Source organism: Aquila chrysaetos, chromosome 3, assembly GCF_900496995.4.
Source record: "Aquila chrysaetos chrysaetos chromosome 3, bAquChr1.4, whole genome shotgun sequence".
Taxonomy (NCBI): domain Eukaryota; kingdom Metazoa; phylum Chordata; class Aves; order Accipitriformes; family Accipitridae; genus Aquila; species Aquila chrysaetos.
This window is the reverse complement of record NC_044006.1, coordinates 45,616,107-45,760,285: the sequence shown is the minus strand read 5'-3', so window position 1 is coordinate 45,760,285 and position 144,179 is coordinate 45,616,107. Positions and strand designations below refer to the sequence as shown.

Here is a 144,179-nt window from a genome sequence, read left to right as displayed (position 1 = left end):
AGCAAGTCCCCAAAGCAAAAGTTTAATCCCATCACTGGTGATACCACACTACCTGGCTGAAAAATTGCATTTGGCTCCTGCATCATAAGAAATCACCTTCAATCAGCATAAGTAACAGTCCATCCTGGCATAAGATCACTGTAAAAATCAAATATGAAATCACTCCTCAGGACATAACTGTTTCAGAGAAATGCTGAAGATCTAAATTCCCCACTTACAGAAGTCAGAGGGTTCAATTTTTAAGATGTACAGTTCTACTTACTTAGAAATCAGCCTTAAAAATGTAAAGATATTGCACAGATTTATAGAACAGCATGGACCAATTTTTAAGTTAAAGGAGACCATGCTGATTATAAAGTCTGATCTCTTGCACGTTTTTGGGAAAGAATATTTTTTAAATAAAAGCATATTTTGAGCAATCTCAAGCAAATTCAACTTTTTGTTTCACAGTGATACTAAAATCCAGGAATAAAGCTAAGAAAATTCATAGTTATAGTTTACGTAATTACAGCTTGTGGTTCACAGAAGTCCCAAATGATGGCTCTCATGTAAGCTTTTTAAATTTTTCCTAATTAAAATGGGTCTAGCATTCTCATAACTCTCTGCTGGTGGTCTGGTTATGTGACCACAAACTCATTTTATTCTCTTACCTCACTGCTGTGAGTGCCAAGTAAAACTTGTTTGTAGGTCTTCTGGAATGCAAATTACATTTACTGCTGGACTGCATGGGTTTTTAGTAATTAAATAGATCTCACAAAGCTCACTAAACCTGGCTTTGCAGCCAGAGGGAAAGTGAGTGGATGGCATGTAGCAGAAAATTAGAATGGCATGCAGCAGCCCAAGGAAAACTACATAAAGCAGGAATGGGGGTAGGGCAAATGTTAGATATGGAGAGAATATCAGAACGTCAGCTAGGAGAGGGAGTGATCCCAGAAGGCACAGAGCTGGCTGAAGATGATGGAGAAGCAAGTTCCCCTTGCTTTGAAGGATGTCTAAGCAGGAGATCAGACAGACCTAAACCACCTCCTTGAGCATCTCAGTAGGTGTGTAAAAGGTGCAATTTTAAAAGAAGGAGTAGTGAGACATTTGTGAAAAGGACAGAGAAAAGTTGAAGTCTAAAACCAATTAGTTGTGACAGAAAGGAACAAATCTGGTTTAGCTTACTGTATGCAAGGTCCAAAATGCAATATAGTATATAGAAAATTAAAATTTATTATTGCCAATGTAATAGAAGATAGTTCACTCCCCATCTGGGGAGGTTTTTTGCATCCTTTATTTTTTAAAGCCACAGAAGGTTTGAAAACATGCAAAGTTGCAAAAAGGAAAGACACAAGTAAAAAGTTAAAGATTATTACTATAATAATGACTATTAAGAACATAAAGTGCAATGTTAAATAAACATTGGGAGCATAAAATGCAAACACACTTTCACTAAAAAACTTAAACAGTTACTTTGACACAGAAGCAATGTTTTTTCCCACAGGTGCATTCTTGCTTTTTGCCGCCTTTTCTTTTTTTTGGAGTGATCTATGACGACTCAAAGGAGCAATTGTAAAAGATAAAATAATTGCATGAAGGTGAAAATATTTCATTTCTATGGTTTAATAGGTATTTGTAGAGAGAACTGCTGAATTTTTCTGGAGTTTATAGCAACAGGTTCAGATAGTGTAAAAAGCTCTTTTAGGAGCTCATCAGCAAGAAATTTTTAGATTCAGTGGGTGAGATTCTGCTCAGCTTATTTCTGACATCCAAATCCAAGACACAGGGGAGCTGCTCTCCAAGGTTCTCTTTGCAGCTGAAAAGCGGCTGTATTAAAAATATTAACATGACATTCCTTCTCCTGCACTGCCACCAGTGACAGAAGTTTTTTGCAGCCAGGCTGTGCAATGTCATCTAGCTAAGTAAATCCATAACCTTTTCATTTTTTTCAGTGACTTCTACTCAATGCCATTGCCAATTCCAAGTGATTTTGGCATTCTCATTTAAAGCAGAGCACCCTGCTATAGAGAAATAATAGTTCAATTCAGTAAATTCTGGCCAGGGAAATAAACTAAATAACATAGTGCAAGAGCTACATTTAAGTCACTGTGTTTTAGACCATGGTTGTGGCAGAGCTGAGCAGAAAATCCGTACTTGTTTGACAACAGGATTAAAAATCACTACAAAATTCTGTGATACTGAGAAGAGATTGCAGAAAGACATCTGATTTTTGAAAAGGCGGTTTGTGTCTTGTTAAATGTCATCTCACATTTAGAGCTCTAAAACTGGCAAGAAAGTTTTCACAAAGCAGAAGGAAATGAATTCCAAGGTCTGATCATCTCTGCCACCCTTACACTTTCTCAGGTGACACTTCTGCCTGTATGCTCTCAACAGAATGCTCTCTGACATATATTTTAGCACTTTCAACCAATCTCAGGTTCTCTGCATCTTAAAAATTTGCTGCCCCTTTTTTACATTGGAAAGTGAGACATGGAGATTAAATTAATCATGTTTACATAAAGTTTCAATGGCAAAACCAGAAGTAAAATACAGACATAAGTATTTTTAGGCTTCTGCTGCTATTGGAGCAAAACACAGCAGCGCAGCTTGCGGTACTTTATGGGCCTGTTCTCCTCAAGGGCTGCTGGCTGTTTCCTGGAGCTGGAGTTCTGGGGGCTCAGCCTTTCTCAAAACCAGATCTATTTTTATGCCTTGAATAGAGAGTGCTCCAAATCAAAACCTTATCTCAGCTCTCTGTGTCCTGATCTCCTTCACTGCTTTGCATTGTCACCACTCAAGAAACAGCTTCTTGCTTTTGTGCTTAAAACCATTTAAACTTAATTGGGCTTTCATAGAGTGCCTTGACTCTGTGCTGACACTCTGGGCTCAGTTACCTTGTGGACATATTAAAACCCAAACAAAAGCACAAATCTTAAACTCTTCAATTGCTAAACAAAACCACTCTCAGAGGAATTTTGAAGATGTTCACAGCCGTTGCAATTTGGGAAGGATGGACCGCCCATCAGCTTCTCTCAAGCCTGAACCTCTCTCTGGCTTGAACACATGGGGGCCAGCTGGCTGTCCTTGACAGCAGGAGTTAGTTTTGCATCCACTTTCTATAATATTGAGTTAGAGATTTGTCTGAAGAACATCTTGGCATCTGCAAATAAACATCACATTCAGGAAAGCCTGTGTGTACACAGTCTCAGTCATTTATAGAAGAGCAGGATGCTTCTGAATAAATGCTAAATTTAGACTGAAACTTCTCATTCACCAAAAAAATCTATTCAAATTAAACTTATTTCTTTTTTTTCCCAATCATTTTTAAATCTTTCCTTTTGAGTTTACCGAACCTATATGATTATCTCCTTGAGCAGAATAGCACAGATTTTTCATCCAGAACCAAAGAGAAGGTAAGCAGAAAATAGATATTTATTCCAAAGATATTTTTTTTTTTCAGCCAAGATGTGTCTTCTGTTCAGTACTTTCAACTTTTCTATTGAATACTAGGGTATTCAATGGTCTTTGAACTAACTTTGGTGTAACTTTGGGAACAATTAAATGCTTGCTTGCTAAACAAGTCGTTAAATGTACTAGTAGATATGCATAGCTAATAAAGCAAAAAAGCTACTTTCTTTGAAGTGAGCTTGTGTTTTTCATTTCTCTGCTGCACTGAAAGTTTGTATTTTCTCAGGAAAAAATTTCCAGTTGATATGTAGCACTATAACTGGATATTATTATATTACGTGGTTTTATTATTATAACTGGATATATTAGAGAATGTAAGCATAAATGAGGACACATTTGTTAGGAGAAACAGCTGTTAGAGCGATAGGGAGAGGATGGGACCAGGTAGGTGGAAAGAACCTCTATATTATTTGCGGAGAGAGAGCTCTTTGGCATCGGACTGTTCTGTCAGGAACATTCATATTTCAAAGGCATTGATTTTAAAATCGTTCAAAATGTAAATATAAGACATGCAATTGAAATGTTGAGGTCTTTAGCCTCTATTATTAGGATGTAGCCCCAAAGAAAAAAATTTTACATTTCTGTATGCCAGTAAGCACATATATGTCTTGAAAAGCAGAAGAGAAAGACCTATGTAGTGTGTAGCATGGAAGACATCAGCCCTGAAGCTATAATGGGGGAAAAACTGTGTGCAACCACTGTGACCAGGTTGTGCTAACACTACTGTATGATCTCCACCTCTTCCTCTACTTGTCAGACAGAGCATCCTAATCTCCAATGCAAAGTTCCTTCTTTGGGGTCCCTACACAAGCATGCAAATCAGAATAAAATGAAGGTATTTTTTGGACCTGGAAACAGAAGGCACCAGTGGTGAGAGAGTTCTGAGAGAAGATTTTTTTTTCATCCCATTGCAGGTATCACTGGGAATTTACATATATATCATAAAGCAAGATTCTATCCAGTCTGACTCCAGGAAAAGAAGCCATATTAGAAATTACAAATAATATTCCCCTGTTACATGGCTTCTTTTTAAAGATAATTTTTTTCTAAATATATATAATAAGATGTCTCAGCAGCTGATGTGGCATTTCACTTCTGAAGACTCAAGCCATCTGTATATTATTGCCTCAGGCAGCAGCTGTAATTTCATCAGGCAAAAAATAATTTGGATTTGCTGTCACTGATAGCTGAGAATAATTCTAAAGAAAGTAAATGGACAAGCTGTCCTTTAATGAATGTATTGGTGTGGTGAAGAGGGTGGAATTAAGCTGACATGAAAAGTACACTGATTCTTTTTGGCTAGGGCAAAACCTCTGCTATCCTTCCTATTCTTAGTTTAAAGTTTCTGAATGTCGTCAATAGTGACACTGCACTTTCTGTAACAACATTCCTTGGAGTAAAACTTTGTGGGTTTAGTGGCAAGTGAATAGGTAGGATGGTGCCCACCTCTGCTTACAAGGTGCAGACATACAGGCATTGGTACTGCGCTGTGCCAGAGTGGTGAGGAGGGAAGGGCAGCAGGTTTTTCTCTACAGCTACACTGTGTTACTGGCTGGTGTGGTCATAGCTTGTTCAAATCCCCGTGCCTTTGGTCTCAGAGAAGGGGAGCCAAGACTGCGCTGGACCTGGCTTTGTGGAGTGGTGGGCCACAAAGAAGAACTCCTTTGCTTTTGCCTTTCCATCTTCATTTCTTGCACAGAGAGTCTAGAAATAATTCTATTTCTTCCAGGTTTTGTTTCCTTCCTCATCCTAATCAGTCACCATAATGGAGATCTCAGAGATGATGAACATAAATTTCATCTCACTCAAGAAACCATTCACTTTCCCCATAACACTGCTAGAGTCTAAATAAATTCTGATTAAAAAGAATTCCATTTATTAAATCTAAGGTATAAAAATATAAAGGAAAAAAGTCTTGAACACAATTCTCTTAATGCTAGTATCACCTAATGGTATTATTAATCATAATACAAACTCTCACAAAGTTTTCTTCTTCTGGTGTATGGGCATGATTCCAGTCCTTGAAGAAATGCTGCACTGTTTATAGTTAGGGATGCCAGACTTTTAGGAAAGCCATTGCATGCAGGGGAGTTTGCTTTCCGCTTTCATGTCTGTAATAGGAATTTAACTCTTAAGGCAGAAAGGTTTGCTGTAAGGCAGGCATTGCAATGCAGGATGACATTCCTGAGAAAAAAAGGATTCTCTCTGTCTGGTTTCACCACCTCTATCTAAGTCCTAGCCTGTGTATGCATAAAATAGATGGGCCTGAAATACCCATGCTCTGTATCTCTTGCAGTGGGAGAATGGACCTTTAGGCCCTTTATTATCTGATGCTACTCAGAAAAGGGGGCCTAATATAAAGTTTAATTGCTAGTAAAGCCTATAGTAAATATTTGCAATGCTCTTCAACTCCCTTCCCACAGTTCTGTAAAACAGACAAAACCATAGCAGCCTCAAGTTTCAAACCAGGATACAGAAACTCTGTCACTGAGATAAGATAAAAGTTATGTGTACCTTAACATAGTGTCACCAGGGTGAAGTTCTTTGTTTTAGAGAGATGGCAAACTTGCAACTTAGTCCTCTGCTACCTGAATCACAATATACTTTCCCAGTGACTTTGAAGGAAGAAGAGTCCAGCTGTCATGTCTTGATTCTGTATTATCTTGAGACCTGGCAACATTATTATCCTTAACATTTCATAGAGATGCTTCAGACCTTGAAAAAACTACTCAGCACCTCTTAGAGTCAAACACAGACATGTTTTTGGCAGCTAGATGGAGATGCAACACGTGTTGGGAACATATGGCCTTGACAGTTGCATATTTAGCCATTTTCACTTCCCAGAAATAGGAGAAATGGCTCTGAGCTGGTAGAGCAGTGAGTTGTTCTCTTCATTTTGACAGACTGGGAGATATCCATGCTCTTTACTGGCTGGTGATATTTGTAGTAACACGTGGAAGCCCCAGATAATACAGGAGTCTTACTCTATTACAAGACATACAGATAGATGTTAAAAAAGATATTCATCCAATAATCAAGGCTTCCAATCAGTCTGAAAACTTCTACATGTGCCTTGCCATACTGAACTTAATGAGACGGCTTACCTAAGCAATGTTATGGACATGCATGTGAGCATGACTCACATCTCTGATAGATATGTAGGAGGAAAAAAAATGTCCTGAGTAAATAAGCCAAAAGGCTTAACAGTCAAAGGCTGTAGACCAGCCCGTCCTCCAGGCCTTCCTTCTCTTTGAAAAACTGTCATCATTAATTACAGTGGAGCACATGGAGCTCTGTTTGAACGGGCACCGTCACCGGCATGGAAGGAGAATGACTGGTACCTGGCAGGGCAAAGCAGGGATGTCGTAACTGTGCCAGTCATCAGGAATGAATCAGTAAAAGGAAAAGAGAAGAGGCAGTATGAAGGCTTTTTATCCTGTGTGTTTTGGACACATACATGACTCTTTCAGTACATCAGTTAAAGGTATGTACAGATTGCAATGTCACCTTTATGACCTCAAATTCCTTTTAGGCTGAAACTTCACTGAATGCATTTCATTTAATAAATTCATCAGTAAATATTAATTTCTTACTGTATTTTTCACAAGCCTTCCCAAATACAAGGAATTTGCTTGAAAATGCTCACAAAAAAAAGTTTTAAATCATATTTGCACAAAAGCTTCCTTTGTTCATTAAATATGCCTAACAAAAAAGAAAAAAGCATATTGTGTAAGGGTTTTTTTGCAGGGAAAGAAGTTAAATGATTGTGAAACAGTCTGTTTATGGAGCCTTAATTTTCCTTTAAATAAAGAAACCCAATTTAAAGAGACCTCTGTGTTGATTCGTATACATTGTACAGAAACAGGAGATTCCTGTGGCAGTGTGTGCTGAGCAGATTCTCATTCAGTGGGTATTTGTGTGGACACAATGCAGAAAACAAAGCTGTGGTGATTTATTAAATGTTTTCTTGGTAGACAGGTCTCTCTTCCCTCCCTTCCTCTCCTTCCTCTGGCCAGGCAAAGGTCAGGAGGAAAACAGGCATGGAGTGGAAGAAGGAACTGTGGCAGTAGTGGCTGGAGCCCCAAACAAAGGCAAAAATACTACGGTTTGCCTCAAAAGCCCAAAACAAAGTCAAAACCCCCTCAGGTATGTCTCCTCAGCACCCTCCATGCTAAGGGTGTGAGGAGGAGTGTCATCCAGCCCTGGTTCACTGGGCAAGAAGGGCACTCAGTGAACAAGAGGTTTATTTGCCTCCTAGAGGAAAGCTACTTAAAACAAAAGCACCATTTTGCCATGGAGACTGTGTCCTTCCCACACCCGTTTGCCCAGGTACTTGTTCATACATATGTGCACTCACCTCTGTCCTGGAATATTACTAAAAGAAGGATGAAAAAAAAAACAGACAGCCAAACAAATCCCAGTTCAGCAAAGTGGCAAGTGTTTAATGCTCAGAGGATTAAGCCTTCGAGGTAAAAATGGGTGAGATGAACAGCCTTCTGCAAGGCACAGGCAAAAAATTTTGGAGAAAACCATTAGTTTCAATCAAGAACCATATAATTATTGGCATAAAAACAAACAGCAGAGAGTGATCCTACATTTGAGAGGTGGGAAATGAAAAAAAAAAACCAGAACCCGCAGGTAATCTTCCTTTTTGCCTTGTGGCAGTTCACCAGGGAGCACAACATGTTGCTTTCCCACACTAGCGAGCAGACCCACACACATTTGCTGTACTGGAAGGTCACACAGCACTGCTGGAGAGGGAGTAAGCTTTGCTGAGATGTGGCAAGCTTTCAGTGATGGACATTTTCCATACAGCCCCGGCAGTGACTATAGGGAGCTTAGGTTACTACGTTCTTATTTTGATAGGATACGTGACACCATTCCTGCTTTAACTGATACGTTGCACGTACCCACGCACTTGGAAGCTCTCCTGAGCTGTCAGTTTGAAGAAAAATAGAAATTTCATCAATGGTCCAAAAATGCTTTTTGTGGGCCATTGTTGTTTATGTTGGGCTGTTCACTCCAGGGGTTATTTTGGAATGTGCTTGCACTGGGGTTTGAGGTTTTTCAGAAGAAAAACCCTGGTTTATATTTACATTTAAAATACTCTTTTTTAGAAGAAAGAGCAGAATCGTTTGTTTTGTATATTTATCCAAGATGCACTTTATTGTTATATTTTCAGTTCTTTATCCTGCTGTGCTATATCTTTTTGTTTAAGCCTTTGGTCTAAAACATATGGTATGGGCCACTAAGGAATTTTATTTGTCCTTTTCCCAGCTCACTCCGCCCCCCCCCCAAAAAAAAAGGAAGTTGTATTGTCTTGAGTAGAGGTCCTAATCTCAAGGAAATGACAGGATAATGTGATATAGCCTCAGCCACCTACAGAATTGTTTTGGATCAGAAGACTTTAGAAAATAGTGAAATCAAAATAGTTTTCTTAGGAAAAATAGGTCATTTTAAATACCATGAAAATGTCTGTAACATTTAAAATTATAATGCCATTTACCCAAGAGATTGTACATCCCGCTTCTTCATCAGTAAGGGACCTGTTTAACCCATGGGCTGGAGTGGTAATTATAGTTCTCTTGGTAAGTAGTAAGGGAGTCAGTGGGCTGTGATTCGATACAGACTTGTGGTCTTGTTTAGCAACAATAAGTAAAAGACATCTTAGCCACTCTACAGCTTCTGATTCCCTGTGAAACAATTTTGTGCATTAATAACTTTCATTTACCAATGGATACAATCTTTAAAGTCTAATATTCATGAGTTAATACATCTAACTACTGTAAGCAGAAACACAAATATGGTTTTCAGGCAATCAGAATGATGCAAATAGTCTTAAGAGTTATTGCTGAGTAATTACAGAAAAGTTATGACTAAATAACATCCCTACTTGAAACAGAATGTTTCAAATTTGTACTTAAAAGATTAGAACTTAGAAAATGTGAGCTATACTACAGCTTCTCTAGCATTTCTCATGCTGCAAAGGAACAAAAACCCAGACAAATAAGAAGGAGCACAATATCTCCATGTTGTCCACTTTGCAGCCCCAGTATAGAAGGCATGCAATGATCACGCTTACAGCAGGTACAAAGTGTGAGGAGCATTTCTCTCCTTCAATGTCTTCCAGAGAAGACACAGCTAAGCAAAATTTAGCAAAGCCCTGAATAAGGTTTTTCTTACCTATACTATGGGCAAAAAAAGTGGAGACTAAGAAGTAGACTAAAATATTCTTTCTTTCTACATTCTCCTCCGCTTGTAGAAAGAAAATGGTTTAGCCAGAGCAGAGGTTTAGGGTCAGTGTATGCTTTTATTTTGAAACAGAACACCATGGCCCATTTAAGCTTAGGGTAAAGGCATTGCATTCAGATGGATTTTTAGCACAGACCACAGAGAGGCTATTCTGTACTTTAAATTAACAAGGACATGCATTCCAAATTGTGCTCTGAACGGGATCTGGCTTTGGTGGGGAGGAGAGGTTTGTTGCTCCCACAACAAGGACTTATGAAACATTTTAATAAACAATAAGGCTTTGTCTGAAGAGAGACCCTTGACAGCCAGTATGCAGAACTGATATATGCACAATACATTCAAACTGAACCGCCGTTGTATTCTGAGAAACCATGGCAGACTAGTGGATGAAATCCTTATTTGCACAATTGTGCACTTATTGAAGTGGCCTTTCCCATAGTACTTTCACAGGGGGTTTAGCTCCATGCCAGTCATGTTTTCTCCTGTCTCCTATCCTGATGTGAGCATTTTTGACCCTTTAAGTAACAAGGGATCTTGTGTGGGAAAATGTTTTCACGTTACACCTTGCAAAGAAAGGATCTCTCACTCTGTGTATGCTTATTCCAAGGAATACTCTCAAAATTTTATGAACTGTAGTTTTTCTTTGTTCAGGTTGCCAACAAACTTCTTAGGAAAACATTTACAGTATAAAACCTGTAAAATTTGTTCCTCTTTATTAAAGAGAGATACAATTTAGACAACCATAAATTAGTTTTACCAGACCTCTGCACCATTCTAGGCTTTGAATACCCACATCTCTGGCCATACATGAGATATATCAAGCTCAAAAAGGCTGGAATGCAGAACCAGAGCTCTGGGTACAAAAGCATGGATGTTTGCTTAGTGGTTCAGATATAGGGACGTACTGTGACACTGCTCTCTTATCTCAGCATTCTCCTAGAAAAGAAAGAAGTAAAAAATTTCTGCTTTGCACACTCACATGGAGACTGAAAGACATGGAGACTCCCTTGGAGTTTTATTCCAGATTTCATGACTCACTAATGGCAACTTGTTCATTTTGTTTTCCAAACTATCTCATTGTTTACTTCCACTGAAGTTGCAGGCAAAATTTCCATTGACTTCAGAGGAAGTCGGATGGCGCCAGTGAGGTTCTTACAGTTTAAGAAAGCTATCCACATTTGTCACTAGCTTCAAGAATTTGGGTTGAAAAGTCTTTTTATATGTGGGTTAATTACTGTGGTAGTAAACACAGCCACTTGTATGTACTAAGATATTTTAGCTTCTCTTCATACTGTAATTATACATATTATCTTACATCACTAATTAAGTTCAAATGCTCTCTTCTTAGCCCTGTCATTAATAAACTGTAAAAAAAAAAAAACTGTCCAGAACAAAACTAAAGAAAAAAATCCACTGTAAAGACCACTTGTAAGAGCGTAATCTGTTTTTTTTTTTTTTTACTGCTGGCTTTCAGATACTGCCTCAGGGACTTCATTTGGGTGGTCAAGTAATTCTGCCTGATGAGTAATAAACAAATAATTCTACACCCAATTCTGTTTTATTCCCACTGAGTAGTAGCTCCTTATGCAAGTAGTTCCACTTCAGTATTTAGGCATGCAGTTAATCCCAGCTATTTATATGGCTAGATACCACTCCCTAAAACAAGGGATACAGTATTAGGCCATGTGTAAAAAAGTAGAAAATTGCCCAATAAAATGCGAAAAATCCTATGTTGAAAAGATAGACATTATAGTCAGGACTCAGACACCAAACTAGTTACAATTTTCAGTTAAAAGTAAAACTTCTCAACATCATGTCTTTATTTTTTTTTTTCTAAATTTGAGAGGAGCATTCATAAAATTCACATACCTGTTTTTTGAGTAACAGTGATTTTTTTTAATAGGTGGATTATTACTGCTGCCTGGATCTTTCACATAGTCAGGTACTAATGTTAACAAGAGCTTTTTCTGGTGCTAAGAATATTTCACTGAATGTTAAATGTTGTTTTACATTACCTTAGTAATATTAACCAGCTCTGCTTTACTTTTTTTTTTTCTGGCAAAAATCACTCATCAAGAATTGTTCACATTACTTCTGCTACCAATATCAACCCTAGAAGCCATAGGATACACAGAGCTTTGGGACACAGTGGTGTTGCAGGAACTGAATATCTTAAAGACCTGTCAGGCTTTGCAATTTCAAGGAAAGTTTGTTATTGGGTTGGGTTTGGTTTTTTTTTGGGGGGGGGATGACACTGCCTTACTGTACCTTCTGGGCACCCACTCTGAAACACTTGCATGGAAAATCTAGAAAGAATTCCTTTATTAGTGGTTTAACTGAAAACAGAGTTTGGCAGCTAATCTTCTAAACATCTAAACATCATCAACTACTTTCCTCCTCCTTTGGAGCAAAATGTGTGCCATACTTTGGAGAGCAATATTCACAATGTGAAATATGTATGCATACATTTTGATATATGCGTACACTGGCAACGGTTTTTTAGAAAAATATCACTGCAGCTCAAGCTCAATAAAAAACTGAACAGTTCAGTCTAGGAGTTTTATCTGCTAGTCTTTAGGGGCGAGATTTTTGACCCCTTTATTCAAGTTAATCCATAAGAATTAGCAGTGAGGTTTAGTCAGCATCAGTGAAAGCTACAACAGGCAACAGAGGCCCCTGGGTCAAAGCACCATGGAAAACGTACTGCGTGTGTGTTTTTTTACCCTTGTAACCTGGCGGGGCTATAACTGTAGGTAGAAAACACAGTCAGCCTCACTTTGCATAAATATTTAAGTATCATAAAAAGTGCTACATCTGAAGATTGTTTCCAAACACTTCCCCATTTCATAGCGCATGCAGGCATATGCTTGTACACAGCTACATGCCCATATACACTGATACACAGCACAGTCTCAAAAGGTCCTGCTGCAAATTTCCTTTTATTAGGAACACCTTTATTATTATTTTTTCAGATTTCAGTTCAGTCAAGTCAAAGACAGTTTACTTAAGAAACTTACTGCCACTTCTGGCAAATCAGAGAACAGCATCTTAACCTCCGATTTCACAATCAGCATAAGGAATTTTGGTTCAGGGAACTGCCTGTCTTGTTCAACTTCAGAGACTACATTCTTCTCTGCCTATTCTCAAGGACTTTAAAAATTAAATTTGGAAAAGCTTATGCAGCTGTGGCTGGCACAGTTTTGGCTTTGCATTGGATACTGAGTGCTACTGTCTTGTCTAGATTGCTTCTAATCAAAAAATTCCCAGAATAAATCTCAAGGACTGCCAGCAAGTATGATTTAAAAGCAAAATATGATGATATAAAAGGAAATCAAGTATGTTTTACTGTCCCTTAAGATAACTTTCCATCAGAGTAAATTTTTTAATACTCCTTTATGTTTCCAGGCAGCAGCAACTTTGAAAAATATATTATTCATACTCTTAATAATTCATAATTATAATAATACAAAGATTAGGAATGAAGATTAGGAATGACAATTTTATGTCAAACAGGATAAGGATATGCATTTGAGGACTACTGCAGTAACTGGTACCTCTACATTAGCTCTAGAGATGCCTTACTCAACCACAGAAAAGACGCATTAAAGGGATAATGAAGATCCTGTTTAATATTGCAATAATAAAGGAAGATAAAGTAAACCAATGACTCTCCACTGCTTCCAGGCAGGCACTGTCTTTCCATAGGATGATTCTCCAGAAGGGCCCCTTCTTTGTTATCCAACAAATTGTCTCAATGGAATGAGGGAGAGCACAGCTACCCACCTCTGACACCTGCAAGATGTATTCCTTGGTTTGGGATCTACCTAACAGCCTGTTAAGCTCTTGTCTTGAAGCTCTGGTAGTTTAGCTTATCCAGTGTGATTTCTATCCAATGTTTTAAAAGTTTAAAGCACAGACTGAGTTATCTATGGGGGATTTTTTTGCTCCCAAGTACGAACTGTGGATGGGTGCAGGGAAAATCTTTCCTTCTCTAGTGTTCTGTTTTCTTGCAGAATTCACTGGGAACAGCAGAAGTTCAGAAACTCTGAAAACAAGCCTCTGTTATTTAAGCCACTTAAACTGTTGCAACTCTGAAGCTTGTTGTCAAAGTGCATTAATTCAAATTAGCATAATAAATTGTACATTTTGGGGTTTGGCTCAAGAGAGCCTTTAAAGTCTATTTTGCCTATGGATTCCTCAGATGCTAACTATTACAGTTTGTTTTCCTGTAAAGTAGTCTATGAATAGAACAGGAATGAGGAGGGTTTGACAAGAAACAGAAACATGTAATACAAAACACCAAAATGCTCACATTCTCCCTCACCTCCACTAAGAGTTTCTTCTTTCTTTTTTTCTCCCCACCCAAGAAAGTAGAATTCTGGAGCCAGCACCACAGCCCTTTACAAGCCTGTCTATAAGGGTAGCTGTTGCTTCATTTAGGACAAAGAACAGAAAGACTTCTTTTTTTTCCCAGATATAACCATAAATCTCAGTAGAAGGCATCAGTTCCAGCTCACTGTGCCACAAGGCTGACTTTTGCATTTCATTGGTTTCTTTGAAGTCATCTGAGCAGATGAGGGAAGTGATTTGGGACATAGCTGTGCCCTGTGATGAAACCCATTTTTTTTAGAACTCCGAAGGCATCCTTGCAGAGCGTGTGAACAAGTCACACCACTCTTCTGTTCATTTTAGCTGGAGCTTCTTTTAAAGATGCTACTAACATCTTGACTATCTATTATTTTTCCTAAAGAAAAAGGCTCAAGGCATGAATTGATTTGAATTTTGGTGTCCACACCTATTATACAGTGCTTCTGTCAGCTCCAATGGGAGTAGAGCTGTTACAACCACACTGTTCTATGAAAGAAAGGCAACTCTGCTTTAAGGTCTATATACAGGAACACAAGGGCATGGCTGTACTAAAGAAATAATGATATACAAACTAACCAAACCAACATAGTTAAAGGACAGGTACCATGCAGTAGTTTTATCTCCTGGAAATTCACTTGGGTACTGTGGAAACTAAAACATCACGTGATGTGGGTACTAATGGAACAGAACAAATGAGACTGGGAGAGATGCACAGACCCTGAACAACCAGGGGTAAAATCCATAAATAGGCACCCAGCAAGCCAGTTGCTATGTCCTAATGTCCTTCTTTAATAAACAGCAAAAGGACAAGATACAGCGCATTACTAAGGACAATCCTGCTATATTCTCTGTCCTGGGAAGTCTACAATGTTAAAAGATCCATTTAACTACAAACACATCTTTTTAACACAAGATCTTATCCTCACATAGAGATGTCCAAAAAGAAAGATGAAGGAACATTTGTTCTGCCACTCAGATTATCTGTATGCTTGATAAGGAAGAAAGCTCTGCCATCCTCCACACAAATAAATAACCATCGTGATCTGGTGCCTAAAATTCTGTCAAAATTATAAATATTTTATATTAAGTTGTTTCAAGGTAGGTGGTGCTTCATCTAAATATATAAAATAAATGTGATTTTATTTCAATGAGACACAAAAACATAATTGAAGACATTAAAATGAAATGTAGAAAATAATTTGGGGAAGCTGGTTCAATTAGAACAACATCAAAGAGCCCATTACTGTATCTCAAGTTAAGTAAGCATGCTGTCACTGTAACAAACAGACTGGTTTTAATTTGTTCAAACCACTCTGTTGGGATGATTTATATTCCAATATTTCTGGCGAACACATTTGGGGGAGTTAATTATCTTTCCTGAAAGACACAATAGGTTTTCATTGACTGAACTGAGGTGCAGAGTATCTACATACAGGTTCAATAACTTTGAACAGGCTATTTAAATTGGATATTCTAATTAAGCACCTCCAACCAAATTAATCAGAGTCTACCATTTTCAGTTTAAAAAAGGCCTTTTAACTTTCTTTTTTTCTGATCTTGCATGTTCCAGTCACTGCTTAGCTCTGGAAGAAATTTATGGGATGGGATTTATGGGATGGACTGAGAGCCATAGTGACCCCACAGGAACAAATACTCCGCGGTAGTTTGCTGCCCCTTCAGCCACACCAGTGCAACCCTTTATGAGAAGGGAGGGGTTTTGCTTTGTTTTTTTTTTTTTTAAATGTAGATCATTTCAGTAATTCAGCTCACTGAGTAGCCCCACATGCTGCTGTTCTTATGCAATGAGGATGAGGTTTCTCAACAGCTTAAACCAATCTAAACCGGCTTTGCCACCATCCTCCCTCCCTTTCTCTAGCGATCTCCACCCCTCTTATGCCGGCGCTGATGGTTCCCAGTGACTCGGAGCTGGTTCAAAGGGCTTAGCAGAAACCTATTAGGGCTTTCTGTAGGGTTTCCTGGCACTCTCAGTGCCAGGGGTAGTACAAAAGAGGCGGGGGAGGGAGCCAGCGCAAAGTATTAAGATGAGACCATGGCTGTGCTGACTCAGATTGGTTTAATTTGTCACAGAAGTGCAACCTGAGGGTATGGTAAACACTAGCATGGGGGATACAAGGCGCCAGGGCAGAGGGGAGGACTGGAAACTTCTGAAGCCAGCTTTTCCAGCAATGCCAACGACTTGAGTAATTTCAGCCACAGGGCAAAGATTGGCATAGGTGGAGCCTGTAGCTGCTCACAGTGTGTCCTGTCACGGCCGGGCCCCCTGCGTGTCCCCACGCTGCCGATTACAGTAGGGGAGGGAGAGGTGGGAGTCAGAGGACCGGGAGATTTGCCACAGCTAGGAGACTGTCCTCTGAAGGAAAACTCTACAGGCCGTGTTCAGACAGTTTTTAGTTTCTTTCCCTCTCAAGTAAAAAACTTATTAAAGACACTGCCTGTTATATCACTTTACAAGTTGGGTTGCTGCTTGTCTTTCTGCTCTTCCACTCATTGCATCTGCAGTGTATTAACAAGTATTAATGGCTAACCCTATTACTTGGATTCTTTCTCCGGGTCATTTCTCACTGGGATGTTTTTTGTGTCTTTTGCGAGCAGAACTGCAGATTGGAGTGAACATTTGGGACCCGCATTCACCCAGTAAAGGGGATTCATATTCAAGCAGAGAAAATACAATCAACCCTGCAAGGATAATATCATGTCTGGTTAGTGGAGGAGCACCACGGATTCCCTTTACAGACATAGCACTGCTAGAACTGATTTGCAATGAGGTTTTTAAACTCTCTTTTAAACACCACATTTAAAAAGAAGGATTGCCCCATACACTGAATTTACACCTTCAAGGGATAGTGATTTGAGAAGCAGTTCAGGATTGGAAAGGGTTCTCAGAAATTTGCTAGACAACTCATCAGGGACAAAATTTATAGTATCATAGAGGAATTCAATTATGTTCCGTACAAACTGATCTAACAACATAGGGAAGAAAGAAAAAAAGATAGCATTTATATAACTTGGGGGTTTTGGCAAGCATGTTGCTCTATGCAATTCCATGGGAGCTGCCAGAGAGTTTATGGAAGGTTCAACATTTTTATTTCAACCCTTTTGGCCCTTTTCAGAGGACAGTGACCTGTGGGAAGTATTATGCATACTAACTCAGAAAAACGTCTGAAATACCACTGTGCACTCTGGCTGTTCAAACGAGAAGGAAGAATGATTTAAGTGCTGGCCATGACCAAACATGGATGACAATAGTTAATGTGGGATTCCCATCTCAGTAGAAATTTACTTCAGCATCTGCGACATTCAACAATAGAAGGAAATAGTGGAAACCAATAGCAGGATTTCCTTTGACAATTCACTTTTATTCTTTCTTCCCTTAAATCCCTTTATTCTTGGCTAGTAAAAATTATATACATCAGTAGCAGCTGGAGGGAATGCAACTTCAGGCCTGAAAACACTTCAATCCATCAGTAAAGAGGTGTGGCAGCTGGTCAGCCTGCTGTCATGCAGGAAGGAAGCCATAGCCTTCGCTTTGAGTCACAAGAAGCAGCCAAGGAGGGAAACATCCATGCTTAGATGGTGGATACAGTAGGGTCAAGCTCTGGAGGAACATTGTGCATAGAAGATACCATCATGCAAAGCTGCTCAGTCACCAGTTTCCAGCAAACACCAATGTATATCTATGTTCACAACAAGAAACTGAGATACTGTCTGTATCTGCATTAGCAAGTAGTGGATTGTAATAGGATTGTAATCTTTAGAGAGAAAAAGTTGTTCCTGAGCACTCAGCTTCTCCACTTTGCTCATTAGAGAGGATTTTACTGCAGATGAGTTCTAGGCTGGCCCAACGTGTCAGAAGAGGTGTGAGCGCATGAGGAGCCTGGCTGGATCTCATCTTCTGATTTGAAAGCTCTCCAGTTTGGTCTACATTGTAATGTGGTCTTGGAGAGAACAAACTGCAAAAAGTGGGCCTAACAGGAGACTCATTTCAGAAGTTAACTCCTGATATAAACTAAAAGGATAACGCTGACAGTCTTACAGCAGCTGTTTTTCCTCTGCTTCACTAGTGAACGGGTTGTGAGATCAACAACCTGCTAACAGGCAGAAAGGAGATATGCTAACCTTGGAAAGGAATTACCAGTGATGATCCATGGATGGATGGATCCTATCACTCCCCCTGAGGGAGTGACTTCTGGTCAGGAGTTGTGAGATCACAGCAAATCTACTGCCGAGAATACCCAAGCAGCTACGGCATGATGCAAGCTCTCCATTACAACCAAAAACACCTGTGTGAGAGGGTATATGGTTTAACCACATAATACATTCCCAATGAAGGTCTCTCCTATCCATCATCTTTACAAGCTTTTTGAAGTTTCTTAAGAACGAAGGTTAAAAAAATTTTCACCAGACAAGAATATCCTGTTCAGAGCTGGTGAAAATAAATACTCTCTTTCTGTTCCTTTTCTTGTCCAGAGCTTATTGTGGTACATTGTAGTAATACAAGCACAACCAATAACACTTGGTTGCACAAGGAAGCTGAAGGATACTGAATCAGCTCTTGGTTGGCTGCCTGGCTTCCTCTGAGTTAGCAGCAGGCTCCAAGGAAAACACTTTGAAGAGTTCAGAAAGACTACTGTGAAGAAAAAGATTATATGCAATAGTGTCTTCTACCCACTGTCAAACAGTAATAAGCCCAAACCTTTGGAAATGCAAGTCATTTATCTTCAGAAGACTACAGGAGAAGCAGTGCCCTTTGGAGGAAATATGAAAAAGCAACCTGGCAAAACTCATACTGTGCCCATCCCACTGATACATCCCATACAAAAAATAAAAAGGAAGAGAGGCTGATCTTCTTACAGTCTGACCTGGCTGTTTGAATAAATGCTGTACAAAACATAGTCGAACACCCAGAAATGTTACGAAAACAATGTTAGTGTTCTGGCTGGCATACACATAGGTGGAGGAAATCAAGAATTACGGCTGAGACTCCAGCCTCAACACATACAGTGATACTCAAAGACGCCTTTTAAAAGACTTGGGATGTTTATATATTTAGGAAAATATGGGCCTAGTTAATTATAAGAAATCCATCCAAATCTGCATTTCCTGATTCAGCAAGCTACTAAAGTTGTTGGGTGTTTTTAATTTCACTTTTTATGTAATTTTTTTTCCAGACAGATAATCAGCTGACTAATCAACATCAGGGGAGTAGCTACTGTCGTCATTTCTTCACCAAATGCATTTAAAGACACAGATTTATGTTATTCATGTATCATACATTGGAAAAAAGAAAAACAACCCCAAAACAGGATCAACTGAATTTATTACAAAACCTCATTGGTTTTACTGGAGCTGAGATTTTCCTGTGGTCCAACAGCAGAAGAGGGAATGAGACCAGGTCTTTTTTTCAGTCTTTTCTTGCTATATTGCTGTGCCAATATCTTGAGATTTGACTCTGTTGCTAGTGTCTAATATGTTTCAACCAGCATGAGTTTCATTATCATAAAAATTCTTATTTTAATTGGAGCTATTTATTATTATTGTTATTATTACTTTAGTAAAAATCCATTTTGCAATGTCTATGAAATTGCATCATGGTACCCTGGCCTTTCAGAGCTGAATGTTACTAAGGCAATCTTTGAATAACCATTCTCATTCATTTTAAACAAGAAATCTTTCTCTATAATGCTACAGCTCTTGCTTTTGATCATTTCCACAGCTGATGACCTCTGAAAATCTCCAAAGCAGGATTAAGTAACAAAACCAGTGAACCTGTGGGTTCAATATCTATTGAAAAAGATGTCTTTATGCCTTATCAACTTCAATCTTTCAAACAGAACATGGTGTTCTTGGGTTGGCAGGAAAAACGCGGGGAAAATTAGCACACTGGGACTGAAGCATGTGTATGAACATAAGCACACCTCACTGTTAAGTCATCCTCTGCATTCTAAATTTGATTAATGAAAGCTGTTTTCTTCTATCAATGATCAAAGCTTCCATTAAAACTAAATGGCTTATGTAAAATTGGATGAAATCGCAATCCACAGCCTCAAAGAAAACCTCCAAAGGCGCACTCGTACACGGGCACACACACTCACACGCTCCACCACCTTTCAAAATGTTTCTAGCTGGCTGATCTCAGAGCAGATCTGTGGATATCTCAAATCTGATATGATTGTACTGAAACTGGAGACTTCATAAAAGGGCTTAGAATGAGCAAATGGGAACATGTGGCCCAGCTCTCCACTCACACTCATATCAGTACAAATTAAGACTAATACTGGATTAATCTTTTTGACAAGTTGCAGAAGTTGAATGAAAGAATCCAGTTTCTGGGAAACCCAAGGCTTTTGCAAATTTGTGTTTAGCCTGACAAAACATTTCAAACAGGAAAGAATTTTTGGCATTTTGCTCAGAAAGCATTTTCATTTTGAAACTAAATTTTTTTAACATAAAAAAGTGTTAAATAAATCAAAAGTAAACCCAAACTTTATGGATAATTTCTTTGCCCTTTCTGCAAATGGGAAAATCTTACATCAGGTTGTCAGTTCCATTTCTGTGGTGAAAAAAAATAAAGGCAAACAGATAATTTAATATAGTGCCCAATTCAGTTCAACACCATCCTGACTGTACAAAAGTAATAATGCACTCTCTTTCCATGGGTCAATTTTGCTTAAACCCTAACGTCAATTAATATTTTCAGATTGTTTCATTTCACAGATCAGAAATGGCCTCCAGCAAATTTGATAAATTTCTTAAAGATTTCTTGCATTTAAACAAAGGAAATTACAAGGACCTTTACAGAAAATTCGTAGTCGTGAGCCCTGATTAAAGACAACGGATTCCCACTTGCAGTGAGTACACTTTTCATTGCTTGAACAGCACAAAGTACTAATGTAAGGTATACTCAGTTCATTCCTATTTATCTTCACTTTAATTTTCCATGTCCCTCCTAGGAAGGTTCAAAGGGGTCTTAACATAAACTGTGAATCAAAACATAAGTTATATTGCCATTTATGATTCCAACAACCTTTCAATAATATGGTAATGAATGTTTTGTTGCAAATAGAACTCAATGCACACAGCCAGACCCCATTGGCCTGCAATTCCAGCTCTGACAGACTACCTAATGTTTCACATCTGGCCAAAAGGGAGTTAAAATGGCAGTCCTTGAGCTAACTCCTTTTGAGTTGAAATGACAATTCATTTTCTCTACTCAAGAACAGAAGCAGACGCTTCTACTGAAAACTGTGCTAGCTATGAGGGCAGGTTTTGTGATGGGCCCATCTCTGCAATTACCTTACTACTGCAGACTCAGTTTACTTAATCCATGTTGACAACTTTCAGACTTTTCTAGTCTAAACCTGGTTTGAATTGGTAACAAAAAAGTGAACCGTCGGGTATGCAATTTTATTCCAACTGAGCTTTTTAAAATCTTTACAAAACTATAAGTATTACTAAATTCTAGCCTTAAGATTTTTCCTTTTTAGCTTAACCTCCAGTTCTGGTCAGATAGAATTTTCATAAACTGACGGTTTGTTTACAGGAGGCTCACTGGGATGGCTTGGCCCTCTTAGTAAGACTAATAATAATTTTTAAAAAATTTAAAAGGAAAAATGTGTATGCTCAGCAGCTTACCAGGGAATCACACAACATTCTTTATTACTGAGGAGTAGTTAACATACAAGATTGATGTTATGTGTACACATACACACCCACTTTGCCTTGTTCACTTGAGAAATCTTCAACACTGTTATGACTATTTATCAGTATCACTTGACACCCAAGACTGCATGATGTGGCCAGAGAGCTGATCCAGTGTCCTCTGAAGTCAATAGAAATCTTCCCACTCTTTGAAGGATTACTTCTTCATTTCTTTTTGTCTTTGTAAACTATTTGGAACTTTATCTTCTATACTTAGTCTTCCCTGAAAGACAGACTTCTTAATGGTTAAATAGTCCCATGAACTGTAGCATGGACTGCTCTGTGATGTTTCAAAAGCTGGTAAAATAGCTCCTCCCATTTTGATTTTTATTGTCTTAGTTATCTATCTAGGTTAGACCAATAGATAGCTATCCAGATTAGACAAGTAGATACCTAGGACAGGGGGAGGGAGAGAGTAAAAATACCAGCCCTAGATGGACAGGATGGATTGATGGCATTATTATTGGCTAAGTATTTGTTTAGTTCAGGCACAGGAAATACACTTAAAAATCCTCTCTGTCTTTGACGGAAAAGTTGAAGAATGACCACAGCTTCAAGATGCTAGTTGGCTATTACCAGACAAAATGCCTATTGAATATTGTTGTCACACAGATAAGTCACTGGGAAAAAGCAGGAGTGAAGTCATAAGGATGAGTTATGTCTTGCCAACTCTCGTAAGGAGAGAAAGGATATTGCCAGGCCACTGCCGTTAACAAGTTCTCAGACCATTCCCGCATTCTGTGAAGGACTAGGCCATTGTGTTGAAGCTGCAGCGCATTTCCTTCCCAAACCTGAGGCAGGAAACAGGAGCACAAGGGAACAAAAGAAGAAAGAGAAGTTCAGAGATAGTTCCATTATAACCACATGTGACACTGCAAAATATTTCCCTTCTCTTCCTCCATAAAAACATCTAAATTAAACTAAGCTATGGACCTGGACAAGAAGTGGTCTTGAGTCCTCCTTGGAGTTGCCCTCTTTTACTCCATGCTCAAACTTTTGTTGTATGATTGGTATTACTTATTGTTTCCTTTCCTGCCCAGCAAAAAGCCTGAAGTGCCTGACTAGCCAGCCAGGAAAAAGACAGAGAGATTGCTAAGTTACCAGAAAACCTTCCTGATTAGCTCCCTCTCATTTTAAAGGGGATTCAGTGAGTTTATTGCTTAAAAATATAATTTTTTTTAAAATTGCTTTTCTTTTCCTCCTTTTCCCTGAGCAAAATATTAGTGCTCATTTTTTCCTGGAAAGATACCCACCCTAGTCTAGCAACTGAAGATTAATAAGTCACTGTTATTGCTAAACCAAAGGCACTGGAAGAATGCTTGCACTCCAAGCCTCCATTGACTCCAGTAGGCTTTGTACTGGGACCTCTAGGGGAAATATAATACGAGACTAAAGCAGTTTTCCAGTAATCGCATTTATTCATTCTTCCTAGTGCAATAAGACACACAAAAGATCACTCATTATTAACCAAGAACCTTTTTAGATTTCCAAATATATTTTTCCCAAGTTGAATGCATATATAAACAGCTTGAGGATACAGTTTAATAGTTCCCCTCAGTATTACTCATTGAAACACACAAAAAAATTAATTCACACTTCCACTGAAATAGTTAAATGCTGAAATTTAAAAAGGATCTTTCCGTAACAGGATTGGGAGTATTACCTCTGGGCTAATGTATACAGTAAAGGAAATTAAAAGAGGCTGCAAAGCAAAAGTAAAAGTAGAGCTGGCTCTTACTGAAGTCAATGGCAAAATTCCTTTAAACTGCAGTAAGACAAGGCCAAGCCCCAGCAGCCTGGATTCACTACAAAGCGAAGGGAGATTTTAAAACACAAGTAATAAAAATAAAGACCAGCAAAACAATTATTAATACTACAAATTTAGAAATCACACATATTAATATTTAAAATACTTCTCCAAATGTACTTTTCAATTTGTTTTTAGGATTAGTATGCATGTTGTTAATACGAAGCAAGGATCTATTTTCTTGGTCTAATTGGGTTTTTTTCTTCACAGTATACATGTAGTGTAAATGCATTCATATTTGTATATATCTTTGCCATGTGTGCCTGCAGAGAGGGAAGGACCATAGTTACATGGGCAGGAAACAGAAAATGTTCCATTTTCCAAGCTTATCCTTGCCTTCAAATCATTACAATGCCAGATTTTATCAGGAACTCTGCTTTAAAAAAAATTAAAGAGAATTTTGGTTCCAGATGGAGTCTACAGTGATGTTACAAAGATAATATAAGGAACAGAAAGTGGAAACAGATGGGTCATTTTTGCAGAGATGGATTACATTAGCGTAAAACTCTCCAAATGTTATGTGAGTTGTGACATCTGCAGCAATATTTTCAGACCTGGGTAGATCTCTTCACATCCCCCTGTGGATTTCCTGGTTTGGATGGTCATTTCTTTCTTCACAGCTTCATAGATTGTAAGGGACCATCTATAGCCTGGCCCTTCCATAGACTGCAGGACTTCCCAGAATTAATTCCCCAAACAGGCTTGCCTTGAACTGCAGCAACAGACAACCCATGACTATACCTGCTAGCCATATTAACGAATTTTTTGTTGCTAGACCAAAAAGCCAAACCCAAACTTTTCAGAAGAGCCATCCTCTGAGCCTGCTCACAGGATTGTCATCACTTTTGCACAGTCATTAGCTCCTCAGTTGCATTGCTGTAACTTTTTATTCTTGGATGAATGACCTTCCCATATGCAGATAAATTATTCTCTCTCTCTGTCTTTGCATCAGTGCTCTGAGCCCTTCTTTTTGTATGGTTTCCTTCATGCCCAGTCTCAATGTCCTCTGAAAACCCTATCAGAAATAATTTTTAATATTTTGTTTTGTATCAGTGGTGAAAATGTTACCAACATAAAGGCCAAGAACCACCTCTCCTATTATTAATGACAGCTCCCTAAGAGGCTTGCAATTTGAGACCTCATGCTGAGGTTTTAATCTATGCTATATTACTGGTTGCTCCTTTCATGTCTTGACCAGAATGCCAAATGTCAAAACACTTTGATGCCATTGTCTTTATCAACCAAACTTATCTCAATTTTTTAAAAATAAGTTATCAAAAGCTGTTTTCTGTAAACCTATGTCAATTGATGCTGAAACTAGAACCCTCCCTTCATTTTTCATGTAGGAGTTCTTCAGCACCTTTTCACAATTCCTCCAGCTATTGAGGTCACACTCTTGATCTTTTAAAATATTGGTATGGGATTAATTTTTCCCAGTTTTAGATGAGAACAAATATTTAGAGGGAGGTTTACCAAGCTAGCTGATTTTAAAATACGTAGTTTGAATGGCATGTGTTTGATGTCCTGGACAACTGCTGTGAATACCTCTCTTGGCTCTTTCTCTGTATTCAGGACATGACTACTTACGGAGCAGTTCTGCCTCTTTGTGTCATTATAGACAATTCTACCGCTTTCTTTTAGCAATGGAGCAATATAATTGTAAGATTTCTTAGTATATTTTAAAACTTCCCTTTTACACCCTACAAGTTAGCTGGACTTTGTGTGCTTTTTTTTCCCTTAACAAGAGCTGAATGATTCCTACCTTCTGACTCGTACTACTATCATATTTGCCTTTCTTCTATTATTATATAAATTTTCATTTTTCCTGGGTTTTGTGTGTGTGTGTGTGTGTTTCATATCTGTTTCCACTTTCCCTTTGAGCCAAGGTTTTGTTTTGTTTTGTTTGGGTGGTATTTTTTTTTAAAACCAATATGGCCTTCTCTCTCAATTGTGGCTTTTGGAGCATTTGGTAAAATATTCCTAAGCAGCTCCCAATTATCATTCACATTTTTCTGTTTAAATGTTTTCTCCCAAATGATTTAGTTCTTAATTGTTTTCAGCTTTATGAAACTGCTCTTTCAAAGCACTGAGGGGGTGTGTGAAAATTTTTTTTTACATTTTTGCTAGTTTGAACACTGTTTTGCTTTCATATACCTAATATAATATTGCTGAAGATGTATAGCTAAGCATTAACTATAGTATTAACACTAGGTTTGAACTTCCCTTTTACCTGTCAAGGTGAAGAGCAGTAGAGGTCTCAAGATTCCAGAAACATTTTCAGAATTAAGAAATGGGTAAAAAGAAAATCCTACAACTTTTATAATGTTGAAAATAGGCATTTAAAGCACCAGTCATCATGGTCTGTCCTGTCACCTGGTGCTGCAACATTCTTACAAGAAGAGCAAAATTAAAACCAGTGTTTGGTTCATAATTTGTTACTGAATAAGTAGATAAATCTTCTTCTTGCAGGACTGGTCAGATCTTTTCAAGAGACACGCTCACCACTGCACTTCTGATTTCCACCATTCCTCTGAAGTGTTCTTCAAGTATCTTGACTTTTGCTGATTCAATTATCTTGACTTTTGCTGATTCAATTATCTTGACTTTTGCTAGATGCTTGGTGAAAAGGCAGGCAGGCTTTTCAGTAGAACAACCAATCTCTTTAGAGAACTGGAGGGAATAGGATTTGAGAGAGCAACAGTACATCAGTTTCTATATTCAAAAGCAATAAAATTTATAAATTCAAAAGCAAAATACAATTAAAAGTTTGATTTTTCAAATGCACCAAGTGCTGGACTACATCTAATCAGCAGGTCAATAGTCGTGTCAAGCTGAGTTGACAGATGCTTCAGTTTGCTCAGTAGCTTTACAACTGGATGACAATATATATTTTTTTAAGAATCCATCCAATCCCAAATTTTTAAATCAATTCAGTGGTGACATGGGGAAAAATAAGAAACACTGACAAAGAATAACATCCTTCTTTGTGCTTGTAGTCAAAGTTAAATACATTTGAAACCGATATTCATTGCTGACCCACTGGAACGAGCACAGAAATTTCTCCCAAGTGTTACATAATTCAATTATGGGCTTTGTTTAATGATTCAGAGCACACTTTAGGTCATTTTTCCAATGAGCTCCTTAACTAAATAATCACTATTCTCTTCTTAATAGGATTAAAAGATAGATAGTAACTCACATGTATTACAAGACAATTAGTTGACATAGTGACTTGAAGAGATCCAGTGTGGAATAGGCAGAAGTAATTTGGATGCCAAGATCAATTTCCTTATTATTGTAAGGGAGCTGGTGCTTCTGAAACTAATGACACTGAATTGAAAGACTGATAAGATTTTACTGCCAAGTAGTTTTAATAAATTAGTTGGAAGGGGTGAAGGATGGTCACTTGTGGGAGATGTGCCAAAACAAGTAGCCTTGAAGTTTAGTGACGTATCAAAAGTGTTTCCAGACAACTTTTAGGTATGTGGTTTGGATTCCCCTTTTGACAAAATCAACTACATCTCTCAGTGCTGACGTATTTTGTCTGTGCCTGGTCAGTAATAATGATCATGACGGGACCTGGGTGGTTGGGGAAGGAAGAGAGTTTGTTTTACAATGAAGGCATGGAGATGTTTATTCTTCAGTGGCAAACACATTGACACATCAACCACTGTGCTGAGTGTTCCCACAGTCCAGAACTATTTCAAGAATAAGAGCAGACTTAGTCTGGTCAGACACTTCCATTCTGTGTACCAGAAGAAAGGCACAAAATTTTTCAAAGCAGTTAGCCTTCATCTCACTTATCATGGCAAGAAGTGAACGATTTAAACAGGTAAGCAGAAAAGTTCAAATAATTGCTTTTCTCAGTTTGATGACTGATTTGCAGGAAACAAAACAGCACAGAGTGCTTAGAAACAAAAATACTGTTTTGGCTGAAAGAAATAAAAAATGTTTTTAAAAGAAGGTCTCACAGACTGAAAGGAAAGTTTGATATAGAGAGAGTACTTCCTTCAAAGTGTCTGTAGTAAAAACCTCAGAAACAAAAAATAGATTTAAGGAGAATGATTAATGCTCTCCCCTAATAGGTCAACAAGTAATATAATGGCCACATCTATAGGGACTTTGGTTCCGTTTACTAAGCAGTTTTAAATCTACATCATCTAGTTGCTTAATAAATGTCTGAACAACAAAGTGGTAGACTGGTATTGGAGAGGGTACCCTCAATCTCTCATTGCTTTTCCTCACTTCCTATAAAAACACAAGGTAATAATTGGAAATAATCACAGATTGGAAATCTGCTTTCCCATCTCCCAAGACAATAGGCCTAATTATGAGGCTGGAAAGTCATTTTTTCTGTGCTTCAAAAAATATTTAGATAACTTGCATAAAGCAATGACAAAAGAGGGCAGCCTGTATCAGGATACTTTAGAGAAGATCACTAGAGCACTCACTTTTTGAGCAGATCACTAGAGCACTTTCTGAAAAAGTCCTCTGACTTCTGGCTCTTATTCAAAAGACTGCTCAATCTTCTCCCATACACGCACCTACCAGCATGTTAAGATGAATCCTACACAATTACTATTTATTAGGAACCCTAAAAATTCCACATGCCTAGAAGCAAAACTTTTAAAGAACTAAGGCAAGGGGAAGTCTAATTTCTTGACCCCAAACATCATTAAGCAGAAGGCAAACTACTGACAGATGAGCTTCTAGTGCACACCCAGTCAACATCTTAAGCGACCGAGAATGCCTTTTTGCCAGTCATCACCGGGAGCTGTTGCATCAGGTATGCTCCCAGGAGATGTATCAGATTTCTAGCTCTCCATTCTCTACACGTGTACCAAAACTGCAACTTAGCTACTATTGCAAATCTTGTGTGCCATGCATTCATCTAAAGCTTTACAGTTTCCAAAGCAAATTACTGGTTCTGCATGCACAGATCTGTTGAGAAAGACCCAGTTAAAACCATTCAATACTGTCCCAGGCTTCTTCTGGATTTCCACATGCCAGCTGCCCACTGGAGCTCCACCTTATGCTGAGTCTTTCCACTACTGAGACCAAGTGCAATGGTTGACAGTCTTCTCTTCCTCTAACACCTACATTATTAACACCAGCTCAGGAGTTGTGCTTTACACTATCCATTTCCATTTGAGAGGTATTCCAGTCAGTCCCTAGATGCCTGGTGAATTACCTTCCTTCATTAGCAGCTGCATGCTAGGTGGTGGTATTAAGAATCTCAGTTTTTCAAAGAAGAGGAGCAAAAGGATGCTCTTAAGTATATTTTGAGGTTCCAATCACCTCCTCAGTAACAGAGCAGCAGTATGATTAAGGACAGGAGAGATGATGGGGAGGGAAGGGAATGGAGACCTCCAATGACAGAGATAAAAAGAGCAAAAGGAAAAAAAACCTATACATACATACAGATATACATAAGCAAATAAAAATGGAAACCAATAAGAAGACAAAACAAACTGAAAATAGAAGCAAGATTCAAAGAAATGGCAGTGGAAAAGAAAAAAAAAGTGCAACAAACTATAAGAAACCATTCAATCACATTTTTAACAGTCAGGCTGAAATTAAAAGTGAAAAAAACCTTTCTCAATTAAAAAGTTCTGTTTAGAAAATGCTTTTCTTGGGGAAAAAATTACATTATGAAACTATTTATTTTTATTGCCTTTAAAAGCTATAAGTGTTTTTTCTTCTGTTTTTTTTTTCTTTTGTAAATAAAAGGCACTATCAAAAGGTATTACAGTTTTTCTGTTGATGCAGAAAGAAATTCTTAACTCCACTGAAATGAATGGCAAAACTGTTTATGACCATTTCAGTACAGAAATGTTGCCCATGCCTTTACAAAAGGTACAAGCAGAATATTTCCAAGCCACTGAGACTTGAAAAGTTATAACAAAGGGTGAAAAAAATTCAGTGGATTGAAAGAGTTTAATTAGGAGATCCTGATGGATTATGTCATCTTGCTTTCTACTCAATTTAATCTGGTGTAAATCTGAAGCTGACATGGATAGAGTAATAATGATTAGGAGAAAATACAAAGCAAATGCCCTTCTCATTTCATTCTCATTTATGTATTGTTGTACGACTCAGCTGGCTCTCAAATGCATTGGACAGTAGGAGAAATTTAAGAGGAGTAGCAACTCATCTGGATGGCAGCAGTTTTCCAGAAAAAAGAGGAAAATGCATTTTATTTACAAAAACTCAGCTGCTTCAAAGTGGCAGAATATGTCTGCAAGAAAAAACATCTATGGTGAATATAGTTAAAAGACTGAAGCTTTGCAATTGAAAAAGCCTCTCCTCTAAATGAGTAAGACATATAGGAGATCTCTTTCCTCTGCTGATAATGGGCACAGACAGCGATGCAGTGTCACAGCTGCCCCTCTCCCCATGCCAGCAACAGCAGTGATGCTGCTGATGAAAATGAGATTTCCCTGGGTGCACACAGTGTCTGAAAACCAAATAGGAAAGGACAGTGTCAATGAGTTTTTTAATAATCAAAGGAACGCTGAGGACATTGTCAGGGAAATGAGGGTTGTGGGGAGACAGACTGCATTGAAGACTGAAGGTGATGTCTTGAAATCCTGGAGTCAAGGGCAAAACTTCTCCTGGCATCGGCAGGGCCAGGAGCTTGCCCTCAGCATGTAAAGAAGTGAATGCAAAACTTACTAAAGGGAGTGAATCATTTCCACATCAGAAAGAATTCTGTCAAGGAATCACTCCCCTGGATAAACCTACTGTGATGATTTAAAAGCAAATCTTCTCATTGCCTACTAATGGTGATGTAAACAAGGCTTAAAATAACCATGAGAAAGAAGCTTCTGAAATTATGGAACGCTTAATATGGCAGCATGTTAACTTGTGACAGGAGTCACAAGACTTCTCCCTAAACTGAATAATTTGAAAAAAACTTCAGAGCACAACAGAGGTATGTCAATTCTGGTATGTCAAGGGAGTTACTGTGGAAAACCTCCCTACACACCCAGGGACCAATATGGGTCAGGGTCTTCCTAAGATCTAACACAAGTGAATAACACATCTGTAGCCAGCCTTGGTCAGAATACACATATTAATCATCTTGTTTTACCTAGTAATAGGACTAATGTTACCACTGAAGTAAAATGTTAGGAACACCAACAACCCAGAAGAGAATTAGCCTGGATGAAAAGCTTATATCCCAGCTTCCAAAAGCTAAAATCTACCCGAGCTTCTTCCCTCTCCACTCATTTTCCTCTGCTGAAAAGTGACAGTGATTGATGTCTTCTCCCACCCAAAGTATGCTGCGGTTATTGCTCCTTATGGTTAGAATTAAGCTAACAGCCCAGCTCAAACACTCATCCATTTAGATGAAGTATTTATTAGCCATGAATCCCTCTGTTCTTACACCACCTCAAAGTTCTTGTGTACGTCACTGAGCAGCACAAAGGGAAGGACTCTGGCGTTCGGTCGAAGGTTCCAGCACCAAACCCTCTAATAAGGCGAGCAGGCATGGAACGGCTCCGAAGGCCCAGATGTTTAAACCATATGAAGCTGCAGAAGAAAATAAAGAGCAGCTGAATTACAAAGGAGGGAAGGATACAATGTTTGTCTATGGTTAAACTACTGTAAACTTTGAAATTTGTATTATGGAATCCATTAGAAAACCCATAACTCTGATTTAAAAGTAATAGTCGTAAGATTCTTACTTCGCCATTATTTATGGTATAATGGGAAGGTATGTTACTAGAATCCCACAAACTAAATAGATGGATTTCATTAAAACTGTCCTGATGAAGAGTAAAACTGAAGGAAAAGGGAAGTAACAATTTTTATTTGATGCCAATTTATTTTCATAGAGCACTTTGCACAGTAGAAACCTAGGAAGATGAAAAGACAGGGAAAACTTTTCCCTTTCTTCCATAGCAGAGTGGAGCTTTTTAATGGTATTTGAAGGGCGGAAATGACCTACTTCCAGTTGCTTCTATATTAAGAATCTGGCTACATATCCAAGACTTGCCTGAAGAATCAAAGCATTGTACAAATTCAGATCAGGATTGATTTGTCAACACATCGGTTAAGTAGAAAATTTGTTGCTAAAGAATGTGCTGTAAAAATGAATACTTGAAAGTCTGCCCTGGTAGGGTCCTTCAGGGACATAACTCAGATGCTTGCCTTGCCTCCCTCCCTGCTCCCTCCTGCTCTCCCTTCCTTTCTCCGCTCTGATGGCTGTCCTGGAGAAGCGGAAATCACGGGAGCATTATGGCATTGTGCCTCTCTTTCAGGTCAGCTTTCCACTCCAAAAGGCCCACAAACCAAGTCTCCACAAAGTAAAACCAGGACTGTTGTGGTCATTGCACTTTTTTGTGGGATCCCTTTCAGACTGGACTCAAAGGAGCCCCAGGAGCTCACCCATCCACCCCTGCCCCAAAACTGCTCCTGCCACAGTGGTTTTTCACAAGACAGACCTCTTCCAGGAACACTACCATGACCAGAGCAAAGTAACCGTCCTATCTTATAGATTCAATTTCAAAATAAGCATCAGGTGAAGGAGACTGGCAGAAGCCTGGAAGCCTCGTCTCCTGACTGGTAAACCAGCACTGCACCAATGTCTGCACAGGGCATTCAGCAGAAAGGCTGCTCTCTTCTTCCCAGGAACACTAGGTAGTGGTTTATGCTCATGATATCATGAGACAGATGATAGGTCACATAACATCATGTCTGGGGCTGCACCCACACCATGCAGAGTGCAGGTAGGAGAAGAATGAATGATCCAGCATTTGCATATGATTATCTCATGGAGACATGGGAAGGACACAGGTCCTCCTGAATTGTTAACTCCAGTCATGTTATAATTAAGGACATGATATAGTCTATAGTTTTACAGTAAAGAGAGGGGTTCTGTCCCTGAACTCCATCTACTTTCCAGCTGAAATGGCTGCTTCCCCCCTACTAGTTCTGTGCTGCCACTTTTCCTGCACCCTAGGTTATATTTCTAGCATGCTACAGTTGGCTTACCCAAGCATGCCAGTGCTTTTCCACTTCCAGCCCACTCTCACCACCTCCCAAGGCAAAGGACCAGAGCTGAGAGCAGCCTTCCAGGTGAATGCTCAGCCAGCCTCAGGTCAGAGGTGCTGAAGCTCTTCTGGCTTCAGTGGAAACAACTCTTCTCTTTGCCTCTAGGCCATACTTATATTTTTCAATGACAGCTTATATCAGTAGCCCATTAGTCACTGACATAACTTGAGCTTTCTTCTCTTCACTTGTTGCCTACCGATGTACTTCTGGCTTACTGTTCCTAGGTGTGAGCCTTTGCATTTCATTTTAATATGCATATCCCCTTCGGATGACTGGAGCCCTCATGCTCATCCACCCTTGCAGCACCACATTCCAGTCCTTACCCACATCAGCAACATTTCCCAAATCTGTGTCACCCACTCATTTCGTAAGGGCCTCCAGTGTGTTGTGCTGAGTCGCACAGCCCAGGGGAAGCTGAGGTCTGCAAACAAACCACATCTCACTGAATACCTGCAAAAATAAATATTTTTGTTTGCAGCTTTTCATTATGAAGTTGCATCCACTGGTGCACACATGTGCTTCTCAGATGTACTCCTATGTGCACACACAGAATACAAGCATTAAAAGAGTAGGCTTTAAAACTGCTCAGTCATTTTGGTAATTTCACACTCTCAGCTGTTAAACTAATGGCCTGAGCAGCTGAATTTTCTTTGGGATGACATGTTCTCAGACAGACTGTAAATTCAAATTATGAAGAAACTTTGATGCTCCCATTTCTTGTTCCTATTCTAATGTTTTAAACAGTTGATGTTGATTTATTAGGAGTTAAATAATCATTGCAAGAAAGTAAGAGCCATGAAGTCCTTTTCACTTGTTTATTTTTAAATCTACAGACTTTTGACCATCACTGCCTTACAGTGACACCTTCTGGAAAATCTAGGAGGAGAGGGAAAGCTGCTCCGTAGAGGAAGAGAGCATGTGTAGGGCAGGTGTGAATCAGCATGGATCAGCTTTGGAGCACTCATTCCTGGCAGACTTCTGATGTTAAAATACCTGCACAGTCTTGTTATAGCCATCCTATGGCTTCAGCTCTCTTTAAGAAAATGAATCTATCACCAAGTCATTAATCTGGTCATATTTGTTTTCTTCCATAAAAGAGTACTCAGGGGTAGGGTGGCAATAGTATTACATTCTTAGCATCTCACAGACGTAAAAACAAATAAAATCAGAAGAAATTATTTTTGCTGGATAAAAATTTATTCTGTTGCAAATCCTCTCTAAAAATATTGCCGTGTGTTGAGAGTGACACTTGTGTTAATACTAAAAGTTTTTAAGGGAGAATAGTAGTTGAAGCACACAGAGTTCTAGCTTGGTTAGACAGGCAAAGCAGGGCAAAAAACCTCAAAATCCATTAAAGGAGAATAGCAGAAGATATGAAAATACATTTTCCATTTCTAGACAGCAGTTCAGCTGCTGACAATCCACTGTCGTGGCACAGCTCCCAGTTTCATCCACTGCTCCCTCAGCGTTTAACTGAGAAGGGAGTTAGGCCGGCATCAACAGTAGTTTCTGAGGCCACTCGCAATACAGTGTCGTAAGAGCAGCTCTTTCATGTCTCACTAGACTTACAAACAAGAAGGGCTTTGAGGCTGGTTGCCATTTAAGCAAACAGAAGTTTTTCAAGTAAGGCCTGGGATCTGGGGATAGCCATGTTCGGTTTGTTAGCAGCGCTACGCTAAAGAATAGCTTGCGCAGGAATGGTGTAGGAGTAGAGACAGTTTATTATAAAAAGCTGAAACCTAACTGAAAGCAGAGCCGTTAGGCCCCCCGCAAAGAGTATGGCAGGGTGATTTTCCAAATTCTCAGCTATGGACGTCACAAGTAAGAACTCCAAAATGTCTCAACATCCTTATTCACGTTGTCGCTGATGACCCCAGTGCCATGAGTCTCCATCCATTTGTATAACAGTGCTAGCTGTAAATTTCCAGCTCATTAGTTAGTATACGTAAGCATGAAATCAGCACAGCCATGATGATTTAAACCAGATGAGGGTCTGACCTTTAGTTTGGACACAGGATCATGCGGGAGAGGAAATTGTATTATACGGGAAAGAGCCATTACAACTATCAAAACAAAGCATTAGTCAGGTGAGCCCGGCTGTACTCGTAGGCGACTGAACCTTGTGCCCAAACCCCGCAGGCTGCCTGGCACTGACTCAGCCCCGAGCACAACCGGCTGAGCTCTGCTACCGCCAAGCCCTCACCCCTGAGAGATGGGGCAGGCTGGCAGCACCGAGTGGCAAACCCTGGCCTGACCTGCCACCTGTGCAGATAGGCTGTGCCCCCACGTACCTGGCGTGGGGACGTCCCAGATTTCCGACCTCCAGAGCAGTTCAGGCTGCACAATTGGCCTGCCTGGTCCCAACGTGGAAGCGGCACATGGCCAAAACCTGCATTCAGTCTCAAGAAACTGAAAACCATCCCAGTGCTGCCAGCAAGAGAGGACTTCAGTCTTCAGGAACAGAGATGTTCCCAATGCTGGTTAGCCCAATTATTCATTTCTTTCCAAAGGTTTCCATTATTCTTTGTGTTTTGGTAGTTCTTTTTTTCTGATTCCATCTGAAAGAGGACTTTACCAGTCCCCAAAATAAATTGTACTTACATCACAAAAGAGGCAGGGAGACTTTGCCATGCAGACACAGTTTCCAGAAGAAAAGAGGAAAAAAACCCATGGAGCAGTAAAAAATATCTCGTATAATCAGGGTTGATTACAGATTTGGTCTAAAAACCATGAAATTTCCAGACTTGTGATTTCCATCCCTTAGAACTGACTTAGGTCCTCCAGCCTCAGCCAGAAGGTGAAGTCCTCAGGTGACAAAGCCCCAGCAGCTGGGGGTTTCAGAAATACCAGGTACTGTAGCAATTGCAATAAAGCAAAAAGTAGTCAACCCTGATTTTATTTCTGTATAAATCTAATCTCATTACTTCTGTGTTGTTATTCCAAAGGCTGTGCCCTCTTGCATACAAAGGAGGTCTCCAGGTTGGGTACAATAGGTGTATTATGGAGAGTATAAGATGGAAGGAAACATAACATGTACTCACTGGAACTCATGGGTGCAAAAAGGGAAGGAAAGTGAAGCAGCAGGAATGGTCTGAGACTAGTGAGGAGAGACTAGCAGAGTGATTTAAATGAAAGGGGCTTAGAGCTGGAATGCAAGCAGATGGCTATCTTAGAATTTGATTTTCTTTTTTAAAAAAACAGTAATCAGATTTGTCACAATAAGCTCAGACCATTTTTTGAAGACTTGCAATAGCTGCCCTCTCTGAGACTAGAAATACCACTGCAGTAGAAGCATTAGAGAAACTGAAAGAAGAAAAGGGTTTTGCAAAGAACAGCTTAAGACAGTGACTATGAGGTTTTCTTTTTTCATCAAGATTTGCTGCATGTTAAGCAAAAATTACACAAGATACAAGGGAGGCATGTATTTTTCACTGATAACTATGAGAGTCACATGGCTATAACGAAGCTGATTTCAGCCTACATGTAAACCATTGGTCCTGAAACCACGAAATTAAAAAGAAAAAGAGAGGGAGACTGAGACACAAAGAGAGAGGGTGTGTGTATTTGAAAAAGGACACAATATGCTGGCTGGTATTGCTCGGTGAAGGACAGGGAGCCTTCTGTACTGTATATATAGTTACTATAAACTGCCCCTCATAAAATATTTAAATGAAAGTTTCTTTTCAATTCAAGAAGCAATCTTCAAAAAGGACCCTTTTACTGTAATAGTAATCCATATTAATTTACTACAACAATAACAGAAGTCAGTTTGCCAGTTGGTGTTTTGCTTTTACTATAAAGCTTGAAATGGAAACTGTGGCCTTGATGAAAACTGTAAAATTCCAGTAAATGGGATTAGTCATCCTTTTGTGTGCCCCAGTTCCACATATCAAATAACAAGCAGTGACACCCTCAGCTACCAAGTGGAAGCAAACATACTTCAAAAAGGGAAAAAAAAAGCCACAGAGAAGATGAGTAACATTTGACATTTTCATGTCCGGAATTTCTGTAAATGTCTCTCTCCCAGAGGAGAAATATATTCCAAAATATTTAGTTCATTGTGGTATTTCTCTTTGATAGAGTACTGTGACATCCAGAGGGGGGAAACCCTTAATGAAAACATCTTAATATTATATTAACTCCTTGCAACCTGGGACGGTTTAAGGCATTTCAAATCAAGATTAGTATAGCAGATGGCAAGAGGGAATTGATTTCTATCTAAAAGATTCCTGGTGGTTGTGGAGAACTTCACTGCCTGCTCTGTCCCCAACCAATAGTGCCCTGAGCCTTTTAATTTCATCCTCAAGAGAAGAATTCCATCGAACAAGAAGCTATTGATCGCACAAATATTGTATACCTAATCACTTTGGTTTTGATGGAATATGAATTGCATCAGCCTTTAGAAAGGATTAATATTTCCATCCTAGAGCTCACTGTCCCCAGTGGAAACCCTATATATTCACTTTCTGCACATCTTGGTCACACAGTATATTGAGTCAAAGCCTGATGTATTCTGCTGCTTGTGCAAACGAGGTGACCACATTGAAAAGGTTGCATATATAAGTTTCTGAGTTGTCTGTTGTTATTGAGTAAAGCACACAACTTTCATAAGATTTCAGCATACTGAATGGATCTTAAACAGATTTCCAGTGCAAACATGCTGCCAAGCACGTTGTATAACAGGGTTTTATTATTCTGATCCATGGTCAAATTACAGGACAATAAAAATACATTTTAAAAATGTAGTTACAGATTTCAGCAATTGGCTCAAAATGAAATCACCTGTAGCAAACCCAAATGCTTGCAAGTGCTTAGTGCTTTTGTTATTGTAACTTCATGCCATGGATCAGAAATAAAAATCCCAACATAATACCTCACTAGCATCAGTTAAATCCTCACAGATACTGGTAACTCCAGAGTACCCTAAGTCATTTCTCTCCATCTTGCAAGAAAGCCATGCTCCGCAGCAATGCCGCTCTTCAGCCTGGTGAAGAAGGGTCTTCCTGCGGAAAGAGAGCCCTGGATGTCTTCCCTTGGTAATGTTGGTATAAAAGTCAGAATGGGAGAGCTCCGACTTCTGCAATGGCAAGATGTTGCCATAAAGGGCCACATCCCAGTTTTCCCACCCTGACCGACTGGCCCAACAGGGCAGTGTACAGGTGAAGAATGGACCGAAGCCCTCATAAAAACCACTTGCTCTGCTTCTCTTGGGCACCCACAGCCACAGCAGTAGGTTTACACCTCAAAATGCTTTGTTTTAAGTAATAGTTCCAGAAGGGTGATGATCCTGTCTTTATCACTGCTATAGACATTAGTTGCACAACATTCCTATTAGGAAGGATGAAAATTTACTTTGCCTTTTGAGATGAAGGGGAGAATCTGTACTACATAACCAGGTAATTTTGTGTACATTGCATACAAGCATTTTGTGGACTTCAGGTTGAAATCCACAGTATTTCAATGTTTGGTTTTCACAAGTTTATGTCTTACATTTGATAGCAGGTCTTTCTAAAGGAGTAGTAAGTTGAATGAAGAATATTAAGGTACCCTTCACGGCATTCACTCACAGACCATGCCAGGCAATGCCTGTGGATGAAAGGACAGCTGACACAGGCTGGCCAAGGTAGTTTACACAACAGTAGGAAAAGGCTGTGTTCTCCAGGCTCACAGTAATTACAGCAGCAAGGGCAGAGGGAGCACACACGTGTTGCACAAAGCCCAGCAAACCCAAGCGGGGCTGCAGGCAGAGCTGGCAGAGATGCCAGCAGAAAATCCCAAACGCCCTCAAAATTCTCCTTTTAAGCTACAGCTGGCTGCCAGCTGTTCAACAGCTGCAGAGAAGAGGAGGATGAACAGGGAAACTTTACAATTTAACATCACAGAGCTTTGGTACAAATAATTTCAGGGAGAAATGCAGGAAGGAAGAAAATACATTAAACATATATTGCCCTCTCCCTATTTTAAAAGGAACTAAGAGAACTGCAGGAAAATGCCATGACCATTTGCAAACACCAAGTTTCTGTACCAGCTGAAAGACCAGTGATAACAGAACAGCACAGATTATACTGTTTGCTAGATAGGAAAAGGACTGGAGTTTAACTGCCCTACAAATATCTAAAGGAGACTCTTCAAAGTTTACAAAATACAAATGCACAAACCCCAGAAATTTTGATATTTAAAGAAAGCAAACGAATATGAACACATGACTCAGGACACCTGAATCAGAGCATGATTACTAAATGAGACACAAGACCCATCAGTACACTGCTCTACGCTCAATGCATCCGCTGATGAAATGTATCACCCATTAAGCTAAATTAAGATGCACAAAGGAAGAGTGGTTTCTGCGAAAGGATTTCCAGTAAAGCCACACTGGCATGAGTAGCACAGACCATGTATTCTGACACAGAGCAAACCCACCACAGAATAAAAATTAGTATCAGAGCTTCATGTTTCCGCAGGCTGCCTGCTAAAGGAGACTGATAGGTATGGCACAGAAGAGAAAACCTGCAGAAGCATGTTGCTGCTTTTTTAAACATACTGATATGGGAGATTTAAACTCATATGCTGATGATTTCCCTATTAGAACAGCGTTATTGCACTATTTGCAGACTAAGTTACTACTCAGCATGTGCACTACGTCCCTAATCTGGCCCTTAATGGGAACATATTGATACACACTCCACCAGATGGAATACATTAGACATTAAATATAAAAGTTGTTTTTGTTTTTAGAACGCTATGTAACTTCACACACACACAATAATATCCCACAGACTATATATTAATCATGTTTACTGATCTCTGGAGAGTATTAGTACACTTTGAAGTTAGCCTACTGTGCCAAGCCTCTATCAGTTGAAGGCATAAATTTTTTTCTTTGCTCCTTGTGTAACTTTTTCTTTCTCTCCCCACCCGCAGCCCCCAGTGAAGCAAGGTTAGATTGGAACTAGATGCATTTTTGTATTAGCCTGCAAGAGCTTATGAGGTGTGTGAATGGGTGACTTCACTTTGAAGGTGCATGTTCTAGTACCCAAGCCATCTTTTCCACCCAGTAAAGTTCTCAAACAGGCATCTTTTTTGAATCGTTCCACAACAGAATGAAAACTTTCCAAAAGTACAACTCTACCCATTAGCACATCTTTAGATAGCCAAGCTTCAAGCCTAAGGCTGCAAGTTACCTTTAGAAAGCAGTGATTATAGATAAAGCATCTGAGATATGGTTTCCCCACGTTGTTGTGAGACATAGTAATAACACACCTCCTTTAACTGAATAGGTATTTTGCATCAGAATACAAAAAACATAGGTTCCAATCAGAAAAAAAAAAACAGCTGCTAGAACATAATGAAAAGATGTGCTGATAAAACTTAGCACAAGGGCATGGAGTGTTTCCTACCTTAAGACACAATGCCATCTAGCAGTGGAAAAGGAGTTATCTTTCAGCCATCAGCAGGTGTAGGCATGCACAGACATGACATCAGCAGGGACATGACATCAGCCAGTCAGCTAGTGGCCAATGTTCCTGGCACCTCTCTGCAAATCCTGGTACAGTAAGAATATCTCTTGAGAATCTCTTAGCAAAAGTGACTGAGAATTATTATGAATGCCATGTATGAAAGCAGTTACTGGATGCCAAAGCATAAGCAGTGCTTGATAAGAGCAGCTCAGGAAAGTCAGCCTAAACTATACATGCTTCCACCATTAACACCGTCTTCAGCAAAGCAAACAAGTAAATGCAATACTACAAAAACATAATCCTGTTCCTTCACTCAGAAAAGGAACACAGACTGCATGTAAACAAGAAAGGCACACAGACATCTCAGTGGTAGCTAGCATATAAGTCAAAGTTAAGGAAGCAAGAATTTTCCTTGCAATCTCATCAGCATAAGTGATTATTTGTGGCTATGCATACTCAATACCTATATCCATCTGCATTGCATTTGAAAATTTAGGCTTCTGATTTTGACCCTCTGAACAGTACTGAAGCAAGCTGCCTACAGTAGCCTGAAACCAGTGATGAACATACATGACCCTCAATATATTTTTCATAGCAAAGAATTACTTCGGTCACTAGTTGTCATCTGACTACAGCCGTTTAAGATCAAAGAAAGCTATCTCAGCTGGAAAGGACAAAATCAAATGTCCTTGAAAGTTTATTGAGAGTCTTTTTCCTCTGCCTTCCAAAAAGACAGCCCACATGCAGCTAATCAAACAGAAATTGAACAATAGAGTGCACAGAAAACAAAAGTTCTCTGAAGCTACCGATAGCACCAAAAATAGCAAAACTGGCAAAACACACTAGAACATTTCAAACATATTAACAGTTAATGTTATTTATTTATTTATTTATTTATTTATTTTGTTGTGAAGTGGGGTTTTTTGCAGCGCCAGTGTTAAAAACCAACCTGCAACAAGTCCCAATGAGTGAACCTGCTTCTTCAGGATGGACCCAGACCACAAAGCAGGGGAAGAAAGAAGCATCACCATGCTGGTTGGGGGAATCACGAAGGAGTTTGTACTTGCCAAACAAGGTTTTCTCTATGCAGCCATGATGAGAAGCTGCTCAAACACTACTTTTCTTGACGGTTGATAGGTTGGGAATGTATAAAAGACAAGAACGGGAGCATAGGAGGGGTGTTTAAGACAGGGATGTGATGCAAAAGATTGCTTCCCCAGGCCTGGGAAACTATCATTAACTCAATAACACCCAGAAAGTCATTGGTTTGACTCACCAATGGGCAAGTAAATGTCTTTTTTCTGACTACACAGACAAATATGACCTTTCTGAGCATCTGAGTTGTGTGATCCCATGCCAAGGCCTGTGCTGGCTCTCAGAAAAAACAGATTGGAAAGGTATCTATCTCCATCTCCTTGGAGCTGCCGTTCTGTGCTATGCCTGTAAACAGTGGCTGCCAAAACCTTACCTCAGCCTGGGATTCTCACTATTTTCTACTTTGCTTTTTTCTGGCATTGTCTGGGGACAAGAACCTCAGATTTTAGTAAAGCATTGTTAAAATATTAAAGAAAAATGCTACATTCATTTTGAAACTCTGAATAGATCTTAAGACTTTCTAGCTCACTGTCTTCCCATTACACCCTAAACACACACACACAGTGAAGAGGTAAAATTATATGATGAGCACACTCATAAAATATATTAGTGGGTCAGACTAGTCAGTGTTACATGATCATGTGGAAAGATCCTGTTATCAAAACAAATGCATGTTATTCACAAGGGAGTCTTATTAAGGTAACAACAAGCCACCTCAACTCTGAATTCCCACTTTTTTGACTTATATCTGATATTTAACCTCATAGGAGTATGATTTAGTGCATTAAACAGGATGGCCTCTTGGAAAAAATACCTGCCAGCACACTTATTGCATCCCTATTCTTAGCATGTCCAGAGTGCACACACTCTTTCACCCAAACCCAGTATGGATAAAGATAAAAGATCAGAGACCCTTTTGAAGGCTTTAGAATTTGTTTCTACTTTGAACGGGTTAGTTATCAGGGCTGTGATAAAATTCAGAGGCAGTTTTCTGATGAAGCTAAAATGACCACTCTCCTGGGCTGCGAAAGTATGTTACTTAAAGGGCTCTATTAGTCACCAAAGTGTTTTTCTTTTAAATGTGCAAGTTTTTGACCTTGGAGGTCAGCAATAGGCTGTGCATCTGTTGTTGGTTGGTTTTTCCAAAGACTCACATCTAAGTGCTTGGGCTCATGTTTCCCTCATTGCATTTCCTTTCTACAACAATTTGCTGTGGCCCCATTCAAGAAGCGGTTCATCCGGGACAGAGTCTGCTCCATTATTTCTGGCTGAGAAAGACTTGCCAAGCAGAGCAATCACAGATCTTCACATCTCAGTAAAACTAACCAAAGGGATCCATTCAGAGCAGGTGTGGGGAAAAAAAGAACAATAATAATATACAACTAAATCAGAGCCATCCCACAACAGAGTCTAGTCAGCGTGTGCCGGGCCACAAGGGAGATTTTATTTGCACTCAGATACAGGCAGGGAGCTCCTAGCGTATGAACAATAGTATAAGAAGGGAAATGACAGCAATTACTACCAAAATCAACAAAAACTGCAAGAAAGAAATAAAGATTTTTTTCCTTAAATAATTCAAACAAATGGAGTAAAACTACAAAGAAAAAATTCTTCTTTAAGAATCTCTTTCCTTGCAAAAGACAAATGTGTCTAAGCAGGAAGCAAGCAGTGTGACACATCAATGTTATTGATGGTAAGTGTTCTTGTTTCCAGTAACTATTTTGATCTCAAATGTGTGTTTCAGATGGCTTAAATAGCAAAAGAAAAAAAAACAAAAAAAAACACTTCAGTGAAATGCAGAGGCAATCTTTTTTTTCTTGCTTTTTCTTCTATGTTACTTGAATTGCTCCTTTTTTTGTGTGCATATTTTAAAGCAAATACCTTCAAAAACCTGTTTGCATTCACCCAAGTCATGATATACAAGAAAGGCAAAACACTGAGTATCCTATATATATCTTCTCTGTGTGCGTAAGACCTAACACTTTTCAGTGCACATCTCTGTGCAAAGTTATACTATCAGGCTACAATGGAGAAACTCAGTTTCTGTTTACCCTACCAGCTGAGCATGTCATTAGTAGTCAAGACAGTGCCTGAAAGCACTGAGGATTTTGTCATGTTAAAAACAGCCTCTCGAGGAACAGAAAGCAGTCGCCCAGATCACCATGGAGATGATAGATACAACATATGGATTAATATTCAAATCAAAATCTGAGATTTCGAAGTTCCTTCTTCTTTAAAAAAAAAGAAAAAAATCAGAATAAAGTCCAGCTGCATTTGATTTCCTGTTGTCATATCCTTAAACACTGCCAGTGAAAATGTCACTTGGGAAGAGCGTCAAACGCACATGCTACCCCTGTGTGCACGCTTGAGCATAAAACAAATTTATACAGACTTTTCAAAGAGGTCACAAAAAATTACTCGCACTGGCTTTATGAGAAATTACATATCTGAAAAAAAAGGTCCCTGATGTGATATATATCACCTTGTGGCAATACTTTGCCAAGTGGACAAGCCTTTTCACAGTAGTGTAAGTACAGCCTGTTATTTAAAGTCCAAGCATTTCAGGCTCGAAATCCAAGGAAAACATATTTACTCCTTAAAGCTACTCTTCTACACTTTATGATACAATTGTAGAAGCTGTAAATTCATTTGGTAGCAGGTTGTATAAATTTGCTAATGTTCCTTACTCACTAGGTGGCACTACCAGTCCATCAGTGCGATGCTAATGACTGACCCTCATCGGCATTTTCTCCTATAGTTGTTGCAGACGTCTGTCTGAAAAGCAATGGTATGTCTTTAAGCCTTCTTTAAGAGCTCTTCTAGGTTTTAACTTGAAATGTTTTGTCATCTTAGGCAGGAGAGCAATTTTTCAACAAGGCTGTAGAAATTAAAGCCACAAAATGCAGCACATACATACATCACTTTATATTTATAATGCTCTGAATGGTGATATAACCATATAAAACGAAAGATCCAGCATGGAGTAGGAGAAACAACTAACGTGTGTCTGAAGCTTGACTTAAAGTGTTTATGCTTTGAACAAGTTTCCTGTGAAGAAATTACTGAAGAAGGAAAAAAAAAAAAAAAGTCTGAGGCAGCAGAAAATTTTATGCATTTCTAAATGTTCAGTCATGGAGCCTGAGCTGTACTAACAACACATGATACTTATTTTGTTTGTATCCATTCGGTTATCAATTACTAATACTTAAAGCAATAGCCCACGTAGTAGAGGTTTGCTGATCTTTATTGAGAAAACAATGTGGAAACAAGGGGAACTGAAGTTAGAGCCTGACTTTTCTTAACCTGAAGAGCTAATGACACGGGATGCAATGCCCAATGCTTTCCACTGAGGACCATACACTAACAGGGAGGGCAGATGTGCCAGCCCAATGGTTTCTCACTAAAGCATGCAGCAAGACTGATGGTGCAGTAAAACGCTCTGAAACCCAGACTGATCTCTAACGTAGGTTTGGTCAGTAAGTCAATGATTCGCAAGGCTGATTAGAAAGAGAAATGTGGAAAGAAAAAGCTGATTTTGCTTTGATGGCAAAGGAAAGCAGCAGCCCCTGCTGTATGCCCGTGCAGTTTCTCCAGCAAGCTCGGTGGATTACTTTTCCTGGAGACCCCTGCAGCTTGTCCATAAGGCTGTGGAAATGGCAGGTGCAGCCAGGAGCTGGCATGGTCTGTCCCCAGCACCAGCCCACAGAGAAGGAAAAGGCAAAGGAAAGCCAAAATAAGAAACAGCTGTGGCACTGCTCAGTCCAAGTGAAGACCCAGTGGTTGCCCGTGAAAGGCCAGTGCCCGCTCCCATGGGAGTCTTCTCCTTGAAGTAAATGTCACAGACGGGTTCTGCTATAAGCCGCTTTCCACTTCCACAGGAGAAAGGGCCTGTATGCACGAGGAACAGTTTTTAAGTGGTCTGTGGTCTAGCTATGAAATAGAGCTAATGCTGGAGGCTGCTGTAGGTGAGACCTGCAGAGGAGAGGCCAGAGTGCCAGGGCAGGTCTGACAGGTACCCAGCACCTAGGGAGGAGGTGCACAAGCTCTTGCAAGGGCTTATGAAGGCCATAATTCATGTCTAGTGAAATGGTGCATCACAGAAAAGAAAGGTCCATTCACTCATGTGTCCCAGACTTCCCACAGGACAAACTCCAGCCTTGCTCAGAGAGTAAATCATGCACCAGGTTTCCAAATGACCAAGAGGCCTTTAGGATTATGTTTTCAAAGGCACTTACCAGTTTGGCTACTTCTGAAAATCTGGATCTCAGGTGGTGAAATAGGAGATGGGATAAATCTGGCTCTTAGAAGGTGTCAGAATCATAAATATGGGAGATGAATCCCTTCCATATTAAACGTATTTCCAGTGTTTCCATGCAGAGCCTTTTTTTTTTTTTTTTTAAATCATGTATTAATATTCATGGGAATGGGTGCTTCTGAGTAATTCCTGAGGTCCTTTAAAAGTATTTATTTGAATGTTTTTCTTCTTCCAGTTTGTCACTTGCTCACATATCAGAAGTTTAGAAAAAGGCACAGAGCACCACTGTGCTCACAACCAGCTCCTTGAATAGTCCCTCTGCAGCTGTAACTCAGCAGGAAAGCTAAGCTGCTTGGATGTGTTAATTAGTTGGCAGCTCTCCTCAAATTTTCAGCAGTAATGCTTAGTGCTATAGGTCTGTCTCCAGGCATACACTTTCATTTTGCTGTTTCACCTAGCAAATCCTGTAAAAGGAAGAACAAGCTCTGAGTTTAGTAGGAGTTAATGCATTACTTTACAAGCGTTTCATGGTTGAAAGTCTAAAGTCTTCCTTTCAGTGATGTAACTGAGACAGCTGCAAAATGCTAGTAATGACCTCTGCTAAATGAGTCAGTCAGTTCAGTCCAACTCCCAGCAGATAAATAACAGCAGATATATCTACCCTTCAGCTATTTGACCCAGCCTTGGGAAGGAAACCGTGTATGTGAGCCTTGTCCTGCTGTAGCTGCACACAACCAGCTGTACCTAAGCGAGCAAGCATGAGGTTAACCCTGCAACTGCAACCCTGCAGCCACAGAGTGACTTGATGTCCCTGTCACACAAATCACCCAAGAGCATTAACAGCCTCCAACATGGCATCAGTTCATTAAACACGGAACCTGGGCAACTTTTTGCTCTGTTTTGTGCTGTGTCAGTCGCTCATTGCACCGTCTCAGCCAAATGCATATTCACCTAAAACTGTAAGATGGGGATTTTTTTTTTAATTTTGTTTTTTAATTCAAAGTACTATCTGCAATGAACTGTTAGCTCAACTGGTTCTTTTTCAAAGCAAGATTTTAGAAGTGCTTATTTTGTACATTTACTAAGTTAATTTAAACACATTTTAGAGTATCATGCTCAATCTCCCTAACACTGAAGGTACTTTCAGACAGCGCATTCTCCAGCACCTTGCACGTTATGTGCACTGCAGGAGGCTATCGCAGTTTTCAGAAACAACGTTAGACAAAACCAGCGTCACCTCTGAGCACTGGAAGGGTCCAGCTTCCAAAAGCTTGGGAGTTTTCTTTTTCTCTGTTTCATCAATAAGCAGTAAGCAATTAGCACCCTCAGTGTTATTTCTATCTCTGTTTTCTGGACTCCATTTACAAACCACACACTGAAAAAGTTTTTCATGAGTCGGTTTTCTTCTGCAGCTTTTCCTTACTGCAGGGTAACATTGTAAGAGAACTTCAGTCAGCTGTTTGTAGTAGATACAAGCTCAGTTCACTTGAGATGACGCATTGTAACCTATGGTCATATATAATTATTTGTACTGGTGCAAAAAAATGCATGAGGTAAAAATAAAATACAATGCACTAACATATTCAGGGGACAGTTAAGGTAAATGGAGTTTACCTAGTTTTGTTTGGACGATAAAGCATTTAGCCACTTCTCATATACTTTGGGTAAGTGGGTCTATCGTTAGTTTGGATGTATGTCCATACAACTTCCATACAGTTTGTCTGCTCTTCCCTTACAGTTGAAAAAAAGGTCACGGAAACAACTTCAGTCTTCATAAATAATTTTGCATTATGGTATAGCAAAAGTGCCATTTCAGGTGGCATTTGAATGGCAGAAAACAGCTGACAGTAAGTGTGGCCCTTCAAAAGACAACAGGTCACAACGACTGATTTATATTTTTATGCAAACTGTGCAAAGAGCCAAACATGTTGCTTATCTGTTAGTAGCATCCCAGGGGAGAGACCAGTCAGAGCAAAAACCAGTAGCCAAGAAACAGCACAAATGTAATTTGGCAACTGGGGAGAGGACTGGCCACTGTCACCTGTGCACGTGGCCAAGGCAAAGGCACCCATCAAGGCAGAGGACCTGCAGCAGGGCTCTCCACCCACAGCGGTCCCAGCTAGGCAGTTTTGAAAAAGAATTCCTTTAAAATTATAAGGGATATGGTTTGTTTATAAAATACTGTGTCATAAGGTCTGTAGCCCCACTTTCTCCAGACTGACTTATGCCAACTGTTAAATATATGTCTTTAAAAACAGTATCTGCAGTAGGAAAGTAAATGTGGCATTGCTTGCTCCACTGGAAAAATACTGGACAACCTGATCAGTGAAGTGATTCGGTTCTGATATTGCAGTTTCTGCTTTTTAAGGAAGTCACCTTTGGTTTGGAGCCGAATAGGACTGCAAGTGTTTACCCATACAGTCATACATTGACTATTGAAATATTATCACAGCGCTTAAAACAATATTTGCTAGCTTTATTTCCAGGCATTAAATTGGGGAATTAAAAAGAAATTCTGAAAACAAAGTATTATTGGTAAACATCCACATTGCTCACCATTGGTTTTTCCAAGAGACAGTTTAAAGAGATCAAATATAAACTATTTGCCCTTTCTTATCCCCACAGGAATAGTTGAGGCTCTACAATTCTTTTTTCCATTTTTAAGGCAGCAAAGACAACTCTAACTGGTTGTACTTCCCACACTTATAATTACTTAATATCTTTAAATTTTTTATTATGTATGCCCCCCTGTATTCCAGGGCTTAAAAGGGGCCAGAGCTTGTTAAAGGGGATGAACGTCCTTGCTGTGATCGCAGTGGCTTCCCTGCATGATACACCTCTCCCCAGGGTATCACGGACTCGTCATGGTGGGGGAACTCAGTCTTTGACCAGCCATGCAGGTAGCTAGCACATAGCCAGAAAAGCAGACATTAATACTTACTGTCATCTTAAATCTGTGTTAAAAAAAAAAAAAAAAAAAAAAAAAAAAAATCCCAAATTGCAATTCATCCCATTCAGCTCAGTTTTCAAGGCCTTTCCAGAAGGTGGCAATCTTGTTTCATATTTGTACTGTTTCCAGCGACTGCTGCAGCAGGACTGTGACCTGTGCGCCTGTAGAATAAATGAAGGAAAAAACAACTCGATTTTAAACTGGCAGCTACAGGCTTATTATAAGCACAAAATCAAAAGGAAAGGAAAAAAAAACCCTCATCTCTAGAGATAAAGATATTATAAAGTTGAGCATTTTGACTGAAAACAATATAATTTTTAAAAGTTTTTCTTGGTAGGTAGAATTATTTTGCAACTGTCCTTTTATTTATAATTACATTTAGGACTGAGAAGCTAATCACAGGCCTATTTTTGTAGGCAGAACTTTTTCAGTGGAAGTATGTGCAATGGAAAGCTTTTGTTTCTTTACTGGAGGTGCGATTTGCCTACCTCACAAACTGAGCACAGAGGAGCTCTGTACGGGAAAGGCACCATAAATATCACTTCCTGGAAGAACCTGGAGTAATACAAAAGTAATAGGTGTCTGGACACACAAAAAAATTATTTGAATAGGTATTTGAAAAAAAATTAACACACTACAAAGCAATTCAGCCCTGGTTTGCAGAGAAAAGGAGAATAATTTCCCACAAATAAAGGGGAAGGCCTAATCCCACTTGCAACACCTTACTCAGTGAAGGGAATGGGAGACTTACCACAGCAAAGTCTGCGACCCCTATTGAACTGGAGAAAACACGAGTCCGGGATGATTTTTTACTCCTCAGGTCCACTCTTCTCCCATGGCCTTCTGTGTGTTTTGGGGTAGTTTGGCCATTTTGCCTTGCCAAGGTCCTGGACGCAGGCGGAGACACACTGAGACACAAAAGTGTGTCACAGAAAAGAGTTTTACTGAGAACTTTTACAGGCATCCCAGCCGCAGGCCTGGTTATAACTTTTGCCAGTGCATGCGCTCTCTGGAGGCATTACTGTAACACACATAATACTTCACATAATTTGGTGTTTTCACCCCAGAAATGTTCTCCAGACCGAGGACCTCTTGAAAAAACCTCTTGCAGCCTATGTGTAAAACCCAGAGACGGGTCTCTACAGAGGTCTAATCTGGTAGTAACCAACCATTTCCAGTGTTAAAGATTTCAAAACATTTAATGTTAAAGGAAGAGTTTGTCCACAAACAGCACCAGAAGCTGAGGTTTCTCAGGACTGTCCCAAAATGTGCCCGGTGTGAGGATTTCCCATCGCTGTACCTGAGACACATGCTGAGTCAGGCTTTTGGGGCATTAATGTACTTCTGCACCTACAAAGGCAGCAGCTGAAATGAGTTGTTTTCTCCAAGACTCAGCTGTGCCTTTTAGCAGATGTAAGTTTTCATGTAAATTTTCTCAAAGATTCTCCCTCATACTTTAAGCAGTCATATTTTAAAGGAAATAAAAGCACACAAGAGTAAAATAAAAATATTTCTGGTTCTTCAAGGCATCATCCATTCAAGCCATACTGTGGCTGCTGAACCACAGAGGTCCTCATCCCTTGGCTATGAAAATACTGGATTAATTGTTGACACGCAGAGGACATGTTTGTGCTACTGTCTGTAAGAGCATCAGTCTCTCCATCATCTGCAAGTGGCTGTTGTTCTGGGCATCAGTACAGCACAGTAACTGTAAAGGACAGAAAGCAAGAATTAGGTCCATAAATTATGTGTTCCAAAGCACAACAATCATTATGCTGTGCACAGACATTTGCAGTTAGCTTAATGAAGTGAGAGTGAAGGCCCCAAGACCAAAGCGTGTGGAAACCTTCAGTCTGCAGACATGTAATAGCAGCAACCACCCCACTCAATGTAAGGCCAAAATAAATCACTAAGATAAGAGAAGATTTCTCCAGGAGGCTGAAAAACCCAGGAACATCTGGAAAGAAAAAAAAAAAAAAAAAAAAGAAAAGATTTAGTTGAATGTGTGTTTTGGATGCTTTGTAGGAAAAATATCTGCAAGAGACTGTCTTGTCTTTATGCACTGAACATTGAGACCCAGGATGTTTCCTGGGGATTAATAACTACCTAGGAGAGTTAATGACTCAGAGAAAAGCTGAGGGTCATTAAAACCAGTCAGTCATCAGCTCATCGGCAAATGCCCTCTGCTGAAGTTTGTTACGGTTGCTGCTAGCACCCCTCCTTCTTGGTAAATACAAGAAAAGAAATAAGCAGCAGCATACTTCTTCCTGCATAGCCAGAAAGCCCTGCAGCCATGTCTCTGTGAGGGGAAATGTTGGGGGGCACCACAATCATGCTAAGCTTTCCAAAAAAGACAATGAAAATTCTTCCCTTGAATATAGATTACATCACACGGACACTTTAATAAAATAGCACTTTTTAAAAGCATTCAGCTAACGACGTACCGATGAGGTATCAAGAGGAGAATGTCACTAACACGTGACAGAAGCTGCCTCTCTCCTGACTGTTAGAAGAGTATCATGGGCTACACGGAAGGGATGGAGAAAAATTTCTGCCAGTTTTCTGCGTCCCCAAAAGTGAACACAGCACAGCTCAAGTTATAGAGGAGTTGGAAACTGACCACAAAAGCATTTCTAGATCTGAGAATGGTTTCTCCCTCCCTTACTTTTGCTCAGCAAGCTGCTGCCCCACTCCCGCTTCAAAGCGCTCCCTGCGCTGAGCTGTGCTGCTCGTCAGCCCGCGCGTGGGGGATCAAAGGGACGCCCCGAAGCCCGGGTCAGCCCCTGCGGCTCCATCTCACCCTGGGATTACAGCACACGTGTGAAACGGAGACCTGCTGGGGCACAGCGGGCACAGCGCGGGCTGGGGCACCGCCAGCAACGCACCTAACCCCCAGCAGAGCCTTATAAAAAACAGTGAGAAGGAAGAGTAAAAGCATGATCCAGAACATATGGTGACAGCGTACATTTCTTGCAAAATTTTGTGTAACTATCACTTTCTTCTCAGTTCCCTTAACTCTGGAGTGTGGAGATGCGCAAGACGAATGGTGTTGTTATGTTGTGAAAGAGATTGAATATATCAAGTTAGGCAGCCACGCAAATCTTTGCAAAATCAAGTATTTAATCTATAAAATGAGGTATGTATGATTATTAAGGCATTTTACTAGCTTGCAGTTTGGGATACATACAGTATCTGCACATTTCAAACGTGAAAAGTAGTACTATTATATCAAATTTCAGTGCCCTTAGATTAGGTATAGTTGCACCTGGAAAGTCTTGGACATCTTTCAGTAGATGCTAGATATCCATTAGTTTAAGTATTACTTAAGACAATCTTTACATAAAATATTAACCTGATTAATAAGTGCACTTAAAGTTATTAATAACATTTCTAGCTGAACAAGGACAGAACAGGTTTCTGTCTTAAGGCACCCAAATATTATCAGTTAGTTGAAATCTGATTTGGCAATGAACACTGGGAGAAACGTGCTTATCTGAACATTTCATTTGTCTGAGTTTGCCGTTAACAAGGGCAAGTGCAAGATAGGCAACAACTACAGTCATGTATTTCCTACCTTAGTTATATGCCACGATACTGTTGCAGGAGCCAGCAGCCAAAAGCTAAGTCATGATTGCTCTAGAAAAGATGTTCCTTCAGGGAAACCTGCATCTGTGTTTAAGTCAAGGTAGTCAGCCATAAAAACTTGAGGCAGCAAAGTTTCCTTTAACAAGTAGATTTGGTAGTGAAGCGTGTCTAATCTAAAAATGCATTTTTACAAAACCTGAACAGTGAGAGGGAGGGGGGCATGCTTAACAAAGATAGCTTGAACAAACAGCAGTTATCAGTTAAAACCATCAAAAGGCCTTAAACACCAATTTTAATTCTCAGCCATGCAGAAAGATCCAAGTGGGCATAGACAGTCAAGGCAGTGAAATAGCGTGGGCACTACATGACTGGTGTCCTCCATACTGTCCTTAAGGCAGATAACAGGGCAAGAACAACCAGGGACTGCCCAGGCCAACTCCTTCAGCAGCAGAGACTTCAGATAATTTTAAGAGAATCATAGAATCATTTAGGTTGGAAAAGATCCTTAAGATCATCAAGTCCAACCATTAACCTAACACTGCCAAGTCCACCACTAAACCATGTCCCTAAGCACCACATCTACACGTCTTTTAAATACCTCCAGGGATGCTGACTCAACCACTTCCCTGGGCAGCCTGTTCCAATGCTTGATAACCCCTTTAGTGAAGAAATTTTTCCTAATATCCAACGTAAACCTCCCCTGGCACAACTTGAGGCCATTTCCTCTTGTCCCATCACTTGTTACTTGGGGAAAGAGACCAACACCCACCTCACTACAACCTCCTTTCAGGTAGTTGTAATAAAGCAATAAAGGTCTCCCCTCAGGCTCCTTTTCTCCGGGCTAAACAACCCCAGTTCCCTCAGCTGCTCCTCACAGGACTTGTTCTCTAGGCCCTTCACCAGCTTCCTTGCTCTTCTTTTGCTGCATGGAAAAAGGTCTGCTGCATTCTTCCCCCGCCATGCTGGGGTGGGCAGTGGAGCTGTGTATGAGCAATTTAAGAAACACAGGGCAGGAGTTGTTCATCTCAGACAGAAAAGTTCGTACAAACGCTGCAGTATCTATGCAGTAGGGACCTTCTGGAACAGAGAGGCAATTCTTTTAGAAGTCTCGTTTTATTGATTTATTTGTGTAAATTATTCAGAGCTGATAAAATAAATCTTTGTATTTTCTTCTGTACAGAATCTTGCTGCACTTTCAACTGGGAAACCTTCTTGCTTCTCTTGACTGAACAGATGGCTCCTCTCAAGGGCAGCTTTCCACCAAAATTCTCTTCCTCCCTATCATTTGCAGGAAAAGGACACACCACTTCTCCTTACAGACTTTGTTTGGATGTTACTCCTCATGACTTTTCAATATATGCTGGGGCTGAAATACTCAGGACAGCAACTTTTACTGTAGGAAAGGGAGAAGACATATTTTTAAGTGGTCCTACTTTTGAGCCAAGTGCCTTAATCTTTGTTTTCTATTACAGAATTTCTCTGAACTTCGAAAAATAAAAGTTCACCAGGACACAGAAGGATCTCGGGAAGCTCAATTCCGCCTGGTCTCACCAGGTCTAATTAGGCAAATGTATTTCCCCAATGTTTACTTCCCTTCCAAGCCTCACTTTTATTTTCTCTATCCCAAGTGTGACAACCTTAGGCAGCAGCATTCTTTGTCGGAGAGAATGGAAGAGAAATTCAGCAGCCTCCATAGATTAACTCGCACATGCTGGACTTTTACCTGACATTTCTGTCATCAGCAACGAGCACACAAGTAAAATTATTTGCCATATCAGCCCTGTGATACCTTTTTGAAAGGGCAGGGTTCAATTTAAGGGTTAAAATAAACATGGAAAAGTGAGGCAAGGGAGAGCAAAGACTGCCAGCAAGTCAGAAATCTCTTCCAACATTTTATACAAGCCTTTCAACTTCTGAGTTTAGCTTGAAATCTGTCAAAATAGGGCACTACCATATGCACATTTTTGACTCAAAATAGTGGCAATCAACATGAAACGTAAGTAAATACAGGCAAACAAACAAAAAAAACCAGTCAACCTAGTAATTCTATTATGGCAAACCTGCAAGACTGGGAGAGAGGAAAAAGAATATATGGAAATGCAAAACAGAGAAGCTTCCAATTTCACTGGCATAATATTGCCAAATATCAGGGACTACATGGAGAGTGAATGTCAGCAAAATGAACCTTTGTCACTCGGTAGATGGATCTCATGCATCGCACCAGGGCAATCAGGAGGGCGCTGCCATGAGCAGATTCAGGTCTCCTACCAGCTGCAGCAGCAGCCACCAGACTTTACCTGTGCACCAGGCTCTTTGGTCCACGTTTGCTTGAAGAAACATTTGCTGTACACAGAAAGTAGGTCTAAGAGGAGTATAAAGTAGTACAACTGGGACAGTTTCTTTAAAAAAAAAAAAGGCTACTGCAAAGCAAAATGAGTATGTGCAGGTTTTTTAAAATATCATATGCCAAAAACTGACAAAGAGGACTTTTCAAACTTTGTTATGGGATCTCCCTGCAACTTAATTTTTTCCTGTTATAGTTATGCCTCTACAGGTTCTGGGGGACTTTTTAGTCCCCCAGACAATGTACTCTGAGAACAGCTACAGCAGGAAAGCAGAAAATGATAATAGTCTAAGTTAAAAATATGGTCTTTGTGGCAGAACTCTGGAGAGGTAAGATTGCACTTAACCACAGCCAGGGAAAAAGCAACCTACAATAACCTATATGATGATAGCCTTGACACGCATTAAGTTTCAAGCTTCAAGCAGCAACTGGCTGTGACAAGAGGGACTTTTCTAAAAATTCCTCTTTAGCCATCATGTGCAAGCAGAGACTTCCCAACAACCAAAACCTGAAGACTGAAAGATTGTTTCTTCTCAAATATCCATCCTACATCCATGAAATACAGGCAGAACGAGGGTAACATTTTAATAGATGTCAGTTCCTTTGCCCACCAGGAGCTTTTACAGATACATGGAGGCAAGAAACTGATAGAGAAGAGCAACAGAGAACAACCTGCTGAAACTAAGTACGATATCGGGCCATCCTTAATACAAACAAGGCAAATGTTTTGGGGTTGGGGAAAATAAGAAAGAGTTTCTAGAGCTTTCTTACACAGTCCCTGCAAGCTGGCAGGTCTGACAGCTCAGCCGCAGCTTCCATCCAGGTCTTTGCCCTTTCCACCTACAAGACAGTGTGTCTGATGCCTGCTCTGCCAACACCATCTGCAACCACAGACTATGCTGACCAAAACTGCTTCTAAATTAAATGTTTTCCAATTTTTTCCCATGAAGCCACCAAAAAAAAAAAATTTCTTATGCAGCTCCTCAGTTTATGACCCATTTTCAGAAATATGTTTTCAATCTAACTTATTATTCAAAGACAACTGTTAACATATTCACTCACTAGAACAACTTATGGAGAGGAAAAGGAGCCATATCATTTAACACACGGAATATACCACTATACAGGGCTTTTCTCAAATTAAAATGGCAAAACTTGGTAACAGCAGTCATATTCTTGCAACAATAATAGCAAACTAGTAATTGTGAAAATGAGTTTTGTAAGACAATGAGCTTATCAGGATGGAAGTATGCTGAGCTAACAGGTTTCAGTGGTATTCAGAGCTGGTAACTTAGATTAGCTTCTGTAGACCAAATTAACAGCCTATTTAATAATATGCACCACCGCATAAAAACACTGTAATTTTTAGAAATTCACTGAGCTGACAGAAGACAAGAAACATTTGCTCAGGGAGAACAGGGCTGGGCAATTTTCTTCTTTCTTGACCTGGAATGCTGAGATGCTTTAAAAAGGGAAGCTCTGAAGATAACACTGGCTTCTGTATCTTGCAAATTCATCGTCTTTCAGTCTGTTTGTTAATTTTGCCAGACAGCCATGCATCTTATTTTTGAAGATGGCTGTTCTAGAGAGGAAGGATTAAGCTATCATAGCCTAAGGTCCAAGAAATTAAATTTGCTACTTCTCTGAACGTCACTTTGGGACTGCCTTAAACTTTTCTGGGGCATGGGGGTGGGATGTTGATTTCTCCAGCCCTGCTGCTTTTTGCGTGCTTGCACATGAGAGGGAAGGAGAATGCAGCCCTTACACGTGACACACTCACAGTACAACTGCCAGGCAGCCTACCCTTCTGCAAATACCATTAGGAACTTTTCTGTTCAAAAAAACAAACTTAAATCACCATTAGCACCATAATTATTGCAAAGCTGCTGAATGGGCCACTCTGTTACCTAAAGTCCATTTTAATCCCAAAACAACATAGTTAAGATGGGAAAGACTTTTTAAAGGTATTTGAAATATGCATACTCCATTTCGGGTCCAGGGAATCAAATTACCAGCCTGTAAGTGAGATAAGGCAGCGAGGGAGCACAGAGACCCCGGGCGGCTGTGGGACTTGGGTAATTTGTTCAGCTCAGCCCCCGGGCCGAGCAAAGCCCCCAGTAACACCAGCTGGAACGTGTGCACTGCAGCCCCGGACAGCTGGGAGGAGAAAAGGCCAGTCACAAATTAAATTAAGAGGTGTAATATGGTGTGAGAAGAAAAACAAATTGAGATTGTGAAAACAGGTGCCAACTGACATTTACTCAATACTCAGTCACACTTTCCTTTCTCTCTACGTGATTAGCAGCTAAGCTGAATTAGGATAGATTTCATGCTTCTGTGACCTTCTAGAACCCCCCTACAGAAAAAGAAAAACACCTGTAGCTGGAAGGTTTTTTCCAAGAGGGTAAAAGTGCGCAACTACCGTGGAGCTGCACTGGCCAGACTGATACACTAAGGCAAAAACGTGTATATGTTGGGTGACTGCAATCGGATTAATTTTTTTTTTCTTAATTAGTCCAGCAAGTAACACTAACCACAGAGCTTTAAAGTAGCACCAGGCTGGCAGAATAATGGATTTAGTTATCTGCATCATTCAAGGCTGTTGTAATATCTGCTCTTCAGAGAATAAGCTGAAACCCGTGGGCACTATCCTGAGGTTCCTGGAAAGGACCCAAATAAAATGCAACGGGTCCAGTCATTCCCTACAGAGGCTCATGGTGTTTCCGTGCTTCTGAAAGCAGGACTGTGATTTTGTATTGGCTCCATTCAGGGCTCCCTGAGAGAGAAGGTTTAGCTGGGAGGGTGCAGGAGATCACCCCAACAGCACTACACCTGAACATCATTCCCCCACTGGAGCTATAGCTGGTCACACCGCATGGTGGGAAACAAAAATCTCTCCCACTGCCAGGGCAGCCTCTCCCATGCGGGGACGGAGGCTCCCGCGGGCTCGGCACCAAGCCCGGGCCACTCTCAGCTGGAGGGCTCCCTGGAGGTTTCTCAAGGCTTCTCCTGCTCAGTGCAGGCTCTGCACAACCAGATCCTACTCTGAGCTTCTCTCCTAGCAGGGAAGCTACTGCAGATTTTCAGCAAATCGACCTGCAAACACACCCATCATTTCTCTTGATCTGATTCAGATGTCGAGGAGGTCCCTGACTCAAAAAAACCTCTTCTGGTAGGATAACATTAAGTAGAAGATGTGCCAGCTCTAACTGCTAAATCCAGGACAACCTCCTCGTACACCCCCACCCCCAGTAATTTCAGAAAAGTCTCCTTTGAAACAAAAGCATCAACAGGTCTGTTAAGTAGAGCCTGCGGCCACAGAGCAGCTTTCAAAGCAGACATTTCCCTTTTTCCCGAAAGCACGAGAATTATCAGAACAAAAGATTTTGGTGGAGCTTACCACCGGCTATGTAAGGATCCTGCATCATGTTTGGCTGCAGCAAATATTCAGCCCAGTCCTGTGGGGCTCAGAAATACACTCACTCCAGCCCCCCTCAAACCTAACCGCAAAACACAATCCACCCCCAAACAACCCCCAAGATGCCGTGATGCACAGATCCCAAGTGCTTCAGGAGGAAATACTTCAAGCTACACCTTCTGCTTATTTTTAAGCTCACTGACTTTTATGTGATAATGTGAAATTTTGGGACTCTCTTAAACCCAGCAGCGTTGAATTAACATTTTTTTCTCAAAACTGCCCCCAGCTGAACAGATGATGGCAAGCGCATACCGTAAGACCACTTGATGAAAATGTCAGGGGCCTTAGAAATAGTTCACATTCTCTGGCCTTCAGTTTCATGATCATTATCATAATAAACTGGTTTTGCTTATTCCTTGCACACCTGCTGTGTGTCAGTTTTCCCCCATTGCAGCTCCATTACTGCACATACTGACATATACAATCACTTTCTTTATACCAAGCAGATCTTAGGCGCTATTGGCCCATCGCACACTGATAAAAACCACAGCACATAAAACACTTTGTAAAGAGAGAGAGGAATGTAGACCGGGAACGCGGTTCAGGGCTAGATTAAATGAGAACAGAGGCCTGGAACTTGCTGTCATGAAGTTTTGGATCAAAATTCATAAATATTTCCAAAGTACTTGTTTTCATCTGATACGGCCAACTATTCTTATGAAATGTCAGCAGCAAATCAAGCCAAGAGACAAGCTCCTTGAATTCTGAAGCCACAAACCTTAACTAAAACACTGCAGGGGAGCAGGAAGGATGGACGGAAGGGACAGATGGGAGGGGTGTAGATCCAAGAACTCCACTGCTTGACTTCTTTTTAACCTCTACAATTCAAGGGGGGGTTACTTTGGAGTTTCAGCTCCTCTGTCCCACTTCTTCCTAACTGCACTCAGTAACTACATTGCCTGTCCATGAGTACCTTATGACCTGTATCATTCAACCCTCTAAACGTACACTATGCAATCTCCTTCAAAATAGATTTGCTTTTAGAAGCATACTATCCTGGTTGTGCTTATAATAAACCAGTCTGAGGAATAAAAAATAGTTAAATACTAACTATAAAATTGAGACAGAGCATGTTTTAAACAGCATTTTATCTGGTTTAAATGTATTTGGAACTATTTAAAATTTTTTGTAAGCGTAGTTAAACAAAACACAGTCTCTCATACATATTCCTACATTGAGTAAACAAGAGCTGCCGCAGCAAAACCTACTAAGCACAAACAAGACTAGAAATGTCTGTTTTACTTCAAACACAATTTAGAAAAAAAAAAAATCAATAGCAGGATTTTTTTTTTTAACTTGACCTGTTACACTAAGCAAATTTTGAAAATCCCAGGTAGTTATCCCTTCAAGATTTTCTTCTTAGGTCTTATGAATTTAAATGACCCAAAAGATGCATCAGGCTATTAGTATTGGGCAAGAGAATTTATCTTTACATGTGGAACTGTTAATAGCAAAGAGAAGATTCATTTAAATGAAATTATTCCAGGTCCACAAGAGACAGGCCCAGAAATAGAAGCCCTAAATGTGGTCTCTTTCTCAATTAACTTCAGGAACTGCCACCACGTAGAATGCAAAAGCATACACGGTCAAATCAGGCACAAAGACAGTAACTCACAAATGCAGCATTTGCAGTACTATTTTGTAATTGGCATCTGTTAGCCAAGATTTCATCCTGTGTCCTTCCCTGCATTCATACTGAAAAAACATTCTTTAACAGCTCAGGTATTTCCATGCTCTGAACATCCATAATTCCCACAAAATGCAATTCTTTGCCCACATCTTCTCTACAGACACAACACCTCTACCTTTAAGCTAGTCCAGTGCTGTTTGAGCAATGCATGGAGCCGGTGCACCACTCACCATAAAGATGTTTACCTTGTCCATATTTCAAGAGCAACTTCAAGGAAAACATGCCAAGCAGCTGAAAACACTCCATGTCACTGAAAAAAACATGCAAATGTATGCTAGTCTTTTTTTGCCACTTCTGATGTGAGGCATTATTACAAATATAAAAGTACTATTATTAAATTAAAAAAAATAATCCAGAAAATAATCAACAAAAAAAAATTTCTCCAAAACAGCTGTTAACATTGTCATATTTTTTATTTTTAAATTAAAAAAAAAAAAACATAATTCTGTCTCCCCATATTCAATTTTAAAATTGTAAAGTTCCTCAAAGGACGGACAGAAGGATGTTTGTACTTAATACTATGCTTTGCAACACACACACACATACATTTAGGTATGTATATATAAACTAGTGTTATCAAAAGTGGTAATGGATGTATATTTTAGAATTCCTTGTTTTAGGTTTCCTTGGAAGGAGGAAAATGGGATTTGCTGACTGATAAAAAAAAATAACCAAAGAAAAAGTGTACATTACCTCTGGGAATTCCTAGTGGTGGTACTTCATCCTTTTTGTCTTTTTATTAAAAGACAAATGTTTCTAGCTGAGCTGACTGGCCAGTGGAGATTATTAACTCATTTTTTATGAGATCAACAAAAGCAGTTTGCAAAGGCTATGCAGTTTATTTGCAGGGTAATTCTCTCATTCTGTGATAAAACCTACAAACAGTTTATGGGAAAGGAAACAAGAGCATTCCTTGTGAAATAGTATTTCTCTGATGTGACATACTTAATGCAAAATGTTTAAGTCTCAGAACCACACAATATTAGAGATACACAAAAAAATTTAATAGCCCAGTAAAGAAACTGTCCTTTACAACATGCAAAGTTCAAATATTTAGTGTCTAATTTGTATAAGCAGTCTGAATGCTTAAAGTGTTGGGGTGGGAAGGGAAGTTGGTGGGGTTTTTAAGTTTCCAAAATAACTCTGAGGTTGAGGGACATTTCTGACCCATCTCAATTTTTCTTCTGCAGTGCTTTCTTTTCAGTTTATTCAAGTCTAAGTTAATGGCAACAGTGAGAATATTGTACTTCACGTGCTGTTACTAAATGGATGCAAAGGTTTACTGTTTATTTTCAGAAGAAACAGGTTAATGGACCCATTATGAGAGCACATCTTTTTCGGTTCAGTAAACAATCACTTGACTTGGCATAAAACGAATCATCAGTACAATAGTTTTCAGTTAAAATAATTTTGAAAAGTAAAAGGTAGCTTCTTTTGGATTCTTATTAATTCTAGTCCACAATACTAAGTGTTACGGTGGCCACAAAAGTGCACAATTGTATTATATGCATTGATAAAAATCAGGTGAAGGATTTGTTTTCAACACAGATAACTGAAGCTGTAACTGTCGTTTTATTGAGATATGAATTAGCAATTGTATTGGGTCTGGCTGAGACGGAGTTAATTCTCCCCATAGCAGCCCTTAATAGTGCTGTGCTCTGTAGTGGTAGCTAGAAAGGTGTTGGTAACACACCAGTGTTTTGGCTACTGCTAAGCAGTGCTCACGCAGCATCAAGGCTGTCTCTCCAATATTCCCCCCCTCATCGGCAGCCTGGGGCTGGGCAAGATCTTGGGAGGGAACATAGCCAGGACATCTGACCCAAACTGACCAAAGGGATATTCCACACCATATAATGCCAGCTCAGCTATAAAAGCTAAGTAAAGGGAGAAGGAAGAGGGGGTATTCATTATTTACATTTGTCTTCCAGAGCAACCACTATGAGTACCGAAGCCGCACTTCCCAGGAAGTGGCCAGACATTGCCTGCTGATGGGAAGGAGAGAATAAAATCTTTGCTTTTCCTTTGCTTTTGCCCACAACCTTTGCTTTTGCTTTATTAAACTGTCCTTATCTCGACCCATGAGCCTTTCGTCGTATTTTCTCTCCCCTGACCAGCTGAGGAGGGGAGTGATACAGCAGCTTTGGTGGGCACCTGGCATCCAGCCAGGGTCAACCCACCACAGCAATCCAGTTTTCTTAACTATGGATTTAGTAGATGATCGTACATATAGAATATAACCCAATCACATTTTCATATGCCATTTAGAGTGAAGGGTTTAACTATTGTCTTCTCTCTTTGCATAAAAGTCATCACCAGAATGGACAGAGAATGCAGAAGTTTCTCTCTCCCATCTCAGTCAGAAAAAATGTTTTCCTGTCCAGTATCCACCTGCACTCTAGTCCATACATTCTAGCGATAATCTGTTATGAAAACCTGCTGTGATTACTACGCGACTGATTCTAGTGTTTGAATCATAGTACAGCCTTTGTCACAATAAAAATCTTGTCATATAAAGTACCATAATACTAAAAATTTAACTTAAGAAATCAAATGACTGCTCAAGTAATTCTGTTTATTTACTCTTACTTCAATAAATTACTGCTTTATTTGGAAAAAAATACTACTGTAGTATTCCTCTATACCACCATCCATGAATTTTATTCCTGTCCCCAATGCTGTCAAGCTAAGAGAGCCCACCGACACAAACAGCTGTCTACTGAATATTACTACACGTCTTATGGCTCAAGACGACACACCCTCTAGAGACTACAATATTCTTCGTAATATCAGTACTATTGGGGAAAAAAAAAAAAAAAAGGATGATTCTTATATATAAGAATATATACTTACTTATAGCAAGTAAAATAGCACCAATATTTCTATGTGGAATCACTTGGAATTGCTCATGTACTTCAGCAAGTTTTCACTGGTGACAGCCTGTATCCTGGTTCTAAAGAACCCTCATCCATAACACTTACGCTTTTGCAGGCTATATCTACCTTATTAGCAGAAGGTTAGGCTGTAACACATTCAAAGACATTTAGCACAACTCTTAACCACTATCCTCAGCACCACTCAGAACCTACATGTAAGAAAAATACCTTAGTTTTCTTCTTATATATGATACACAAGACAACCTTGGGCCCATGTTCCCTTTACATGGCACTGCACAAACTCAGCAAAACTGAATTCCCAATCACACGACATTCCAATTTCACTTTTGCACTGACACGATTACCCAAGAAAGCAGAAAATTGAATGAAGCTCCTATCCTTTTCTCCCCAGAATACCTCGTGTTTTTACATTAGGTATAAAGCAAGCCTTGTTCGTTTGCAAAAATGTTGTGATGTTAGGGATTACTGGGAAGCCAGTGATTTAAATCAACATAGATAATACAAAATTGAGCAGGTAAGATGTGAAACCAATTTTTTAAACAGACTATAAAGGAATGTTTTGTATGAAGTCCTTGAAAACAAGAAGGAAAAGGGCTATGATTATCAAATTCTAACTTCACCTTCAAACTGAAAAATAAGAAATCTGGAGCTTGCTAACATGAGAGGACTTCTCCAAAGAAAGTTTTGTACCTAGCCCTAGTAGTGGCTGACTATTTTAAGAAAAGAACAAAAAAAGTAAAACTTTCTTTCAATTCTGGCTATTCTGCACATGGAATAACCAGGTAATGCACAGAACCATCCTCCACATGTTCTAAACAAAGAAGTGTGTTCCCAATTCTCACAATTTTATGAGAATCTCTTACCTAAAGCTCCAGTAAGTTGGTAACAGAAAGTTCCATCAGTATCTCTCAATTCAGAATTAGCATATTTCTAGACCTCAAGCTGAGAGAATTCAGCACAAAGACTCAAAAGACTACTCGGAACTTGCTTCTAAAACTGTTACAGTAAGAAAGAACAAGTGTTTTTGAAAGTTACACTCCTTACTCCCAATAAGTAGCTCTTGATTGCCAACAAATTCAATATAATCTCATTCTCTACTGAAGCCCAACCCCAGAACTAATTTATGTACTATTCCAATTCTAAAATGTCAAATGAGAATTCCAGTAAGCCCTTGCTGAACCAGGTATCAAATAATTATCCCAACCCCAACATGCCATAGTAATTCAGAGACACAGCATGGGAAACAGTTATTTGAGATATTTGAATACAAAAGTATTCAAACATATTTCATGTGCGTGTGGGGGAAAACTGCAGTGGCATAGATGTTTCAAGCATTTCATGAAAATAAAGCTTAATTTCTTTTGAAATACATTAACAAAAGTGAGCTGATTGTTTTCATTATATAATTTCCTTTCTTCCAAGAGATAAATAATGAAATTTGTAGTGAAATAAATCACTGCAGAGTGATGCTGATTACTCAACTTTACAAAAACTTTAGCAATCCTCACACATTCACTAGACATCAAAACCAAAATAAACCAGATGATGTGACAGACTGGAGAGTTAAATAAGCCACAGACACATATTACCCTCACTTAGCAAATGGCAGTTATTTTTAAAAGTTTATAATGGAGTGGATTTCTTGCCATGAAATTATTCTAGGATAACAGCTTCAACAAATAAGAACTTGCAATCGGCTAGATGTGTCCTGAAATGTGTCTATATCCTGTAGCAAAAGTGTGTAAGTTAGCGAAAGCGGTAAACACTTTACCCTAAGGTCAAAGAACTAACATCTCTTTAGCTCAGGACATCTTTTTGATGAATGTGAAACAGCTGGAATAAATATATCAAGGGTAACAATTGTGCTCCCATGGTAGATCCAGCTGCTGCAGAAATAAGCCCAGGGGGAGAAAGCCAAAGAGTAAAATACGCAACAATAAAAAAAAAACTCCTACACCATACAATCCCACTGTTTCTATGTAAGTCCTTTTAAAATACAGGACTCTTTGCAATTACTGGTTGAAAATTAATGTAGAGATTAATTTGTTAAAAACAAAACCCGTTTATAAAGTGTTTAAAAAAAAAATCAAGGCATGATTGTTTTATTTAACAGCAGTATTTTTATCTTTAGTGATGTTTTTCCAGACTTGAGGAACATTTGTACCTGCTAGGAAGAAAGTTATTCTAAAAATAAACAGACTCATAATAATCCTGTTAATACTTTATTAGTGTAATTTTTTAGCTTTCTATTGGACAGAACATAAATGCAAACTCCAAAAAAAAATTCAGAGTCCTCTGCCATTCAGTAGAAGTGACCATGGCAGCCTGTTTCATGTTCTTTGTTACAGAAACGAGAGGAGGGGGAAGGGAGGGGAAAAAGCATCAATAGAACAATTAGGCACACAGCTGACACTTACTGTACAATGATATGCACAAGTAATTTATAACAGCTATATTCATGAGATGTGCTCTTCAGATTTTTCCCTTGTAATATATGAGCTTTGCTCAGATGAACAAGGATCATTGAGAACAAGGGAATTAAAAAAGTAGTAACAAATAAGACTTTTAAAACAAGTCCTTAAATAAACTAATGCAACAACAGAATGCAAAATTGTTCAGCTGAGAAGACATTTTTAACCCAGACTTCAAAACATTAAAAATTCATTTATTTTACAGTTATTCAAATACACATGCATTAAATGAAAATATTGCACAAAATTAAAATTTAGATTGTGGAATTCATATATTTTTATTTTGGTACACATTCTGGTAGCACTTAAAATTTACTGTTTAGTTCTAGCAAACACCAGCAGCACAAGCTTGAAGATGAACCAAATGAAAAATTCAATTGCTCATTTTCTCTTAAAAATAATTAAGGCTAAAACAAGTGCATTTGTTGACAATGGCACAATTTTCAGCGGCCAGTCACAGCACCCAAAGGCCAGAAGATACACCCAGACACTTAAGTGCTGTATATTAACATTCGGTTTTGGAGACTTTCTAGGATAACAAGCTGCATGGGTTGACAGGGCAGGAAAACCATTTAAATAAAGATATATACAAACTCTTTTTAACAAAAAATATTAATTTCTGATGATTTGTGCCAGCCACCAGGCACCACTGAATTAGGAAGCCACATTCTGTAATTAAATACAGAAGACAAAACTTCAATACGTATATACATATGCACACATGTATATAAATGTGTGTATAGGTATATATATGCAATAAATTCATTAAGTAAAATGACTAATAAACATGGCGTATTGTGTTCAGTTCACATTCCTAGAGATATTATTTTATTTTTGTACAGAAATGTACCAGATAATTAAAAAAAAAAAATCCCAAATTTGCACATGATCCCTCTTCTCTTGAAATTTTTCATGGTACCTACAGATAGATAAAAGGTTCCACAGATCTGACAAAACAGTTATTTGAAGTTCCCACTTTCATACTGCATAACAAATTCAGTGATTTAAAAGACATAAATTAGATTTGGTAGGATCAATGATATATTCACTATATTGCCAAAAACAATGCTGAACGATCTTTCATCAGTCAGATGTCAGGTATGCTTAAGCACCCTAACGTCAGAGGAAGATACAGGCATGTAAACAATAGGAGCTGGCTATGTTGATTACTCCACGCAGAACTCAATAATTTTGTTAAATTCAACAGCACTTAATCATCACGCTTCTAAAGAACCTGCAGAGAGGAAGGGGGAAGGGTTCTTACGTATTTACCAACTTGTCTTCCTATGGATTACAAAAGAAAGGGATTTCATTTACAGTATTTAGTTCTGCAATAAAGAAAAAAAAAAACCAAAACCAAGTGCACTTGAGCCCATGCATACTGTATGAGAATGTTAACAGTACAATATGATCATCATTAAGTAGTATGATAAAAGGCTACATTGCATTAATAGAGTCCATGAGAAAAAATGATCTATATAGAGGCTTCAGTCAATTTAACTAGGTCCTTTGAGAGCCTTCTATCTTCTCTTAGAACACGTTCAGAAAATGTCTATGTTCCTCCCTCACACAAAAGGATCATTTGTTCCCATTAAGACACCAATTACTATAAGGATCCTTGATCAATAGCTGTAACTCACCCTGTGTTTAGCATTCAGAAAAAAAACCCTGACTATATAGGATTACTTTCTATTCACCCAGATAGTGGTGCTCAAACAGTTGGGGACTATGAAAAAGAAAACACAAACTGAGATATGCTGTGGCCAAACAGGATTATTCAGTTGTTAGTTTATTTTTAATTGGACAGAAATTCTTCAATGAAACTAAACAGATGGATGTGGGGCCTTGATGTCAAATTTTTATTAAAATTTTACACTATGCAAAAAATAAAAAAATTATTTAAAAAAATATTGTAGTTTTTTCTCCTTTTTATTTTCATATATACACTGAGATGCGTTCAGGAATTTCCAAGTGTTTGCATATGACTAATGAAACCCTTTACCTGTGAGGAACCAAGTAATTCTAATATTTTTCCATACGAGGCTTACACACTAAAAGGTAAGGAAACTTTCAGTGAAGTAGGACATAGTCTTTTACACACACAAAAAGTTTCAAATTTTAGTCAGGAGTTGTGTGTAAACTGTGTCCTAGTGCAAATTCCTCATCTTCTAACATGATGTCTATCCTCTTTGAAACATGTACCCCCTTCCTTCTACAACTATCAACTTGACGTATGTTCAAATACTCCAATTGAACATAAATACGATGCCCCTTCTCCACTGAAGTTACATGCAAAATGTATGTCAGGTGCTGTAAGAGCAGAATATGGCCCTTAAAGCTACAGAATAATCAGAATAAAGGGTTTATTTCTACTGCACCTCTGCCTTTACTAAAACCCCCATTAGATCTAATGTTAGTTTGTTTTTCAAAACATGAAAGGTGAAGTAAATGTGGCATGAAAGCCACATTACCTCAACTTTTCTTTAATAAATGTACTTTTATGATGGGGCTGTAACTACTTCTCCCCTATCCTATGTACCTGCCATTCCAGAGACTGCTTTTCCTGTTAGCTCAGCCTTTACAGGAATGTTAAAAGAGCCTTACAGAGCCTCAACAGTCGTAACATCGAACAATTCCACCTGATTCTCACACATTGCACTATCTCCCAGTGCCAGAACATCCTCCTCTTCCATTGTATCACCACAGTTGTGCTTTACTTGAACAGTCTGGCACTTTTCATTGCTGGCAAAACATCGACTCAGGAACAGAAGGAATCAGCATTCTTATATATTGGGCTAGTATTCTTCTCAATGTTGCATGAAGACGCACCAAATCATTTAAGACACACAAACCCTTCTGGTAGTGGTTGAATTACAAGTGAAGATGAGAAGATTCACAGGTCTTACAGATGCATTAATAATCTAATATGTGACACTAGAAGACTGGTGCAGAAATAACAGCATGTGAGTTTGAAGCCCCAGAGAATCTGCCCAAGTAATTAGTCCTGGACAAACATACACCAGCTTAATAGGTTTGAAGTGTCACCTTTTCTGCAAGGAAGGCGCTTGAGTAGAATGTAGTCTCTGCTTATACCTCTGCATCTGCTTTGACCGTGAATGCAGTTTGTTGAAGAGCTCATGGAACTTATTTTGTGGAAATAAGGTTTCTAGAAATCTCTCCAGAAACACGTACACCATTCTCTTATTCAGTTGAGTGTGCTGGAACATCTCAAATACCCGAAGAATGCCTTTCCGTGTTGTCTCAGCGCCTATGATGTGCTTCAGTTCATCTACAAAAATGGAAGTTACACAGAAGTTTAAGCTAAATTCTGCTTCTGTGTTAACAACATACTTAAACTGAGTATTAAGTCTTTCAAATTACATAGCTTGGAATTGGAAGTAACAGTGACTCTATTATACATAACTAAACTAAAAGTTCTTTTACAGCAGAAAGAATTTCTGAAAATTACTTCACTTTTACACTATATATGTGGAACTATGTTATTTTACATAAAATCACGCTGTATTGGAATATAGGCATTTCATGCACTAAACTTAAATCCTCTAGTGAAGCTAAATACTGGGTTGGTTCCAAGAGAATTACAGTTGCAAAGTCACAGTACATGTGAAAGTATTCAGGGCTTTATTAATTAAAAACTTTTTTTATTTAAATACAATATGTCAACATTTCTTCTTAACATTTCAACAATCAACAAGAATATTGACATTAATTCCAGTAACAATATAAGGTAAGAATTATTAGGCTTCAATCCCAGACTCACTTACCTGGCATTACCTCCAGTAATTTGGTCTTCCCTGCCACTCTTGTTCTCATTCTAATAGCTTTGTCCCTCCGCGGAACAGTCTCTGCTAAAATGCCATTGGGCCAAAAAGCATCTCTGTAACAAAAGCAAATCTGTCAAAATACATTAAAATTTTATCAAGTGAAACACTCGTTTTAATCCCTCAAAGCTATCTCATAAAATAAATACAAGAAAGTAATTTCCACACAACCTAACACACACTTCAAATATTAGAAAAGGGAAAAGGCGAAAAAGAAATCAAAAGTAAGAAGTACAGTACATTCAATCTATTAGTACTTACCATACACTTTTTTAGTACAAGAATCAGAAGAAAGAGAATTTTAAGAAAATACAACACATCCAAAACATTCAAATACCATATAGTTGTTACATAAAATATACCTAAGATTTGCTTTTACCAATCAGTCTCTATTGCCACTGAGAGACTCTAGGCTTAGGTCTATTAATTGCTTCATTAGATCTCTGACAGTAGTTAACCTATCAACAAGCTAAAGCCAAGATGAAGTAGTTTCAGTGCAGTATAAAGCCCAAGGCAAAAGACATGCCTGTCTAAAAAGGTATTTTGCCTCAGTGAATGACATTCTTTTTCTGAGAAAGAAGTGCACATTCTTACTCAGTTTTATTAAAGAATAACAGAATATCTGTAAAGTATGACCCTTTAGCTAATACATTATCCTACTTTATCTCTTTCACCCCGTCCAACAACAACAAAAAAAAAAGGCAAGGGGGGTGGCCTTCACTCAACAGCATTGCAGAAGCCATTAAGACTTTTAGGAAATGGAATGACAGAGCTTTTGATACTTTCAAACTCAGACTTCAGTTCTGTTATATCTGCCCACATGTGAAACCTATTAGCTTAGAGCTAGGGGTTTTTTTTAGTAATAATTGTTTGCCTTTTAAGGCAAGGCATGCACATGCTTTCATCAAGGTAAACAAGACACTTCATCCAGTAATATGATGAAATTCCTAAGTATACCCATACTCTAGTTCTTCTAGACTGATTAACAAAGAACTTTTTAAGGAAGAGAAGAAAACTCAAAAATATTCCTGTGACAATTACTTTCTCTCACTTAACACACATAAAAAGCAGTGTATGCTCCAACTGGAATTCTGTACAGTAGTAATAATTTCCTCACATAAAAAGAACAGGAAGGATACACAGAAGACATCAATTAGCGAGTACTTCATATTTTACATCTGTGATAAAAGACATACCTGAAGCGTTTCACTGCATCTGCTACTTGCTCAGGAGATGTCATCCAATCAACATGATCAACTATTTTTCTAAAATCAAAGCAACAAGTCTCTCTCATTCAATTTTTAAAACAGAGAACAAATAAGTACATCATTTTAAAGAGCAATCTAGGGCAAACAAAGTATAATTTCAGCTTTCTGCAACTCCATAAGTAGGTTCTATAAAACTGCACACTAAGAAGGCAAACACTGATTCTCAAGATAAAAACCTAAGTTCACTGATCACTCCTAAAGCTAAAGCCTTTTTCTTTTTGAGTAAACATACGATGACCAAGGAGGTTGGAAAACTGATGTTGCATTTCCCATCAGCATTAGATAAATATTCAGCTTGTAGAGTGCTCCTCTTCATGGAGCACTCTTCAAGCTCTGCTTCTGCAAGCAAAGAACCTACTTAAAAATCTCAATTACCGTACTTATGTATGCAGTTACTTCATAATCTTGAACAGAAGATACAGACTGATCATAAACTTTGACCTTCATTTAATAACACATACACACAGCTCAATATCCAAATCTTGTATGTTTACAGAAATAAGCATCTGTGTATCACCATAATCCCAGGATTATTTCCCTAAACATAATTTGAATTTAGTTTTCTAAGAAAAAGCAAAACACAGTTTTGTTGCAGAATGCCATTAAACCCCAAGAATCTGCTAGGACAAGGTATGACTGCTGCACCAGAGGAAGCTGTGAGTATCTGGTGTAGCTCCAAATGCAGAAGCAAAATAGTTCTGCACATATCTCTGCAATAAGAAAGCAGCAACCTGTGCCCAAAGTCAGCTAGTTATACTACAATTTGAAAACAGCAAAAAGTATTCAGAGTTGTTCAACAGGGCAGCATGTTTTTGGAAGCAAAGGTATCAAGATAATTGTCACCTGGCCATGAGGAATTTGAAAAACAGTGCTATTATTATTACATGGCTGCATCACTACTGGTACCACAAGAACTGTTTACATGTTTAACAGTGATGATCAAAACATCAAAAATATACTTGTGAAGGGTAAAAAGTAATGATACAGTGAGGAATGTCCTGAAAAAGTAATAGGAAACTATTTCTCACCTACCAGAAATTAAGTTATTGATTCATGGCACTAATCCAACATGACAATTTAGTGCCAATCCTGTTTCTAGAAACATTTTTGTTCTATATTTTTATTTACATTTCAGAAACAAATTATTAGAAGGGTAAGCCTGGAAACAGTAGATTTCTAAGCTGAGGACAAGAAACTTTACTTATTTAGCACTATTTGCTTTGCATTTGCATGAAAAAGGGTATATGTGAATGATGGAAAACATGGTGGGGGCAGAATGGACTCCATAACAGTCCTTTCCCTTCCCCCCCTCCATCTTTTAAAGTGTGACAGCAAAAACTTAATATAGCAACTCAGTACAGTTCACATAATTTGATAGTGCCAGTGTATCTTTTGTGACATCAAAGAGATGTAAACCAAAATAGTGCAGAAAGTAATAAGTAGTATAACAACAAAAACTATAGTGTAAAACACAGGGCACAAAGCATAGACACCATCAGTATTAAGTTACATTCACAGACACGTGAACACTCGTTGATAAGTGAAAGCTCTTTTGGAAGTTCTCTGGCATATAAGTGTTACTGAAATTTGTCTTTCAGCAATGTTTTGTGTTTATCTCCATTTTACACCACATTTGTACTTGGGTTTATTGATCCTCTTGAAAGGGGAATGCATGCAGATGTAAACCACAATAATTTAGTAATACCAAAAAGGATTTATAGACACAGTCTATATAGTCTCACTCACACGATCGCTGTATATAAGAAAAGAAGTACCTGTTAATTGTGTCACCATATGTTGCTCTAATAAGTTGCTGAAGCAGATTTTTTATATTTCTTCTTAACCACTGATTTCGTTCCTTTAAATCAAAGACTTCATCCATAAGGAGGAGCATTACTCTCAGCGGAATATTGTCATCCACCTGATCAAGTGAGTAAAAGTATAATCAGTGAACTTTTAGGTCAGTTCAAGCAAGCTGCAGTTTTAGTAGCTACTTCACAGGTCAAATGCTTCAGTATAATCAGAACAATGACAGAAACACTTTGCTCTGTATTTTATAGTAATATGAAATCTTCCCTAAATCGTCTATAACATCACTAATAGCAAAGAAAGATTGAAAATTAAATATAAACCAGGCTTAAATCCATTGAATTTTTAAAATAAGTAAAGAAGAAACAGTTATTTCACCAAAGTTGAACAAAGTTAATACAAGTAAACATGTCCTAAAGAGAGAGCTTGTCCCTGAGCTCTTCCTTTGGTAGCTGTGCTTCAAACATGAAAACTCTGGAAGGAGCTTTTCTTTGGCATCTTTTTCTTATGGATGCACTGCGCCAAATCCAGAACCTTCCTAGAACAATGAAACTTCACTGCAGTGAACTGCCTTTTATTTACATACTGTTCTAACCTACATGGCTATTAAGTGCTTTTATGCTTGTAGATTAAGAAAAGCATCATCATTTTATTATTTAATAGAAGGTGTTACACAGATTGGCTTACAACAAACTTTTATGGAAATCCTAAAGCAGAGGATTCAGCAACTATGTAAAAGTTTTTAAAGATGGATGGCGTATACTTGCAGTAACTGTCAACATTTTCTCAAATATTAAAATTTAAGGGAGAGTTTACTAAGTTCTGTAGTAGGAAAGTATTCAATTTTCATCTTAGTTGTTACTAATATTTCTTTTATAGAAACAACAGCAGCTTCTCATGGCCTGCTTATATGCTAAAATACAACCTACATATTGTTAAGCTATTGCATAAAAAGATAGCATTTGGAGTTACAGTTGTATTGCACAAGAGACTACACATTTATCTCAAATAAAACAAATTAACTTGATTTTGACTGATTCATTATTTGAACTTTATTATTAAAACTTTAGAGAGTAGCAAGCTAAAATTAAAATCTTACTATATGCTCAACAAAATTTATTTAAAGACTGAATGCACTTTCTCTGTGCTTTCTTTTTTATTAGGGTTTTTACATTCTAAGCATAACGTTCAGAAATTTGTTTTGTATTTGAAATCTGATACAGCTCTGCCTGGAAGAATAGTAGTTTACACTACATTGTTAATGCTACGCTGGAAGAAGTAGCAAGATCTCACAGCTATGTGGACTCTTTTTGGTGGACTACACAAGTACATCTTTATATACAAGTGGATTCATAATCCAGCTGGAGATTCTATAGATCCATGCCTCACTTTTACAGTACTGCTTCTCCACATAAAATTCCATTCAAACTGCCATATTTTTTGTCTGATTAAGTGACTGTAAGTTGTGAACAATGCATCTTAAAAGAGCAGTTGAGAATTGAAAGGTTTTAAAATATTTGAAATCTGCCTTTCAGGAGCACTTGGTATGTTAACTTAAAAGCTATCAAGAATTGTAGCTTCTATTCTTTTTACAGAAGATCAATGAAATATTTGCAGAGAAGCTGCTCATATACTTGAATGATATTTTGTTTTGCCTGTGCAAAACAGAAGCCTCAGGAGTATCAAAAATATAGATTTGTAATTACAAATTTATGGATACAATCTGATATAGTGAAAAAATAATGGGGAAAAAGAAAACCCAGAACTCAAGGCTATGTTGTTTGAGCAAAAATACATGTACCAAGCCATCATAGCAGTTACTCAGAGGAAGACAAACTGGAATGCTTTGATGTGACCAAAAAACCCAAAATGTGAAGGGCAGAACAGGTGTAGATTTATGACCATAGCAAATTGCACATAATCACTGGTAATCTTACGGCCTTTCTGTCTTACTTGGAGATAAAAGTTTTTCTTCCAATTGTTTTCACATATATGATCACTGTTTCAAACAAAATAGCAAAATACCATAGCTTATGATAACATCAAGAGCTTAAACTTCACTTTCAAGTTTCTAATATTGCTACTTTATACATTTTAGGTATCCACATACTAAAAGTTTATTATTAGGAAAACTTTCTGAAAGTTTTTTTCCATAAAAACATAGCAAACACTACTTCTGATCCATTAAACAAATGCCTCCTAAAAGGTCACATCAGAAATCAGAATCCGTAAAATGCTAACAGAAATGATGCTAACAGTCTGGTACCATACTGTCTTTGAACAGACAGAAATTGGAGGGAGGTCGGGGAAAAAAAAACAACCCCAAACAAACCCCCACCCACAAAACACAGATGCAGCAGTATGTACACATTAAGTTACTCCACTGTCGCTCTAACCATTTTTGTACTAAGAAAAATGTTAATTTTAGAAGGAAGCATATAAGTTTCTTTTTTAAAATTAAAGAACTGTTTGTAAGTGCCTGGTATAATATCTGAAAACAATAAATACGAAGTTTAAAATAAGTAACTCATTAATTTGGTTTTAAAGGAGTCAACTTTGAAAGGACAAAAGTCAGACTCACATTGTCATCAATTGGTGCTGCAACACGGCAATGGTCAGGATCTGAATAGGTTTTCTGGATCAAAGGAGGCACCTACAATGAAAAAAGGTAATGTTTATGAAGTAAAAAATACTTTAGAATACCAGTAAGTCAGATCAATTTTCATAATCAATTTGGTTATGAAAATGAAAACCAAACATTTGGTCAAAAGTCAGTTGCATACTACTGCAGATAAATACACAGTAGTCCTTTCATCTTCCAACAAATCAAGCCTGTAGGTATTCTCCTATAGCTATCAAAGTTATCAACACCTTTAAGACAATCCACATGTATCTTCTCAAATGACTAATGCTTCAACTGAAAAACACCTAGAAATTCATAGGGGACTGATATTTCTTCTGGTATTTCCTCTTGATCTTAAGTCCTGCCTAGTCATGGACTTCCCAGTGAGTGTAACTGCAGATATATTGTTAGTCACACACCAGGGAAGTTACCAGCAATGAGAAAGTCCAGAGCCAAACATTTTATCTCACAAGTAATGAAAAAAACAACCAAACAAAAAACCCACAAAAACCTACCCCACACCACAGATTTATTATTCCCTTTCATGGTTTAAGGGTTAACTCATCTTGGTTGCTGTTCTACATCTGCCACATAAAACTGTTCTGGTAACACAAAATGGAACAATCCCTGATCACAGACCTTACAGCTACACACAGAAAAAGGAGGGCAAGGGAGAAGAAGTTAAGATGGACATGTTAGGAAGACTACTACTTTCATAGGACCTCTAGATAGCATGCCACAGCTACCATTCCCCACCTCTAAGGTATCACATTTTAGGAATAAAGAGATGAGAAAAGATGGCAGGAAAGACAGAAAGAAAATTTAATTAAAAACAGAATTCAGCAAGGAATAAGCAGAAAAGAAGCTATCTCCTTATTCTAAGTTGCAGAACGTATGGGTTTTTTTTTTTCTAATGAAAGCAGCAGATGCAGCAATCTAGCTTTATAAGAATGGGCGGTAAAAAAAAAAAAAAAAAAAGACAAGCAGTGACTCTCATTCTTCTCATATGGCTGCACTGAATTAAGTGAAGAAGGATCACTCTAGCAGTCTGTAGATGCCATCTTAAAATGTTTTACTTAATAGCAAAGAGAACTCCATGTTTGTAGTACAATGGCTGCTAAACCTTATTAAAAGGGTATAGGTATAAACAGATTGCTTTCCTGTCCAGTGACTTGACTCTTCATTATAGAATACAACATAAGTTTAAGTGAGTCGATAGCTAATCTCCTATGAATTCACTAGTATGTATTATCTACCAAATATTTTCTTACCTTGAAAAATGATTGCTTTATGTCTTGTCCCAATCTCTCTGACATTTTACCCATGTTGTCTGACATTTTAGTCATTCCCTCTGCCAGGCTGTCAGGGAGAGACTTGACTGCATTTGATACATTTCTCATAGAGTTACGCAGTGGGTTTACAAATGTGTCCATCTGAAGGGGAAGATGTTTAACCAGAATTGTATAATCTATGAGGACACCAGTATATTAATACGCTATGAGAAGTATCACACTGTTCCAGAGAACAATAATATAAAGAACAACTCAAATTGCTTAACTTCATTACCAAATGCAGAATAAAGTTTTAGCTTCATTTTCATTTATATTTCTTGTTCCTTACAGCCCTACTGAAACTATTTACATCTTTCAACAGATCTTTTTCCCGAGTCATTTCCATTTCCCATCCCTCAGCTTTTCTTAGCTTGAACTTATTTTCCTTTTCTTCTCCATTCAATGCTATTTCTCCCTTCCAAGCTTCCTACTTCCAGATGTTTCACTTCTGCTTTCAACTCTTCATCTTTGAAACATGCCTCTTAAACAGCACTAGAGTAATATGCTTTAATATCGTGGCAAGTATAATTAAAACCAAAAAGTAGTTCCATAGAAACTGATACAATTTTTCTTTCAGTATATACTCTAAATCCAGTCCAAACAGAGGCACAAGTACTAATGTGATGCCCTTAAAAAGTTAAGTTTATGAAGAACCTGATAAGGTAGAAATCAAATCTTAGTCATTACATAAACCTTGATAAATATTTAACTGTTTCACTGTTAAATATTTAAGGAATATAGGCAGAACAACAACTTGAAGTGACAATACAGTTGCAGATGCTTTTTATATCAAAATGACTAAAAGTTTAGAAATAGCTGTATTTGCAAAGCAGATGCCCATACACACTGGTCAACTGAACAAAGAATCACTTGTCTGAAGAGAGTTCTGGTGGCTTAAAAAAAAAAAGGATGCATAGCTCAGAGCTCCAAATTTGACCAATGACTCTGAATGGTTACAACGGCTAAATACATAACACCTGCTTTTGAAGGGAAATGCATTTCATTTTTTGGGCTGAAGAGTGGAGAGCATGGTAACAGCAGCAAATACAGAGTAAAGAACTGAAAAAAGAAATTAGAAGGAATGAGACTACAAAAAAAAAAAATCACAGACGTCTCACAAAGTAACTTGCAAAGTGAACACACTTTCAAAGTAGTCTTGGTGCAATACACTGCGTCCTATTTGAAAATTTTATTTCCTTGTCATACAAATAAATTTACCTGTTATAAAAACCATAAATTTTTGGTTCCATATGTCCTCAGATACTTTGCCACTCACAAACTATTAAAGCAACTCACTTGCAAGTTGTTTTGAAAGTGCTATATAGCTGTTTAATATCAGTTCAACATGTCTGTTTAATGCAATCACTGCACTAACGAATGCTCTGAAGTTCCCTTGACAGTGCAAAACATTCTTACCTTCCGTGCAAAATCTCCCTTCCCTTTGCTGTAGGCTTTATTCTCCAGGAAGTCATACACATAGTGGGCTAAAGCTGGAGAAGCCTTCATCATTTCAGGATTTAATAAGAGCTGAGTAAAATAATTTTTAAAAGGTACTTTTTAATAAATAATGAAAAAGGCCATATCATTCAGTTTAGTGAAAGTTTACCATGCACAAAGACACTACATCTTGCAATGTATTTTCTCATTCATTCTCTAAATTTTATTCCAACATGACACTACTCTCAAGATGGAAACAACATGCTTCCTGGTAATTCCCATAATATTAACTAGTATGTTAATTATAGCATCTCACAGAAAAATACACACCTTTATGACCACTCAAACTGCCTCTAAAACTCCAAGGAAAAAAAAAAAAGCTGTGACTGAAAGAAATATTGCTATTAAAAATGGGGCACATATCTCACAAAGGAAAAAAATATTAGCACTCTAAACAGAACAATCAAATTTCACGTTTTATTCATCTTCATTATTTGTTGTTAACATGTTCATTGAGTTGGTCAACATATTTTAGTGCTAAATGACCAGAAAGTCCCTATGAAGTAGGACAACTGAATTCCTTTAGTTGGGCTGATACAGGCCTTATCTGAATGGAGAAGCTGTGTGGTTGTGCTACACCGCCGGAGCAGGTGCCATGCCAATCTTTATGCAACAGCACAAGAGAAAGTAACCACAAACATGAGTGTGATGGAAAAAAGTTAAGTGGCATAGAGCTCAAAACCAACACAGCTGGAACCTCACCAGCTCAGAGGAGTTGGGACAGAACTGGCTGAGAATAAACTGAAACAGCAAAGAAAAGGCTAACTTATTAGATAATATGAAGTTCTTATGGTATACTATTTAGGATTGTATACCACCTACAACACAGCAAATTTCTACCTCAGAAAAAAGAATTCCTACCTAGAACACAACCAGAAAACCCGTAACAGCTTACCTGCAAATATGCATTTAAATCTTTTTTCCTCTTTTCCAAAAATTCTCTGTCCATATTGTTAAATGTCTTTTTGCCAGGAAGTTTCAGTATATTTGCAAGGTTTTCAAACTAGAAAAAAGAGAAGATTTTTTGGGGAGAGTCTGTTTTCAAAAGAGTTTCAAATCACCATATAAGCTCAGAAATTACAGGGGTCATTATATTCACCTATTCTTATCTACCATGTAACACCTAACAAATAATTTCTGCATCAAGCCCAGAACTCAAGATTCCTTGGAGACGCCAAAATGAAAAGTAGGCTGTCAAGAACAAATACATGAAAATCTCTGGACACTGTCAAGGGCAAAATTTAATTTCTGAACACACATGTGATACTCACTTTTGAAATACAGAGCATGATAGTGTGCAAATTATTCCTGTCATCATACCTGCTCAAAAAGGTTTAGGCTCAAGATTTATCATTATTATTTGCGCAGAAGTTAGTAGGGTTATAAGACTACATCAAGAGAACTTGTAAATCTTTTTCAAAACATCTTCCCTTTCCTTTCCTGATCAAACCTACTAAGGAAATGATTAAGTTTTTATCCCTAGAGTGGAAGGCAGCACCCAGTTTACACACAGGTTATCATACCATGCTTGATATGCCATCACTTGTGCCTTTTCTCCAGGTGATGACAGTGATTGGCACTGGTTGACATGTCTTCCACTGTTTCAGTTTTACAGAAGGAACTGGTATTCCAGGGAAGCAGCAGGGAAAGAAGAGGCCCTAACACTTAAGAAGGGTGAACATATCTGCTACAATGCACAAAAATAAAGAAGTGACAAGAATAAAACTCAAAGAATAAGGATTATCTTATATCCAGAATTCCTGTAAATAATAAATAATATTCTAAAGGTGGTAAAGAGAGAAAGGTATAGTATCTAGGCTTTAAGAAACAACCTGGAAAAAGGTTGTATCCTTTTCTCTCTACGAAGACCACAAAATTACAGATTTAATGAGAAGGATTCCATTCAGTCCCTGCAAGGTGTCTTTTTGCAAAGACATCATTAAACTTCGGAAGGTCACAAAGCTCGTAACGTTTATGGCCTGAGGAAGCACCAAAGAATAACTATTTTCAACTTTACAAATGCCATTCCCTTGCAAATAGGTCACGCAGCAAAACAACTGAACAGAACATGGTCTATTTTTTATTTGGATACTTGTATCTAAACAGAAGCAATGCAAGCAAAGAACAGCCTCTGTTTTAAATATAGATATCTACTTCAAATGATATTTATTACATTACTAAAACTAGTGTGAATCTATTCAGTACTTTAAGAAAAAAGCTCATACAGATACTATACACAGCTAACTTCAATTCCATTTTGGATCAAGTACCTATTTTCTCTGAAAAACATAAACAATAAACCCTGCCCTTCCTATTTATTTTAAATAAAAGCTTCTAACCTTTACCCTTAACATGCCAATAAAAATGCCTCAGACAAGCACACAAGAAGGGTGTTCAGTGTAGCAGTGACATTCCTGTGCCCATAAACTCAGTAGGAATATCTATTTTATTGTCAAAACAAAGCAAAACTGTCAGGAGTTTCTGAGATGCTGCTACGAAGCACAGGAATTTATTTACTTTTTGCAATCTTAGTGTTAGAGAATAACATTTCCATTTTTTGTAAATTCAAAGAACTCGGATTTAGCAACACGACATTTCTGAGCTTTCACATTTTGAAAATTTTTGCTTCTGTCATTTTTTTCTAGTCATGTACTGGTAGGTCAGTTTTAAATGACTGCCCCCTATCGACAGAACATTAACTCACTATAAGGTCAGGGAACCCATAGCTGTTTCAACAGGTCAGGGATTTTTCAAAACAGTGAATTAATTTAAAAAAAAACAATACAAAAAAAACCCACAAAAAAACCAAAAACAAACAACAATTTGAAGAGGAGTATAAAAACTGGTATTTCAAATTTATTCACAGCACACTAAGATAATCAGAAATACAAAGGAAAATCAGACTTTGTTTATAATTAAGACAAATATTCAACAGGCTTGCTTTTTTAATAAAGCCTTTTCCATTTTTACTACTGTTGTGACTTTACAATGCTAACCTACCTGCACAGAATTTGTTCTCTATGCCCCTCTATTAATAACAGAGTAAAGGGATGTAATCCAACACTTCTGACTAGTTCAAAGGTTATGCAGTCAAATCTGACTTCTCCAAAGGCTTGGTTTAAAAGTATTTCACCCTCCTCTTTTAAAAGCACTGCATTTTCAACACTTTTTCATGTCAGCAGGTTCTACTTTGTACCAGCTGGTGAATTACAAGTCTCTATGGTTTTCTTCTTTCATTTTAGGAGAGTTAAAGAGTCTGAGAATAGAAGTACAGCAATAAAAGGCAGATTGTCTAGCAGTATACTGAACTGCCAACAGCTGTCCCCTTTGAGACCCCACCAATCCTTAATATTTCACTTAAAACTTAAATACCTATTTCCCAAGCTCAGTTTTTATTTCTTAATCTGTGACAAATATAACAAATGAAATATGCCACTGTTTGAGACCAATAGCACTTCCATACAAACATTTCAAAGTAAAATTAAGCAAGGGGCAGGGAGGGGCGAGCTTTCCAAGTTCCATTTCCTTTTGTTAAAGCAATTACATAGCCATCAGATACCAAACTATATAAACACGCACCTGTAAACTGCTCACTACAAATAGTGTATGATATAAACAGTAAAAAAAGTACACTTTAATAGAAAATAACATAGTGCTGTAACTCCACATCTTAAGTCACTTTGAGAAAGCCACTACTCATGCCATACCATCACACAGAAAAAGCATCTTTCAAAGAAACCTTAAAAGATTTTTATGAGATTAATTACCTGCTCAGTGATCCTCATGTGAAAGTCATGGAAGTCACTGTAGCGTCGATATGTCTTCCACGTCTCTTCGCTGTTTGGACTTCGCCGATGGACTGTGATAGCATACAGTGCATATGTCTTGCCATGGTCATTACACACTCCTGCCACAGCATATGGGTCATAGTCAGCATAGACTAGTAGTTTAAAAACAAAAATAAAAGAAGAACAAACAGAAAGAAGGAAGACGAAAGGACACAAACGTGAAGTGAAGAAATGTCTGGAATGACAGACTTGAGACAAAAATGGACACGCAAGCAAAAGAGTAAGCCATCCCTGTATCCAAAACACTGTATAAGTGAGACCCTCCAGAAACTTATTATGTAAACTTAAGAGATTAAACAGCCTTAAAGTTAGACAAGTTTCACTGACACGCAAAACAAAAAAAGAATAGAAAAGGTTTCAACTTTAGAGAATAGTCAACAGATCTTTTAAAAAATAATTTTAACCTAAAGAACTCAAGGTATGGGTGAAAGACAACTGTGACATGGGAAGAAATTCCAGTCTCCAAAGTACTCTAATCATATTGTAAAAGTTTGTCCATCAAAAAAAGCTGTAAATACAGAAGACAGTGCTAGCAAGCTGTAAGCATTCGGTTTTGTTATTAACATCAGCTGTTTGTTACTAACTATAAGATAAAAAATACTCCCCACACTATTAAGTCAACAGAAACTATACACACACATATGTACATATTCTGTATGTGTGTGTACATACATCTAATGTATTCTGCGTGTGTGTAAACACACACACATTTTATGGAGAAGTCAATTTATAAATGGAAAGAACACAGACAGTTAAATACAAGCAAACATCTTTTTGTTCTCCACTGAATATTTAAGTTCTCTTGGACATTCCTCCATCACAGAACTCCTCCCAGTACAGAGTTTGTTTCAAAAACTTCCATTTAATCTACAGAATGACCTAGAACCAATAGTTTACACTGCACACTGTTTAAACTGGTAACACGTAGTATCTGTAAGTATTAAACCAATACCCAGTAACCACAATTTTCCAGTGTGGTTGATGAAAATACTTTTTAATCAAGTTCTGCACCCACACTCCATAAAATACACTTTTCCTGACAAATCATCAGCTCCAACCTGTTGTGCTACCAGCCTTGACTTCTTTCAAGTATAATGCCAAGATCTAAGCAGCCAGGGACTAGGGTAAGGGCAGTTGCTGACAATGTAAGAATTACTCACTAGCAAGGTGCACAGTGGGTACGGAGCATCTTTTCTTTGCCATCTACCTTTTGGCATCCTTTGGAGCATCTTTCCTTTGCCAGCTACCCTCTAGAAGAAGAATGTTGAGTGCTGAACCCCAAGAGAAAAGAGCGGACAATCACGATGCTGCCAAACGACTGTGCAGATAATGGAGCCGGCAAACCCTGGCTCCACGGATGGAGCAAGCCCTGTCCTCTAAACTCAGGTTGTCCACTCTGCCATGCAGCCACCATACCACATCTCAGCAGCGCTGCTAAGTTGCACCTTTAGGAGTACCACTTCAGGACAGTAGTAGCAGAAAAAAAAAGAAGTTGTCCCGATCACGCCTTATGTCATAGCCTCTTAATATTTATTTTCCAACACGTGACAAGGTGAACCCTCAAAGATTATGGAGAAGATCTTGTATACACCCCTCAAACACAATAAAGGGTATTAATCAGTAGAGGAAAGGAGCCTGCACACAGATGCAAGATGCACCTACTGCCTGAAGTATTCAGAAAGCAAGAACTTGTATTTCTTCTTCAAACATGAGGTGAAGAGGAAGGAGACATCCAGTTTAGTCCTATCTTACAATACGAACCTGTACATATCCCCTGGTTCAACTGGAGTATTATGGCTTCACGGAGTCAAGCTGATAGTTATTAATACACATTGCCATCAAGGTAATAAATTTAACATGATTTGTGTGGTTCTAAGACTACCTTTTTCTTGGATCAAAACAATGAAACTTCTAAGTTTAATTCAGAAAAAAGTATCACATTCCATTTTAAATGAAAAATCAAAATTGTGATTCTTAACTTTTAAATTATTTTTCCCCTTCTCTGAGGGTTGAATACACAACACTTGAATTGCACCACACTCACACTTGGTTGGAGTAACAAGAGTTAAATTAAAATGTCAAGTAGTTGAATTCTTGCTCATAGCTCATTTGTCTGCTATAGAAATGCAGAGATTTTGAAGTCTGTTGCATAGTAAAATCGACCAAAAAGGTATCTGAAGATTCATTAATAATTTAATTAGTGCAATCTCATCTAACTGGAGTTATTTGCAAATAATATCTGAGAAGTTTCTGTTATTTACTCTCACATAATAAGAATTTTTGATTTATTACTAGGCAAATTTTTTCAAAAGATAACCAAAAATGACACCATTGTAAAGACAGAAGTCCAACTTAAATTAAGCTAAGTCAATAAGGAAGCATAAAAAATAGGGGAAAATATTACAGCAACAGAAGTAAACAGTCAAGAATTAAAACTGTGTGACTAGAAAAAAAAAAAAAAAAAGAGATGGCTTTTACAATTTGTTCTTTAAATAATTGCTAAAATAAATGCTATTCAATATTAAGTTTAATGAATGATTCTCCAGAGATAGGAAAAATAATAATACCATAAAGAACAAAAATTAAATCACATTTTAAGTACAAATATATAGTCTATGACCTACAGCACCAATTCTGTAAGGATTTCCATTACAAAGACTTAATGGGAAATATGAATTCAAATGTTTTATGAAGTTAAAAAAAAATGAAAGGATTAGGATTTCAAGGGCCTGTAATACTAAAAAACCTCAAAATAAATGGTGGAAAACAAGCAAGCAGCCATCATAACAGATTCACTTACCAGTATCTGAGATGTATGCATGGAGTTGAACTGTCTCATCAGAAGGGACATTTGAAAGGTCATCTAAGGACTGCATGGGATGATGGGGGTTGGGGGAAGAGGGAAGAAGGAAGAAACAGAAAAGAGAGAATAAGATCACAGAGACATCTCATTTCAGAGATCCTTTTTGATTAATCCATTTCATTTTCAAACTATCAGTTCATTACATGAATAGAATAGCTTAATGCAATGTAACAATGCAAATAAGTGTTTGTATTACCTGGTTACTAAAGCCTTTTACACACAGTGTACAGCCCTTCATGTCCCCTACCAGTTTCACATAGTATTGTGATCACTAAACATATTTGCTGCTTTTATTTGATATCTCAACTCTAAAGAACTACAGCTACAAATAAGCCTTTTACTGAGCATTAAAAAAAAAAACCCAAAAAACAAAACCCCTGAACAACTGTGGAATCACAGAATCACAGATTCATAGGATCATTTAGGTTGGAAGAGACCCTTAAGATCATCAAGTCCAACCATTAACCTAACACTGCCAAGTCCACCACTAAACCATGTCCCTAAGCACCACATCTACACGTCTTTTAAATACCTCCAGGGATGCTGACTCAACCACTTCCCTGGGCAGCCTGTTCCAACGCTTGATAACCCCTTTAGTGAAGAAATTTTTCCTAATATCCAACGTAAACCTCCCCTGGCACAACTTGAGGCCATTTCCTCTTGTCCCATCACTTGTTACTTGGGGAAAGAGACCAACACCCGCCTCACTACAACCTCCTTTCAGGTAGTTGTAATAAAGCAATAAAGGTCTCCCCTCAGGCTCCTTTTCTCCAGGCTAAACAACCCCAGTTCCCTCAGCTGCTCCTCATAGGACTTGTTCTCTAGACCCTTCACCAGCTTCCTTGCTCTTCTTTGGACACGCTCTAGCACCTCCATGTCTTTCTTGTAGTGAGGGACCCAAAACTGAACACAGGATTCGAGGTGCAGCCTCACCAGTGCCGAGTACAGCGGGACAATCCCTTCCCTAGTCCTGCTGGCCACACTATTTCTGGTACAGCCTTCTTGGCCACCTGGGCACTCTGCCGAGACATATTCAGCCGGCTGTCAACCAACAACCCCAGGCCCTTTTCCACCAGACAGCTTTCCAGCCACTCTTCCCTAAGCCTATAATGGGGTTGTTGTGACCCAAGAGCAGGACCCGGCACTCGGCCTTGTTGAACCTCATACAATTGGCCTCGGCCCATCGATCCAGCCTGTCCAGATCCCTCTGTAGAGCCTTCCTACCCTCCAGCCGATCAACACTCCTGCCCAGCTTGGTGTCGCCTGCAAACTTACTGAGGGTGCTTTCGATCCCCTTGTCCAAATAATAAAGATATTAAACAGAACTGGCCCCAACACTGAGCCCTGGGGAACACCACTTGTGACTGGCCGCCAGCTGGGTTTAACTCCATTCACCACAACTCTTTGGGCCTGGCCATCCAGCCACTGTTTTACCCAGCGAAGCATACGCCCATCCAAGCCATGAGCAGCCAGTTTCTCCAGGAGAATGCTGTGGGAAACAGTGTCAAAGGCTTTACTGAAGTGCAGGTAAACAACACCCACAGCCTTTCCCTTATCCACTAAGTGGGTCACCTTGTCACAGAAGGAGATCAGGTTAGTCAAGCAGGACCTGCCTTTCATAAACCCATGCTGACTGGGCCTGATCACCTGGTTGTCCTGTGTGTGCCACGTGATGGCACTCAGGATGATCTGCTCCATAACCCTCCCTGGCACCGAGGTCAGACTGACAGGTCTGTAGTTCCCCAGATCCTCCTTCTGGCCCTTCTTGTAGATGGGCGTCACAGGTGTTGTGTAACAGATCTTTTGGTTTTATCTTTGCACCATCCTGGTTTCTTTCAACTGACTTAAAGCACCACAGAAAAGCTACAGTGCAGTAAAAGCTGAATAATTTCCCTGCTGTATGTAAAAAACACTAAACACTTTTCTCAGAAATGTCTACCCTCATAAAAAATGAACAGGTACATCCTCAGCTGGCTAACACCCTGTCTCCGCTATTCAGTAATTATTGGGATCAAAAGCAGCCTAACGGGTCTTTTAGAGAAGCTTCTCTATTATTTATGATACAATAGATCTGACCACTAAAGACTTAACATAATAAAGCTCAGCAAGATTGCTGAGTGGAAAAGTTGGATACACAACTGAACGAAATGGAGGATGGGCCACTACACGTGATCCTAATCTTAAATTACCAGGTTAAAAAAAAAAAAAAAAAAAAAAAAAATCAAAGTACTTAAGTAGATTTCATAGGCACTGGGATCCCAGCTACTTTATATATTTTACCTCAAAATTCTAAAATTCTTCAAAGATACACATTCAGAATGAATATGCAGCAGTCAGCTGTCTTTTATATTTTAACCAAGCCAGTTTAATAGTGAGTTTCCACAAAAAGTTACCCAGAATGGGACCTACTGGGTAGCAGTGCCATACCTGTGTCAAACTAAAACCTCAATACACATCAACCAAATTTCTAAACTTCTCTGTTTCCTTAAACATAAGCCATTCTTACGTGATGACAATCAAAACATAGGTTGGACTTGAAAATGTAAGTGATTTAAAGACTCTGCTTTTGCCCCCTCTTCATTTGAATCTATCATCTCCACGATATCCCTACCTATTACACCACTCCTTCTCAAGCTCTCTGAAGAGAACGGCTCTTCTTTGCTTCAACCACCTCAATCAGTCTCTGCCTAAACAGCCACCACAGAAGGTGAGGGGAATAACATTTCTGTTATGAAGTCTAGATAATGAATAAATGGCATCGTTAAAAAGGTCTTGTCACACTAACTATGCTTTATCATGTATTGCAGTAAGGAGTCTCCTAAAGATTCTGATACAGCTTGGAGACTTACAGTACAAAAGTCCCAGATTGAAAAAAGGTAGAAGAGGCGTCCATTTGGGAAATCTGTTTTGCCACTGTACACTATAGTGCTGAAAGTTTATGTCTGCTCAATGGTAGAACAGATGAGTTAATGCAAAAAATATTTTAAGTGCAGACATCATTTTTACCTCAAGAATTCCCAAGTCTGTAAGTTACTGGATGCTAGAGAGTATTCTGGTGAAGTATCACCGTTAAGTGGACTGTTCCTATAATTTTCATTAGACACTTGCTTTTGGTCATTGTTGGATATAGGGCTGACTTTCTCTGACTTAGTCCATTCCTAAGCAAGTCACCCTTGGACAGCAATAATCCTGTAAGGTGTGCTCTATACTGTAGCGTCCAAATTTAAGAGCAGAATATCACCTGAGACTGATGAATAGCAGGAATTCGTGGAAGCTTGGATAAGTGCTTGATATTCTGAGAGCTCTAGGATTTGATTATCAGTAAGATGGAAGGGATGTTATTAAAGAAGAAAGTAATAGTCAACTGCTCTAATACTTTGTTTGCTATGAAACACTAACGTTAAGCTACTGTTAACTTTTTTAAAAGGCATCATTATTTCTCATTTTCCTGCCTCCCTTCATTGCCACCCTAACAGTTCAGTTTTCTTCTTGATAACTAAAAGAGGTTCAGACTGACATACACTAATGACTGCCAGAAGTTCAAACCAACCATTTCTGCTGCCATTCAAGGTCTTGGATATGTAACACCTGTATGACTCCTTTTATTTACTCAATGCAAAAGCAATATGTAAAGCTCAGATTATGGATCCATTTAGATGAAATCTGCAAGAGTCTATAAATATCTACAATGGTTTTATACCCCCAAAATGCGGACTACTGGTTTAATATAGTAGACTAATATGTCAAATTAAAAGGCAGAATTAAGAAGATATTTTTGTAAAATCACTTTTCCTCAAAACAGTTTTCAGCCTCTCTTCCAAATAATCCTAAAATACATTCTTACAGTGAAAGTATAAACTGCAGATGACGTATTTTATAATGGAAACTTTAGGAAATACTCAACTGCTGTGGCAAGGCACTATACAGCAACAATTAATACAAGTAAATGAAATGGTTGAAACTTGAACAGATAACACAACAGACAGTTTGTATTTAATATGACCTAATACCTTTGAAATTACATATATTCACAGGAACACAAGTTAATTAAAAAGCAAAAGTATCACACCACAACCCAATCTTATTTAATGCATTGTCATTAGCTAAAAGTACAGAAATTCCCTGACCTTTGAAGTAACCTTTCCAAGGTCTATTTTTCTTCATGTAACTGACTAACACATGGGAGCTAAACTATGTGTACAGAAATTTACTCTTGACATGGAATTCAGCCAGGAAAAACTAATCTACCAGTATTTGAACACCTGTAAAAGCACTGAAAACCCTGAACAATATGAACTACAGAAAGCATAAGTTCTGCATAAACAGAGATTTATTACACATTTCTGCTAGAATGTTCTTTGCTCTTTATAAAAATATTAAATGTAATATTCTGCAAATATACTTTTCACAACAACAACAAAAATCAAGATTTTGAATTGTCCCATGCAAATATTTATTTGTATTGCAACAGTACTCGATAAAGGCTTTAAGACTTTCTAGCTTAGTTTGGAAAGGCCACATGAAACTAAGCAGCAGATAATGACTAGCCAGATGAGCCACAGCAATGGCAAATCCCCATCTATAAGATACAACTTTGATATGTCAGAACATTCTTAGAAAAAGCACTTAAGAGACATTTGAAAGATCTTTTAAAAAGATTCGTCAATTAAAAGAATCTCTTGTGACATTACCACAAATGTATGTAAAAATTTATAAAAAATATGGCTAAATTAAGTTCTCCTTCTGCATCCAACAGGATTTTGTGTAAATTGTTATCAGCTGACAACATCCCCTTTTCTTTGTATTTCAAAATGTAAACAAGAGGAAAACAATAGACAAAAAATTCCAGCTTCAAAAAAACCCACCCCACTGCAAAACCAAAACCCACAAACAAACAACCCCCACACAAACATATTTACACTTATGTTAAATGTATTCCTTTACAAAATAAACTCCATTCCTCTGCATGCAAGCATAATCTAACCAATGCACTGGAACTCCTAAGGAGCTACAGCATCTTCCAAGAATGAATTAGAAGGACCTATGAATCACATAAGCCAGGAACTTGCATGCAGATTGCAAACCTTTCTAAAAGTAAAAGATTTGGAAAAATACTCTCATACACACAATTGAACCTTGCATATCTTGTAGCTTAGCTACATATAGTCTGAAGAAACAAGTAAGAGGGAGGAAATACATCAACATTTTTATGATTTTTTCTTTTTAAATAACTGTGATTTAATTTTTGGTTTAAAACATTTTAAACCTAGTAAGATCTATGTGGGACAGATTATTTGGAAAAAGTCTGGTAGAAATATACAGTTCTCTTCATACATATGCAGCCAATAGTACATGCAGAAGTACATTTCAAATATTTAAGTACATTCATGTAACAAGGAAAAGGTTCTGACAAACTGACCCAGTCAAGAACTGCTTAAAAAAAAAAAAAAAAAATTTGAACTTGAAATTGGTCAGATTAGAAAACAAAGATTCATATTTTGAATAAACTCCAGATACTTTTATGGTTCCAAATCAAGTCCTAACTCAAAAAAAAACAAAAAAAAAAAAAAAAAAAAAACAACCAAAAAAACCCCCACCTATAAAAATCTAATTAAATGCCTCATTTACAGTCTATTTGAATTTAATCCATTGAGATTTCAGTTTCAAAGGATTTGTTTTCACCTATTATTACCTAACTCCAAATTTATGTCTATTAAAAAAAAAACAGGGATAAGAAAGTATGCTTTGCATAAATTAACTATAGATTATTACTGCTTCTGTGAGAAACAATGCAAGATTTCATTAAACACAGGGGAAAGTACAAAAAGGACAGTGTTCTCATTAATTGATACCTTATGTGTATTTCAATTTGATTCAAGAACTTCTTCAAAAATTAAACTGCAGTGAACTAAAACCTGTAACATACATAGTTTAAACTATTTTATAACACTTTCCCTACTGTTGGGGATAAAAAATAATAATAATGGAAAAAAAAAATCCAAGCACTTACCAGATTTATACTGCCAGTAGGAGACCCATTAAAAGATTCTGGGGGCAGTGAGGAAGGGGAAAGGAAAAAACAGGTTAGAGGATTTTCTCCAGTGTAGGGCCACACACAAGAAATAAAAACGCAAAAACAAACCATTATGGAAAATAATGGACAACTGTTGCATTGGGCAGAATGTTGTGTCCAATATACAACTACTTCAAGTTTCCAATAAAGACACCTAACAGAAAATGTAAGTAAGTTTTTACAGCTAGAGATATGAAATAAATACTCCAGAAAAAAATATTTTTAAGCTTATATCACCACATGAAATTGCTTCATTAAGGAGTCAGTTTAATAGTTAAACAATTTCCATTAGATTTGTACTTCAGTTAACGAGAAGAATGATTTTAATTGCTTTAAAAACCACCTCCTATGTACTTCCAATTTCTATTTCCAGATGAAGAATAGTTACGTATTAAAACCCAACATGAAGTAACCTCAAATAGTTTTGAATAAAAAATGAGAATGGAGTTGCACACTTATTTTAGCGACACTCTTGTTACCAAGACTTGACAAAAAACGTACATGAGATTAAAGTTACTACAGAAAAAGCTATTTGACTCCCAAAACAATTTACAAAAAAAGCACAAGGAGGAAACATTAATTTAAAGATCAGAGATAGTACAGGACTTTTTGTTTTATCAAAAACACTGTGGATAATTTTCTTATTTTCATTTTAGAGCAGAAAAAAGAATGGTCCCAGGAAATGCCCCTTCGATATAGAGCTCACCTCCTTCACCATCATCTGATCCTCTGAAACTAGGATCCTTCAGCATATCAAGCTCAGCTAACATACGCACATACAACACATTCTGTTTGAACGAAGGGTAGAATCTTTCATCTCGCAGCATCAATTCATATACCTTATTGAAATAAAAACGTCAACCTTAGAAATACTTACTACGTTTTTTAATTAATCAGACAAGCTTTCATAAATTCTACTTGACCAACATGTATCTGTGCATTCTATTATGTGTTTCTGGGTTTCCTTTAAAACCCTAATGAGAGTTTGTGGAATTTCAATTCAGGCTTACTTTTAACAGAAAGGTTATGAGAACTAATTGTGCTAGAAGTACAACACAGTCTCAGAAAATACTTTTTTAACTAGGGAGACATGCATGTATAGGAAGGGAAGTAGCAAGTTAACTGTAAATGTTTCCTTCCTCTCCCCTTTACCCTTCCATTTGCACTATAAACACATTTGGTCTTTACCCATTTCACAACAGCTTATCTCTCAAAGTCCTTCTTTGTTGATAAACTATAAACATAGAGACCTGCAAACACTTAGAATCATAGAATCGTTTAGGTTGGAAAAGACCTTTAAGACCATCGAGTCCAGCCATCAACCCAACACCACCATGACCACTAAACTAAACCATGTCCCGAAACTAAGCTATGTCCTGAAGTGCCACGTCTACAGGTTTTCTGAATACCTCCAGCAATGGTGACACCACCCTGGGCAGCCTGTTCCAATGCCCGACAACCCTTTCAGTAAAGAAATTTTTCCTAATATCCAATCTAAAATGATCTAGGATCAAAAATCTAGGGGGAGAGGTGAGAAGAGGGAAAGGGAGGGAGGGAAGACACCGCATACTACTTTCCTGAAAGTTTCCAATTCAGCCAATACAGTATAACCCTATCTCACAAAGGTTTAACCACACCACCTCAAAAAGTTATCTATATAGCCTACACAGTGACAGTATATATACATATACACACATGTAACTAACTACATGTAGTGGGAATTAATTCATGATGTTTGGATATTTATGTCAACTCTAAAATATTTTAATAATGATTTATTTTTTTCCCATGGAACGCTTTGTACAAGTGCTATCACCTGGTAAGAATGGAAAAAAATTTCATGCAAGTCTGAGGAAGTCAATTTCTTTTGTAACACATGAGAAATCTATGCTCTTCTGCAGAAATCACACACAAGGCCCTTGTAACCTACTTCGGGCAATACAGATTTCACAAGGTGTTTTCATTAGTCTTAAATGTGGGCCTCAAGTACAATAAAGTCATTTTAAGTTCTACAGCTCATAACACTAATTTTTAGCATGAATCAGAACATTCAGTTAATGACCTAAAATAAAAACCTCTCAGACTGGGATACAATTTACTGCCAGGATATTAATCATTCACTTTTTTTTTAATATATATGTAAGACTTGAGTGATAAAGTCTACATATGCAGGTAGTAAAAAGACTGTTTCATCTTCAGTACTTGCTGCTTGTGAGTGGTACACTGTGCAGGCTTGCAGAAACAGAACAGTCAAATTAACTTCTGGAAAGAGATATAGAATTTAATATGGTAACATGCTTACATCCACCTTTGAAAAAGAGAGCTAAAACTGGACCAAAATTGTACCAGTTAGTTATTCTACACAGGCACTTTTCTTAAATTGGTGCATAAACACAAATAATAATCCCATAATTCTAAATTCTGCTTCATAATTAATTTCATACAGGACACATACTCTTTCCGTCTACTGCTTTGAAAACCATGGGCTATGTACAGCTAAGCAAAAGTTGGCAATTTAAAGGATGATTTTTATAGAACAGGAAAATGGTAAAACAGGTTTTCATTTTCCAATATTTGAGTTCCTTCCTCCTTTTTCAATGGCTGTAGTGACATTTTATACTCCATAGCATTAACAGTCTATATGAAATACAGGATGAATAGAGTATACCTTTCTCTGAATGTCATCAAAGATTTCAGGTGTTGGATCCTCATGGTTCAGTGTTTCTGCCAGTTTTGCTACTAAGTTGTCATCAATATTAACTCTTGGAGATGCCTGTCATAAAGATCTAAATCAACTTTTGCAGCATAAAAATAAGAAAGCTTCTATTTTCACAAATAAAATCCAATACAATTCTGAAATTCTCTAAGTAAACTAAATTTCTTCTTGATCAGTATATCTCTAGAACTGCCTAGAACACACAAGAGTCGGAGCCCTTCCTCCTCCCAAAATTAAGTTCAGTTTGTATTAAAAGTTGGAAGTTTCAGGATTGAATACTAAGAATCACCTCAAAAACAACTTATGAACATTATTTTGAAGCAATATCTAAACTGATTTACTCATTCTTAAAAATAAATGTTATTTATTTATGAATAGAAAGATCTAGATTCAGAAATTAAGAAAAAAGCCAGTAAGAAAATAAATGGACGAAGTCCTGAAGCATCTGAGGAAAGGCTAACAGTTTGTCAGCTCTGCCAATTTCTGGAGAGACTACCAGTAGCTATAATCATGGTAGCTTTTTATGCAGACTCTATTACAGCTACCAGCATACCAACTATATCAGCCATCAGATTCCCAGTCATCCCTTGATATGACATACTTCAAACCACTACCCATTAAGCATTCTTTTAGACGGGCCCAAGTTCACACACTTTCCCCATTTTCTGTAACAGAGACAGGGAGCCAGCACTGAACCAGACCCGACATAGCTCACTTGACAGCATAGCTGAGAGGCTGAGTTAACCAGCTTTGGAATAGCTCCGCTGTTAGGTGGCTTCTGACTTCAAACTGGTGAGCATACAGTCAGCTCAAACCCATCAGAGCAAGCTCTGTACAGTCCACCATGTCGACAGAATATTGGGGTGAAAAACCCATCAGAGCAAGCTCTGTACAGATCACTGTGTCAATAGACTATCGAGGTGAAAAACCAAAGTGAAAGAAATGATCCAGAAAGAGAAGCATTACAAGGTATTTGAGGGATAATTTGTTGAGGGAAGCTTTTGAGTGAGTTGAGAGGTCATTTTTATGCATACACAAATTCAGAACAAAGATGCTTTGTTAACACAAGTTGACAAGTGTTTTCTTTCACAGCAGACTCCACTATTACCAGACTACTGGAAGCATTCAAGCTTAGCCTATTGAAAGATACCCAACAGTGATATGTGAGCAGTTTATAAAGACATTTGTAGAGAGGCACAGGAAGTTATCTCATTTGAAAACTAATCTTAATCTAAGTTTGTACAAATATTGGGTTGCATTTTTTTTTAAACATTTCTTCTTAAGGGGAGGAGGGCAGGGAAAAGGAAGGGAAAGGACAGCATACACAAAGGGAAAGAATTTCTTATTCTGTCTTCACATTTTCTCTAGTTTTCCTCTATTCTGGAAAGTCAGCTTCTAAGGAACACATTAAGTGCATTTGACAGCCAGTGCCAGTATGAGCCTTTTTAAATGGAGCGGGCGGGGGGACAAAGGCATTTTCTTACTGCTTGACATAAGGGAAGAGAAGATACAAAAGTAATAGCTTAAATGTCAACTTGTGCTACATCAAACCCATTTCATATTAATGTAGCCATAACTACCACAGAAGCATCTGCAGAAATTGTATAATACTAAATTCCAACCAATGCAGAAATAAGTTATTCCTACCTTTTCTGATAAATATTGCTCATAAACTCCAAATGCAGCTGCTCTTAATAGACCCTTGGTTTGATTAGTCTGATGTTTTCCATCTTTCTGCCGGCTTTGAAGTACCTCCAGCTGTTGCTGTGCCGTAACCCTGTATCCTTCCACTGTCATCCAGAAAAACAGATGTGCTTGGCCACCAGTCTGCTGCATGTAATCTACAGAACACAGCCACCAAACAACCGTAGTTACTGTTGTGCATCTTAGAAAGAGAATTCTCTATGATGTTAACTACATATGGAACTCTAGGATCTGGTTATACATCTGGAATACTTGTCATCTAGAGTCAAAAAAATAAAAAGTACTACATACATATTGGTGACAATTGGTAAACAAAATTGGGAGCAAAAGTCAGGGAACCAAACACTGAATTCTAAAATGCACATGTAAAAAGTGAATCCATCATTACTATGTGGATGTAACAGGCTTGTACAACACGATACAAGTTGAGAGAAAGTTCAAACTGGAAATCTAACAAGTCACGAGCATAGCATCATTTAGGTTGGAAGAGACCCTTAAGATCATCAAGTCCAACCATTAACCTAACACTGCCAAGTCCACCACTAAACCATGTCCCTAAGCACCACATCTACACGTCTTTTAAATACCTCCAGGGATGCTGACTCAACCACTTCCCTGGGCAGCCTGTTCCAACGCTTGATAACCCCTTTAGTGAAGAAATTTTTCCTAATATCCAACGTAAACCTCCCCTGGCACAACTTGAGGCCATTTCCTCTTGTCCCATCACTTGTTACTTGGGGAAAGAGACCAACACCCGCCTCACTACAACCTCCTTTCAGGTAGTTGTAATAAAGCAATAAAGGTCTCCCCTCAGGCTCCTTTTCTCCAGGCTAAACAACCCCAGTTCCCTCAGCTGCTCCTCATAGGACTTGTTCTCTAGACCCTTCACCAGCTTCCTTGCTCTTCTTTGGACACGCTCTAGCACCTCCATGTCTTTCTTGTAGTGAGGGACCCAAAACTGAACACAGGATTCGAGGTGCAGCCTCACCAGTGCCGAGTACAGCGGGACAATCCCTTCCCTAGTCCTGCTGGCCACACTATTTCTGGTACAGCCTTCTTGGCCACCTGGGCACTCTGCCGAGACATATTCAGCCGGCTGTCAACCAACAACCCCAGGCCCTTTTCCACCAGACAGCTTTCCAGCCACTCTTCCCCAAGCCTATAATGGGGTTGTTGTGACCCAAGAGCAGGACCCGGCACTCGGCCTTGTTGAACCTCATACAATTGGCCTCGGCCCATCGATCCAGCCTGTCCAGATCCCTCTGTAGAGCCTTCCTACCCTCCAGCCGATCAACACTCCTGCCCAGCTTGGTGTCGCCTGCAAACTTACTAAGGGTGCTGTGGTGGGTTGACCCTGGCTGGATGCCAGGTGCCCACTAAAGCCGTCCTATGACTCCCCCTCCTCAGCTGGACAGCGGAGAGAAAATATAACAAAGGGCTTGGGCACAACTTCACTCCCGGATTCTCTACCAACTCCTCCAGCGGCACAGGGGGATGGGGAATGGGGTTTATGATCAGTTCATCACACGTTGTTTTCTGCCGCTTCATCTTCCTCAGGGGCAGGACTCATCACACTCTTCCCCTGCTCCAGCGTGGGGTCCCTCCCACGGGAGACGGTCCTCCACAAACCTCTCCAACGTGCGTCCTTCCCACGGGCTGCAGTTCTTCACGAACTGCTCCAGCATGGGTCCTTTCCACGGTGTGCAGTCCTTCAGGAGCACACTGCTCCAGCGTGGGTCCCCCACAGGGTCACAAGTCCTGCCAGAAAACCTGGTCTGTGGGCTCCTCTCCACAGATCCGCAGGTCCTGCCAGGAGCCTGCTCCAGCACGGGCTTCCCACGGGGTCACAGCCTCCCTCGGGAACCCACCTGCTCCAGCATCGGGTCCTCCACAGGCTGCAGGTGGATATCTGCTCCACCGTGGACCTCCATGGACTGCAGGGGGACAACCTGCCTCACCATGGTCTTCCCCAGGGGCCACAGGGGAATCTCTGCTCCGGCACTTGGAGCATTTCCTCCCCCTCCTTCTTCAACGACCTTGGTGTCTGCAAGGTTGTTTCTCTTACATGTTCTCACTCCTCTCTCCGGCTGCCATTTCCCTCTGTCCCAACTTTTTTTTCCTTCTTAAAAATGTTATCACAGAGGCGTTACCACTATTGCTGATTGGCTCGGCCTTAGCCAGTGGCGGGTCCGTCTTAGAGCCGGCTGGTATTGGCTCTCTTGGACACAGGGGAAGCTTCCAGCAGCTTCTTACAGAAGCCACCCCTGTAACCCGCCCTGCTACCAAAACCTTGCCAGACAAAGCCAATACAGGTGCTTTCGATCCCCTTGTCCAAATCATTAATAAAGATATTAAACAGAACTGGCCCCAACACTGAGCCCTGGGGAACACCACTTGTGACTGGCCGCCAGCTGGGTTTAACTCCATTCACCACAACTCTTTGGGCCTGGCCATCCAGCCACTGTTTTACCCAGTGAAGCATACGCCCATCCAAGCCATGAGCAGCCAGTTTCTCCAGGAGAATGCTGTAGGAAACGGTGTCAAAGGCTTTACTGAAGTGCAGGTAAACAACACCCACAGCCTTTCCCTTACCCACTAAGTGGGTCACCTTGTCACAGAAGGAGATCAGGTTAGTCAAGCAGGACCTGCCCTTCATAAACCCATGCTGACTGGGCCTGATCACCTGGCTGTCCTGTGTGTGCCGCGTGATGGCACTCAGGATGATCTGCTCCATAACCCTCCCTGGCACCGAGGTCAGACTGACAGGCCTGTAGTTCCCCAGATCCTCCTTCTGGACCTTCTTGTAGATGGGTGTCACGTTTGCTAACCTCCAGTCAACTGGGACCTCCCTGGTTAGCCAGGACTGCTGGTAAATGATGGAAAGTGGCTTGGTGAGCACTTCCACCAGCTCCCTCAGTACCCTTGGGTGGATCCCATCCTGCCCCACAGACTTGTGTGTGTCTAAGTGGTGTAGCAGGTCACTAACTATTTCTCTTTAGATTATGGGGCTTCATTCTGCTCTCCATCCTTGTCTTCCAGCTCAGGGGGCTGGGTACTCCAAGAACAACAAGTCTTACCATTAAAGACTGAGGCAAAGAAGGCATTCAGTACCTCAGCCTTTTCCTCATCCTCTGTCAAAATGTTTCCTCTTGCACCTAATAAAGGATGGAGAGTCTCCTTAGCCCTCCTTTTGTTGCTAATGTATTTATAGAAACATTTATTATTTTATATACTTTTACAGCAGTAGGCAGATTAAGTACTAGCTGGGCTTTGGCCCTTCTAATTTTCTCCCTGCATAACCTCACCACATCCTTGTAGTCCTTCTGAGTTGCTTGCACCTTCTTCCAAAGGTCATAAACTCTCCTTTTTTCCCCCTGAGTTCCAACCAAAGCTCTCTGTTCAGCCAGGCCAGTCTTCTTCCCTGCCAGCTGGTCGTTCAGCACATGGGGACAGCCTGCTCCTGCACCTTTAAAAGCTGCTTCCTGAAGAATGTCCAGCCTTCCTGGACTCCTTTGCTCTTCAGCACTGCCTCCCAAGGGACTCTGTCAACCAGGCTCCTAAACAGGCCAAAGTCTGCCCTCTGGTAGTCCAAGGTGGTAGTTCTGCTGACCTCCCTCCTTAGTTTTCCAAGAATCAAAAACTCTATCATTTCATGATCGCTATCCCGAAGATGGCCTCCAACCATCACATCACCCACAAGTCCTTCTCTGGACAACAGGTCCAGCAGGACTCCTTCCCTAGTGGGCTCCCTCAGCAACTGTGTCAGGAAGTTATCTTCCACACACTTCAGGAACCTCCTGGATTGTTTCCTCTCTGCTGTATTGTATTTCCATCTACTGCATTAAAAGGACTACCACCAACAACAAAACTGATAGATTTTCTTAGTAATGCCATCAGCAGCCCAACGAATTCACAGAAGAGAATCAAACATTAGAAAGTATTAAAAATTAATTATACAACTTTAATCCATCAATTTCTTGATTATATGATAAACCTAAAATAATACATAAATTAGTGCTGTATTTTAGCTTCTCAAATAGACAACCTTCAGTAGCCTTGTAATCCTCTAAACTTCAATCTAACATCTACAGTCATTAGTTTCATTAGCTTCAGTGAGACCACCAAAAGTAAGACTAACAGTTGCAGTAAGTTTCAGAGTCATTCCAATTATAAACCTCTAAGCAATTCTTGCAGTGATTCTGCTCTAAACAGAACAAACTTGTGAAGTGACAGACCAAGAAACACTGCAAGAACAGTCTTACAGAGAGATCAGTATTGAAACAAGCTTGATACAAGCTTTTGGAAATAACCGAGTATGGTGTTCTGAACAGTTAATTAGACTGATTTGCAAAAACGGTTTTGGTTCCCTCTGGCAAGGGCCTTATAAACATTTAGCTCTCAGTAAACACCGATATTTAGCAATTTCAAGTGTACAGTCCTGTGAGTTAACATATTCTTTATAAATAAAAAAGATCAGATAAATTAACACTTACCCATAAAAAACTGTAGTGCAACATTGTCTACCAGAATATGGTCCAGAGGGACTGTGCAAAGTTTTCCAAAGTTTGCTGCCAGTTTCACAGTATCTATTTCCTGTAAGACACAGTTCAGTGTGTTCAAAGGCTTTATTTTTTTTTAAATTAGCTTTTAAAACTTCTACCTAACACAAAGCAGACAGAATAAAAAACAATTCACATTATAGATAATAAAGCAGCCTCTCAATGGTTAGTTATTTTCACAACCATTATTAAGTAAAGATCTCGATCATAAGATCATGTTCTCATAACTATTTGCCTTCAACATGGATGATCTCTGCTACATGGGAAGCTGGCTTTTAATACTGCCATTCATGTAATACTATACAGGTCAAATTAACCCCAAATCCCTCACCAACAGTGACAGTAGCATGAAAAAAAAAATTAACAAGATGAACTAATTTCAGCATTTGATGGTCTGCAGGTCACAACTTAAATTCATCTCTGCCCAACTTTCTTCTGTCAATATGACATTTCTTGGTATTACAGTAATGCTTTTGGGTCCAGCTATAGAATACTTAATTTTAACAGTCAATATGCACAAGATTACATTATCTTGGAGCCACACCTAGGTCCAATTAAGAGAGTCAAGAAATTAAGCAAAGTCAAACATACTGACTGTCAGTCTTAAAATATAAAACAAAATATTAAACAAGCAAACAGAACAATACCAGGTTCTTAAACTGAACATCCAGTTTGCCTTAGGCTTTTCGTTGAACTAAAGAGGTAAATATGTCTAACAAAAGGCAATACATGGCATCTACAAGGTGTTGCAAAATAATCAGCAAGTGGTACCCTTATCAAACAAGAAAAGGGATCTTTGCCAAAGACTAAGCTTGAGGCACACAAGGTATGCAGTGGTGCAGCAAAAAAGAACTGTATCTAAGTGTATAAATACAAAGAGGTTTTGCATCTATGTAACATTTTGGGCAGTTTGGCAACAGTTTGGCAAACTCTTGTATTGAGAAGGTAAGAATAGTTTTAAAATGTACTGACATACCTAAACTGTTAAAGGCAGAATCCAAAAAACTCTAAATATGTGAACCTTTAGAAATTTCTTCCGTAATTAAACCACAAATACAAGACTAACTTCAGTTGTATAATGTACTCCTGTAATTGCATACTTCAAGTTGTGTTTCAAAATGCAAGAATTAAAAAGCTGGACCAAAGTAGTAAGTCATTTGCAACTTCACTCTTTCAGAAATAAAAAATTCTAAAAACACTTACTTTTCCTGACTGCAACCTCTGAATTCTTGAATCACATACTTTAATAACATATAATAAACTGTTTATCTGATTTTTTATAGTGTTGATATCTGAAAGCAAAACCAAAGAGGATTAAGCAATGCAGATGAGCAAATAAACTCTTGTTCTGAAATGCTCTAAAAATATCACACAAAAAGTAACATACCACATACAAAACAGATCAGCTTTGAAGAGATGGGTTTTTTTCCAGTTTAAGTACCTTACTGATGGAAGTAAACAAGAAATATTTTTCTCTTTCCTTTTTCAGATTAACTCTTAACTTTATATCCATTAACACCTAAAGTATTACTGAAATTCAGAACTACCAGTCAGACAAGTTTCAATTCAATGGAAGTATACATACCTAACCAGTTAGTTTATATTTAAAAAAAAAAACAAACAAAAAAAACCCCCAAAAAACAAAAAAAAAAAAAACCAGGAAACCAAAAACCACAAACAAAACAAAAAAACACTTATGAAGATTCAAGTTTTAACGTTTGTCATGTAATTTATTTATTTTTTTACATAACAAACTATTTTATACTATGCTGCATCAGAGTTTTTATTTTCTAAATGTTTGGAATATTCTTCAGTGATCATGCTAGTAGTGCATGTCATATTTTGTAAAACAATACAGCACTAACCATCTCCTGCTGTATCTAGAGATCGAAGATATTGCAGTTCTTCACTTGCTTTATCTTTCACTGCTTCCAACTCTCCTACATTATCACTTAATTTAATAATATTCATAAAGGCCTCGTAGTTACAGTTGGAATCACGAATCTGAAACAGAGAGTTTTACAGTGTGAATAATGCAAAACAGCTAAAAGCAGATGACACAATTTTTCATTAAGTGAATTATTTTGATACAGCACCACAACTGGCATTTGGAAAACACTTTGACAATTCTAAACCTTCCTTTTGATACTAAAATTTCACAGGACCAAGAAAGAAGAAACATGCACGGAGGCAAAACCTATTTCATTTTCTGTTTTCAGTAAGTACAACAGACACATGGAAAGTCCGTCAACCTACTTAAATGAAGACCTTGCCCAAAACCCAATCAACCTTCTATTACCCATCTCTTTAGCTAAGTAGTCAGAAACTGGCGAGACCACTTAAAAAGGTTTCAGCTTTGCCAAGGTCCCCTGCAAGTGTAAATGCTCCCAATGTAACTGCTTGTTAAGATACAGAATTACAAAAAGAAAACATTCTACAATGCAATCATAGCCTACTGGGGAGGGTAGGGGGGGGACAGCGGGGGGGGGGGGGGGGGAATGACTGAACTAATATCCTCTCTGAAACCCTTATTCAGATACCTTTGTATATAATATTAAGCTATTTCAATACATACTATTTTCCCAGTATTGGCATAGGTTGAACCTGCTCTAGAGACTCAAAGGAATTTGTGCAAGTGAAGGAAGCCTGCTGTGCTGCCGAGATCGCTGGAAACTCTGTTGTGAATGCAGCACGAAGATCAGGGGAAGGCTGACAGCTTTACAGCATGTGCACGCAGGTGCCAAGGGTTGAGTTCTAACGCTGTCTTTACCATCTAAAGCAAAAAAAAGTAACTTCACCCACATCTTTCATAAATCCTTACTTTGATATGGAAATGTAATACTTGGTCTGCACTGCAGAAGTGCATTGACATGAGCTGCACAGAGCAGAGAATGAAGACTGGATACCTTTGACCAAAGTTAATGAAAAATCTTCCTAGAAATCTGCTTTTAAAAGGAATAGTACAAGCAATACTTAAACTTCAAGCATTTTGTAGAAATGTGAATTATACAGTGAAGAGACAAGTTGGGATTAAGTTCTAATTTTATATTGAAGCTTTGTATTTTATTGCAAGGGAGTTAATATCAAACTGTGGTGTGCCTAGTAACATGGAATTAAACTTCTCATCTTTAGAAATCGATTTTTTTCATTCAAATCTGATTTTACAAAGGTTCCAAAAGGAGCCAGAATTTATTTCAGTCATCTCTACTTCTGACCTTAATTTCTGCAACAATCTTCATTTCATAAGACTTGTATTATATTTTTGAAAGCATTTATTCTTCCTTATCTTTCCCCCAGCACATTTACTTCCTCATCTCAGATGGCAATTATGAAGATTAATACTTGGGACATTACCATCAATAACAGAAAGCTTTATAAAAAACTCAGAATTCTATCTTTGGATGCAGCCAGGGACAGTGCTCAGTAAATAAAGAATGAGGCCAAGTTACAAGTAAAGAACGTGTGTAGGAGGAAAGAGGAAACAAAAATTGAAAAGCTTGGTCCATACAAGCAGCAGTATTTTTTCTTATTAAAGCTAGGTTCCTGTAGAAAAGCAGTGTGCAAACTTTTACATGAAGTGGAGGTGGCCGGAGTAGAGGAAACATTGTACATGTACACTTGAATTCATTGCATACATAAGATCTTTTACTCTGAAATCCAAGGGTGTTTTCAGCATAGTACTTGAATGCACACTCTAAGACTAAAATATATGAATAAAACTAGAGAGAACTTGGGGAAAAGGAAAAACAAACATTAAACTTGATCCATGACCTATAAGGGATGATAAACTATAAGAGTAAGTTTCAACTTGCTTTGCAAAAAATCATAACATTAATTAAAATGTGGCTATTCTATTTACGTTAATTTTACTATATATCACTACTTTTAAGTTTGGTGGGGGTTTTTTGCAGGTGCATTAGAGAGATAACAGAGTAGAGAGTTTGTTTCTTCCCATTCAGTTAAATTATTAAGTGTTACCACAAATATCCGTAAACAATCACCCTGAGATTCCTAGCAGAAGCAAAAAAAACCCCAAAAAACCCAACAAACACCAATCTTACTACTTGTCATTCTGGACGTCACTTAAGCTTTGAAGGACACATCGTAAAAACAGTCAAGGAAAAAGCTTCCAAGGTTACTGCCATGCTTCCTGAACAGCTAAGTGAAACAGTCAGAGAACTCAACTTTACAGTTTGTCATACACCTGTCCTCAGTCAGGCAACTTCTGCCAAACAGTTACAACACAGAGTACAGATAATACACATAAAGTGTGAATGTGTGTGCGCGTGTGTATGTATATAAAAAAATATTATATACATTTAATATATATATTTTTATATATATATAATTATATATATATAAAAATTTAGCATAGCAGCGTTAAGTACACTATCTCTGCCAATATATCCACTGGTAACTTTTCTACGAGATATTTATCTGCCATGATTACAGGGAACACAAGTAAAACTTTATATGAAAATATTCTGGAAATACCATTCATTTTAAACATTATAAATCTTACCATCCATATGACATACTGATTAATATAATCAGGATCACTGAGCTGGTTTATTAATGGAAGAAGAATTCCTCGGGAGAGGATTTCCTGAAAAACAAAATATAGTAAATCATTTTATATATTTATTCGTAAAGCTAATATAACTACAATAATTTAAAAATCACTGTGTAGAAGCTAAATAAAAAAAAGTGTAATTACAGAAAACATTCCACAGGCACTAGCACATTCCCTTTCAATTAACAGAAGATGGTAATACCTCAAGAAAAACGATATCCGTTTTATCATGCTTTTCTTATGTTGCTAGAGGCAGAAAAAACTTCAAAAATATTTCACACAAACTGTTCTCTGCTATTAAATATGTATCAAGATTGTACTGCATTTAAAATAACCTAATAATAAATTAGATCAATTTTACAAAATAAAATAAAAGCAGCAGTTCAGATCTAAAATTTTTCATGGTATTACACCAAAGAATTGGAATGGCTTTTAGAATCCGTACTTACCCTGACAAAGTATCGCATGATCTTGTTCTGGAAGTCTCCAGGAGGTAGCAATATATACAGTAAAACCTCACACAGATCCCTTAGGAATCCTAGGGAGGCAGAACAAAAAAAAACCTCAGCACAATTTTATAATTATTATTTCACACCTTACCTGATAATCATAAAACCCAACAGATAAATCCTTAAAATTAAATTCAAATATAGAGTCATATATATTCTTACAGTCCAAGCACCACAGTAACACCTTTCAGACTGAATATAAGCAGCACTGATGTTAACCCAACTGAGAGATCTAGAGTCTCAAAACCAAGATAAAACAAAACCAAATTCCAAGAACCAAAAAACTAACTCCAATGTATTTTCCTTATTTAACATATACAGGGTTTTCTTCCCCTCCTTCACACTTTGCCCAAAAAGATGAACTGATTTTTTTAATGAAGGCTATGGAATAGTGATAATGAAGGCAGATCTAACCAAAAGCAGTAAGAATCTGCAAAGCCATCCCCTGCCTCCCAGAAAACAATACTTCTATCCTAAAAGCCTTCCAATGAAAAGAGGAATAGCTACGTATGTACATACTTCATCATAATTATAGTGTTAATATGTACAAATTAGAGGAATTATACATGTATAGTAGATAATCACACTCTGAAAGTCACATGCTAAGATTTCAGTATATTTCATATTCTGCACAAAATTGTTAGTATTTTAATTTAGTCTGCTATACTGAAATAACTTCAGAAGATGATATTGAGAGACCTTCTTCATCTTTGGGAGAAGTGCAGACTAGGTCACGACAGACTTCTTTTTCCATTTCAACTTCAACCTCAAAGAATGTATCTACAAGTTCCTCAGCTTGGTCTATGGAAAAGAAAAAAAGAAACATACTTTTTTGTAAAGATTAGAAACTTGAGAATTAACTTGAATTATAAAATAAAGCTAACTATATTTCACACAAGTAAGATACCTGCCTACTCAGACTCAAATAAAAAAAAAAAATATTTTAATTACTATATTACCTTTCATCTGATCGCCCTTCTCTGCTATTCTTTGCTGAGCTTTTCTGAAAACTCGAAGATGCGTGCCAAAGTCATCAACAAGTCGTGTAGTGAAATAAGGCTGCCAGTCTGTTTCCTTTGACCTGTCAGAAAAGGACATGCATGAAAATGAATTATTTTATCCTGAACACAAAGAAAAATAAATTTCTACTTCTCCTTCCTCCCTGCCAAGAACCACACTGATAGTAAACACAGAAAAGCAAAGAAATAAATCAGTCTCCTAATTGCCTATCCACTGAAAACAAATCAAATACTGTAAAATACCACTCTCACACCACATTAATATTTATGCTTGAATTACTTTAAGGTCAACATTAGTATCGGGAATAGCGTTCCAATTCATGACACTGTCAAATATCTATGAAAAATCCTGATATAAACAGTCTACAACCTAAAACTAAAATACTCCCCCGGTCTTTTTCAGCCATACTTTCTATCATTTTGGAAGGCACCTAAGCAAAATCATTTTCTTCTGAATTTGCAGTATATGCATGAGTGAGAAAACACACAATTCACTTGAAACTACAAGCAACCTAATACTATCAACAATTGATTCCGCAGCTTGTATGAGCAGTAACTACCGTGCATCTCCAACAATGCACATAGGTTAGTGTCAGAAAATAGTCACTGTTAGATTTGCATAAAACTGTTTCCTTAGTGGTATGAAAAAGATGCAGAGATATTCTTATGATGTCCATGCCTTACTAGTCAAACTGAAAAGGCACAGGTTTAATGAAGCTAGATGTTAGTGATGGCTTTTACTCTGCACTAAATATACCATTACCTGAATTCTCTCAGATACCTACTTTGTTATAGCAGAATCCTTCTACAACACTTCCTTTTATTGTGTTTGTTCCCTCACCTGCTCTTTCTTCCCTCAAAGAGAGAGAAAGGGATAAGGAACTCTGAAAGAGAGGGAAGCCTACTGCAAAATCTAGATGTAGAAAGAAGAAGCAGAGCTGTCTCAAAGGGCAGTCAAAACCATCAATAATCCAGATCCACCATCCACACAATCAACAAATCATACAAAAACACTAGGTGGCGGCCTTACATCATTCTCACAAATGTGCAACTCTCACAGAAAAAAAAAACCAAAAAAACCAACAAAACAACAAAAAAATCCTACTGTATTCATTCTCTCCAGAAGCTCACAGGGTATAGGAAATTAGAGGTGATGGTACTAATCTAAGACTGCTACAGCTATATCCAACTACAATCATTATAAATACACTAGATCATTTTCTCTTAATAACAACTGCTGCAGCCCTGTGAAACCGATTTGATCTGTACAGAAGAACACAACTGCACAGAAGTGGTGGCTATTTTTTAAGAGCTATAGTATTGCAGGAAAAAAAAAAAAACCAAAAACCAAAAAAAACCCCACCAAAACATTTGTTATAACTTGATCTGCTTTGACACAAACCCAGTGCTTCATACTGTTCAATGAAGTAACTTTGCCAAATAGACAAAAACAATGAAATTGGGTAGCCAGGTCCTTTTTGTGTAAGCACAGGATTGCTTGCTGTAACATACAATTTATTTAGCCTAGTTTTCATTATCTCCAACACAGTTTCCTAGGATTTCCATTATTTCACAATCAATAAGGTTTTAGTATCATGAATTTTTCCTAGCATTAAACATAGCTCTCCATCTTTGACCTTTCTTGCCAGAAAAGCACACTGACCTACATTTTCAAGTCAACAGAGGGAGGGGATAACAAAACCTCAAAATTGCTATGAAGCTTATTATATTTAGGTGACCCACAACCTCTTCTGAAGAGAAAACAGATAACAATCAGCACAGTGGCACGTGATACCTGGGCTGAGAAATCAGCCATACTAAAGATGATAAATAATTTCCCAGAGAAGTTCCCTGACTTCCTGCTACTTGATTAAGCAACAGCAGAAAAAACATGGGACAATTAACAAACTATCCATTTGTACTGAATCAACCCTATTTTTAAAAAAGATTTACATATGTGACACATCATTTTGTTCCCCAGACCACCATTCCTTTAAAAATACTCATTGTTCTTACATATTGAAGAGCAATACCACTTTTAGAAGTTATCTGAGCTGATACAGATGTCTGAATTAAAGGCTTTCAGATTGACTTACCTTGGGAATAGCCCTGCTGTTTATATGAAACAGACCTGCATATAAAAAGGTGATGATTCATGCAACTCAATGCTTAAGTTGCAGAAAAAGTTATTTGGTAATTTTAGACATTAATATAAATTTTGAAAAGGCCATTTTGCAAAAGACCATGACTACAAACATCATCTCCATTATTTCTTAAGGGATCAGCAAAAACTGTAGTTGTTAGATTATGATTTTTAAATTTTACATGTTCTTTCTGTAAAATACACTTAACTATGCCAATAGATAAACTTAATCATTTATCTACTACCATACAACCCACAGAGCTTATTTGTCCACTTGCTTAGACAGTGCATTGATGCAAACACAAATAATCTTACCTGGCAGAAAACTGAACAAGTGCATACTGAAGAGCCTGCCTGATTTCCAGAAGAAACGATTCATCATCACTTAGTGTGTAATACCAATACTGAACATAGTCTCTCAGGGAAAACTGGATTACCTGAAATTGGGAAGGAAAAAATAACCATGAGCTAATGAACAAAAGACAACAAAACATAAAATAGCTTTTTGTGCCTGATAATGCAGCAGCAGTCATCTTAAAAGGTTAAGATAGTAAACCACACTCCCATAACATTATGCAACTGTGAGTGAAACAATGTAACTCACATACTGAAACCGCTTTTTTCATATTGGTTTGCATGCATTCATCACCACTATGCTGAGAAACTATAATATACAGAAAACAGACTCAAATATTGCCCAGTATCCTGGCCCATCCTCAATGTTTTTTCACTTACCACTCTCAAACATGATAAAATTTCTCAACTTCTATTTGTCTCTCAACTACTTAGGTATTACATAGTCAATACTTGCAAAAATAAAAATAGATTAAATAGTCCTGGTTAGAAATTACCTGTTGCAAAGGCTCATCAATTATATTTGCACCTGTCAGTCTTCTGTCAATCTTAATAGGTCTGGCTTCACGTTTCATTTCTTCCATGCACTTGAAAGAGATTAGGAAATGTAACTTTGCAGGTTTTAGCTATAATTAAAAATCAGCTCTACTGTTTATGATATATGTATACTTCCAGTAATGACTTTACACAATATTTTCCCTATTATTATGATTTATAGGGTAAATAAGATATAATTATAGCATCATAGAATGGTTTGGGTCGGAAGGGACCATTAAAGGTCATCTAGTCCAACCCCCCTGCAACAGGCAAGGATATCTTCAACTAGATCAGATTGCTCAGAGCCCCATCCAACCTGACCTTGAATGTTTCTAGAGGTGGGGCATCTACAACCTCTCTGGGCAACAATAATATTTGTATTTTTCACTATATAGTAAATAATGGTGACAAACTAACCTGAAAACCTACTTCTTGCTTACTGTAAAGGAGCAAGTTTGCTAAAATACTAGATTGGAAGGAAATAAAACTCAAATAGTTATAAAGGGGGAGGGGGGAGGGCGGAGCAGGATGACAACATGACAGCAGCACAACACAGTTTGTGTGTAAGATCCCAGTTCCATACTTGATTATGAACTTCCTGTGCAACCTCATGCAGGTAATTGTTCAGTTGTTTTTTCTCTCAGTTTCTTTATCCATCACAGTTTATTCTATATGCCAGGAGAGAAATTACTCTTTTGTACCATCCCTACTTGACAGAGAAGTCTTTAAGAAGTAACTGATGAGGGAGTAAAAAATTATTTTATAGAACGACTTGCAACTCAGAGCAGCTAACTCCAAGAATGACTTCATCAAAGCTGCCTTTTGGCAAGTGACATACTGAAAAAGCACACCCTTTATCAGTGCTTCTCTGAGTGGACTAATACAGTGTCTTTCTACAAACTTAAGATGAAATCTGCAATAAACTCCATTATTTTCACAGAAATAACAACCCAACAACCTACACTAGTGTTCAAAAAAAAAAAAAATCAAGTTATTTTATTCTTTGATCTAGAGGGAAAGTTATGACTGTATTGGAAACACATAAAAACTGCCAAAAACCATAAATGAAAAAATTATAAACCATATGTCCACTGTTTCTATTCTACGTGACTCTCCCTAAGTATCTCTCATTCAGACCAGTTAACACTGAATGGCAGTCGAGTACCTCAGACCAGAAAACATTCCTCCTACTACTTAACTAACTCTATATCACAACGCAAAGTATTTTGTTGGAAAATTCTGTATATTTTTTAACTTTCAAGACAAGGGAACAGTTCAATGCTACTTTAATATGAAGGAAGTTGACTCATATTCAAACAATACTCCAGCTATATACTAATGAATTTGCAAAGTATTTTCATCTTGATGGTGTCAAAAATACCAAACCAATGCAGAAGGGAATGATTAAGTATTTTTACTAAGCACAGCATAGTTCAAATTGCCAAACAAAATGGTTAAAAGTTTGTTGTGAAGTTTGAGGACTGCATGCATAAAACCACATTTGGAAAACACAGAAGAAAAAGCAGCAGCAAAAAAAAGCACCAGCCAGAAGAAAGATAGACACATAGAAAATATGCAACATTACTTGGTAAAAATCTGAATGTTCATAGGCTCATAGGATTCAATTTTTGGTCTGGACTTTAGAAAGTCATCTTGTCTAACCTCCTGCTCAAAGGAGAGCCAACTACGAGGTTAGACCATTCTTTCATATTCTTTTTTCTCCAGTGAAATGTTTATGTACATGCAGTATAATTTCATTTGCTTTTGATATGTCTGAAGATGTCTAAAATTTAGAATATGTGCTTTTATTTCATTGCAGCTACAACAGCTGGTGACAGTTCTCACTTGGAAAGCACTGCTAGTTTTAAGCCTGGCCTTCCAGACACTGACTTAGAAGATGGACTTAAAGGAAGGACCCAACTCACATGAAGAAAACTGTCCTATTTGACTGTCACTTCATACACAATTAGTCTGACATACTCTACCAGTATTAAACCATCAGTTAGGAAAAATGAATATCACTTGTTATTGTTAAATTTGACATCTACTTACTTCATTTTAAGCAGGCAGGAAGCACTTATGAGGAATGTGGGGCACACACTCCACAAAGTAAGATTGTAGTACACAGTAAAGAAACCCAGGTTTCACAGGCATGTAATTGCAGTGACTGAGTAGACTTCAGACTTTTGTTTCGCTGCACTAGTAGATATTTTTAAAGGCCTTTTTTGAAACTATGCTAGGTAACTTAAATATGAAAAATGCCTCATTTGGACTGTGCCACTATTTCCCAAATCACTTAGTCACGGGCTTTTGTGAGCGGACAAGACACAGGGGATTTACAAATCTGCATCAAATCCATAACATAGCATACGATCAACTGAGTCAAAGAGATTCAGAGACTAATCAGGGATCAAGTATGCAACTAGCACTTATAAGTTGTTATCACTGTTACCTTACAGTAATTTGGCACATTGTACACAGCCTACAGAAACTCCTTGCCTTTTGGATAAAGCATAAGAGACTTCAATTATGATAATAACTGAACATTACACACTTCTGTTAAAGTTGGACTGAATCTATAATTTTTATTGAAAACAGCATTCCAGTTAACAGTTCAGAAGGCCCTAAACTTGCCTTTCATTCAACATTATTTTAATATAAACCTGCAGACAATTGTGTATCTTACAGAGCCAGTATATGGCATCATCCAATAAATTCCTGACACAAAAGTTATATAAAGCAGACTTGCAAAAAGAAAAGCAAGTCTAATCCTAATTTTTAAACCTCCCTATGTGTATGCAAACAACAACAACAAAAAAAACAGCAGAAAGGTATATAATCTTCCATCAAACTTACATAACTATTTCTCCTTAATGTGAGGCATTCTTTAATATTCGCTAATAAGCATAGTAAGCAGCAACCAAGGAAACCTATCGGCACCAAATCCTGTGTTGTAACTTAGAATCTGGTACATTCTACACATTATTTCCATCCACAATTATGGTGCCCTGAATTATAACTGATTTATTCAAAATCAAGCATTTGAACATTCATCTTAGCCTAAAAAATCCCCAAATAACAAAACCCCCTGAAAATAATTGATAAAGCTCTGACTGCCTTTGGGGAAAAGAGCTTCTTATAAAAGAACCTATATAATCAGATTACTTCTCAAAATACAGTATCAAAAAATACTTTCATATTAAGGTGAATTCAGTTTGTACTTGGTTCATGGACGAAGCATAATCTATATACTAGCCACTTGAAAGAATATTCATTGTTCAAGACCACTTAGGGCCACAATAGTTTTAAACATGAAAACAATTTCAAGTTAGAAATATTACTTTCCAATAAAGATAAGTCAGCAGAAATTTAATACAGAAATGGCAAACAGGAATCCCAAGCAAACCACACATTCGGTTTTAGTTAGGACTCATCTCTTCTTGCACTGCTACTGAAAAGCTCAGCTAAACTAGCTAATGCTATTTTAATACAATGGCAAAAAAGAAATACAAAACACTACTGTAGAAGACAAACAGATTTTAGTTGGAGAACAACTTCAAACAGCACTTGGTAAGCCAGCTAAAAATAAATGCCTTCATACTAAAAAACTTAAACCCAGAGATTAGTCAAGACAGGTCAGCTGAGAAAAGCAACGTGACAATAATCCACACTGAAATCAGAAGTCAAACTACTGAATTTGCAAGGATTATGCAAAAAAATCCCACATTTTATTCTTTTAGAAAGCAACCAGGGCATACACATGTACTGAGCTCAAAAAAGTAACATTAAAGTAAAAAAAAGTTTCAGCAATGTAGGGGAAATTTAAAAGACAGAAAAACTTCTTGTAAATCTGCTCTCAAAACACAAGACATAAGCAACACTCCACAGCCCATATAAGCACTGAAGTCTATATAGCACCAAGAACCTTAGTCCCCTAAAATGAGGTTTCATTAATGGAACAGAATCATTAGTTGATTGCTGGCTTGCCCTTTTTCAGCCTTAAACTTCATATTTTTCATTTGGACCAGTGATGGTATTTTATGGTTTAGCATATACTTAAGTTCCAGATTTATCTCAACAGATTCAAAGACTTAAGTGAAAAGGCCATTTACCAAAAGACCTATGAACCAGTCACAAAAAAAGTTCTGTGATTAGAAAACATACTGCTGAATCACAAAATAAATTTCTGTGTGCTACTGATAAGAAAGATGAACACCCCCCACTCCTTTCACAGACAACATGAAGTGACCTGACAGCTAAGACAGGGAAGGATGTTTCTGTCAAACAGTTGTGAGATTAAATATAACATAACTAGCAATCTTTGGGTTAAAGGGTTTTCTCTATTCTGATGACTGCGAACAGATTAGGCCAAGGTATACCCAAACTTCTGAGATGCCAAGATGTATTAGTTCATAAACCAGGAAGAGATGCAGATTTATCCAATTAGGAACCCTGAATTTAGGTCCATCAACCAAAATGATGTGTCTGTTCAGAATCCAGAAAAAAAGAAAAGATTTGAAAAAACAGATCCCACTGCTGCTCCACAGTTATCTATGCATTTCCAGGATTTTTGCATGGTCTTAAAGATAGCCAAAGATAACAATTTCTACATCCCCAAAGTACTGTAAATCTAGACTTTATTACAGTTCAATCTTCTTAGTTAGGCAAGCAACTTTCTGACCACAAACAATCAAAAGAATCAAAGCTGGAGAGACTACAGATCCAGTGATGGAAGAATCCTAAACGGTCATAACAATCTTGCAAGAAAAAGCAAGAAGGAGCTACCACTCCCACCAAAAAAACCCCAACACATACAAGTAGTCTAGGAAGGAATTGTTTAGTAATTCCCTCACAGATAATATTAGCCAGTTATATCTTACTCATTTCTCATAATGAAGCCAGAAACAATACTTGAAACGAACTTTCAATAAATGCTTGAAAAGCTTGTATTTCAAAAAGGAAAAAATCTTGCATTTCACTTGCACAGTGCAGCTAGCTGACTCAAAACATAAAAGCAGGCTCTTTTACCTTGGGAAACGGGTAAAATTCTTAGATTAAAGTTGATTATAGTGTCATTCTAATTTTCAAAGTTATAAAATCTGATCTAGCAGTTAAGACCAGTAAACTCTCCTTACCTTAGGGATCCCAACTGATGTACAAGGAAGAAACGAATGCTCACACTGCTCAAGGTATTTTTCCGAGTTGCTTTTTCCAAATAAAAGAGTAACCACAAAACCCCTAAAATGGAAAAAGAAAGACCAGCTAAAACAATCATCTCCCCCCCCCCCCCCCCCCCAAAATATTTCACAGCAAGTTATAAAATGACAATACATGACAATTCTGGTTACTCTCCTAGTACAGTGCGCTTTCACAGCGCAGCATGCTGCTCAAAATAACTGACACAATACTACGTATGAAGTTTCCCAGCCTTACATTAATCAGTCTTGATATATTCTTATCACATAGCAGATCTATATAGCACAGTCTATACTACACAGCCTGCTGCATGAGAAGAACCTGTGATGGCATCCTACCTGTGCTCACAAATATTAGTACACTGAAAGAGTGGTACATACATAAGCTGCTCTGGTTGTATTACACAAAGATTCTTTTACTTCAACACCATGAAGAAATAAACTCTTTAGAGATACCTTTAGGCCACTGCATTGTGGCATAAGCCACAATAATACAGACCAGGAAGAAGCTACGTAGTAAGTGTAGTAAGTAACTACTGATGACATATGTATAAACAAGTAGTATGAAAATTTTCAACTGGGAACTTATTTTAAGCTGCAAAGAAAAGAAAAAAAAACCCAACAAACAAAAAAAAACACAAATCAAAAAAAAGAAACCAGTAGTCCTGCCAGGCTGCATAGGAGCAAAGTCAAGGAAAAAGTCTAGAGGATAACTGGAGTTAAACACAAGGTCTTGGGGTTTTGGGGGGTTGTGAGTTTTTTGGAGTGTTGGGTTTTTTTGGCTTTTTTGTTTTTAATTAATTCAGCATATAAAATCTAAATAAATACACTCCTGAACCATTTATTTTAAAAGAATGTTAGATCAGAAATTCGTTACCTTCATCCCTCACAATACTACAATGATATTGAAATTATGACTTATAGTTAAGCAGGACAGCAGTTAATTTTATTATTGTTTTCTTTATGATATAATGAAGGCATAAGAGAAAAAGCAACCTTACAAAAAGTTCAACCTTGCTACAATAGCAATAATTTATTTACAGCTTATGACACTAGGGCAGAAAACCACATTAACTTAAAGCTGATTTTACTAAGAGAGAGATGAAAACCTAAAGGCTGTACCAATTATAGCATAATCTGAGTATGTAGCCTTTGAAAAGTCAAGAATAAAAAAAAGAGAATACGAAGATACTGGTGCTTAGACTAGCCTTGGGATGGCTAAACATGCATAGCTTTTTACACAAATTTCAAAGCATTCAATTTAAAGGCCAGCTGACCAACATGTGTGACCACAGGAACTCACAAAGTTATTTCAGGCTTGAAACGTGCTGAAATAATACATTCTTTTAATATAGATTGCTATTGATATACAATAGTCATATGATTAGAATAAAATTCCTAACCAAGGTAAAATATGCCATTTGAAGGTTTTAATTCCTGAACTGGGAACCATTCCTTTTAAGTACTCCAGAGGTTCAGTAATTCAGAAGCAGGGAGGTGGTCTTTTATATACCTGAACAACTCCAGGGAGAAGAGAAAAAAAAAAAAAAGAGAAAAAAAAAAAAAACAAACCAAAAACACAACCAAAACAAACAAACAAAAACCCCCCAAAAACCAAAAACCACACAAAGAAAAAGCTACACAAAATTATTACCGGTAACTCGATAATGCGTAAGAAAATTTCACTTGATACTCTGATTCCCTTACAGCCACCTTTTATCTGCCAGCCACATGTACTTTCTACATACAAGGACAAAAAATAAAAGCAGGTCTAATTGCTCTTCTGCTCCAGATACTTCCAGATAGCTTTAAAATCATAACACCAATGGTGCTAGTAGCATCATAATTCAGTTCAATGACAAAAACTTGCTTAGGAAAATCTCAATATTAGTTTCACTATGCTATAAAGTTAACACATGTTTTGGTTTGGGAGGGGGTGTGTGTTTTGTTGGGTTTTTTTTAATTATTAAAAAGTTTGGTTTTCTTTTTATTATCTACCACTATTCTATTAGAAACCTCAATCTTCTTTTAAAGAAAACAGTATACCCCAAATGCCTTTTTTTTTTTTTTTTTTTTTTTTTTTTTGCATAAAGTCAGTTTTAACTTCAAACATATACTAGCAATTTAACAGGGGGGTGGGGAGGCAAGGAGGGCAAAGGTGCTTCTCTTCTTCTATTCAAAAGGATTGAAGCCTTGCAAATAACTAACTATAAATTATACATCTGTTTTCTATCAAATGTTACGACACTTTTAAAGTTAATGACTCATTCAAAAACACTAACATGCTACCAAAATAGCTTAAATGCTCATCTTAGGTGCCTTTTAAGTATTTGCATTTTTAAGCTAGAAATGCTAGGAGCTTCTGCCTCTATAGCAGAAATTAATACACTTTATTCTCTAATTTAAAATCATGTGTGCATTAGAGAAGGATGCATAGCCTGACCATTCAGTGTATCTGTTAGCTAACCAGAAACTTCCAGTGCAAATGCTTATCTAATTCATCAAGAGGATATTCAGTACAGTAAATGAGAAATCATTTTATTCTTTTCTCTAAATGAATAGAGCAGAAAAAGAAAGAGACAGTATTTTACTTAAATTTTTGTTGTTAAGTTTTTCCAAAGATTATTGGAAGGCCAGCTTTTCACAGGGACAGATAAACAGCAGAACAAAGGCAAAAGATAGAAAAATGAAGAAGACTACAGAGTTATCATTTTCCCCTCAAGTCTGAAAAATAACAGCCGCAGCTGAATGCTTTGTGTAAGTCAAAAAGCAGCTTCAGAACTGCTCCCAATTTGGTCAGCAGTTAGAATCATCAATGTGGGCAGCCTGTCACATATATATGGACGTGATTAAGTATCAGTAATTATGCAAAAAAAACATTTCATGAAGATTAACACCTTGTAACAGTCTTGGCTACACAGGTTAAAGAAACTATACCCATCTTTTGCCTCTTGCTTTTGGTGGAAAGAGCTCAGTTCCCTAAGCGATGAGTTACCAGATCCTGAACGAAAGAGGGATGTACTAAAAACCAAAAAAGCTAATATTTTATAAAATAGCCTTAAAACAAAACAAAATGAAACAAGGATAACTTTTGATTTAGAGCTTTTATTCATATACACAAATAATTTCAGCATACTTCCACGCACATAAACAACAATAGTACACTTACTACAAGCTATCTGTGCAAACACACAGTTAAGAGTAAATAAAAAAGAAATAATTAGATAGCACGTAACAGAAGTGAAACAATATAAACAGATTAATTACGTTGATACAGCTATGGCATCACCATTGTTTTCCTTCACAACTCACTGGCACATAATTTAAATGCTTAGGTTAATACTAAGAATGCAACCAGCTATGATTCAACATTTTCTTTTGTTTGAACTGCAAAATGGGACAGAAGTGGACTCCCAGCTAGTGGAAGTCAGAAACCTTTGATACAGGCCACTGGTTTTGAGCATGTATAAAAAGTTAGAAAACTGCATGACAAATTGGATAAGAACTCCAAGTTTCAACATAAAATTCTACCACTAAAATCCATGTCCAAAATTGTTATTTTTCTTCAGATATGGGTACGGTAAGTATTAAGGACACTACTACAATCATGAACCAAAATTAGATTTTTATTTTCTAAATTTATATAAATTATGTTACGATATACAATTGCCAATCATAAGTGAAAAAGTTACTTCATAACATTAATTTCCGTTTGTTTCTAAGAGAAACATGAGTAAGTATTTTGTGTAACTTCATGGGAATTAATTCAAAAAGAAAAAGCAGGCAATAATTTAGCTATAAACCTACTTGACCTAGTTAGCACTCATGGTTCGGTATGCTGAATGTTAAACTTAAAGTAGGTGTGTTGCTCTGAAAAAGATTAACAGTGTAAAAAAGGGCCAGATCAGAGCCTTAGCCAAGAAGACGTGTATGTTAAAGTAATGAAGTAATGACATTCTGCTGGAAAGGCTGTGACTTCATATCTATCTACATAAGTAAACACATAATAGGGAGATGGATACAAATTCTGCTTTAACAGATACACACAAGATGAATTTATCCTTAAGAAGATCAATGTTCACTAACTACAAAAAAGAACCAAAGCAGCAAAAGAATCACAGCAAAGAGATATCAGAGCTGACTTGAGAATGAGTGAGCTCAGGCACTAGAGGCAGCCTCACAGTGGCAAACTGTAGCTGAATTCAGACATACTCCATGAGAGACTGCTTTGACTGTTAGCTTTGAAAAGCCAAGCAACTGAAATTGAGCAAGAAGGAAGGATACACTTTTAAGAAATTATTGTATCCCACATTATTCATACTGCAAATACTAAGGAAGTGGTAATACAAAACAGTAAATGGACAAACTCTTGCTCTTTGGACGATCTCTTTGCCTTTTGCCCTGAACAAATGGCCAGCAAAATATGCCAATCATACATATATCAAGACTTAACAAGACAAAAGCATTTACATAAAAGGTAGTTTTACTTTAACTAAATCCTCGCTCTGGTAGACTGACTATTCTGATTTCTCAAAGATGGAATTCCAAGTTTAATACAGTTGAAACCCAAGTGTAGCAGCTCTAATTTTAGCCACTAAACTCTATTACATGTTTTGATGAGACACACAGGAATATACATACATTCTGTACTATATCCAATAAGAAGGTTAAAAGAGTGTTCCAAAGGAAGGAAGAAAAAATATTAAAGATAGACCAAACACCCCAGTAGAAGCCAAGCAGGTCTTGGAGAGCCTAGAAATGTCACTGTCCTGCAGATTGTTCTTGTAAGTGAGAGGAAGGAGGAATATCCCACTAATACATTTAGACTTGGCATTAAAAACAAAAGTTTTAATGGTTGCAAGGCAGATATTATAATATACAATGTAATAATGGTGCTAAAGACTATAAAAACATCACCTGTTTGCTCCCTTCCTGCCTATATAGATAAAGCACGAAATGTCTACAGCTGCTGAACTGATCTACTTGTTCAAGATATAGCATCCTTTCCACACACCAAGGAAAACAACAACTCACTTTCCTCATGAATGAAATATCTTGGGTAGGAAAATGAGATTGTGATAAGGAAAGGGGACATAATTACTTAGTAAGTACCTGGGAAAATAACCAACACAGTAATAGAAAGCATGAACTAACATGAACATTGGTTTTATGTGAGTACTTTTCCTCTAACAACCAGTATAAATAGCTACTTTTTTTTTTTTTTTTTTTTTTTTTAAATGGGAAATCTTTTTTTTTGCCTGGGCAAAGGCAGTATAAGCACTATTCAACACCAAGGGTGAGGGGGGGGGAACCTTTTGATAAAATTGAGATTTCAAGAAGAAAATTTTGCTCATAAAGAGCTGCTCAAATATGGAAACACTAATTACATAGAAGTCACTTCAGTTTTTCAGAGCAAACTATTTGCTAATATACACATTAAAATTTTACTTTCATAGCAAATTATACAATACACTAAAGTAGTATACTTACCCAGCCACAAAGCAGAGGATATAAAATGCAAAGTAAAATATAGCGAAGGGTCCAAAAGTTACTAGAAAAAGCACAAGGCCAAGACTTCCCCATCCCCATATGGAAAGACTGGTCTGTAAACAAGAACACATGGAAAAGGAATAATTAATATGATATTCATACAACTTTACATCTCCAAAGCAATATCTGTAGTTTCTACAAAGCTTGATACATTTTACCTAGATATGAAATAAGTTTTCCTTGATGAAATAAAAATTATTTTTATTTTTTTAAAAGCACATTGCTGTCAAGTTGTACTGTGGGCTAGTAGTCCAGTTCAGCCAACATTAGAGCATTTTTCTTTCAAATATTGTTACTCACCTCTCACTTCAGATGCAACTATCACCCTTTAAAGCATAATTTCTTTTTCTTATCTATTCTCATTTTATGCACTTTTGTTTCTTGAGATCCCTTCCCCCCCGCCCTGTGAAATTCTGCACTACTTCCAAGAAAAACGCAGGTTTTGTAACAGAACAGGAAGAAATGAATGCAACCTTGTTCTACACAACTAAACGTGTCATTTTCCACAACCAAGCAATGCTATTTCTTCCCTAGATCAAAGCAGCTGCAAGACCAAAAATGCGTCCCTTTCTCCAGTCAAGTCACAAATGGGTCAACAGGTGCACCAAATATTTGGTGCAAGTTTACTTTTACTCCTCTTTCAAATAAAAGGAAGGGAACCTTAAGAAACTTATTACTACCTCTAACAATTTTTACCACAGAAATCAAAAGCCTTCAAACAGTTTTCTGAAATATCTAAATACAATTCTGTTTTAAAATCAGGAAATTTAATATATATTAAAAAAAAAAAAAGAGATTCCAGATTAACATTTTCTCCATGCAGCCATTACCACATTCCTAGAAGCGATCTGGCTTAGCAGGTAGAACCGATACCTTTGCAGTGGGGAGAAGATGGGTTGTTTGGAAAGCCCATGGTGCAGCTAAAGTCAGCTGCAAGAGCATCTGTGGGGCTGGTGGGATTTTGGGGCTGCTGTCTTGCATAATGCAGCAGGCAAAACTTCACCTGTGCTGGCGGATTCACCAGGAGTATGAAAAAAGCAGTAAGATTCAGATTATTGTGCCGATATAGGTTACAGCATAAGTGCATTCATATACACACATATATACATATACACTTGATCTATCTATATAAATTATAGATGCATCTATGTACATATATGCAGGGTAATCTAAAAAGCAAGGTAGTGAAAACCTGACTGAGCAGAGCTACAATAGTTCTGGACCTTCACAATACCGCAATGCAGTTGACAAAGATTACATAAATTTAATTCAATCTAGTCTCTAGTTCAATATGGAAAGCATGTTTCAGCCAAGTCCCAAGAGTGTGAAACCAATGATAAGTATTTATAGGCCACCAAAACTGTTCCAGCTCCAAGGTTCTCAACTTTTCTTTTTTTGTTGTCTAATTTACACCTTTCCTACCAGTGATCAAATGACACCCTGATGGGAACTCAGACAACTGCTATGTCAACAAGTAACACTAAGAAAGTATTTAAATAAACTCGTCTTGCAGTTTGACATTTAGAAAACAAGCAGAGATTGAACACCATATTTGCAGAGCCCTTTTTTAGCTTTTAATATGGAGGACAGGGGAAGCTTGCCTACAGCTCTCATTTCTCTAAAGGGACTATTTAGATTTCATCTCTCCATCTTGGGCATGGGATTCAGAAAAATCAACTTCCTCACAAAAAAAGTTTTAAAAATCCTATAAACAATGAAAAATAATATAAAATAAGGCTCCTACATAAAGCAGCTTCGGTTCTTTTCTGAAAGCAAGACATCAGACTGCCCAAAAGCAAAATCATAGCTCTAAGGAGAGACTGTTTCATAGATGTAAATTGTAATCATCAGAATAATTTAATTCTTCCTAGTTTATTTTAAGTTTAATGGAACATTGAGATGAAATTCTATTTTCTTCCTAGTTCCAAGTTTCTTAGCAAGAGATGGAGAAGCTATACTGGCTTTTTTCTTGGTGTTTGAGCCTGGAAAAAAATTACACTCGTCTACATACTTACATGTTTAATTTAAAGTGCTGCAATTAAAAAACTGGATTGCAAGTTATTCAGTTCTCTTTAAGCTGAAAAAGAGCTTTATTATATGATACTAACCATACAATCCACACAGCTAAAATGCTGAAGATCAGTGCTACAATAAATAAAAACAAAAACCTGGCCACATCTGAGCAGAAGATTTTGTTGACTCACAGTAAGTAAATGTAGTAGATAAATTGCTTGGATGGTGGGGAGGAGAGATATAAGAAGGGGGACATCAAGCTAAAAAATGTGGCAAATAAAACAACTAAAAAAAGACATGAGCTTTCATGATCTATCTACGTTTCAATACACAAAGAAGATTCCTCATGTTCATGCCCTCAGAAATACATTTTAAAGCTTCTGCACAGCACTACGAGCAACAGGAAGATACACACAGAAAATAACATTTAATCATGGTCTTTTTTTGTTAAAAAATCAGCATGCTTAATGGCATTTTTCAAAAAAGTTTAAATTCTAAATATGGCATAAGCACTCTAAATGACTTAACAAAACTTAATTAAACTAGATAGCAGGATGTATATTCAGAGTTGGATGAATGCATAATTAACAAAGAAAGTTCTATAACTCAAATAAAACAGTGACCTTTTGTCCTATGCTCTAGTTTTGTAATTTAGCATACGGCTACAGAGATTCAAATCTCATTTGGTATTTTAATAGGATTTCTTAAAACTCACACAACTTGGTACACTGCAGTAAGTACAACAGATACTGGCCCAATTCTTGTATACTTTAGATGAGTGGTTTATAGTCTTACGGATTTTGAGACATTCAAAGGGATCTAATCATCAGCATGGTTCCCTTTAGGCTGACTGTAAATAAAACTTGCCCTAGCTTCACACTTCTTAAAGGGACTTCAGCAGTACAACTCCCAAACAAAAATGAAAACTTTGTTTAAAGTTCATTTAACACATCACAATCAACTATTAAAACAAAGTCCAAACATTACACAAATATGACTAATGCAGCTGGTCAGTATGGAACTAGCTCAATTCAAATCCTGCTACTTACAACTTATTTCCAAATAAGTTTTATTTATAAAGTCAATTTTTTATAAGATTCACAGATCTACTGAAGCTCTGCCTAACCTTACTGAAGTTAACTGCAGGGTGAATGCTTGTCACTCTTGACAGAATGAACAAGTCAGTCTTCTGAAGAGATGGTATAAAAACAGTGTTTAAGTCACAGCTCTTCAGACCCTTTAAAAGAAGCTGACATGCCCTATGCTGGGAGGGCAAACTTCCAAGCTGAACTGTCACAGTACTATTTACTGAATTTCAGTTAACTAGGGACAGTTACCTAAACACTAAAGAAGAATATAGGCCTTAATCTTGTGGTAGGCACGTATGGGTAGATACTGTATGCATACACACATGTGCACATGGATAAAGGATCTTTATTCCAGATCAACAACCCTTCCACCTCATCAGTTTTAGCCACTTCAGCTTACCATCACCACAGATGCTGTATGTTAGCCCCACCATCACCACTTCTTATCTTTCATGACTAAGATCTTACAAAGAAAAACTTCTGCAGCATACTAGTAAGGTCATATACACAAAGGGCTAATGTAGCATCATAGTCACACACAGTAATTTTCTTTCCACAGTAAGGAATTGCTTTAGCAAAATAAACTGCAGTTGAAGTAAAGGGCTGTCTGCAAGTCCAAACAGCACACTGAAGAGCCTTATCAGGTGAGAGGAGACACATACTAATGCAAATATTCACATGAGCTTGATTCAGCTGTTATAGATAACAAGACTATCACCTCTCAACACCACCTGCTTGACTTTTTTTTTTTTTTTTGACTAGGCTTTGCCCATTTTTCCCACTCAATGTTTTTTCCACAGTATACAGCCAGCTACTAAGAGTAGTACATAAAGAACTTGCTTTCTTATACACATCTGCTTTTCCCTTCTTTGGCTTCTGCTTCCTAATTAATGCAGCATTTTGATGGTCCCAGTTGCATACTGTTATGGCTAGCAGTGCTGAGCAAAGACTGACTATGCAACTTAACATCACCATTCACACAGGAGCTTATGTAAATCCACAGGATTCACTTCCTAGAAACTGTGTACTAAGGCCACACAGACAGTCTTAAATCAACAGTTTAAGAGAAGAAAAATCCCACTGTAATTTATATTATGCATAACTGCATGCATACTAATTTACTAGTTATGAATTAGCTAAAGTATTTTGCAGACAAATCAATGGGAGCATGGCAAGTATTTAATGTACCAACCACAACAGCAATGATTTACTCCAGTAACAAACACAACTATGTCTTACTATACTTTAAAGTAGCTTCAATAGATTGCTTGCTTGCTTAATCCAGCTGACAAGCTTTCAGAGCTTTGCTTGTCCCATCTTTAAGCAAAATCCTCAGCCTTGATACACCTTTCACTAAAATAATTCACAAAGTGACTATAGGTTTGTTGTTGCATTTAAACTGGCGCTGTCAATTTTAGCTTGCAACTGGCAATAAGATACATAAGTGTTTCTAGTTTAGTGCAAAACCAGTGCTACTCCAGAACTCCAGCCGACAGGTAGTCCTTTTCTTCCTATCTTCCCCTTTGCCACCAAACAGCAGAGGTGTTTCCTCTTATGAGGCTCTGTGTGCCACCATCCTCCCACTCCAGCCAGGAGCTCCTGCTCCAGGCATACTCAGCTCTCTTCACAATTCCCCCACACACTCGGAGTAATTGTGGTTTCAAGTTTGGAGACAGGGCAGGATGGGAAGCAAAGAACATCCACACAGGAAGGCTGGGCTCTGGAATCATCCGCTTGTCAATCCTAAAGCTTCAGCAGAATACTATTTAGGTCTTACAGCTGTAGTATCCAACAGGCCAATACCACTTCTGAAGATTGCCATTTGTGATTGTTTTCAGATTTAATGGTTGCAACAGAATAATCTGAACATTGAAAGAACAGTGCCATTTAAAAACAAAAACATGCTGCTTTGCTGACAATTCTTTTACTATGTATATCCAATTACATTTGTCCATTAATATTTTAAAAATGACAGTTGCCGACCTGTCCCTAACTAGACATTGATAAACAAACTATTCTTTGCCATTTGGTAGTTTAAGCTTTTTTTTTTTTTTTTTAATACGATGTTTTGCCAAATGTATTTAATGCCACCTCTGGGCTCACATTAAAAAAAAAAAAAAAATTACAAGGATTGCATATACAGTAGATGTCAAGTTTAATTTTGTTAATTCTACACATCTGCCTTTTAATTTTACTTCCATTTTGAGTGTAAATGGAATGTGTTCACGTATAAACCTTTCTATAATTAAGGTGAGTGTCATTTTTGTCAAGTGATTAAAAACATTATTTTAGGATTCAAATTACTGTCTCTTCACTAGCATGACAAGTAAAATTGGAAAACTGGAGTGCCAGTTTCATCTGTGATGAAATTGTTGTGTTACACTACTAGGAGAAATATTTAACGATTGTGAAGTAAGCCATTAACATCTTTGTAGTTACATTCTCCTATCTGCCAAAGTTACAGCAATCAAATGAAATACATGTCAAGCAGGGTTTTGAAAAGAGTTCTGCATATCCTCATTTCCTAACATCACTACAGGTCTCTTTTTATCTTATCCTCATCCTTTTGCCCTTTTCCTTCCTTAGCCCAAAAAGGCAAGGCAAAACTCCATTTCTACTTCAGACTATGTAAAAATAATTGTAGTGAATTTATACAACAATTTACTGCAGTACTCACAAGAAAACTCTTGGGATTTTTTTTTTTTTTTTAAAAAGGAATTTTATATAGTCTATTTTTCTTTTATTGTTCTAAGTATTTTTTCCCAAAGCAAGCTTAAAATATTGAAGTATATAAATATATACTAATCATCTTTTAAATAAAAAAAATAAATTACACAATTAAGGTAAGAGTTAAGAAGTTAGGCCCATGAAGTTTCTTCTGGATAAGTGCAATATTCCTCCTGATCCCTCCCAGTTACAGAGGCTGGAAGCTCTCCTCTCCTCTGCTAAGCAAGAGTCCATCTGTCCTCTCCCTACCTCACCTTCTCCTCCTCTTCTGCTCAATGCACACTATGTATGTCAAATGGCTTAATTGGTTAAGTTGGATTAATTCAAGTGCAATCATGTATAACTGTATTTAGTTTGGATTTTCCTGCTGCTCCTCACACTGCATGAGACAGGAAAGCTTTTGGGATCATTTTCCCCTACCCTCCCCCACAGTTATACAAGGTGGTGTAGCAAAGCTCTTATGGAGAGGCAATAATTTTTCATCCACATTCCAAAACCACAAACTGCACTGTTTCGAGTATTCATGATGTTCATTTTTATAAGTGCAAACCTTTGAATGAAAATATACGCTAACATTTTCTTGAAGTACGTAACATTGAAGTACAGTATGTAAAAAAGTTTAAAAGTTAAAAAAGTTTAAAAGCTATTGTGCACGTTACTTCAATTTCAGTATTTATCCAGAGGAACAAATTCCATTACTAAAATAAAACCTGCCTGTTTGCTATAGTCAGAATATTACTATTAAAATAAAAATAGAAAAATTATGTTCCATATTTTGATACAATTGGTTTGTGTAATGAAGCTGATGAAGAAAAAGAACAGTCTTCTGATTAACGCTGATAATTGTTCTACAAGAAATGGTAAATATTTTCAACACCAAACTTTCTTTTCAAATGAAAAAACAGAGTAAAATTCAGCCCAGATTCCAGAGTCAAGATTTCCCCCCCCACACACACACACACACCTGCTCTGCCAGCATTGCTGATCACAACATGAAATTAGGAAGTGGATTTTTTAATTTTAAACCAACTTTCATTTTACTAACCTTCATTTTCAGCACTAACAGCTATTTTATTATACAGCAGAATTATCAGCAAGGGACAGAAAGCCTCATTTCATGTAACCTTATTTTGAAAGTGGAATAAGTATTTATCTTACTATGAAAAACAAGAGGCCACCTTCAGAGACACACACACACACACACTCTTTCTGGTAACATGCTTGCATTAAAACCCACTCTGAATTGTATTCTAGTTTAAAATCTGAATTGTATTCTAGTTTAAAAGGATATGGAGTTTTGGTCAAGTTTAAAAGAAGCACTTGAACATCCTGGATAACAATGGATGGGAGATGCAAGCCTACTTTCAGCTACTTTCTTAAATAAAGAAGTGACAAACTCATTTTTAATATAATTTCAAAGAAAGTGATCCTTTTCCTTTGTAATAATTCATACTGACTTATATCTAAGCTAGTTTAGACATGTGAACAGAAGACAGACAAACAGGATCAAAGCATTTTGGATCACCCTAGGGTGATCGAAACAGGGCCAGGCTTATTGCTTGACAGGATCACCTAAGGTGATCTAAAGTGAGAAAATGAAGTAATCTCTTCAACTCTAGCTTGAATTCAAGCCAATGAGATAATCTAGACTGTTCTATGTTCAGCTTCTGGATAAACAGATTACATCTATTTCAAGTTTTGCTGGTGCAAAACACTGGCAAAAGAGAGAGAAGGAGAAGCCCCCAGAATCTTTATCGAGTAAAAAAAAGTCTGATCTCCTAAATGGCTGAAGTCACATGTTCTTTAGTCAATAAACTGTTATTGAATATTTCATTTGTGATTACTGCTCAAGCAGCATTCTGAACTTTTTACTTTCTTGCCTAAAACTGCAGCAGAGAGTTATTTAAAAGTTCCTTTCACCAATGTTTTCTTTCTTTCACTGCTAAAGAAACCTGATCCCACTAAACAAATTTAAAGAATCATCAACTTTGCTTCTAGAACAATTTCTACCACTTAAGATTCCCAATATTTATCTTGACAGAAATACATTCAATCAGTCTCTCTCCATAAAAGAGTCAGATCTAGTAGGCCATCTCTTTATGTTCCATCTAATTAAAAACTTGCAGGCAGAGCTCAGGGCTACTGCAGAAACAGTCACACAGGACATTTTTTAAAAGGTTTCTTCATACCATAACAGCTATGCTTTTTGAAGGTAGAAAAAAAATATCTTTAGTTTTAAGCTCATGTTCCATGGTAGTGGTAACTTCAACTGAGCATCCCTTCTGCCAAGCAATAAGCAGCTGCCTATTCCTTGAACTCAAATCTCCACCTTACTTCCCAATTTATGCCATTACCTATATCAGCTCATACTTACTAAGAAAATATATATATGAAGGTTATTTATACATAAATGGTTTGGAACACAGCCTTCTGTTCAAAGGCAAGCCATTCTTGTCCATGATCTTTAGAGAGAGGAGAAAGTAGGAAAAGATGGGTTATAAGAGGTCTGACAAACAATGATTACTTTCCTTAAAATATATCCATTATTTCTTCTGTGGAGATACCACACAATTTCACAGCAGCTACTGTGTGCAAAATAGTTTGCACAATCTTAAATTGATAGAATTAGCCTAAAAAAAAAAAAAAAAAAAAAAAAAAAAAGGAAAAAAGACACACAACAATACAGTATCTACTTTAGGAAATCTCAAACTTCAAACAGTAACAGCCCCACAAAAATAGAAAGTGAAATGAAGTGAAAGTGCTTAGTTTTTACAAATACAAAACTGTCAAAGACATGAAGGTATAAAATAAGATAAATTCCATAATGTTATGCACACTTTGGAACTGCAGCAGTTGTTGTGCTTTTTTTTTTTTTTTTTCTTTTTCCTAAACAACTCATCACATGTGAAAAGAACAGACAACCCCTTCAAATTTTACACTGAAAAAGAATAAAATTTTTGTTTCTACCACTTGATGACCTGCTTAAAAGCATCTAAAAGCAAATAATTTTTCTCAAACTCCTTAAAACCAGTAGTTTCTTCTAAAGAGTGATAAACCATACATTTCAATGACATATCTGCAGGATGTGTGTGACTTCTTTTACTGAGAGTTAAACTTATTATATGTGTTTAGATATATTTCACATATACATAAATATTATAGATATATATACACACACACAAAATCCAGTACTTTACTGTAGAAAGATTTAGTCATTAACTTCTGAATAATCTCTTAGTACCCTGGCTTCCTCAGGGTATAAAATCAGTCATCTGAGAGTTTTGTTTAATTCTTTAATCCACTGGTAATATTGTATCTGCTATTTGCAACTTGCAGCACAATTTTCAGAGTCCTCTGAACTACAACATTATCCCACCAACTTTAAGACAAAACTGCTTTGGATGCAGTATAATATTTTACTGTGGTTTTTTATTATTTTCAGAAGTACACACCATAAGCTAGAAGTTCCCAAATAAGCAATACTCCTCATCTAGATGAAAAAGTGACTTTAAAAATATTAACTTAGCAACATAGCTTCAGAATATTTTTATCTGAGACTGGACTAAATATAAAGAGAGACTCTAATTGCCTTATTAGGTCAGGTTACAAACGTGAAAGAAGCTAATTCACATTATCTATCATAATTGCCAGGAGTCCTCCAATAACAGACACGCTCAACAAGACTAAAAATTAATTTCCACATTGTCCCTAGTGATCTAGGCTGTTGTCTCTAACTACAGTCAGTCATGTCACATGTCTTTGTGACATTATTTTGGTAAATGAAATCATGTGGTTAGAAGATCCCCATCCCTCTCCACCCCTGAAAAAAGTCACTTTTTCTTTATTAACAAGGAGGAAAAAAGCTATAAACAGTAATGTAGGGCTCAGAAAGGAAAACCACATTGAGTTTCCCAGCTGTAATGTCAAATGGCACCTTCACTACAGGCAGTACTGCAACTGGTATTATGGAATCCAGACTGCCAAAGCTCAACAGAAAGCCAACGTAAATGATTTCTCAAATTATACTGGCAGCAGAAGAGGATCTGCAAGATGGAAGGTCCAGGCCAGGAAGGAAGGAAAATATATGCCAGTCAGCCTCACCTCAGTCCCTAAGAAGGTTGTGAGCAACCAAAATGAATTTACCAAGTGCAAATCATGTCTGACCAACCCAATCGCTTTCTATAATGAGGTGACTGATGCTGAGGACCAGCAGGGGGCTTATGTTGTGCACCTTGCCTTTAGCCAGGTCTTTAATGCAATATCCCACAGTCTCCTTATCACAAAATTGGTGAGGTATGGGCTGGATAAGTAGGTAAGGTAAGTGAAAAATTGACTGGATTGCTGGATGCAGAGACACATGATCAGTGGTGCAAAGTTCAATGGGCAGCCAGTAACTAGGTGGGAACCTTCAAGGATCAGTATGGGGGATGGATGCTGTTTAATGTCTTCATTAAGAACCTGGGTGATGGGACACAGTGCACACCCAGTAAGTGTGCACAGAATACCGAACTGGGGTGAGCACTCAATACGCTGGAAGGTAGAGCTACTGTTCAGAGGGATGTCGACAGGCTAGAGAAATGGCTTGACAGGAATCTCATGAAGTTCAATAAAAACAAGTATGCATCTGCGGAATAACCCTGGCTATGATACAGTCTGGGAGCCAACTCTCTGGGAAACAGCTCTACAGAAAGGGACCCAGAGGTCCTGGTGGGCAGTAAGGTGAACACAAGTCAGCAGCATGCCCTTGTAGCAAAAGCAGCCAAGAGCATTCTACCCAGCAAAAGTGTCACCAGCAAGTCCAGCAAAGTGATCCTTCTCTCTTTGAAGATGTAAGACCACTCCTGGAGTCCTACGTCCAGTTTTGGTCATCCATTACAATACAAATCCATCTGGAAAAGAATGTACAATATCCAATTCCACCACAAGGGGTGTTGTGCCAAAACAAAATACATCCATATACTGAAGCCACATACTGGCTACACTGGCCACCAAGGAAAGGGTAGATTTAAAATGTTTAGTGGTGCTCCCAATTAATATTCTGACCCTGCCTTTATGTGACTGGGAAGTAACACAACTTTTAAAAGTATTAATCCCCTCACCCCCCAGTGCTCACCTTTGTCTTCAAAAATGAACAAGCAAGAGCAGTAGTCTCCTATAGACCTACCACCAACATAATAATGGGCACCTACTGCCTAAACATTGGAACCTGAAGAAACAGCTACCAACATTATATTCACTGATTTTAGTACTCGGGGGGTGGGGGGGTGTTCTTCTAATTCCAAGCCCTCAATCAGTGCCAGCACCTTGAATCTAGCTTCAGTTTGGACTCCTGCTTGCAATGATCACCCCTTCACTGTATCTGATTTCTCTTCTCAAAAATTTACTGATAATTCCCCAACATTTTTTAAAAGTATGTAGTGCTTTTAAACCAGCATCATAATTAACAAATTACAAAATGAAATAGATGTAAAAATAGAGGAACCTCAAAGATCAGATTATGCACCACAAAGCAGCAGCTTTCAATAGCCAAATAATAGATCCCAAGTTGCAAATACAGTGCAATTTTAAGAAGAAACTTAAATCCACTGACAGAATACTAGCACCTTCCTCTGAAGATTGTGATGTTACTCCACTGTTTCCTTCTTAAGTTTGAACTTGCTGCAGTTCTTTAAGTGCCATAAGTTTCCTCCAGTTACACAATGTAGAAACTGATACAACCACTATTTCACTACAAATTCCCAGTAGTCTCCGAGAGTACATCTGAACTCCTACGAGGCCAAATTTCATATGAAGCATGCTTACTGGATGAAGACAAAACAATTGTGGAAACAGATGTCATACAAAATAATGAACACCTTTACAAAGCTAGAGTAAGCCTCAAAACTTCCAGTTCCTAGCAACTGTTTTTTTGGACACAATATCATCCAGTTGCATAAAATAAAGCAAGAGAAAGAGATTAGTTCTGTGTCTCCAGATTATTCAGTAGTCCACAATATCCAAAGACAACTGCAACTTCTTTAATAAGCAGTTGATGCCTAACTCTTGGCAGAACAGACAACAAAAAAAGCAGCACTTTGAGGGTATGGAAAAATTGCCCTTACTTAAGAGTAGGAAAAAAGTGTTTAAATATTATTGTGTTTTTCCCATAGGATAAATGTAATAGGAATATTAATAAAAACAATCCCAGTCTTTCCCCTTCATGTGTTTAATATCCCCTTTCCCAATCCCTCCTTCAGTCCTTATTGCCTGTCTGCTTTATCCACTCACTTCTAAGAGATGTTTGGTTCACCATCCCTTTTGGGAAAGCATGGTTACTCCGTGCATCTCTTTCACAGTCCTCTGTGCACTTTCGCCTTTTCCTGAATACCGTTATTGAGAAAACCATTCTGCCTGCTGCCTCCACAACCCCTAGGAAACTTCACAAGTTTTATCCAAGTGATTTGCTACCTAACTCTGCTGACTGGCGCTGCAGTGTATAGGTCAGAAGCAAAACCATATATACATAAGTAGAGTGAACCCTCCAACAATTTCTTCCAAGACTCTGCTCCATAACCTCTGTCCATCTGGCCTCTGTATGGAAGCCAAGAGCCTATTGAGTATCCTAGATGACTCTTTTAGCCTCAAGTAGTCTTCCTCTCCTTCCTCACAAAAAATCAGGGTCCAGAGTTACAGTGCCTGGATATCTCCCATGGGCATATACTACCTCCTGCCCACTGCGACACTGAAGAGGGAAAGCAAGCGTGAACATCTGCAAATAAAGCTTACATAGAGGGACAATTCTACGAACTTGGTGGAACACTTCATTCTCAAACATCAGGGCATGGAATATTCCCAAAAAATTTCAAAGAATTGGGGCAGGGCGGGGTGGGGGGAGGAAACGACAGAAGTGGTGCATCAACTCTTGCCACTAATACTTCTATAGACTGAAACTAATTATAGACAAAACTAATTAAGTCATTTGAATATCCAGGTCTCAGGGCAAGTTTACAGAAGACATCTAAAAACCTCAATCATTGCCGCTTGCTCAAGAACATCAAGAACAAAAAAGAAACCTAACCGAAGTGGAGCTACCCAACCTTTCTCGTAACTTTTTCTGGAGGCAGAGAAGAAGTCACAGAAGGAATGATGACATTCCCTGTTTTCAAAAGGACAGGAATTATTTTGGATATTGAGTCACCTTAGATCTAAACAGAATGAAATGCAGGAAAGCACTATGCACCTCCCTCACACCAGACCATGCAGCTGTTGATAGGGCAACTTCTCCTGTGTTCCTACCCTCTCCAGAAAGCTGGGTCACCAAGACAAAACAATTCCTCACACAGCTGCTGCTTAACTGCTAGACCCGATACAACAAGCAGTGTCCCACCAGCTTGTGTCTGGTGGGAGGGAGAAAACCTCTTTAGTATCAGCTCAAACTACATCCAGTTAAGTCAAACATGAAATAGCATTCTTAATGTCTTAAATTCCTTTATGCATGCAGGATATCTGAAGAAAAATATATGGCCAACCCAGTGACAAAAAAAGATAAATATATAAGGAAGAAAGAGGAAGGAAACACATGAGAGGAATAAGTAATAAACAAAAGAACCACCATACAGATAGCAAGGAAGGTGGAAGCATTCATAGACTAACTCAGGTACACTATTCCACACAGAAGCAATGCAATTACTTTTATCATCGGAAAACAGAAAAATGGTTTGCATAATGCATAAAAAAAAAAGAGAGAATAAGAGAAATAACAGTTATGGGCAAATCTCTGGAAATTCAGAGAGAAAAATTAAGAAGAATGCAAGCATAATGTTATATTGAAGTTATTAAAACAGAAAAATAATTTAAAATAGAAAACAAAAGAGGAGAGGGTATCAGTAAAATAAAGCACAAATAAAAGAAACAGTAATGGGCAACAGGAGAACATCATTAATTGGAGAATTCAATAAAGGAAAATACCAAATAAAGTAATTGAAGAGCTTAGAAACATTCATAGAACAACAAAGTTTGCCTTTGGTCTCACTATTGCTAACTTGTAATCTCAAGAATTTTTTAAGAAGCTGTAGTAGGGCAACTGCCAACTGAAAGACACAAGACCAATACTATTTAAAGTCCAGACCTTAAAATCAACATAAAGAAATAAATAAAACTTATGTCAAAGTTTTAGTCACATGTGCAAGTCAAATTAACACAAGCATGAAGCACAAAAGGGAGAATGCAGTATATAGTTGTAAGACCATAAAGCAAGGTGCTAGTAGTAAATGCTTGTACACACAAAGCGAGAGTAAATTACGTTTAACACAACTACTGCAGATTACTCAATTTAGAAAAAAAATTTTGTCTATGAAAAGGAAAACTGTGGTAAGAGTGAAAATTGCAAATAAAACCTTGTTCTCCTAGCCTAGCATTGTAAAGAAATATTTTCTTACCAAAACAATGAAAATTATATTCACACAAAACAATGTTTTCCACAAGAACTTTGAAATTATATATATCAGCAATAAATGAACCATAATAAGTAATTCCCATTTCATTGTATGTACCATCAGATTAAATCTGTAATTGAGACATTAAATTGCAAGGTTTAGGATTTTCACAGTATATGATTTTACTTTACAAAGTTAATGAAATTTCCCTTTGTTAGCATTGTGATCAGAAATACTAATTTGAGTATATAAACCATAAAAAAAAGTATTTTTCTTCCACATATGTTAAAAGAAGTTAGATACCTCAATCAAACAATCAAACATAGATTTCATTACAAATTAAGATGTCTATCATTAACAAATGCACCAAGATATACGGGGGGGGGGGGGGGGGGGGGGGCAAACACTTGGCATAGCATTTTAGAAAGGGGAAAAAAAAAAAAAAAAAAAAAAAATCACACACCAAAACACAGATGCAGTTTCAAGCACAAATAGTTCCTTCAGTGGATAAGGAATACATATCATTATTTCTGATCCTCTTATTTTCAAGATAACACAAAAATCATTACATATGCTTCAGAAAGGTAAGATGATACAATGTTATCAAATACTACAACATTTGGGAAAACTGAAAATAAACATAGTTTTGAGTTATTATAAAGGACATGGAATGCAAAGGTTTAAGTGAAGAGGTGCCAGGCCTCACACAGAAGAAAGGTCCCAAGACCAATCAGAGACATCCCTCCTCAGTCTGCAGCAGCAGTTGTTAGAATAGCAGCATGGCAACCAGCAAGGCTTCATCACATCTCTAAGTCAAACAGTTCCAAGATCATTCTGACAATCAGCAAAACTTTAAAGCAATCGCTCTTTCTACAGTTACACAGGCTGGATACTTATTTCCTAAAGCATATACACCACCAGATTTTTAACTCATCCACACAGTCTGGAATGCCAAATGCTGAATACAGGATGACTGGGAACGTCCGGCACGTTCTTTCCCATTGCTTTCAGTACCGATTAAGAGCTATGAGAGAAATTATCCCAAGTCTGAGGCAGTGTTTCATAATCAGTCAGTTAGCTGTGGCAAGAATTTTGCGATGAACTTCTAGAGTATTTTCTACTTGGCCTTGTCTGACAGCACCGACAGGAAGAGTGGAAATGCAGAGCATCCTACAGGATATGTAGCAATTCAAACTTCCTGCTCAAGTTTGTTCCCTTACATCACAAGAGATAGCCTAACCTACACTGCCTCAGAGGCACCAGCAGAAGTGTTGAGTACAGTTATATCTTAGAATTGCAAAAATATACTAGAGAACAGGAATACATGATCTTAAAATAGTGATATTTATGAAACAATAGCATTCTGACACAAACAGATTTCATTAAAATAGAACTGGGATCACCCTGTTCCTCCCAGAAGCAAGGGATTAAGGGAAGAAAGGCAGAGGAACAGACATAAAAAATAAAAATCACACTGTAAGAACAGCACAGCTACATTTAAGCAGCTAATATTCTTCAAAGTAAGCCCCCAAATTAATGAACATTCTTGGAAAGAAAATGTGTGAAGCTCATCTTCCTACCCAAAACTCCAACTGCAACGGGACACTGAATTAAGCATTTTAGACATCAATGTTATAGACAACAGGTACCTGTGACCTTTTAATTAGGCCATATTACTCCTCACTTGAATTAACACAGCACTATTTCTACCTGTGAAATAAAAAACAGTTCTTGATATTTAGTATTTCTGATTATCAAAAATTCTTCAAACCAAGTCAAGGCACAGAAAGGACATCATACAGGCCATTCGATGTAGGAAGGGACTTAATGGAAAATAAGCAGCAGAGATGAGTTTATCTCCCTCTCCTGCTGGCAACTGGTGGACCGACTAACTGTGAGGTTCAAGTCAAATTGGTCTTGTGCTTACTGTCTGAGAAAATATGCAAAGCAGCAGGACTGAAGAAGTTTAAAGGGCACTGGTGAAATAGCTTCAAAATAAACTACTGAACCACTATGGTCAAATTCTGTATTCTGTCCAGGGAAACCCCTGGATTTTCAGAGAATTCCACTTGAACAAAACCAGTTAAAAATTTGTGGGGCTTTTTAAACGTTTGTATTTCAACATTGACATTTTACAAGAATAAAATTGACCCATGCTGTTTTACCTGCAACATTGAGATCACATCCCCTTCCATATAGAAAACAGAAAGCCAATTGACACTAACTTCTTCAGAAATCCACCTCCCCTCTCTGAGGATTTTACAGCTACTTCTGCTTCAGAGCAAGAATAACATCTTTAACAGGTATTCCCAAACTCTGAGAGGGTAGGAATTGACCTCTTTTCCACAAGAAACAGCAGTTATAAAAGCCGTCCCCTAGCTGAACATACCTACCATCTATGCTTACTCACGTTAAAAATAAATGCCGATTTCATGTCATACCTACACGGTCATCGTTTTAAGGTTTAATACTATAGAAATTATGTAAACAAGGTTAGAGTGCTCTTGTTAAAACATTTCAATATGTTTACATCATGACATAATGCCTCATTTTTTCAATTCAGAAATCAGACATTACGGGTGCGGGGGGGGGGGGGGGGTAGGGGCAGGGACAGTGGGGGGACAGGACAGAACAAGCAATTAAGCCCAAGATCACAATGCCTTGTACTTCTTGAAGTTTCTCTCTTGTATAACTGGAAGTGCCAATTGCAATTGATTTTTCTGTTATTCCAGCCTCAGTACTCTCAGCCAAGCAATGGTGAAAAGTGCTAAGGGGACTTCAAAATATTAATTCTTTAAGTGTTGCCAATAACTTACATCCAACGCGAATGGTTTCTTGTTTCTAATAATAGCAACTCTCCTAATGTTAGTTCAAAGGAAAACATGCTTTGTCATCTTTGTAAGGGTGGGGAGAAAGGGACAAACATATTTAAAACAGAGAACAGAGATAATTCCCTAGAGTGCAACCAGACAGAGGAAATCATCATTTGGAGCTCCTTCAGCTATCTAACCAGACAAGCTATTATTATTTTTATTGAACTAAGGAACTTTACACTTTTCTTCTTCCGCACTGTTTTGGGGAATGGTCCAGACTGACATTTTAGAGCTGTTGCAGAAATCTGCATTCAGTCTCAGCAGTTTAGGCCCAATTGTACACTCTAAGAATAGGCCTGAGCATTTAGACACTATCTTACTAATAGCCAACAAAATATTTGAAAACAAAACACTAGGAACAGATGACATCCATTCTTTGTAAAAGGTTAATTTTCCTAATTTTACCATTCCTCACGTAATTTTAACTGACACTCCACAGAATATGGAGTTATTAAAAGAGCTGTCATAGCAACAATTAGGGACACAGAGCAGACCAGCAACAGGGTAGCCTTCGTTTACAGAATATACTGAAGAAGAGAGGCTTTTCACCTCCAGAGGGGCTCCAACTGATGCTCTAGCTACAGCTCATCTGCCAAAACGCTGGCACCAAGGCAAAGCCCCAGCATACAAGTTTCACAAAAGGACAGAAAACTAATTTCTTCCCACACCCTGCTAATTGTCTACACATTTGAAGCTCTCTCTACCAGCAAAACATAGTTCAGTCACATGAAGCATCAGAGCAACCTTCCACGCCCATGTATCAAGGAACAGAAAAAATTAACAATGCTATAATGTATCAAGCAGTTAACTGTGTTCTGCATCTTTCAGAACTGGACTAACATATACATTACAATCTGCTGCTGTTTCACTAAGACTAATTCATTATTATTATTATAAAGCAAATTAAGCTGCTGAGTCAACCTTTATTCTTAAAAATGAGGCTAATTTGCCTGGTTTTGCTCAAAAACAGTTTTCAATGGTTAGCAGCTATCAAAGTTTAACAAAAAAGTTTGTTAAACATCTCTTATAAATAAAAAGTAAATTGTTTAATGGAAAGGAAATACTACATGTAGTTAATGAATTATCTTGACCAGTTGCAGTAACAAGAAACACCAATGTGTCAGAGCTGATTTTGTATGGCTCATTTTTAGTTGTGGACAAGAAAAAAAAAAGTTTTTCTACTTTGTCAAATTTCAAAAATCTTGTCAATCGTCATTAGTACTGCAACAAAAGTAGTCTTGCTAAGCTGAGAATTACTTTGTCGAAAATTTAGCTGCTAATAAATTCAAAGGAAGTCCTCACTAAGCATCTCAAAGCAGTTTAATGAGCAACTGGAGGGAAAAAAATTGGAAAAAGAAATCTACTCCTCACTTTTTCTGAAGTGCCTTCTTTAGAGGCAACACAGGCTGCAAATGCAGACAGCACAGGCCATCAATTTGAAAGACATTCTAAAGCTTCTTGTAAACTAAGTCCCATCGAAATCCTATTTCATGTTTGCTCCTGTCAGAGCTTAAGACACCATTGACCAGCAAGAGCCAGAGTTGTAAAACACCAGCCACCTCGCTGTAGTCAGGGCAGTACAGTTGCTACCACACAAGAGGCAAGAATGGTGAAGACAGTTGCCTGAAAACACAGGAGACAGACCATTGCAACTTGTCTCCATCATGGCCTAATCAGACAAAAAAGTGCTGAAACAGCAAGTTGCATGGAAACAGGCTACACTGGGTCTTGAAAAGCAAAGGAGACATCTGATGAACAAGAAAAGGGGAAGAAGTGAGAAGACACAGAAAGGCCAACCCAACAGGCTAGGGAAATGATCACTGCAGCAGGACTCAAAGCATGCAGACAGAATGTATTCAACGTGACTGCAGGAATAAGTTCTGATGGCCAAGATGATGAAAAATTGGGGAACGGTGTTTGCTAAGTAGGTAAATAAGTATATGTGCTTGGCATCCAATGACATGATTTCTGATGCAACTAAAATAAGACGACCTGCAGTAAGGGCCAAATAAAAAACACACCCAGTATTTTTTCCTGACGGGAAGTACGATCTTCCCTTGAAATTACTGATTAGAAGGTCCTAATCCTAACTGCATCCACACAAAACTAGACTGAATCTGCTGGGGTCTGCATATGTGGATATAGTCAAAGGATGTAGGAAACTGATCTTGAGAAACAAAGTTATGTTTTAACTGCATGATAACAATACATGTAGAACCAGATTCTACCTTTCCTTCATGCTTAAAATATATTTAAGAATAATATTGTCTACATTGTTAAATTATAAAACTAACAGTTATAGCGGGAGGAATGTTTCTAAATTTTTAATGGCTAAAAAAAAAAAAAAAAAGGCAGTGATCTTGGCCATTCTAGACAATAGCAAACTACACAAGTCAGCAAATGTCCAGCAAATTTTTTTATCTCATTTCACTATATGTTCTCAAATAAAATAGTTACTTCGAGAGAGGAAAAAAACCAACAGACTTCCTGGCTGTCCAGTGTTCCACCCCCTCAAAGTTATTAAGATAAATTTAGGCAGCCTACAGACATGTGCAGTTTTCACTGTTGCCTTACTCTAGTATCAGTCCAGCATACATTCCACCTCAATGTTCACATATTTTAGAAGGAAAAAAAAAAAAAAAAAAGAGAGAGATATTTAGGTGTTTATATAGAGTAGTATACATGTATCAGTAGGCTCGAAGCAATCTGCATCTTCCTGCAAAGTGTGGAAGGGGTTCATGGGTGTGACTGCATACAGTTTTCACAAGGTTTAGCTCCCAAGTCACCATTAGAACACCCAAAAAACCATGCCGTGAAGGACTCCTTCCAGTTCACATATCAGGTAGGTCCTCTGATAGCCAAGAGCTGTCTGGTTGTTTGAAAAACTCCCCACAACTGCTTTTCAGGCAGGCAAGGAAAGCCTGCAACTTTGCTAGACTCCCCAAAAAAATTTAAAAAGTCATCTCCTTGGCAGAGACCAAGCCTGGAATACTTCACCCTGAAGCATCTTATATACAAATATTTTATATACAGGAACTAGAAGTAAAGGACATCAGAATCCAGTCCTCCAGACACCAAGGCTAAGTATCATTACTGGTCATCACACACATAAGCACCAAGTTCTACCTCAAAAAGCCAACAGAGCAAGTGTGATCCATGCTGCTACACCAGTGCTAATAGAAAAAAAAATTTCAATTTCAAGACAATAAAGTGTCTTGGATAGGCATACACAGCTATCATCAAACAGAAAAAACAGTCCGGTATGAGGCACTGACTCAAAACGTTCTACCCCACCCTTAAAATAATCTAAATTACTATGGTTAATGCTTATGTATCACACTCACCAACATTACTTAATGCAGATTATTAACCCTGACCACCCACCGCATACCCTTCATGCAAAAATAGGTCACGTATTTTTACAGGTTTAACTCACTTGACAAATTTTACCCTCCGGTGAAATCTGAGAGCTCATGGCACTACAGAACCACTTTCCTAATGCCCTGAAACTTTGAACTGATGCAAACTGAAAGCTTCAGGATACTTTTTTAGCTCTCATTCAGGAAAGCAAAGCTAAATTTCTCAGCTGTCAGAAAGCAAGCCTTCACCCTTCAAGACCTAAGACAAACCAGTTTTGGACAAATAACCTTCACTGCAGGATAAAACAACAAATTATAAGACACAGGTAACACAATCATCATGTTGGAGAAGTATCTGTATGCCAGACACCTTGCTGACATATTAAAAATAGAAAATCAATCGGTCTTTGCAGAGAAAACCGAGTATGGGGAGAGTCTCGTTTCCAGCAACTCGAAAACCAACACCCCCAGACTGCCCCTTTGAGAGCACCTTTGGACACAGTAGCCATTTCTAGCCCACGCTGATCCTCAAATACCTGCTGGCCTCACAGCTTGGCTGCTCAGCTGCTTCGGGACAGAAACCCCCTACCAGGGAGAGGGAAACCAAGGCAGCCAACTTCTACCAATTACCTACAACCACAAACTCCTGCAACAGCAAAACTGTTGGCTTTAAGCCGTTTAAGAAGAAAGCAAACACGCAGCCTTTACGAAGCTACCGCAGAGGTGGAGGCCAGAGGAGCAGAAGTCGGATCCGGCGTCGGGGGCCCGGGAGGAGACATCTCTCCGGCGAGGCCTAGGGCCGAGGCAGGCCCCCTCCTCACCAGGTGTGCTCCTCCAGAAACGGGGCCCGCCGCCCAGGAGCGGCCCCGCGGCCCCTCGCCGGGCGGGAAAGCCCAGCCGCCGGCGGATCGCGGGGGAGGGCGGGCCCGCGCCGGCCGGCTGCCGCACGGAGCAGGCACGGCGGGCCCGGGCTCCGCCGCGGCGCTAGAGCGTCCCCCACCCGTCCCGCCCTGCCGGCCCCCGACGGGCGAACAGCGCCCGGCCGGGGGGAGGGAGGGCTGATAAGAGGGGCCCGGCGCTGCCCTGGGCGAGCTGGCCGGCGCCTCTGCCCTCCCCGGTCAAGGGGGAGGCTGCCCGCTACCGAGACGGCTCGGAGGCCCCGGCGAGGGCAGAGCCTCCTCTCGGCCGCGGCGCGCAGCTGCCCGCTCGGCCGGACGGAAAGCCGCTCCCTCCCCTCCCGCACCCCGCCGGCCGCGGCAGGGCTCTTACCTCTGCTAACATTATTACCCCGCTGCGCTGCGGCGCCTCTAGCCCCGCAGCATGGCGAAGCCTCGCGGCCGCGCGGAAAGCTCCCCCTCGCCCTGCGGGGAGGCGAGGCGAGGCGAGGCGAGCGCCGCCAGAGCCCTGCCGCCTCCCTCAGCGGCCGCCCGCCGCCCCTAGCCCCGCAGCCGCCCTCGCAGCTGGGTCCGGAGAGGCCGCCATCTTGAGAAAGCTACGTGCACCGCCGCCGCCGCTCCCCGCCCGGCGCGCCAGCCCATTGGGGCTGCGGGACGCGGGGCCGCCCCTGCCGGGGCCGGCTCACTCCCCTCCCCGCCCCGCCGCGGCCCGGCCCGGCTCGCCGCTCTCCCAGTCCGCGCCCCTGCCTGCCTGGGCCGGGGGGACCACAGGCGGCCCTCTGTCAGGGTCCGGCCCCAGGGCTGCGGTGTGGCGGGCGGGAAGGCGCCGAGGCCCCGCGGTCTGGTAAATCCGGGGGCCGGGTATGGCTCGGCGGGTCGGTGCCGGAGCCCGTCCCGCGGTGCAGCGGCCCCGAAACACTGCGCAGCCCGAAGGGAGAAGTTGAGAGCAGCAGAATTTGAAACGTTGTTGTCAAAGCAGCTCTGCTGTGGGTTTTGGTTTGGTTTTTGGTTTTGGGTTTGTTTTTTTTTTTTTTTTTTCCCCTGCCTCACACGAGACTACTTTGTTTCTGAGCTCTTCGGTGCCAGGCAGCTGTTCTGAGGACGCTAACTGAAGTATTTTTTCTACATTTCTGACCAAGCAGCACGCCTCTCATCCACCAGTAACGTATGCAGCACTGCATGTGTTTCCCTCCTCTAGATGTTAAGAAGGAGACATCTCTAAGTCTGCTACCTACAGTGTTGTTACGCGGTGGCGTAAATTGTGGAACCGAAACATCTCGGAACGCGAGCGGTGTCTGCACCAGACCAGCGAGCCCTGCTCATGAGGCGATGTACCCCACAGCTCAGTATTTGAATACACAGATTCCTGTCTGAAACTTGTTGCTCTTCTTTTAAACACTGTTCTGTGGGGTTTTGTTTGCTTGCTTCTTTTATAACTAGGCTTTAAAGTTACAAAGTTATCTTTAGGTGCATTGGGAGAGTAGAAACAAGGTGGGATTTTTTTCTGCATTGCAAATAACGGACAATGCACACCAAAGACGTAGTAATGGTTAGCAGTGAAGGTGGAGGATAAGCAACACTACTCTTATAACATGAAGAAAACCAGCCTTCTTCAATTACAGTGTTTTTTCTCCCCGACTAAAAGCAAAGCCCCTTTTCTTGCAGAGGTGCAAAGGGTGTTAGGCAGCCCTTAAGGCTGGTGGTAGGTTTTGTGGAAGTTCTTTAATTTTCCCAGGGATTGTCAAATACTTAGTACTCCAAGGTTGCCCACTTCTTAGTTTTCTTTGTGAGTATTACTGAGTTTCAGTTTTACTCATACAACTGTTTTTCCCCTGTCAGAGACCCAGCTGTTAGTCACGTGGATTGCCCTTTCAAAAAGGCAGGCCCTCAATATTCATAATAATTTATCTGACTTTTCTAAATATTCCAAAATATTAGCTTTTTAAAGTATCTAGTAAGCTTTGTACTTCTGAGTCTGTATTTTTCAATGCTTCGTGTTAGCATTACTTTTTCCTCCAAGCTGATCCCTCAGAGAAAATCCAAATCTCACAGCACACACAACTCTATTTTAAACAATAGGTTTAACAATAACAGAACCATGCAGTGGTCTAGCACATGTTATTTCACCATCTTGATAAATTAAAAATTGTTCAAAAACATTGAGCAATGGGAGTTGTGAAATACCAATTCCATTGTATCACTTTGGTCCCCTAACATTTATTTACAGCATTCTGTAGATGCTTATTTGGAAGACAATCATATATATACACAGCTGTGGTTCTCTGTTCGTGGCTTTCATCACACTTCAGGCAAATAATGTCCTGTGCTCAGGTCTGTGGTAGAGGAAACCCTAAGGGACCCATAACATAGCAGAGTGCTCAGTAAATCGTCAGTTGTGTAATTATGCAATAACATCAGCACTTACTTAGCTAGGTAGACAACAGAATCAAAATACTTAAAACACCTACTGTTTGCCATGTCACTTAGTCATAAATACATTCTCTGGGCAAGACACAGTATCATGCACTGATAAGATAAATTACCCAGCTTATAAAATGTAAGGGGTAAACAGGAGGTAAAAGTCTCATGATATTTATGAATACATATAAATGACAGTAGTTGAAGCAAGATGATGGTCTAGCAAAAGAAACTGTCTCTTGGCACCTATTTCTTTACCTTGTATGTTTAGACACATCAGGTAAGGTTTTCAAAAGAAGTAATCACCTTTGAAAACTTACTGCAAAACTGTATATATCCTAGGCGTGCTAGATGTAAAAGAGCAAATCTTATGCAACTCTCACAGCAAGATGAAGTCACAATTAATACTTTGTACTTGAATTTGAATTTGACCCTACTTCTGCTTGGGATTTGGCAGCCCAACAGCATACTAGTCAGGGAAGCAACTTCCATTCTTGTACAGCTGGAATAAACCTACCAATACTTCTACCGAATACTATTCTCTGATTTTACACCTGTCAGCATAGCCTTAATATTGTCGCAAAATAGTTATTAATGTTATAATCCATTGTTCTAATTTTTGGTTAATACGATTTCAACTTCAAAAGGGAAAGGTAGTATAGTTGCAACAGCAGGAATGAGGCTATGAGGAAGGACTGAACCACACGAAAGTAGACTCAAGGCAGAAGAGGGGGCAGCATTGTAAAGAAGAGGTAAGAAGAGGCGCTTGGAAAGCACATGATATGAGGTGCTTCTTGAAAAACTAGTCTGCTGGGAGTAGCACAAAAGAGGAAGAGAAAAGAAAGCTGGCCATCACTGAGGAATTAAACAGTTACGTTACCTGTTCCCGTTCTTGGAACAAACTGAAAAAATGTAGGTACAAATTCTTTTTTTTTTTTTTCTGGGGAGAAGGGTGTTTCTAAATTAGTATGAGCAGATCTGGAAAAAAGGCTTTCAACTGTGATCAAAAGGATTATCAATGGTAGGCCAGAAGCACTTGAACACTTATTTGTTTCCCTGAGCCCATCTTCAAGTGACAATAACGCTATTAGACTTGATGAGTCATCCATGAGAGAGTCATATTCCTTACATTTTATCCGTGTGCATTCATTACACATACAGCTTGGGAATGGCGGTGCAACGAGCTAGCGTACTTAACGGAAGCGGTGCAGCCACATTAGCACCATGCTCATGAGGCAGAGCAGCACGCTTGTTATTTTCTTGTCACTTCCACAAATCCACAAGCACTCTGCAAAGAACTGTGTTAGGGCAAGTATGTATATCTGTAATCAAATGCAAACCTGGCAGAAAGTTTTTGCACCCAGTCCTTAAAATACTCAGAGAATTTTCTTATAGGCCTAGACAAATGCTTAATTCAACTAGAAGTAGTACCTTAATGCTGATGGCTGCAAATACCTTCATATTTATAAGACTAATTTATATAGTTATAGACTATATAGTTATAGA

General features: G+C 38.3%; 1 protein-coding gene across 7 annotated transcripts; it reads right to left on the bottom strand.

Moving 5' to 3' along the window:
* Window positions 1-64,610: 64,610 nt before the first annotated feature.
* Window positions 64,611-140,909, bottom strand: SNX13 (sorting nexin 13). 7 transcript variants are annotated; one of them, XM_030008455.2, is made up of 26 exons: window positions 140,629-140,909; window positions 118,826-118,938; window positions 113,276-113,378; window positions 108,101-108,190; window positions 107,565-107,686; window positions 105,047-105,168; window positions 104,787-104,888; window positions 104,028-104,116; window positions 103,528-103,611; window positions 100,871-101,009; window positions 100,209-100,297; window positions 98,940-99,039; window positions 94,390-94,583; window positions 92,695-92,799; window positions 90,733-90,865; window positions 89,964-90,001; window positions 83,891-83,960; window positions 81,010-81,149; window positions 78,138-78,245; window positions 77,162-77,272; window positions 75,686-75,847; window positions 74,373-74,444; window positions 71,758-71,903; window positions 69,911-69,979; window positions 68,658-68,770; window positions 64,611-68,161 (listed from the first exon to the last, which is right to left on the bottom strand). In XM_030008455.2, exons 1-26 carry the CDS (start codon window positions 140,638-140,640, stop codon window positions 67,914-67,916), a joined length of 2,874 nt encoding a protein of 957 aa, XP_029864315.1. In that variant the 5' UTR covers window positions 140,641-140,909; the 3' UTR covers window positions 64,611-67,913. The 7 variants fall into 7 exon arrangements, with proteins under 7 accessions (XP_029864315.1, XP_029864314.1, XP_040978100.1 ...); XM_030008454.2 differs by having other exon boundaries at window positions 81,010-81,182; window positions 140,629-140,869; XM_041122166.1 differs by lacking the exon at window positions 140,629-140,909 and adding an exon at window positions 140,076-140,288 and having other exon boundaries at window positions 81,010-81,182.
* Between the last annotated feature and the right edge of the window lie 3,270 nt (window positions 140,910-144,179).

What these genes read in the sequence shown, in the direction of transcription:
- SNX13 (XM_041122166.1), bottom strand. Translation starts at nt 140,138, where the DNA reads ATGTCTCCTCCCGGGCCCCCGACGCCGGATCCGACTTCTGCTCCTCTG. An exon ending in CTTGTTCAGTTTTCTGCCAG is followed by an intron (nt 105,169 to 107,564) that starts GTAAGATTATTT and finishes CTTTTCTGACAG; the next exon opens with GTCAAAGGAAACAGACTGGC. An exon ending in AGAGGTTGCAGTCAGGAAAA is followed by an intron (nt 99,040 to 100,208) that starts GTAAGTGTTTTT and finishes TGTGTCTTACAG; the next exon opens with GAAATAGATACTGTGAAACT.